Source organism: Perissodus microlepis, chromosome 1 (assembly GCF_051167445.1).
Source record: "Perissodus microlepis isolate ML-2025 ecotype Zambia chromosome 1, ASM5116744v1, whole genome shotgun sequence".
Classification (NCBI taxonomy): domain Eukaryota; kingdom Metazoa; phylum Chordata; class Actinopteri; order Cichliformes; family Cichlidae; genus Perissodus; species Perissodus microlepis.
Window position 1 is genome coordinate 16,723,046 of NC_140461.1, and position 144,179 is coordinate 16,867,224.

General features: G+C 39.4%; 1 protein-coding gene across 1 annotated transcript; it reads left to right on the plus strand.

Annotated features, from left to right (window-relative positions):
- Positions 1 to 38,770: 38,770 nt before the first annotated feature.
- Positions 38,771 to 113,631, plus strand: mafa (MAF bZIP transcription factor a). The gene is made up of 3 exons (XM_084932313.1): positions 38,771 to 40,689; positions 48,107 to 48,174; positions 106,804 to 113,631. The coding sequence occupies exons 1-2, from the start codon at positions 39,722 to 39,724 to the stop codon at positions 48,132 to 48,134; spliced, it is 996 nt and encodes a 331-aa protein (XP_084788439.1). The 5' UTR covers positions 38,771 to 39,721; the 3' UTR covers positions 48,135 to 48,174; positions 106,804 to 113,631.
- The last annotated feature ends 30,548 nt before the right edge of the window (positions 113,632 to 144,179 follow it).

Here is a 144,179-nt window from a genome sequence, read left to right on the forward strand (position 1 = left end):
CTGAGCTACAGCCACTATTGAGGCAAAAGTGGGCATGTCTTCACTTCACCACAAGGAAAAGGCATACTCCCATGAATTCTGTCTACAGCTAAGACTAAGCTTGAAAAGCAGTGACTCAAATGTTTACAACTTGTGAACTTCAAGTTGATTAAAATCTGATATTGATAAATCATATATTATGTTTGTGATGATTCAGCGCCCAGAGCTTGACCAAATATACACGTAAGACACGTAATGTCAGTGGCTTGAAGCCTCATCTTTGCTCCATGTTTGAATTTTAAAACACGCATTTATCCCAGATCATTTATACAGCTTCGCTCTAACACATTTATTGGCCATCATCAGTCTTGCTTAAAGTATCCATGCATTAGAGATGGGGTTGCTGGGGGGGAAATTGCCCTAGTTTGATAATGAGGCCTGCAAGAGGTAGGCTGATGGCGGTGGGTGGGCTTGGGGAAAGAGACTCAGTAATTAAAGTGTACAGGTGATTCATTCAAAGAGAAGGCAGAGTATGGGAATGTGACAACATTGCAGTGAAGATGAAGCTTAATTGCAAATGTTGGCTATCTCTGAAATGAATTATTCTTACTGGGGTGTCCGTCTTAGCAGAAGCCGTGCTGTGAGGATGAGTTTATCTATGAGAGTTTTACTTTACTTTGTTTGTAAGTATAAATATAAAATATGTCTAAATTGTTTTTTTTCCTAATTTTTTCATACATGTAAATGATTCACATGATGTTCATCAGACTTGTTTACTGGCCAACGGTCATGATATAAGATTGTAAATGTGATTTAAATAAATATTTCTTTATCTTATATGCAGTTACATACAATAGAGCACATCCTCACTCATGTTTATTAAAGCTGAAACGTAAAGCGTAACTTAATATCAGTAAACACTCATATTTTACTAAATATCCCAATGCTTTCTTTATAGCTTACCACCATTAAGTACAACCTTAACAAGAGTGTGCAATGTATTTAATTGAAATAGCATTTACAAGGAAGAATGTAGCCTTGAATGCCATAATAGCATGGCCTAAACCAGTGCACTGAACTGAACACTGATCTTAAATAGCTTAATATCATTAACTTGTCCACTCATTCTGTTTACAGCCTGAGAACCATCATCGTGTGCATCTTGTGACCAGTGGTTAGGAGATGCCATTGTAAATAGCTAATGGCCCAACATTTTTTAACTGTCCACATACAGACAAATCTTGTCTTGTAGTTTCTTTTTTTCACCTGGCCAGCATAAAAAGTACCCTAAAACATGTCTTTAACTGTATTAATATTAAAAAAACAAACAAACAAACAAAAAAAAACATCGGATGCATTTCATAATTATTTCTGCCTACGGTGGTTCTGAGAACAGCAGCTTAAAGAAATTTGGTAGTTATTGTAATTGAACAAGTTCTGTGCTCCTAAAATGGAAAAAGACCTGAAAAGTCAGAACGAGGAGAATTAATGCTCTAAAATGCAAAGAAAAATTCAAATATGAGGTCTTATAGAAAGTAACGGATTTGCAAAGTTTAATCCCTTTTTAAATAGACTGTACAGTGAAGCTAGTCCTTAATCTAGAGGAATTCACAGTCCATTTCAGATGTTTGGGCATAGTGGCTCCACAGGGGTGTCACTGTAATAACCCCGAGTAGGAATCCAGCTAGTCCATCCACAATAATTACTGTTATTACCGAGAAATGAATCTGGTCTATACTTAATAAGGCTCAGATGAAGACTTTTCTGACATGAACATGTTGACTTACTTTGATCTCAGTTGAAGAAAATGACACAAACTATCCAGTTCTCTTAACAGCAGTCCTGAGAATAAAATTGAATTCAAAATCTGTGTGCTATGTACATCCACACAGCTATAAACAAAACTATGTTCTTTTTCCTGCATGCTAAATATTTATAAATATTTATAAATATTTATAAAAATTATTTTTCTTAAGTATATTTCAAGTGTTAGAAAGGTGTATGGAGATATGGAACACCATTCTTCTTTTGATGATTGTAGTGGACAGTTTTGCATTACAAGCCCTGTGCTACTGGAAGAGACTACTTCCATCACAACATTAAATTGATTTGTTCCCTCTAATGGGATACATGAACCAAAACCATAAATATATATGTATAGCTTTGTACAGTACCATTAGATACACAAAGTAAATTTGTGTAACCAAAACATGAAAACTGTAGTGGAATCTTTTGTGGTCAGAGAGGTAAGATCCGCCAACATGTTTCAGAAAGAACTCTGCATTGCTTTTTAACTGTGAATAATTAATTCCAGGGGCTGAAAAAAAATTAGCTATTCATGACCTTGATAGTGCACACATTAAAGAGGGTAGCGTTTGCTAAACGTGAAATTATATGCGACTAGAAAGGCATAGCTACATCACTGAAGTCACCCCAGAGTAAACAAACGAGTTCAGCAAGCAGAGGAGGGATTACCATATCTCCACTTAACTTATTTTATCCTGTGAGAATCATCAATATTAAAGGGTAAGGAGAGGGAGAGAAAGTGCTGAGGTGGGCTTTTAGCAGCAGGGTGAACCACTGTGTTTAAGGAGAGAGATAAATGAAAGATCTCCCTGGAATCTACAAAGAGAGTAAATATAGTCGTTTCATCTTTTCTTTTAACTACACAAGGTCTCTTCATGTTAAAATAGTTTAATGCAGTTTGATGTAACAATCATCCACATTCCCGTCCTCTCGTGATATTGAATAACTTCTTATAGGTAATGTATTTGTGTTGTCAACCTTTTTGTTTTCCAGACAAACAGACAAACACAAATATTGACTGGACAGTTTTGAACATATCTGCAGTCATGGTAATATTATTATTAAATCAATCATGGCTACATTTTGCAGGTCATTGCAGTTTTGACACATAAACACAGTGATTCTAACTGAGGCGTGACCTGTGTTTTTGTGCCTTTGGGCAATAAAGCCAGTGAATATGCTGTGCTTGCCTGTCATACCAGTATTTTGTACCATACAGAGGTAGACAGTGCCCCAGGGCTATCAGAGTCAGCATGATGTCTTTGCCAGATAAATAATCCTACAGGGACAAGTACTGGATTGCAGATCTATGGACTTTATTTCTGTTACTTTACTTCTCTTAACTTATCTGTCAGTCAAAAGGGTGTGACATTAAACAGCACACGCACACGCACACACACACCCACCACCACCACCAATACAGTGTTTTCACACATGCCACACACATGCTAGTCAAGGCAGACACAGCCCAGGAGGAGGCCACTTGTTACACAGCCAACCTCCAGCTGATATAAGTTATTGATATTTTCCTGGCTGCTATTAAAACTTTAAAGAGGGTGTTTAGATGGCTCCCAAAGCCTTTATTTAACTGTATAAAGGTGTCCCTGGTGTGTAGCACTGTGGGGCCATACAGGTATAACGAATGAACATCTGTGCTGTGGTTCTCCAAATCTTGGGTTCCATGTAAAGGACTTTACCGCTACTTTCTAAAGTTGTTCGTTTACATCCTTAAATCTATTAGTAATGTTAGTAATTCCATAATGTAGTGTGATTTAATTCTGTTACACTATGCCTCCAAAATGCTTACTTTATGTTTAGTAAACTGTAATATTTGTTCTAGGTTACACAATATCCATTTCCCCCCCACAAATAGTAGAAGTTGTGTTTAAGCCAATTGTCTGTCACTGGAAACATCTTTTTTCTTTTTTTTACATGTTCATTGGACCTATAAAATAAGCTGGATCTAAAAAAAAAAGAAAGAAAGAAAGAAAGAAAGAAAGAAAGAAAGAAAGAAAGAAAGAAAGAAAGAAAGAAAGAAAGAAAGAAAGAAAGAAAGAAAGAAAGAAAAAGAAAATGTTAATTTTGCATTTCATGTTTTCCCAGTCTTGTTTATGGTAAAATTGCATTATGTCACTATGGTATTAACCTGCACTATAAGTATGTAAAGTCTTTGAACCCATTATTTTTTTGGATTTTTCTGGACAATTTGCAGGAGTAGACTCCATTTCTATTGATGCCTTTGCTATACAGCAGAAAAAGATGGCTCAATTTCATGGCCACGTTTCATCTCTTCGCATCGTCTACATAATTTCGCTGTCATGTTTGCTGCCAAACTATCAACATTTTTCAGTCAGGAGGAATTTATTTGGAATGATGATGTCAGTCATTTGTCTCATACAAGGTTTCTTTTTTTTATTCTTTGGGGTCCATTTATAGATGCTTCACACTGGACTGTGACAGACATTAGTGTGCGTCAGTACCATCTTGGACAGTGCTAAAGAATCATGACTCTGATGGTAGGGAAATATGAGGGTAATTTTACTGCAATTTAAGAGTACACTGTGCTCCTTTAAGGCATTTAAGGCAGTGAAATACAGTTGAGCCCCTCAAGAGATCACAGGGTTTTGTTTCGGGTTTTTTTGTTTGATTGATTGTTTGCTTGTTTATAATTTTGATCTTATAGTAGTCACAGTACTAACATAGTGGAATGCCTCATGTTTATGTAGCAATCCAGAATGTAGAATAGACAGGTATAATAAATTAATCTTCTAGTAGTTGATACCACACCAAAGCTTTCATGGTAACAATAAGGATGTGGTAAGAAAATGTAACTGACTATTAAGTATGAAACCAGGGCTTTTAGAGTACTGTTTGATACTCATACCGAAAACCTGATGTAGGGGAAATATCTCTGTGTAAGAGTATTACTATGTTCATTTATATTGTATACATTTACTTCTTTATTTATTTTTAATTAGCAGCTGTATTATTGTTCACATGTTTGCACAAAACCTGGGATCAGCGCTGAGGGGTAGAAAGCCTAGTTTAGGGTCATTTCCCTGTGCACTGACCACTCTTATTATAAGGCAGCTGGAATCATGGGAACTTTTAACGTTGTGGTTACAGTAACACGAACAGGCCACAAACAACACCCGTTAGTCTCAGCCCCCCCCCCCCCAATACAGCTCTCATTATTTTCTCCATTATGGTCTCTCATTCACTTAATATTCACCCTTTCTTCTGCCTCCCTTGTCTTTTGGTCTTTCCTTCCTCTGAAACACCAACGGAAGCCCTTCAGGCTCACGGTATGCTGAACACTATCCTCTAAGACTATGAAAGGTTTAGGTGAAAGATGAGCTTTACGCAAAACAACTGTCTAATAGCTCGGAAACAGATATGCTGACATAACATCTGTAATGTCAAAATATCTTAATATGACAAAAAACAATAACACAAAAACCCAAACAATAAAAAAAATGTATGCAACAATTTATCCCAGTGTGTGTTTGTGTATATATATATTTCTCTCTCTCTCTCTCTCTCTCTCTCTCTCTCTCTCTCCCTCTAAACATTTTTATAAACACTTTTGCACTACATGAAAATAGAGTAGACAGAAATTTGGGATAGAAATTTTGTATAACCTCACTGAAGATTTTGTGACAAAAATTATGTAACAACCTCAGAGAAGCTTTAGTAATAGCAGTCTATTAACAGAAGAGTCTCACTGAGGTTTCAGACTATGCAGCTTTCATTAAATTCTTAATTTTAAAAGAAACTACAGAAGCAGATAGAGGTAAGTGTGCTATACCACTGAATGGAGCAGTTTATTACTTTCAATTTACAACAGATTGTTTTTGTGTGTTTTTTCAGGGGATTTTGTGGAAAGCTTTTTTTTTATTACCACAACACAAATTATAATAAAAAAAGGAAAAGAAAGATACAAATGTAAAAATACAGTTGTAATGAAATTCTCTAGTAATTCATTAAAGGTGTTTTAACAGCTCACAGGTAATTTTGGTTAGGACTTTTATGGTATTTCCTCATTTCATGCAATTAGATGGTAGCTTCCATGAGACACTTATCTGTCTTTCCACCAGCAACTGCTTCATGTCTCTTTTTTCTGTCCCACATTCCTTGTTATTCGTTTTGTTTTTGTACCACTAGTGCTTCTGTCTTCCTTGATTTTCTTTCTGCCTTCAGTCTTTTCAAGCTTCCTTTACCTTCCTTACTTTCTTCTATTAATTGCACAGCTTTGTGGGCTGTTACAATTCCTGAGGGAGGTTCTACCTTGAAGAGCCAGTTTTGGAAGTTGGCTCTTTCCACAAGTACCACGTCCAATTTGGCCCATCTATGGTGGAAAAGCCGAGTGGCGACCACATAATGACCACTGTCTGAGGGCCTGGCTAATTTTTCATGTTCAAACAGGCGGCTGACTCCTGGACCCAGACTAGGTCTAATGTAAGGTTTGTAAGTGCCTCCAGAGGTCATAAAACACGGTAACCTGTGCGTCTGATCTCTTTTATGTAATCTAAACCATGACTTTCATGACAGCCTGCTGTGGCAGTGATAAATTCACTAAAATACATTAGAAAAGAGTCTGAACACATTTTCCTGGAAAAGTCTGTCTTTATCAGTTAATTTAACACAAGACTGCTTGGCATAATAAAAGAAACTTTTGCCAATATGTTCTTTCAAAAAACAAATACCTCATTTTTGGATTATGCATTTTTAAAAATCTACTCTCTTCTTCTGCACCGATCTCATCAGTTCTGAAACAGAGAGGGTAATTTAGGTGGTGTGCACACCAAAACCAGTTTTCCTTGCTAGAAATGCCAGGCGCTCATCTGAAAACACCCAGCTGGGACCACTTGAGAGCATTTTGGAAGCTCAGTGGTTTATCAGCTGTGAAAATTTGGTTGCTGTGATACAGAACTTGCTTGAAAGTAATGTGTTGGAAAGGAAAGTATCAGAGTCTAGCTGACTGCTGCTTACCTGGTAGACCCACAGTACAAACTCAATTTAGTAATACACCCAGTTATTCTCTGTAAATCTGTTTCATTGTTTTATTTAAAAAATTTGACTGGATTCTCTACATCTGACATCTTGCCGTGTTGGACCTCATGCTCCTCATCACTTGCTCAGTGCAGGTGTTGAAAAACATTTAAAATGTGTGCATCTGTTGGAATTCCAGACAGTGTCTTGATAGTCCTGTGAGAGTAAAAATATTGTGGTGTGTTGGGGGATTGTTGTACAGGTAATAATATAGTTTCTCCTTTGCTTTCCTTTGCCTTTGCCTCCTTTGCTAATAGAACTTGAACACTTGAAGTAGGATGTAAAGTCAGTCTAGTATTTGCCCACTTCAGTTTCACTGTAATTGGATACCTTGGTAAAAATAATGATAAAGAAAGAAAGAAAAAAGAATAAAAGAAAATAAAAGAAATAGACAGTCATGAGCTACTTCATTTAATTCTTGGAGATCTGAAAAAAAAGGGTTATAATCACTTTAACCATCACCTTGCCACAGTGTTAGTGTTTTTAGCATCTTATAAAAACCAATCTAGCATAAAAGTGGATCTAACAACAGTGACTTCACCCACTGGTTTTGGACTCTGCATTAGAGCATTGAACATCTTGCTTTTTTGAAGCCAGAAATGATCTTACATGAGACGGTAGACTGCACAGGTTTTCAGCTAATAATAGCTAGCTTGGTTAGAAAAGACCTTTAATAAACTTTATCTGTGCAGCTCAGCACACAGAGACAGTGAGTACAAAGTGACAAATAAAATCACTGAAACTGAAGAACAAACTTCTTGGACAGTCTGGACCACGCTGTCAATCAAAGCACCTGTGGCTCTAACTCAATTACGCAGATGGATGAATATAAGAAGAAGAAAAAATCACCCCACGCATGGTTTTTATGAAAACAGATGTCAAAACAGGCTGTAAATAAACTTTCTAATGCTGAAAATTTGAACATTTATCATAAGAGTTTAGGTGAGTTTAGACTCCCTTTCAGAACCAAGTGGTACAAAGAGGAACTGCAGTTGTGGGTTGGGTTTTTCAGCTCTGGATGTTGCCCCATGGTTTAATATACAATGCTCCTAACATTTTGGCTTTACAAAAACACTCTTGAGTAAATGCTCCCTTATGTTAGCAGTTTTATTTTAGAGCTTGAAAACATGTCAGCTAACCCTTGTACATATTGTCTGAAACCGAAGGCTATTACTCTTGATTCTGTCACGTTCCCATTAGTTCAGCGATAGGTGTTTATGTACATTTTCTTTTGACCACAGCTCCCCACAGAGCAGCTGCTCTTAGCTTTTGGGGCCTGTTGAGTTCTTCACTCTCTTTCCAGCCTGTCCAAGTGACGTTGGCTTTTTGGCCTGATTCTGTGTGGTTTTGTTCCAGTAAACTGCACACAAATCATGCTTCCAGCAGGCAGAAAGATAAACATCCTAAATGTATTAGCAATAGCATTCTCACTGCAGTATGGCAAAGAAATGAAAATATGGTTTTGGAAGGCAGTGCATCATAACTGTTAAATACGGAGTCAGCTACACTTTGTGGGGGTCACTTCAGATTTTAAATAGGTTAGTGGAAAGTATGCAGCAAAAACAAATGTCTTGCGTCATCTCAATCCTGTAATTATTAGTAGGGATAAAAAGAATAAGACACGCAGATGAGCCGCAGTAAGAATAATAGACCACCTCTATTGTGACCAAGATAATCCATTATGTAAATGGCAATATTCACTGCTCATATTGTGCTAGCCGTCTATATTAATTTCTACTGTGTATGTGTGGGTGCGGTGGTTTACCTCCTTGTGTTTACAGTGAGTTGTGAAAATAAAACAAGATGTAAGACAAATCCACAGTGAAGAATTGCCCCTTTAGTATAATTCTTATACAGTATAATAAGTATATCTTATTGTAGACGAATATGTCTTAATTATTTTGAGCGATCACCTTTGCACCACTTTGGGATCTTGTTGTGTGTAGCCACATAATTACTTTGCCACCCAAATACATTCTGGCAGAATAAGGTAACCTATTGTTATGATGTGTCATTGTTTAAAAAAAACAACAGCATTCCACTGACTTCTATGAACTTTCTTCAGGAACCTTAAACCAAATTTTAACCCTAAAACTTAATAGCCCCCTAAGAACCAAGGAAAAAAGAACCTTCCTATTGAACTTTTTTGTGATTTCCTGCCTCTTTGGAGCTAAAAGAGGCCACCCAAACACATGAGATATCAATTGAAAACCCAGGATGCCCTCTATTTAGCACATCAGGACTAATAGGGTAGCTCAAATAAGTCAAAAGATACAGACCAAAAACAAATGTCCATTACAGAGGACATAAATAAATAGGCTGGTTCTCAGGAGGATATAGAAATATATGATAATCTGCCACAGTCTTCCTCTTCCTATAAGTGAACACCACAATAAGTGATAATCTGTTGCAGTGTTCCCATTAGCCTTTAGGTAATTTACATCATAATTCTTACAGTGGATCACTTTGTCTTGCACATCATCTTTTAAACCATATCCAGTAAACATACAGACCCGAACTGTTCATTCTTGCACTGACAAGCTCTTTCTCGCTTACTCGAAATGCCTCTTTGTGGATTTCCTGTGTGAGGAACACAGACTAGTCAGCTTCTCAACGAATCCGGACTTTTTCTTGAGGTCTTCTAATGAAGGGTGTTGTTACTGCAATACAGGATGTAGCTCACTGGCATCTTCATGTACAACTTAAAACTTGAAACCTCAATGAAAGTACCTTGTGGCCTTGTGAAATGCGAATGAAGAACTGCTTTTTAACAATTAAAAAAAAACTTCAAGCAAAGGAAAAGACTAATGCGAGAAAGTTTTCCTCGTGTAGTCATTTCATTACTATAACAGTTGTGGTTTTAGAAGGTGATTACACGGCATGCTCTGCAAATTGTCAGTCTAAAAAAAGTTATACATGTTATTGAATATGTTAAGCACAACTGTTGTTTATGGGGCAGTGCTCAAGGAGATGAGTGGGAGATGTGTTTTCTAATGCAGAACAACTAGACTATGTACTCTCAAACACTGAGGTCTATTCAGACACATATTCAATTTAATCTCGATTTTAAAAATGTTTGATACTCAAATCTGCACTTAAGGAAGCATGGGTTTCTCATTGCCCTTGCTGACATACAATATCCCAATAATTGAGTTGTATTTATGCCAGTGACTGGAAATCTAATGCAAATGTGACGCAAAACAGGGCAACCTAAAAAGATGGTTGGAAAAAGAAAGGACAGCTACTCCACTTCTGGAATTGTGGCTATACAGTAGCTGCCAAAACTGAGACAAACCCAGTAATTCACCCAAATGTTAGTCTGTTAATTCATGGTATCTATACCAGACAACTGTAACACCAACAAGAAATCTAAAAAGACACAAATGCACAACGAAGAAACTGAAAAGCAGTGGTTAATTCTGTTCTGCATTTCTGAAGAAAATTAAATATTTTTGGGTGTGAAAAATCTATATTAGTTTAAAACAAGAATTACATTCTTCTTTCAACACTTAGTAGGTTCGAGTTAGACATCATCGACATCATCTGTCAGAAAAAAAAGACATCAAATGAATTTGAACTAATATTACCACTTTCATCTAAACTAGAATGAGGTGTGCTAAATCAATAAGTAATCAAAACAATGTATTTACATTTACTGCCAAAAAATGCACAGTAGTTTAACACTGCACAAAATAAACCTGTGAAAGTTAATGACCTGGAAGCTATTCTATTATAAAATGCTCTTAATCACAAAACCCGAGTAGACGATTGGAATAACAAAGGAAGCTTCAGAGAGAAACTTATTAACAAAGACACCTCTAACCTTAAAGGACACACATTTGTTTATGTCTGGATGTGTGTATATTTTTTTGAGTGGGGGAGGAGGAGCTGTCAGTGGCTTGTCTCATCTGTTGGCAGGCCTTCCATCCATCAGGGCTTAAGTAGTTTTCCAACAGTACATTGACCTTGAGTGCCTGGTATCGATTTCCTGTGGTGTCGCACTGAGAGGGGTCGTTACCACGTGGCCCCTGCCGTGGGGTGTGATCAGGAACAGATTCTTGAAATCCCGATGCGATGGTGATGGATCGGCAGCCTCTGCAGACCATCAATCCTCACCTACCGTAACCAGGGTGACACCTGAACTGAATTTATCATCATACAAGCCACAGACGTGGCAAAGACAAGGATGCAGTGTTACACTGTCAAATAAACTTTCACGCAGGTACAAACAAATACACACTCAGTTGTGTGTACTATATCTGACCTTAGCTGAGAGCATATCCTTTTTCTATCTACGGTGGGCCCGTGATTAAACTGAGGATAGAATTTAGATTGCTGATGTGACAAGATGATGTATGACTAGATAAGAGTGTGTCCAGATATAGTTGTTCAGCTACATATAAAAGGCATCAACACAGTAGTAAAGATATCCTCTCTGTCTATGTGACATTGTAAAGAGGAGAAACTGAGCGAGCACAAACTTCTTTAGCATTTAAAGACAAAAGCTCAAGTGACCTTACATGACTTGTCATCACTGGTTGTTATGAGCAGGTATATTCTTATGATAGAGATGTAAACAGAGGCTGTTCAGTGGTTATAAAATCAAATGAAAAAAAAAACACTCTCCTTTTTTAAAAAGAAATTAAATTTGTTGTATCTATATTTTCTGTATCCCTGATATTGTCTCTCTGAGCAACAACCATGGTGATAAATTCAGTTCAAGTACCTGTATTACTTGCTTTGTCGTAGAGGGAGTAGTCCTCCAGACCACAGCTCAGAGCCACAGCTGTAGGCCCCATGTGGAGGACATCAGCTTACAAGTGATACCCAACAGAACGCTCTCACAGTACAATGCTCCCTTTCTCTGAGTCCCCCAACAGGCACCACACGATGAGATTGAGCCAGAGATTTTAAGAGCAAGCAGATACACGCACACACACACATACACACACACACGCACACACGTCCAAGTTCTTATATACTTATTTCATTAACTCTGACAGCAAAAGAGATTAATGCAACGCACCAGTAATAGCAAAAAAGCAGAGTCTAGAGGCCCAAAACTTCTCCATATGCAGATGCCTCACTCCCAACATCCTCACAGTAAGACCTGGATTAGGTAGCATCAAAGGAAGACGACTGTAAGCAATCGATTTCTTTTTTAATGTTAATTCTTTCATCAAAAGTAAAACTTTAAATTACTCTTACTTTTTATTTTCAATTAAGATAGATAGATAGATAGATAGATAGATAGATAGATAGATAGATAGATAGATAGATAGATAGATAGATAGATAGATAGATAGATAGATAGATAGATAGATTCTCAGAATAATCTTTTCTTGAATTCACATGATGAACTATGTACAACTGTTGACTAGACATACAGAAAGATCTTGCTGTGATAATTGTACAAACGAATGCCTTTTCATGTGCTAATGCACAGTTTTTTTTCATTGTTCTTTGATCTTCTCAGTTTGACAGTGGACTGGCCTCCATCTCACCAGTTTGACTGAGAACCAAAGCAGACAGGACTAATCTATCCACACACAGAAGATGGCCTAGACCGTGCTTCAGAACAGCACGCTGCTTTGATAAGGAATGGCTTTGAATGATTCCTTAAACTATTGATTGGCTTGAAGTTGACATCCAGCAGCAGGAGAAAAAAGACAAAAAAGAAAGATAAAATCAAAAGGCTTCTTACTTATAACCCTTTAAGGCAAAAGTTTTGTATGTGAATATCTAAGTAGTTTTCCTACTTGTTTTCTCTAAAATTTCAGTCTTACTTGCACATAACAATTTATTTTTATTTCTACAAATGTTTTTAATTAAATATCAGAAGATGTTTTATGTAATTAGTATAAATTGTCCCAAGAACTAAGAGGCTTTACCAATTTAGGTGTCAAATTAAAAACATTTTTAGTGTTTAAAATATACTGATATGATTTGATTTAACAAAACACAGTACTAATGATAAATGACAGCACTTAAAAATAAACCTATGGCGGCATCAGCTTGCATAGTTTCCTTCATATTTGCGGTTTCAGTGTGGTACAGTAAATACATAAATAAAGGCATTGGGTTGGAGGAGTTGCAATGGGTCTTCCTGTTTCCACTTGTGGTGTCCTTGTCCGTGGTCTGCTTCTGGCTGCACAGGCTGTTGTAGGAACAGCTTCTCTCTGTGCACCACATAATTCAGCCTGGGAGGTAAGCTCACCCCCTACAGCAAAGTTGAGACAAGACATTGCTCAGTTCTTCCACTACTCCATGTACTTCTACATGAATTAGTGGAAGAACATGTAACCATCCACATTTCTTTCTTTTTTTGACAGAAACAAGCTTGGGAATCGTGGCTTTTCGAGTTGTTATAGTTAAAACCTCTGTATTTTCTGACGAATTTTCTTATAAAAACATAAAAAATAAATAATAGCAGCAATATGCTAACAACTACACAGGGAATTTTCAGGACTCTACAATCCTTTGTTCATATGTCTGTGTCCTTCCAACCACCGTGCGCCATTCCTCTGCCTCTCTCTCCGAACATTGACAACAGCGTAATTTGAACTGCTTTTCCCAGGGGCCTAATCGTTTACTTCCTGCTTGCAGAATATGCAAGTATTGATTAGATATCAGACCCTAATTGGGGTGCAATCTCTCTCACCCTCAAATGTTCAAATCTATGATGGAAATGGCAGAAAGTAAATAAACTAATAATACTTGTAAATAATTCTGGCCACTTGCCCTGCCACCACATAAGTATATTGTCTAATATTCATTCTTTCATTTTAAACCCAAGCCTTTAAGATCAAAACAGTGGAACTACACTTTGCTTTAGCAAACATCTGCCTATTAGATCCATGTAAGTGATAGTTTCACTCTCTGTATTGTATGTAAAAGGATTGACCTACATGACCCCCAGCTCTAGAAAGCCTGCACAGCTTTCTGCTCTGCTTGGCCTCTTTGGAATACTGTGGGCGGCTCCGGGCACACGGTGCAGAGCATGGCTGGAATGGGAATAGACAGTTAATGGGCACTTACAGGATGGTGAAAACATTTTCCTCTGGAGATGCTGTGGTTTGGAGATTTCTCAGCAGGACGTAGCATAGCCAGTGTCCCGCCACTCACTGCCTCTGTGTCTATGTCTATTTTTTAGTGTACTTACCCAGTTTCTCTTAATTTCTGGTGTAATACCATTCAGCTGTCGGCATACCTCAATGGTAAATTGCAACTGCTGGTATGCTGTTTACTTATGCCTATCTGCCCCCCTACTAACTTTATTTTTCCTTCATTCATCCCATGGCACTCCACTGGACAGGTTTGGCACACACCAAAACCAGTCTGCTTATGGTGTGTCTGAGGGTCTGGATTACAGTGGAGCTTTTCGCTCACTGCCCAGCAGTGTCTGGTGATGGGTACTGGCTGGGCCCCAAGCCTCACGTCCACTCCAGACCAGACATATGAGAATGCCTTTGAGTCTGGTGTCACCTCAGGATACGTTGGAGTCAGCTGCACATTTTCCGAACCCTTCGTTCTGCTTTTTACTACACTGCTATATCTCTGTCCATTTAATCCACACCTCATATAAGTTTGGACTTCAACCTCAATATACAGTAGATTTTATGATCTATAAAAAGCACTTTCCCACTTTCACTTTCATGTTTTTTTTTTCACTGAATATTTTTGCTAATGTTAGGTCAAGTGTTTGCACTGATTCCTACTTTTCCACAGAATTGTAAAATTTTCCGATATCTACATATGAGGCTTACTTTTGTGCCAGTCTTTTTGATTGAAAAACAGCAAAAAATCTGAGGCACAGATTAGATCACTTCAGTTGTAAATACGGAAGAACATACAAAGGCTAACGATGGCTAATGACTGCTGACATCTCAGCCTTGTAGACTGTTTTCTGCCACAGTACAGAATATGCCACAGAGGATTGTTGAAGTGTAGGTGCTTATTCTCCGAGAGTGAAGGATATGTGTGCCTGTGGGAGGGGTGAAATCTGCAATGGAAGGCAGAAGTGTCCAAATGTGACCCCCTCAGCAGAACCATCCAACTCTAAAGGCTATCTAATTGACTGGACGGTGCTCTCCTGCCTCTGTCCATCCTCCCCCAGTCCCTGTGGATAGCCATCAGATGGATTGTGTGAACTTGCCCCTAATCAAGACCCATTCACCACTAATGAGAGGACGGTTAATGACCAAATAATGTGTGTACATTAGGTCAGTGTGTCAGTAAGGCAGAGGGATGCATAAAGCTTTAGACAAGCAGGAAGCTTGAAAATTAAAATAGTCAGATTTAGCTGATATGGGAAAAAAATCAGCTTTTGAAAATGAATAACAATAAACTGAAAATAAAGAAAATACTTGTTTACTTTTTGCTTTTTAAACATTTGGAAAGCTGACTCTAAAAGTAATCTCTGTCTATGAAATTGGACTTAAGTAGAATGTCAGCGGCTTGTTTTCCACTAAATTTATTTGGTAACACATTCAACATTATATTTGTAAGCTGTTATGAAAGCTCACTCATCAGAGAAATACTCTCTAAACAGCTGAACCCATTTGAGAACTCATATCAGTTGTCTCACGAAGATGCAGATAATTTTCTTGCCCACTGGCTAGGCCATAGTTGCACATCAGTCATTGCTCACAAATTTAGATATATTTTTTCATGTTTCTAAATGTGCCATTTGTTTTAATACCATGATCACAATGTTACTGACGTCCCCACCATTAACACACTTTAAGCATGAGGAGGAAAAACTGATGTGTTAATGGTGTAAGTGGAACAATGGGATATCATTATTTTATTACAGAGCAAGTATCTCCATGCCATCAATTGGAAGTAACACAAAGCTGATGCACAAAAAAGGAACTTTATGCATGAATTTTGTAATTAATTTGAATTGTAATTAATTAATCTGCATTCTGTTCTTCTATCAGGTCATCTCTAGAAAAGTTTAAGAAACAAAGCAAAGAAAATTACCAATTAGTAAAAGAAACAATATTACAAATGTAACTGTTAAGCTTCCCTAGAGTTACCACCAAACTTGGTAGTGAGACCTACATTTGGTAGGGGGAAATGTTCATGGTTAAATGTAAAACAATAGCCTAAAAGCAGGCTCAACTATAGCTCTGTTGGTTGAGCAGGAAACATATATGCCAAAAACCTGCTGAAGCTTGGGTTCAACTCTGCTCTAGAACATTTCCTGTCTCCTGTGTTTCTACTCTGCTTGCACCATAATGCTAATAAAATATAACCAAAAATTATGTTTTTAGGCTCTAATATAACTCTCATTTTGGTCTCCCTCTTTATGAGTCCATAATATGACGTTAATAGATCTATTTAAAACTGGAAACCTGGAAGTAGTAGAAATAAGGTCAATGACAAGTTTAATGAATCTTGAAAAATCTCTCTCCAACTCTTTGGGATGCTAGGTGTCCTCATGAGAATTTAGAACCAGACTACTATTTAAAAGGCCCTGGATGACCATTTTCCAGTCTCAAATACCCCTTTCAGAGTCCAGGTTAGTGTAATAAATGTCTATTTCTAGCTGATTGTGTGTCATCCTTGGACCGGATTAGTTAGCAGGCAGTGGGACCTCTGATGGACCAACATACCCTCTTCTGCCACAGGAGAGACAAGCATGAGGATTCATCCATCATTGCTTTTATGAAGACCTTCCTCAAGGGAATGAGCAACTACTGACTGCTTTGCTAGGGTTGGAGACGAACCTCTGGGGTACATCATGGTCTTGTTTTCTTGAAACTGTGAACTGGATTTGATTTTGATTGCTTGATTAGCTAAATGCAAGGCAATTTCAAAAGCTATGCCTAAATAGATAAGAGCTGTAAGTGTTTGAGACTGTTGCTTTCACTTTCAGTAGCACACTATAGGGTTAAGCAGAGTGCTGCTCAGGCTGGATTGTATTCTCTTCCTCCACACTGTGCGGGGCCAAGGAGGGGGAAGGGAAACAGGAGATTTATGTCCTTCTGTGACACATGCTGCTCTAGGTCTCATGTTAGTGGAAAATTAGATGTTTAAGAGTCTGGCAGAGAAATACAGCTCTCTTTAAATCCTCTGCTTGTCAGCCAGTGTAACAGCATTATAACTAAAGTCCAGCATGATAATGCTTTTAATGACAGCAATATGTCACCTTTTGAGCAGATTTTCATGGTTCTTTTACTCTGTGTCCAAGTGAAGCCCTCAGCTGTTTAAAATACAGCTTATATGATGCTTTATGACTGGTCATGTTAGGCACCTACAAGAAAAAATGTTACTTGACTTGAAGACGAACTTAAAAAATAAAGGGTTTTTGTCGCTTTGACCTGATTAATATTCAGACAGCAAGTTCACTGACAATGGAAGCCCAGTTTATCAACGTGCCTGCCCACTCTGCCTGTACACAGAAAGGTCTATGAGTGAAAGTGGCTCATAATGCTTTACCTAAGGTCTGTGGGAAAATGACTTGGGACATAATTTGGCAATCTTTTCCAAACAAGAAGTCACAATTCCATACTTTCCACCCATGACAGTTAGCCTTTGTCCATCCAATCTGACATTCCCATAATGCCCACGTGTTTCAGATGCCTCCCTCTTCCTTGTTTCTTCAATTCTGTGTCTGTTTACTTTCTAAAGGGCTCTCTCTGCCCTCTGTTCTCAGCCTTGCTGCCCACTCTTCTGTAGGAGAAGAATGGAGACTGTAGTAACTGCTGGACTTCTCGATGATGCTGAGGCTTGTGCCACAAGATACACGGTCCAGAAGCTTTTGAACCATCCATCCATCCATTCTCTTCTGCCTATCCTTTTTCCCATTACACAATTTTTGTTCTTCAAACTGAGTTTCATCACATTTATTTTGAATACAAAATGTAAATGTCATATTTAAATACCAAATATCTGGTAAATTGGAATATGTTTATATCAGTACAGAAAAAAGAAAGTGAATGTGAGATTTATCCTTTTTAGCATACTGTGCCATCATTTCTAGGGGTCAAGCAAATACTAAATATATTGGGAATGCTGTACATGTGTATTCTTTAAATGTTACTTCATGTACAAAATAACTAACATATTTGAGAGATCTTGTCTGTTTTACCCCCAAACCAGTCATGGTATCTGGCTGCTCCTCCATGACCCTGGTTCTGCCTGTGGTCTCTTACTCTCAGAAGAGAGGTCTTCCTTTCAGTTCTCATTAAGTGCTTGTTCAAAGAGATGCAGAGTCTCTTCCTGCCAGTATATAGTATGAACTGAAACTTTGTAAATCAAACTAAAATTGTTATATACAGTGTAAAGATGTGACGACGCAAGTGAAGGAAATTCTAGTAAAAAAATCACATTTCACAACCGGGAGGAACAGAAGCTTACTGAGAAGTAGAAAATAATTTACCTGGTCAAAAGAGGATTTCTTTTTTAAAAAAATGATCAAAGATGCGATCCCCAGTGTTGTTTATCAGAAGGACAGCATTGGTTTGTGTTGTCTGGAAATAAACCGAGACCCTACTAAGGAAAATTGAAATTTTCAAGTTGTCGAAATGATCAAATTTATCTATAAATGTTCATGGCTGCCTCTTTTCAGTGATATCCTAGTAGCCCAGCATGAAACCCACAACAACAAAAACTGAAAAAAACTATGTTTTTTTAACGTAAGGGTAGATTTAGTCTGTCAATCACAAAGGTTCTATGAATGTCAAAATTAATAAATGTATATGTGGAAAATAGGCTAAAATATCAACGGAAGCAGTAAAGTTAATGTAGCAGTAGTTCAAGCAGAGTTTTTTTTTCTTTTGTTCATACAATTACCAAGAAAAGCAGTTTCACTTCACAGCTGAGATGTGACTGCAGCAGAGGATATCTGTGACCTTATAAGGAAATCTGGATGTTGACATCTGCTCAATACTCTGAAGTTTGAGCTTTAGGTTACTTTCACAAATGGGTTTCCCAATTTTTCAGAATTCAGTTGAATTCAGTTTGGTTTAGTTCATTGTTATTTATATAGTATCACAACAACAGTTGCCTCAAGGCATTTTTTATATTATATATCTTATTATATATCTAATTGTTATAACCCAACAATCAGTATATCCCCTTATGAACAAGCGCTTGGAAACAGTGGGAAGCAAAAACGGCCTTTTAACAGGAAGAAACATCTGGCACAAACAGGATCAGGGAGAGGCAGCCATATGTGTGGGGAGTTAAGGGTGAGGGGAAAAGAAGCGAGCAGAATGAAGAGAAGCTATTGTATTATGGGAGAAATATGGTCTCTCTTTCTAGTCCCTGTCAGATATTCTCACTACAGCATTTTGGATCAACTGAAAGCCTTTTAAGTAGTTTTTAGGACAACCCGATCATAAAGAATTGCAATAGGCCAGCTTAGAAGTACTAAATGCATGAACTAGTTTTTCAGCTTCACTCCGAGCCAGGGTATTTCTAATTGATCAAATATTATGCAAATACAAGAAAGCATATTTGTTTAATATCCACATTAAAGGAAATGTCCAGGATTCCTTACAGTGTTACTGTAGGCCAAGGTAATACCATCCATACTAAGTATCTAGTTAGACACCATGTTTCTAAGTTTTTAGGGCCAGGTACAAAAATATCAGTTTGTGTCATCTGGCTTCATGGACAAATAAAGTTGGGTATCATCTGCGTAGCAATAAAAACGCATGCTATGCCTTCTAAGAATACATGATTGAACACATAATGTTCTAATTTCTGTTGTACAAACTTGCAGTCAATGGTGCACTGAGTGCACTGAGGTTTAGCGGGACAAGCATAGAAATTAGTCCACTGTGAGAGGCCACAACAAGATCACTTTTTAACCTGCATTAGTGATGTTTCTATACTGTGATGACAGTTTTACAACTCATCTGTCAAGAATTTTTGAAAAAGAAGGAAAGTTGGAGATTGGCCTATAATTAGCTAACACAGCTGGATCAAGTGACAAGTAATCGTTTTATTACCGCTCCTTAAAGGCCCATTAATAGACTTATACTGATCATATTTAAGACTGAAGCAGTAGTTAATATAAGGATTTCCTTGAGCAGTCTTGTATGAATTGGGTCTAAAAGATACATTGATGGGTTGCAGGAAGTGTTTATTTATGTTATTCCAGAAAGACTAATAAGAGAGAAAGAGTAAATATCATTAGTACTGTTAGTAGCTGTACACAATGATACATTTGTGAGGATTATTGTGAGGGATTACAAAAGTCACTGACAAAAAGTCATTGACAGAAAAATGTTTTTCATAAAATATCAAAGACGATATTTATTTTTACTTCTTCTCTGTCAGCCCAATTTTATATTTTTATATTTTTAGAATAATGATTTATCTCTATAGAAGCATTGATCTAAAACTTTACTGTTTGCAATTGAAGCATGAAAAACACTTTATCTCATTGCCTCATCTGTAATGGCTTCAGGACTATCATCAGACTTATACTGCCAGGAGATGGTTATCACCGCCGGACATCCCTGTTCAAAACTTCAAATCCAGCTCACCCTCATCAGTGAACCAATCCCTAAAACAACAATAGGGGAGATAAAAACAGTGCTATATAAACCACAGCAGCTTGTCTTCCTCTTGAGCACAAAACCTGTGACCACTGCTTCCTGGGTCAGAGATTGCAGCCGGATTTCATCCAGGAAAGGACGAGTATTCTCTTAGCTAATCCCAGTTCTATGGATGTTGTGAGAAAAGCTTGACCAAAGAAAAACACTGGACTCCCATGAAAAGAACTGAATAGAAAAGCAGCTGAAATTTTTGTATAGTATATGTGGGTTTGTGCAATTACCAGCACTTTGGGGGTTATTTGACGCATAAAGGAGAAGACGGTGGAAAAATGTTCTTCAGATGGCATTTAATAAGTGATTTGTAACGCTATAGCCTAGAGATTATGCTGTTTGTATACCACACAAGGCCATCCTATTTAATCTCATCAAACATAACAACCCATATCATGTCTTCTCTGCCTGGCACTCCTTAGAGATATACACAGCCTCATTTATCTGGTCTGGACTGGGTCCAAAATCTTCCAGCAAAACCTAAATTTGTGTAACAAGATCTGGACCTTGAGATGCACGCCTGCCACAGCAAATTGGCCTCATGTAGAGAGAAAAAAAGAGGGGAAGTAGGGGAGGGCTGCAAAGCTAGAGAAGATGTAAGCTAGCAGGGGGAGGTAATCTTAGATCCTACATGGCCTGGAGTAGCGTGCCCCCTGATGCTAAACATTTGGCAGTGGACCAAACTGTGAGGACAAACACCATGTCTTCTACAATTAGACACAGTTCTCTCAACATAGTAACATAGTGCTACTTCAAATGGGTCTTTTTTTTTTCAGAATTTTTGTTGTTTAATTTGGGTTTGCCACTGGAAGTGGCACTGGCTTAGTACATACAGTCAGTGAGCTGTAAATCCAGTAGGTAGGTGCAGTTAGGTTTTTTTGTGCATGATAGAAAGTGTTGCATTTATCATTGTTACAGTTATTTGTTTGGAGTTTGCAATGCAAAATAAAAATTGCTTGATTTCAGACTGAGAAAGATTCTGTCATTCAATGATGTTTAAGATTGACTGTTTGAAAATCAAATATTCTCTCATGGGAACACTTTCTGTAGTCTCTCTTTGTTCTGTTTCCCTTTTTCTGTCTGACAGCAGATGTAGGTGTGAGATAAATGTGTTCTAGTAGTGTGTTGCATGGCTGGTTGCAAATTTAATGTATATCCTTTTTAATCTGAAGTTTCTCTTGGTTTAGGTCCAGTTCATATCCACAACCTCTATGTACTGTTTTCATTTCCCTGGTCAAGTTTTTCTTTCCGTAAAGGTGCAAATTAAATCACTTTTCTACCTGCCAAAATATTTACAGCTGCTTAAACAGCAATATACCACTCCAACTTTATGTCAGTGTTTCCTTATTACACATTTGTTTAATAATAATGAGTTGTTAATTACTACCAACTTCCTCTCCTTGCCCAGAAGTGATTAGTGAGGTCCTTAATCAACTCATAGACAGAGAGAGTTTAAGACACGCTAAGAGAAATCCACCAAAACATTCATCTGCTTGGATCGTATTGAGATGCAGCTTTTCTGGGGGTGAATGAAGTACTGGAAGTACTATCACTGTGTACTTGAAACAGTGCATTTCGGGTAGCTACTGAGCTTATAGAGTCCAACACTGTGACACTAGCGATAGTTCTCCCATCTATGGTGAGGTTTACATAGTACAGTAAAAGCACTTTGGTTTATGGTAGTCAAACACTGTGGTCATGGTTAGAGGCTGATAAATACAGGCAAAGTCACTGTGAACATTCATACATTAGAAATCTCACCAAGCCACACATTAACTAACCTAGGCCAACTGGGCCAGAGGCTAAACATAACCATAAAACATAATAATTTCACTCAAGAGGATATTATACAGCAAAATTGGATCTTTTAGCAGAAGGCAAATCCATTCTCAAATATAATAAGTAGCATTTTTAGGAAATTTAATCTGTGTGCATTTACCTCCCTTTAAAAAACACTGGCTCTCAGGAGTGGATCAAAAATTCAAAGAACTTTATCAACTAGTTTGTTCAACTTTCTTTCATTTGTTATTCTATATTTGTAGCTCTCCTTTTAGTATATAATATAGATTTCCTACACTATTTCCACTGTATATTTTTTATGCACAGGCCTTTTTTTGTGCTGAATACAAGGCCAGTTCGTGCCACGAGCTGGAGAGAATGAAGAAACCTCAGCTCAGTTTATGCAGCCAACACTGTAAAATTAACCCTTTCCATTCCTCAAACTGGCTTTCCTTTGACCATTTCTTGTTGAAGAGTTATTGCGTATGCATCACCCTCCGTTGTGCCTCCTGAACACAATGGGTTAACACAGACACTTCCTGTGTTGGCAGCAGTCCCAGATAAAACATGCCTCTGCACATAGACGTGCAGACGATGAAACATCTGTGTTGCAGAATTGACACATGCATACAACATTTTACAGTTCTGTGTGCGCACCCCCCAAAAATCTTCTTTATTGTTTGTCTTTTATCATATTTTTAGATGAAAAGATAACAGTGTGTGATTCATGAGTTTATTTCAATTCAGATTTGGAAAAAGAAAAAGAAAGATGCTTTATATAGCAAACTGCCAAGTCATGTGAAAGACTCAAAACGCTCATCTAATGACACTTATTAAGAAGATTTAACACTACTTTTAAAAAAACAGTGACTGCATTTGCCTTAAATGTTTGCATTTTAGTTTGTTAAAGAATCAGCTCTTTTATGAAGTACTTATTTCCACCTTCCAGTACTTTATTACCTTGTTACTTCCTAAACATTTTTGCTTTCTTTATCTGTTGCAGAATAACAGGGTCATATAGAATGCACAGATAAAGTCCTGTTAAGTAGAAGTCAGAAAAACCCAAAGGTTTACTCATGTTGCTGGCGGTGATTAGTGAATTTTAAATTATCCCTTGCTGTCTTTGTTACTGAACAATCATAATCACATTTTGAATACTGGGAAGCTATTCAAACAAATCAAATCAACCTGTGTGTCCTCTGTAGATAAAAATGAGCGTCTGATTTGATCTTAATTTAAGCTATATGCTCATTATAACATGGGAGTCCAGCTTTTTTCTTTTGTCAAGTGTATGACATTGGTGACATTAACACTGAGATTTGAATAATCCATGAACTTTAATAACACAGGGGTATTTTCCCCCGTCCTTCCCCATGTCTTCCAATTTGTAAACGTGAAGAATACATTGCACTTTCTACAACAGAGACCTTTTGTTTATTTAAAGGTTGCTATGCCAGACAGGCGGTATGCGACACTAGAGCTGCGGTGCCCTGAAGCAGTCAAATTAATGAAAATCAAAACAATTGTGAGCAGCAGGAACAGCTGTCGTGCATACACGTTGGCGAAATGAAAGTGAGAAAACTGAGAGGAGGTAGTCCCCCAGTCTCCATTGCAGCATTAATGTGAAGGAAATTTACACTACTACTTGCCACTTGTTAGACTTTTCAACCCATCTCAGCTATATGTGCATAACTGTATCTCTCACTTGTTGCTTGTGTCTAGGTGCAGGGAGCTGGGTGTTTCTGCCCCAGGTGGAATTACTACCCTAACCATACCACTCGACTCGCTCATCTCCTGCTACAGGTGTGTTGTCTGATCTGGAAATCTATGGGAATCAGTTCTCTCTTTGTTCTGTTCCCCCATTATTTTCTGTCTTCCAGGAAAGGTACGCCTTACGATGCCAGTAAGGCATCTAGTGCAGATGTCACACCCCCATCCATCGACCCAGATCACGTCACTCACTAAACTGAAGATTCACTAAGATACAAAACTTCCGTTAATGACTTTATGCTACATCAGCACAACCACACAATGCTAAACCATGCTAAACCACACAAACTCAATTAAAACAATTAGTTATCCACAGTCCAGCTAGTGGTATAGCATGAGTTAGATTTATTTGAAAACACTTCATTTTCTTTTTTTCCTCCATGCATCCTCTTGGGATTGTTTCATGATGGGAATCCTTGAACTGGATCAGTGAGGTTTAAGACCTTCACAGGAATAAAAACTGTATCTTTTTATCAGACTTTTCCCCACAGATGACAGACAGTTACAGCAACACAGGAAACATTGTAGTGTTTTAACACGTACCAAGTCCGGGGTTCCCCAACATCTCAGGATGTTATATATGAACTTGCGGCATCACATCCTGCCTTCCTCTCACTGCTCTACCACATCACATTAAAGAGAACCTATGCACACACACACACATATATATATATACAGACAAAACAGTACACAGTACACATACACTTGAAAATATTCCCACACTGTGGTGTTTCAGTTTTGTTTTCTTTGCCATTGTACTTCACCTACTTTCTAGGCTTTTTTTTTATCACTCATTGTTTGTAACTTAACCTCTTTAACCACCTTTGAAGTAGAATATTCTCTTATGTGAATAATGAAGACTATGCTTTATTCGGCATGTGAAAAAGTTAAAAGATTGCTTAGCATGTCTGCTCCTGAATGTCCTACATTGTAATAAAAGGATGACAGACCTTGTGAATATTAAAATGTCTTTCAAATGGGTACTGAAGAGCGAAAATGGAAATGTTAATGCAGAGAAAGAGAGACAGATCCGTTTTGCACTGTCCATGTCTGACTCAGTGCTCAGTGTGCAATAATGACAGAAGTAAAGCACACCACAGTGATCAGTTGGGTAAGCTCCTAGACCTCCATTACACCCCTCTTCACTCTAATTGACGACTGTAATTTGATGGCACTCGTAACAGAGTTAGAAAGCAATTAGCGTCATGGCCCATCGGCACAAACAGTGCAGAGAGGCCACCTGTGGGTCACTTTTTAATTTGGTGAGTGCTTAGTGCTTAGCGCAGGACTATGCCTTTGATATACTCCGTAGATGGTAAATCCTGTTAGTGCTAACTTCACAAACTACCCCACCAACCAATATCCATCTAATCCACTGGTTAGGAGCTCACCAAGCCACACAGCAAATTATTAGGGTGTCATCTGGCCTAGGATTAAAATCCAGACTCCTTCGCAGAAAAAAAAGAGAGAGAGATGAAAAAGTGGAGACGAAAGGGAGGGGAGGGAAGAAGGACAAGGCAATGATGGGGGAGGGTGTTTAATTAAAGCGACTGATCCGTGCTGTTTGTTGAAGGACTAATTGTCTTTCCCCTGAGGAGGCTGTTTCCTCAAGGAGCCTCTCCAAATTATACTCTAGACGGTAAATCCTTCTTGGTGGTGAGGACTACAGCTCTAACTGGAAAGGAAAGAATAATTTAAGGAAATAAGTTTATTTCAAAACAGTAACAACATACAAGGAGATTTCCTTTGTTCCTTTTGTTCTATGTAAATACTGATGGTCCCGAGTGTCTGTGTTTGTTCTAATTAGGCCAACAGTGTTGATCTTGTCAGACACTGTGCTGTCCCTTTTTTGTTTTTTACCCTGGGGAGTGTGTTTAACATGTAGCCTGCAAGCAGGGTACTTGACCCAGAATGACCTTTAACCTCTAATTAAACCAGTTTGGGTTTTCCTCCCTAGCTGTTATCCTCTGGCCCAGATTTCTGACTTTCCTGCCTTTGACTGTAAACCTGCCTTTGAGCAAAACGCCACATGGTTCACCAGGACACAGTATAAGTTGTTTATGGCAGTCAGTACTCATTGTGTTTATGTGCATTGTAATGTGTTAATGAAAAATGCATTGTACCAGCTGTATAGTGGATAGAAAAAGTGTTTTCTTGTTTCCAAGACTTGACCCTGGTCTTGAGCAGGAGTCCAAATTATATTTTGTCTAATCTGGTCAGGTGGGGTTATGTTGCATTGCTGGATTTCAATATGACTAATTCCTTGATGGATCTAAACAGACTCCCTATTAGCGCTGATCAAGTGGTGCACCACTATCATCACATGTCGGTTTTCAGGTGGGACAGAGAGTGTGAACTGATGAGAATATGACATTTATTCCTACTCATTTTGACCACAGCTGCTCATTAATGAGTAGCACGTCATGCTGCTGCCAGTTTTAGTGTTCTTTAATTGGGTCTGTTTGGGTTTACCGCATTTTCAGATCTAATTATCCTCGTGTTCGACAGTCTTTGGGTACTATTTGGTTCAGGTCTGTTTTTTGAAAGCTAATTCAAGCACATCTGGTCCAGGGAAGTTCTTCATGAGCTTATTTGAGACTGTTCTAAAATTTATTTTTCAGAACTTGAAATATTAATAAAATTGGCACCACAGCTTTTACTTTAGAATCCATAACCCTTCATTTACCAATTCTGATCAACTTCAGTTAACAGAAATCATGATTTAAACAAAAATTATGATCTATCGGAGAGGAAAAATCCTCTAACTGTGGAAAGTTACTGTTTTCTCTTTTTTTCTTTGTTTTACACAAAAATCAAACTATGTAACTGAACTCACATAATCACCAAATCAATGTATTGAAGCATGACTGACCTTTGCTTTTTTTGCTTTGCTTATTCAATTATCAGGAGGTAAGACTCTTACACTAGACGTAGGTGTTTCATTAGAAATAAAATATTGCACAGCCTTCAAAACATAATTATACATATGCTTTACATTCTCCATCAGTAGCTCAGCACTGATTGTGGGCTTTATGACTGAAGGTTAAATCATGGGTTTGTTCTGTTTTTTAGAATATACATCCAACAGGTCCATAATAAATCACATGTTCATTTCCAGTATGGCTTCTGATTGGTGAAGAACACACTGTCACTAGGCAGTTTTAACCAGTTACATTTCTCAAAACTCCACCTACATAGACAAAGCCAAAGCTCTGGCCCCCACTTGACCAAACAAAAGAGGAGAAAAAGAAAAGAACTGAGAGATCCCACAGTGCTGGACAATGACACAGTGTAGACTGGACATGTGTGAAGTGTGGATGCTGTATCAGCTCTTTGTGCTACGACTGCTGAAAGCCTGAGTCACAGCAAAGTTCTCTGGGTTGATTTGTAACTGGTCATAGTAGAAAAATACTAGTTATTCTTTTCTAATAACAGGACTTGAGAGAAATATTCCAATAGACAGCACTATAATAAGTACTGGTAAAGACGTTTGAATGGCCCTTTTAAGCTAGTGCTGGATTACTGAAAATTCTTCATAATATAATATCAGAACACACTGTCCTCTTTTACATTTAGTTTCAAACGCCTGCAGACTAAATCAAGATACTCCACTGGGCATAAAATCACAATTGCATGCATATAAAATGTAGTGGTCTCTAATGCATCCGTTCTCCTGCAGTCTGCAGCTGAGGTTTGTCTATGAGGCCTGTGTGGACGTGTGAGTCTAACTGGCACTCTTGCAATATTTCCAGCCGGCGCTAATGTCTTTAACAGCCAACTGTGGTCTGAATGGGGTGCAACAGGAAACACATAGCTGTCATCAAAACACACTTTTCTGGTCAAGGGTCCTTACGATAAATAAAAACAGGTTTGATTGCACTGACTATATTTTCGTGATCCCAGATAAGCTTGCCAATTCACTGTCATAAACAGAGTGAATTTACAGTTTCTATTTTGCATTTTCTATGGAAGGGAGAAGGTTAAGTAAAATCCAATGGCAACATATTCTGCCTTGTACGAGAGCGAGCAGTGCTGTGTCTTCACTTCAACTGTGCATGGAGTGGGAGCAGCAGTCACAGATGGTGAACAAATGTTCTATTGAGGGAGTGTTGCACAAGAGTAGGTTCATGCGCAGCCTAGCAGTGAGCTTTGCTGCTGATGGTGTGAAAAGCAGCCACCAACAAACACGACTTCTTCCATTGATCTATGGTGCAATTTCACTCGAAGAGTGGGAATACATGTTTGCTTTATAGCATGTTCCCCTTTGTTTGTGTCTGAGCCCTTGCCAAATCATTTTATTCATTGATCAGTATTGATCAGAGTAGCTTAGATATGGCCTAATCAGTCTTAAAAATTCTGTAAGAGCTGTTGTAGATTGATTTTACATGCCATGTATTATTATTTAAAATAAATCAGCATCCTGTGTTGTCTGTCTGTAAGATATAGCTTGTAAAGTAGCACCACTGAGTTTGGTTTTAAGAGAAATAATATTAAGACAAAAAACATTTCTTGAGATTTATGTAGGGCTAAAGCTATTTCCATTACATCTGGAATATTTCATCTCACACTGAATAACAAACCAGATTTTGCCCACAAAATTGCAGAGCAGGCCATTAACACATAATTACTTGGTGTGAATAACGGCTGCATATATGAAATACAAGCATTTGGACAGCATTAACTTTTTTCAGGTTTATGTACCTTAAAGAAACTGAGAAAATTAACAAAATGTGTCAGGAAAGGGAGGCTGGGTGTAAGTATGGACACAATATGGTATTTAAATGATCTGGAAATGTGTATTCTCTTTAAATTTACGTTTTACACTGTTTTATTGGAGGGGTAACCTAGCATAAAGTAAATCAAATATAATTTGTTCAGGCCTCATATCTTTTATCACTGACATTTGTATTTTCTGTCTTAAAAAAGTAAATAAATAAATATTACACCCAGTTTTGTTTTTCATGGTACACCTAGATACCAGTGTACAGATTTCTAGGGAAGATGTCCCACTTGCAGATATTTTTTATGAATTTTTTTTTTAACACATCTGCTCTTTGGTGGAAAAGACAGACACACATACATGTTGCTCTATCTTTCTCTTTAGTGTTGAAAATGTTATATTTGATTCAAGTCACGTAGCATACTTGGCCAGGTCATAGTTTTCACTTATTTCTTCTTTAGAAAGCCTCTGTGTGATTTTGGCAGTGTGCTTTAGATCGTTATCATGCTGGAATATTGCTCTTCTGTCAGAACTTTGGAGAGTCGGACTCGTCTCATCAGCCAAAATATTGGAATTATCCACAAGCATTCGCGGTGCCATCAATAAATTTCATCTCCCAAACACCTTTTGCACTCCATATGCATCACCATATTGTCATACTGTCACATCCCTGCTTCACTTGCGAAACTACACATTCACTTCAGCAGAGTTTGCCAGGCACATGCCAAACATGCTGGACACCATGTGCATTCATCTTTGTGAAGTTTCAGAATGAGATTTTTCCAGTTCTTCCGAGAATTCCTTTTTTGTGAAGCCTTGATGCAGACACAAGGATAGACACATCCCATAGATCCAAACCAACATACTTCTATTGCTCACATGTCATTATATAATCATGTTCATGAAATTAACCTAATTAATCATGGGTCACCATCAAAGTTTCAACAAACGTGTACTTTTGTGGAATTAATTTTCTTCTTTAAAAAAATTTCATTTTATTGTTTATAAAAGGAATTTTTACTTTTCAAATTATGAAATACTTGATTGGTAACATAGCCTTGAATTGTTTCACAATTGAATAGATTATGTTGCACAGGGCAGTAGTCTCTTTTTTGTGTAATGCATTTTCCAGGAGGACCCCTGATTTTGCAGTGACAAGACAGATGTGCATTGTGTTATGTATGTTGGTAAAACCAAAGGAAAACAAGGTCAAACAAATGTAGTGCTGTAGGGAAATCATAGATGAATTTGGAAACATTAATTGCTATTGAGCCTGACAGCAAACACACTACCAGGACTTGTTGTTATGGCCTTTACATTAATGTGAAAGCATGCAATGATTGAGGATTCTTCTAATGAATGAGTTAAGATTAATAACAAGATTGGACCAGGAGCAGAGGGGAAAGGCAGACAGGATAATGAGGGTTGCCCTTGTGTATGAACAGTTATGCCATTGTCTCTGTGAGTAGGTGTTTTGGTCTGGATTGGTGGGCCCTGTGCTGTAATTGTGGCTTGGAATGTCAGTCTGGTTAGAGGATGTGCTTCGACTACTGGGTGTCATTGTCTGTGTGCAGTCCAATGACAGAGCTGTGGAGTCACAAACTACAATTTAGTTCATGACTTTTTATTAGCCAATTTAGTTCCTATGTCTCCATGGGAAGAGCATCTTGCACAGAAAGGCATTTGACTAACTGCTTTGACAAGCCTGAATGTACAACAACAATGCCTAGCTTGAGTGTTAGGCATATTCTATGTAGTTTATATGCATAGTATAGACTGAATGTGTGTGTGTCTGTGAAAGGTACATGTGTGGTGGGTGGCAGAGTGCAGTAAGCATTAATACTGTATCCACACACAGGTGCCACATTGGTTGCTAGTTTACTGAAATAATGCATTAATGTGGCTGCCATATTGTTCTGAGGTAGGCCTCTTAATGCACGAATGCCTGTGGAAGGAGAGGTCAATTACAACTCATTACTTGGTGAGGGTTTTTTTTCCATTTTTATTTATTATTTTACACCAGCAACCTTATCTGACATTTCTATAACATAAGGTTTTAAACTGCTTGTCACTGACTCTACAGTTTTAATAAACTGATGGGATTAATCATTCATTTAGCTGTCTGTCCTGCCTGACTTTAAATGAAAGCTCCAAATTGGTAATTTTGTCTCCTCTTCGTAGCACTGTGGCCGATGAATATCGTCAAACTGTATCTTTTAGGAAAACTTGCACAAAATACACAAAATAAATCCACCTGAAATTATTTAAATGTGTTATTAACTACAGTTCAGAGGCCGCTAACTGTCACTAAAGGCCATGTTAATGTCGTTAGCATTCAGAGAAATAGCTTACATAATTTAAAGTCACTTTAAACATTTACACATACTGTTGCATTGAAAAGTATTACTGATAAACTCACTCGTTTCATCAGAACATGAAATCTCACAGAAATCTGGCATTTAGTCTTGTGGCAGTTGCAATACCTGATGAAGTTACATACCAAACTCAAACCTGTGACATTCTACTTTGAAGCTACCATTAAGGCACCAGCATTCAGTACAAACAGCCTACAAATAATGGTGCTAAGTGTTTTGACCTCTACTGAGCATTAAGTCCTTAGCACCTCACTATAAGGTTGTCCTTTATTTAGGCATTCTTTTACTGAGTTGTTGTTGAGTATTCATATTTAGAAAAGTTATTCAAACCACTGCTAATAATGCTACTACTGAGTATGATATACTCTAAAATTCCCTTCTTTCATCCTTTACTTTTCGTGGAGTACACTACAGTGGATCAATACATGGCCAGACTCCAAGCTGCTGGGGCAATAATCCTCACTTTCACCATGTTTTAGACAAAAACAAATGCTTGGCAATTATTCACTCTTTTGCAATAGCAATAATAATAAATGTATGACTTGTTTTTGTGTAAAATTTGGGTCAAACAGCCAAAAATGTAATGCATTTATTGGTATTCAGGATACTAAACAGCATTTGGTAATGATAAGCCTGTGACATGCATTTAGACACCTACAGATCCATAGATACTTGCATTTATGTGTGTGTGTGTGTGTGTGTGTGTGTGTGCGCGCGCGCGCGCGTGCGTGTCAGGATGCAAAGGGAATTTTGATGCTTTGACACACTAATCACCACATTGACTGAATTATCATCATGTGCTGATTGCAAGAAAGCAATGTGAACTTTTATCAGTTTAGCTGCCAAGAGATATAAATGTTCGCATTGTGCAATGGTGATCTATCTCTCTATCTCTCTGTTTTTCTCTCGCTCGCTCACTCTCTCTGCCTATCTCCCTCTGTGTCTCTGTGTCTGTCAGACAAGCCCGGAGACTCATTGTTGCGCAGGAAATGCTCTCACGATACAGACTGCTAGCTTGTATACTCTAGATTTAACCCTATAATAGCAAGAGCGACATTTACCTAACCAGCTCCTGTTTGCCTTATGTTAAACCCTCATTCCAAAAACAAACTGGACTTTGACAGACTACAACCAAATAGAGTTACCAAGAAAAACCTAGACAGAAGATGAAACTGAAAAAACAGGTGTTTTTTCAAATTATATTTGTATTTTTGTTTGACATTATGCTTTGGAAATAAAAGATATATTTCTTTTTTTTTTTTTCATTTTTTGTTCAAGAGGTCTTTACGTTTACAGACACTGACAATCTCAGTGTCTGTAAACTGCTTCTGCCACTCATAAAGACTGACAATTATTTACCTGCACGTCTTGTGTCTCTCACGTACAAATACAGTGGGGCACTAGTTGCCTTAGCTTAACAACATGTCTCCAGAGGAAGAGACTTTTACAGGCCAAACAGCCCTGTGAATATCTTATCGCCCCCCTCCTTACCTATGCCTCTTTTATATGAGTCCACACTCATCAATGTCCACACTAAAATCTCCATTAAAATGAATCATTAAAATAGAGTTTGCAAATGAACTAAAACATATCTTTTGAAGAGTAGCAGGCCTTTGGCTCAGGATTGTTTAGCGCATTTTTTAGGCTCATTTAACAGTGATAGATTTATTTATCCAGAAGGTGCTTCTCTGATCTTTTTATCAGTCCTGTAGGCTGAGAATGGGCCTGACTTTCAGCCTGCCTCCTAAGCCTCGTCAGTATCTTCCCATTTCATTAGGAATCACTCAGCACTTCAGAGAAACATTCAATTACGCTCCAATGGTAATTAAATGTTCTTCAAATGAGTTCATTTAAATCATCGCCATTTGGGCTTCAGTTGGGTTTTTAATGCCGTGCTCAACACAGAGCTCAAATGAACGTTAAGCGCCTCACCCAGTGGGAATATTTGAACGGCCATGCTCACAATCACAGTCAGATGACTTTTAACCAGCTTAGCAGCGTTAACAATTGAGAAGATATCATTACTAGGAAAAGATCAAGACTGCAGGATTTAAACATGCAACAACTCTGATAATATTGGTAACTCTCTAAAGCAGATGGTGTGTACTTGCAGGTCAGAAATGAGCCTCACAGTTTCAATGTCACAGTCAGTCTTATTGGAGAAGAGCAAGTGTGACATCGCCTGAAGTTGCTTTGCTCACCGTGTTAGATTATGTCTGATTTGACATGGGTAATAGAGGGGACAAAATTCATCCACTCACGTTTCATTATGACGAAGGTTTCCGCATTACAGGTTTGGAATGTATGACGATAAAAGGCTTAAATGTCATTGCAAATCCTGTGATTAGAAATGGCTGAAATCCAAGACCAGATTTTTAACATTATGGGACATTATGGAAAAAGTTAAATATGACGAGGCAAAGCCCATAATGACACTTTGTACTCTTTCTTTTGTAACAGTCTTTTTATTTAGTTAATCAGACAATCCATTATTAAGGGCACAGCTTTAGTTTTACAATAGCTAATGCACCACTATAAAAGCTGTAAAGTGTTTTGCTCTTTTGTTTTTTTACCGATGCTACCTTTAGAGCAGAACATAAGTACTGAGTACACTTGCAGAGAATAAACTTTTAATTGTTCATATTGTGTGTTAAAAGGACCACCTCCTACCACAATGGACCAGCCCTGTACAGTCCAGCATAATAAATGCAATAATTATGTGTTTCTGATATAACTGTAAATCATTTAATGACCCTACAAGCGAGAGTTATTTTTAAAAGGGGATTCATCAATATTCTCCAGGGGTGTATAAAGAAAGGTCAGAAAATCTCTCATTAGGCTTGAGCATGCGCATGGGTGTGTGCCTCTCTTGGCATTTGTATATGTCTGCAAGTAGTTGGGAATAAGTTTGTGGAATTGTTTCTGCTTTCATGTATTCATTTAGATAGAAGAAATGTCTTTATCACCAGTTCGCAAATATGTAGACGTATTTCATCACTTCATCACCCAAGACTGATAAAAAATGAAGATCCTGCTTTTCTAAACATTATAATATTATGTGCCATAGCCGTGAGGCCACATCATTTATTGTATATGAGAAGTATTAGATTTATGTACCAACATACAACACAGTGGATTTGAGAACCCTTCTAAAAACTCTGTGGATCTTATCAAACTGTTGTTTGTCATAAGCAGACTGTTTATCTTCACTAAGTCAATAGTCTGTATTGGCATATTTGACAAATACTGTGTTGAACATAATAAAGAGATAGTCTCATTAGGTTCACTGTAATGACCATGTAGAAGGTGACAAATGAATGGAAAAACAACATAAATAAGGACATGTCCAAATGTTAAACTAAAGCTAAAGCCCTTGTATAGAGTCACATAGAAATGGAATAACATTAGGTGGTATTATATCATATTATTATTTACCACTGCCATGATGATCAACTCAACAAAAATGACAGGAGTAAAAAAAGGTATCATAATAAAATTTAGCTTAAAAAAAAGCAAATAATTATTGTTTTCTGATATTCATTGTGCATTTATTCATTTTTGCATTTGTGAAAATACACAGCAGGAGTTAGAGGCTGGATACTTTCCAGATGCTTCTGTACAACACAACAACTCCCCTGAACATTGCATGTTTGCAGCTTAAAATCTTGTAGCCTGGAAATTGAGAAATGGCTTCTTTATGGTAACGAACGTGCTATATCAGCACTGAACTGCTGTATTGTATATTGTATGGAAAAACACCCCTTAATTGTTTGTAAAACAGCGAATGCAAACAATGAAGTAAACATATTTTATGTTCCATCCATCCATTTGCATCAGCTTATCCTTTTCAGGGTCGCGGGGGGCGCTGGAGCCTATCCCAGCTGTCATAGGGCAAGAGGCGGGGTACACCCTGGACAGGTCGCCAGTCTGTCGCAGGGCTAGCACACAGAGACAGACTGTCATTCACACCTATGGGCAATTTAGATTTTTCAATTAACCTATCCCCACAAAGTGCACATCTTTGGGAAAGCTATCCACCAGTTAATATATCATTTAATTGTGATACACATTAACCTTACACATGACAGTAAACCAATACATTATGTTCATGTGAATGTAATTATGGCTAATATGCAAACCACTCTGCCAACTCTTGTACAATATTGACTAGTCTTCTTCGATTACTTAGCATGGGGTGAAGAGAATAGCATACATTTACTGGGCACATAGTATTAATTAGCAACCATGTCACTGAACTTGACAAATATTCAGCTGGGGGGGAGGGAATGGAATATGAGAGATAAAACCTCAAAACTCATGTGTCATCCCCGGGTCGTGTGACACTAAGACAGTCTAGAAAACATGTGTGACTGTGCTGTTCACAGCACTGTAACACATTCACTGGTTTACTGCTGGTTCTTTGCCATGAAGCCAAAGAACTGATACTAACTTGTGTTCAAACACCAGAGTTCTCTGCTTACATAAAGCCCACTAGCTGTAGGCTACGAAATATTTTCCACCGGTGTCACAGCGGCTAACCAAACTCCACCTCAGACTACAACCCTGCTCTCCTCCTGACCTTATTTTGTCTTCTCTGTCCTCTATCACACCCTTCTCTGCCTCACCCTTCTTCTGACTAATGGATTAAAGTAATTGTGACATGGCTGTGCCCACATTCTGTTGGTAGGGTGAAAATTGATATTCCGGCTTTGTTGCTGTCACTAAACTGTTGATGAAACTGCATTACAGCAGTGCAATACCAGCTCATCTCGTTAGTAAAGATGTAAAGCATGGGTTGCCTTTCTGTCTTCTTCATTTTACAGTTAAAAGTAATGCTCAGAATGCTATGTTTTATTTGGTTTCTTGTTTGGTGAAGCCATACTAAACTTTTTTTTTTTAGCTAAATTGCCTGTATGGTTGCAGGCTCGATCGGCTTCCAGGTATTTGAGTGCCAGCATGGATACAGTAACAGTCTCTGGTTAGCCCTGCCTGAAACTGAGGAACCCGCTTCCCACCACACACAAAGTCTAACAGATACAAAAGACAACTTATTGACCTCTGATCTTCCCACTCAGTTGCCTCTGAGCTAACCAGAATGAGAGAAGTTCAGACAGATAACAGCAAAAGACCAACCTAAAAGACAGTATTCATGTTAATGCTAAAATTCTCTTCTAAGGTTTAACAACTACTGACTATATACTTTGTAAAAAATAAGTGTCACCATAGACAAGGAGTCACACAACAGATGTGTGTAGAAGTAATGGAGAAGTAAATTTGAGTCCTTATCTTATCAAAGCCATTTTTAATATTCTAGTGATGTTGACATAATATCCTTGCCAGAAGATCAAATTAGAACATGACCAACACCCTAGATTGATCATAAACCATTACAGACCGAAACTACAAATCATGTTGTTTTGTTTCTTGTTTGTTTCTTGTTTGGTTTTTAAACAGCACACTGTAAACAACTACACAGTGTTTAATGCATCACAATTGACGGTTTACATGATGCATTTTAGATTAGCAAATGTAACATAGTCAAAGAAAATGAATTGATAACATGTAAGTGGATCCATAATTCAGTGTTTAACACATTCACCTAACCTGTGAAAGATCCCCAGCTCAAGAGTGGGAAGGGACGCAAATCCCAGAGAGAGTTATGCCAGGAAGGGCAAAAATCCATGGCAAATCAAATATGTGGATTCATCCCTTGTGGCAACTCAAAATGAAAATGTGTGTTAATTAAATAAAATGAGTGAAATAGGTGACACACAAAGTGAGTATATACACAAATAGTCTTCTTAAGTCGTGTCTCACAATTCTTATTTTTGGAAAGCCAATGAACGCATTGAACATTAATGACTACAGCATTCTAACAAGCTGCACTCTTCAGTTTCATGTGGCTGCTGTGGTTTCAAAAATCCTCCAGGTTTTTTTTTCAAATTGCTGAAAAGCCTGAGCGAAAAAATGAGGTGACCTATTTAATGAGGCTGGATGGTTTCATATCTTTATAAGTCAACCTCGCGTTGCTGTTCCATCTCATCCCATGAACTTCTGTCTTTCCGGTTTGATAAGTTGTCTTCACAGCATATACTGATCTCTCTCCATGTAGATCTCTCACAGCTCTGCATCATCAATAACTTCAAAGGCACAAAAGCAGCTAAATTAGGTTCGCCATTTTCTTCTGTCATGACTAATGAGCTTTCCCTTCGTTTGTATATTAGTCTCAGTCCGCTGTGGCCGCACCCCGGGGAACAGGCCGCTGCTGTGCCTTCCTGTGAACAGGTAAGCCCAAACAGATGACAAGGCAACAGAATGGAAATAAAAACAATAGGGTTTTGTTTGAATTTTATTTGAGCCATATGTAGCGTTCAATTACCATACAAATGGATACATCCACTTACCCTTTAATAAAACATTCAGTAACAGTAATGATGATGTTTTTACACAAAACACACCCTTATAAAAAAAATTATTCTGCATTTATTCTAATTTATTCAACATGTAATAAAATATTTGAAAGTCTGTTGTTTTACCAAATTCATAATATATAACTAGTATTTCTCCCATTTAATGATTAGAAAATCGGAATCAGAATACTTTAATAATCCCCATAATGTTATGTCAACAAAACATAAAGACATAACCTGAACTATAGTTTTGGGCAGCCATAGCCAAGTGTTGAACTCCCTGTGGTTGTAACATATCTGGTTCATTGTCGAGATCATCTTCCACAGCTTTTGGCAGAATGGACATGACTGAGTTGAACTATCATTAAATAGGACGCATACAAAAATCTAAAAATATACATCATTGCAAAGATGAGATCATACACTTGGCGAGAGAGTGGGAAACAGGCTATGATTATAGGCTTTTGTCACAGGAAAGAAATGGTTATTTGTCAGCACCATGTCAAAATAGGCCACAAAAGAAATCAACACTCTTGTGGCCAGTAAGACAGGGCCACAGTGTGGCTTACATCACTATTTTCCCTAACAAACTGCTTTATTTTTTTTAAGTGAGCTGCTATTAGTCATTAGTTAATTGCATTTTGCCTATACATTAATAGGAGACTTCAACTATACACTGTATACAAACTGTATACAAACCTTACTATTTATTCTGACTTTAAAAATCATGCTGTGTCCACTGGGGTAAAGAAACTATAACCACCTAACTAGACAGGACAGTGGAAGCTGGATTACCAAGACTGACTCATGTTAGTGCTGTACACAAGTCAATTAAATGCAGGAGACCTCTGAACTGAGATAAAGAGCAATGTACTCAGATAAAGTGAGTTTTATGGCTTCCACAGAATATCAGTTTGCACTGAGCAGCGGGTTCATTCGCATCCACTTCCTCTGATATGACTTCTTCCATAAAACACAAAATTGACTTTGTTATGTAAGATGTTTGAAATTCAGTCGGGGCACCGTGTCTTTTTCCTACTGAAATGAAGAAAACAACGACACTCGGACCGTGTACATGTGTTTGTGTTTTGCAAACAGTATACGTTTCATTCAACTTTCAACTCTTCGAAAATTGTGTGGACTGGATGGGGAGGGGAATCCCTTTTACTAGCGTGCCCAAAAGGTGGCAGTGTTGAGTTTTATAATGGTGTGCGAAAACACGACAACGTCTTCAATCCGCCTTTCATATTTTTTTTCCCTTTTTTTGTCAAGTTACCGCGCAGCTTCTTACATGCCACTTTTGTTTTATATTTAGTTGATAAAACATAGTTTCTAGGTTTTAATTGCGCTGTACATTCAGACAAATAACAGACATTGCCATTAGGAAGTGGACGGGTTTTTTTCAGGTAATGTTCGCAAGATTAAGACTTATGTCTTAAAATGTATAACCAGTTTATGCTACAGGGTTACGCGAACTATATAAGGTCTGTTTTATGATTGCTTTCTCTCTCTTTTTTCTATATGTCAAGCATTACAACTCCGTTTTGTAATTAATTTAGAGCATGCATGCTCTGCTTCGTTCCACTTACAACTCATACTTCGAAAAAGTAAAGTAATAAATAAATAAATGAATAAATAAAATGAAATCGAAATTACGATAAAAAGAACAAAGGGATCTATGCTCCGACTGACAGTCAGCTGGTGTCCATTGACGGTAGATAAAAGTTTTGTTTCTCTGGGCTACTAATATGTTAATTAGCTGTTAGAGTGTGCGACCCTATTGGCTCGTCGTCCGAGTCAATTTCCCATTTCCAGCCTGACGTCAGAGCGGCTACAATGCTTAAACTCATCTGCTGTGTGATCCCACTAAAAAATCGCCCCACCAGACAGCGGCTTAGAACGTGCAAGTGAGCTTTTACTCCCTGACTTTCGGTGTGTTTCCCTCTCCGCGTGCGCAATGTATTCATGAAGACACCGTAAAGTGTTAAATGTTTGAAATCCAAAACCGCCGAATTTCACATGCTGAAAAAGGACTCCGCTACTCGTACGCGCGGCACTGGTGTGTCAGTGCAATAGACTCTGCAAAGAAACTCTACTCTCACACGCCTGCAAGTCCGCGGCTGCAAAAAGGACGCCGAAAACCTATTTTTTTTTCAGTTTCAAGACAAACGCGTAAAAATCAAACTGGCTCACGTTCTTCCCAACCAACCCAGTTTGACAGCTGCTCTTCACCCCGTTTGGAGGACTGTCAGCAGCAAGAGGATGGCATCAGAGCTGGCAATGAGCAACTCCGACCTGCCCACCAGTCCCCTGGCCATGGAATATGTTAATGACTTCGATCTGATGAAGTTTGAAGTGAAAAAGGAGCCGGTGGAGCCCGATCGCAACATCAGCCAGTGCAGTCGCCTTATCGCCGGGGGATCCTTGTCTTCCACCCCGATGAGCACGCCTTGCAGCTCGGTGCCCCCTTCCCCAAGCTTCTCGGCGCCCAGTCCGGGCTCGGGGAGTGAGCAGAAGACACACATTGAGGATTTCTACTGGATGTCCGGTTATCAACAGCAGCTGAATCCAGAGGCGCTGGGCTTCAGCCCCGAAGACGCGGTCGAGGCGCTGATCAACAGCAGTCACCAGCTCCAGTCTTTCGATGGCTATGCCAGGGGCCAGCAGTTTGCTGGTGCAGCCGGAGCAGGAAGCACCATGGCCGGGGAAGAGATGGGGTCCGCCGCGGCGGTGGTGTCGGCAGTAATTGCTGCGGCAGCCGCTCAGAACGGAGCGCAACACCACCACCACCACCATCACCACCACAGCAGCAGCCACCACCAGGCACCGGGCGTCCAGTCCAACGGCACTTCTGGGACAAGTCACCCACACATGCGCTTGGAGGAGCGGTTCACAGACGAGCAGCTGGTGACCATGTCAGTGCGGGAGCTCAACCGGCAGCTACGGGGGGTCAGCAAAGAAGAGGTGATCAGATTGAAACAGAAGAGGAGGACCCTAAAGAACAGAGGCTACGCTCAGTCCTGCCGGTTCAAGCGAGTTCAGCAGCGGCACGTCCTGGAGGGAGAGAAGACACAACTCCTGCAGCAGGTCGAGCACCTAAAGCAAGAGATCTCCAGGCTGGTCCGGGAGAGGGACGCGTACAAAGAAAAGTATGAGAAGCTCATCAGCAACGGCTTCAGAGAAAATGGATCCAGCAGTGACAACAACCCTTCATCTCCGGAGTTTTTCATGTGAGTTTCGACATTATCGCGAAATAAAACTATATCAGATGAATAACTCACCCCGCGTAAAAAGTTTTCATTCTGAAACTTTTTTTTATTATTATTTACTTGACGCAAATCCCACTATATGCCTAGATCAAGAACTAATTTATCAACTTTTTTTTATTACATTTATTTTTTTGAAAACAAGTTCCCTCCATTCTAACACTGCTGTAGATTTGGAGGGCTTTGTTATCCGCATTTTTTTTAATCTAGAAGAGGCGTATTGAGAAAACTTTTTACTTTTTGCTATCATACTCAGTATATTACACATAGTTTGTCTGTCAAGATTTTTTTTCATCTCTGTTCATTAGATTTGCAGTGTTTGATATTTGAAAGTTGATCCAACTTTATGCCGCAGTATACCAAGTGTGCATGCAAGCACTAAGTATACTCCTTTGAAGTTCATCAACTTGGCCCTTTTTCATCATTTTAGTTTTGATTCAGTGTACAGATTCTTATCAAAAGTGCATCCATCGACAGTATGTTTTTCCTTTTTTTTCTTTCTTTCTCCTTTTTTTATTTTTAATTTTTTTTTGTCTGCCAAACTTGGAGGATTGCAAGCCTGCCGTTTGACGCCACCTCATCTCATGCGTTTGCTTGTTATTGTGTGGAGCAACAAAAGACTGTATCCATTACAAACTCTTCATTGTTTTAAAGAGATGTGTTATTGAACTGCCCTGCATGCTGGACATGTATGGTTTTTCTTTCTATGCTTGAAGATGTCCTTTTTTGTCGGATGACTCCAGCATGGCACTCATACTTCATTTAGGCCTCCTCACTTTTTTGGGACAGAGACAAAAAAGTGACAGGACTCCCCACCCCCTGTAGTGGTGCATTTCAGCTGTGTTGAAGTGCACCACCATCGGCTGTCATAAGACTGCAGTGAATGCGCTGGCATTCCTGGTGGAAGTTTGTCGGCGGGGACCCTGGTGCGAGGGGAAAAAGAAAAGACTTCAGTATGAAGGAAATTACCAGTCAATTTCCTGGAAGTTTAGTCTGTTGCTAAGCCTATGTTGTTATTTAAATATATTCCATTGTGCATTTGTCATCATTTGAATAATTTTTAAAGCGTAATTTAAAGACAAAGTTTTATAATCTATGATGCAAAAGATATCATGTGCTACAGCTTATGTCATATAGATTTCTAGAATAATTAATAATAAGATTGCTGCCCAAAACTATTTTTAACACTGATTAAGAGAAATTGGCTCGGCTCCAATTTATACAGTGAGCAGTATTGTGCAGTGCATAAAACAGCGCTTTTGCAGCATGTGCTATAAACCGAAGTGTGAGAGATCTGGTGTCCGACACACATTTTATTATTATATTTTAAATAACTATATAAAGAAAAAGTATATTTGGAGAAGACAATTCTCACAACCGGAGTCTAAGTAAATTACTGTGCTTTTGAAAATGTGTTTCTTGATTGAACTGACTTATTCTGAACAGAAATGCACTAAAAAAATGTCATGTGGAAAATTAGCTTTCCATCTCCCAAGAAGATAGATCTGACATTCGTTTACGACTTAGTCCTACCATTTGGAGATATTAGCATCAGTTCAGGGTATACTGTTGTTTTCTCTTAAATAAACGTAAACATTTGCAAAGCAATAAGTAATTATTCTAATCTATAATGTCCGGACATTATTAGATCGTCAGGGAGTGTCACCCTGCATGTATAAAAGGGGGGAGTACCATTCGCCAATAAATTTTGAAAATATGTTAATTAATCTTTCATCTTACATATAGTATATATATACATATATATATATTTTGCTGTGCAAAATTATTTCATTCACTAACCATATGTGATGTTCATATGTGCTCGTTTCTCATTTCATACAATTAAATGATATGCAATAAATGTATGTAACTGTCTTCAATAAGTTTCTCACTTTTCTTTTGAGTTGTCCTGAGACTCTTTGTTGTTTGTGAGTGAAACACACAGAAATGAAACTAGAAAACATGTCATCTCCATATTACTGCCCCACATTTTAACACTGCTTATAGGGGTCTTGTTACCCTCTTTTTAAGGCGTTTCTGCCAGAATTAATTTAGTAAGAGCTTCTTAGACCATTTTGGAAGAATCAGAAACAGGAATGAGTTGAACATTTAAGGAAAGCAATTCAGGCTGGCAGTGTAAAAAAAAATTGTAAAATGTAGAGATGCAAGTCCATTGTTGCAATAACTTAATGAAGCCTAATAATAATAACAATAACTCACAGTGGCGTGCAGCTAATTAAACATTTCTGCTTTGACAGTCTGTTGAATGATAGAGACGCATGTTTCTTCACAATCCATGAATTAACACCAAATAAAAATATATGTATTTATTATTTCCTATGATGATGATCCTAAAAAGGAGAAACAGACCTTACCTGCTGACATTTTTCATTTAAACTCCAATGTGATTCTATCATTATAATCAAAAAAATAAGTGTTAGAAATATTGTGTTTACATCTCAGTTCATGAACTTCATCCTCATTTTTATTTGCAGAAGTCCAATTTGATTTTATGTCTGATAAATCATGTTAACATTATTATGAACAGTCTGGTCATGTGTGAGCCTTTCTATTTGTGCATATGTGTGTGCTTGTCTTAAGTGCTGCTTCATGTGGGAGTATGCAAGCGTGTATTTGGACTTAGGTGTAAATCTGAATGTGTGTGTGTGTGTGTGTGTTTCCTTGAGTGGCAGTATGTAATAATGACAACGCTGTGAGTTTCTTGTGGCTGTGCATGATGCATGCTCCATATTTGTACCCTTCACTTACCCTTTTTACACATTCTTTGCTTACTTATCTGTTGTGCCCGCTTACCGTGTTTCTCGGACACTCTGCACTTACAGTCATTAGCATGTCATCGTTTGGCTTTCTCAGTTTCATCCAGCTCTATCCTTTTTGTCAGTGGGTCTGGACGTTGGCCTGAAGCAAACATGCTGTGGGAGACGGGGCGCACGGAGGGCACAGCCATGTCAGGCATGTGAGGGGGCGCTGGAGAAGGTGCCAATTTATGTCAGCCACTGTGGTTAGCAGAAGAGTCTCTGCTCTGCTGTACCCAATCTTGCATTTCAATTGGTGTTTTTACATCATACGCTGATTTTCTTTTTAACATAACTTTTGGACTGCACTTGGACACGAACTAAACTTGCCACTTTCTAGAAAGACAAGAGGAAAAGTTCTTTGCTGAGTTCACAAGGAATAGGCTTGTGGGCATTCGGAACAATTTGTTTGTTGAAACAGGAAGACCAACGTGCCAAAATACACTTTGAGGAAACGCTACAGTTTCTGAAGACAGATTCAATCTGGATTTGTCTTCTGTTTTGCAGTTTAGCCACAGATTATCAGTGTCCAACGGATACAGACAAAAAACGCCTTTCATAAAAATGAACCGCACTGTCAGTGTGTTAAAGCAGTAAGTGCTCAACTGTTCGTAGTCTTTGCCATTATAAATTTCATACTTGTTAAATTTGCAAAAAAGTAAGCTTCTGCGCCATCTGCCAATGATGATGTGCTACACAGCTCATCAAAAAGGAGAGAGAGGGAGAGGGAGAAAGACAGTTTTAACCCAAGATCTGAGGTGTGCACTGCTGCTGTGGTGGCTGATTTGCCCAGAGTGAGGGGAGAAGCTGAGACAATAGTCAGGCTTGGGCTGAATTAAATGATTTTGCTGATGATTAATAGTGGTGTGGGCCAGTGGCTCCTGCGATGTAAAGATGATAAATCGTGAGTGTAGCTCTGTGCAGCTGTGCCAGTGTTGGGTCTTAGCATGTACACACCATGCAATTTACAGCCAAGCCGTTCTCCTTCTTCCTCAATTTATCTAATTACATCTAAAGCAGTAGTACCGTTATAGTCTGATATGTCACATTAACCACAACAATGTATGAAATGGCTTTAGAGAGGATAATCATTTGCTTTTCCCCTCATTTAAAAGACATGTTTTTGTATTTGCCATTTCAAAGAGGAAATAATTTCCTCTTTGCTTAAGAGTCTCTTCTTTTCTGCCTCTCTTTAAACCATGCTTTCAGTGCAGTGGTTTTTTTTGATGTGTTTTGAGTGGCATGTAAAAAATGAACATTTGTTTTTTGCTAGGGGCTTCTTTATAAGACTCTTAAACTTATTTAGTTTGACTGTTTCCTCATTGGAACAGATCATTTAGACCTCTAATGTCCATCCACTAAAACACAGTCACCGCACGCATACTAAACATGAAAACACACTCACCAACTTACAATACGAAAACAAAAGAATAGATTTGCTCCATTCTTTTGTTTCAGACCATAGTGTTACTTATGCTTCTCTCTGTGTGTGACTCAAACACTCGAGTCCCCGAGCTAAATGGCATTTTTTGCGAAGACAGATCTAATTTGTAAAAAGATGTTTCCTCTTATATCTGTGGTGCCCGTACGCAGCGGTTATGTAAGTGATAAAATGATCGATCTTCCAGCGAGACACTCATGTGGAACGCTGGCGCTATGCAGGTTGACAGCATAAGATGCAGCACAATGTTCAGTTAAGTACCAGTACGCCAGTCGACAGAACCAAAAATAAGAGCCGGTTGGGGGTTTGAATTCTTACAGGCTTTAGAAAGTGCCAGAGGAACAATTGGAGCAAATCTTTTTGTCTTGCTGTTTCGCACGGTATGTCATGTATGTGTTTGTAGGTGTAGATGCATGAATCCGTGTGTGTGCATGCATGTGTATTTCTCTTGTTGTGTTTTTTGTCAAAGAGGATGAGCAGAGGTCAAAAGTTACAGCGCACAAGGCTGCTCTCAAAGTCATTAGAGTAATCCCTGCCCTGGGGAACTCGTGCTCATTTCCTCTGCCCAGAACCCAATGAATGAGATGTACACACACATCCGACATAGCATAGTATCCAGTAAATTCAGCACAACTCCCTGCTATATATATTTTTTAATTATTAACATCCTATATTTCACTCCTGTCTTTACATTTTTTGAATTGCAAGAAAACAAATAATATATTTTTGACTGTGAAAAGATTATATAATAATACTATACTATAATAGCACACATACAAAAGGAGTTTAAATACAGGGTGCAGGAAAAGTGTCTATTAAATATGCTGTGAAGGGCAGTGGCACTTGGCTTAAGCTGGCCAGGTTTATTTTCACGCTGCCATTCATTCTGATTATTTTCATGTATTCATTTATTTATTTACTCTGAGTCTGGTAGTATTTGTGGCACACATGGTGAACATTTAATCTTGTTCTCACACCCACTTCATTCAACCATTTCATTGTGGGTGTTGCAAAACAAAGCAGCCAGTCGTACTTGGGGTAAATTCATTGTTCCTGTCTTAAATATCAACTGACTCAGAGTGGGTGTGTTAAGCTGTGGCTTTCTGTCACATTTTACACAACTGGGGTTAATAAAGACTCACAAAATATCAAAAGTGCCAAGTTTCAACTGTGTTTTTTTTTAAAACATATTTTTCTAATCTGTCTTAGTGTGATGATGAATCCAAAATAAATGGAATAAGATCTGTTTCTTTTTTTTTCTTTGCATTTTCACATTTGTTCGTCCTACCTTTGCATGAAATTTGCCTCTGTTTTTCATTTTTACTATTTTCACTTTCAACAGTTAGAAAATGTTTTATATGTGTTTGGTTGTGGACAAAAACCACTGTCGACAGAAGATTGGAGTGAGGATGTGCAGCAGCAGTGGCAGTCATGTGTCTCAACACAACCAGGTGGCAGCCACATCTGTGAATGGTCTGTCTAAGTACAGAAACAAAAAAAGGAACATTATTCTCACATTCACAGTGTAGAAGAGAGGAATAGTACAATCGTATAAGAGAGGAATGGTGCTATAGTGCAGTTCACTGGGAATAAATAAATGCCAGGCATCAATACTTACACTTTACGCTTTGCTGTCGATGATGTCTGTACATTTCTTTCTTTCTTTTGTGGCAGAAAGCTTGCTTCAAATAGACATTAAGCTGATACATGTGGTGTCATTAGAGAGTCGTCCTTGAAAGACTGGCTGCAGGTTATGTTGGTAATGAGGTGGTAGGGATTTGCTGGAGTAATTTTATATGTCTGTAAATGGACCCAAACCAAGAGCCTGTGACTTAAATAAATGCAGCAGCGCTAAAGCAAGAGGTAACAGAGTAAAAGAAAAAGTGAGACACACAGTCTTTCAAACGGGCATATGTTTGTGAAATTTCTCCCACTAAAAATCTAGCTACATGAGTGAAATCCCTCTGCGCTCCACAAATGTTTTTGTTTTCTAGACATTTAAGTCCATTCCTTTGGTTCCTCAGGTGTAACTTTTAAAGCAGATCAGTATGAAATAGGGAGCTGCATGCAGAGCGATACACATGGAGCATAGATGTAAGTGCAATTTTGTTGTTTAGGTAAGTCCAAGTCATATCTCAGCATATGTATTTTTACATTTTCAGTACTTTCACCTTGAATGACAGGTGAAATAAAGCAAACCTAAGACATGAAAAAGATAATATCCTGCTATATCTAGCAGGTGATATGATTTGTCAGCTGATTGGCTGCTGATCACAGTTTAGCACCATTAGGAGCCTTTTGGGTTTTTTTGTTTTTTTCTTAACATCTGTAATCACAACAGCTGCCTCACTGCTTTTGTGCCGGTTCTATGCGGCATTTATTTGAAAATCCAGTGATTTAAAATTTCCCTCACAGTAGCGTACAGGCAAATTACTTCCACCGCTGTTATTTTCCAGGAACTTTAAACCGGCCCGGCTTGGAATCTGCACAGGGAGCTAAGAGCTGAGCTAATGTTTTTACTTGTGAAGCAACATTTATAGGGGATATGAACTGTATTTGGACCCGCCTAAAGCAACATGCCCACTTTTGTATGTTTTGCCAGGGTACTTCTGAAAGTTTCAGTCACAGGGTAGCAAGGAAACAAGACTTTATCCCTCTCTTTTTTATTTGCCACAATTCCTCCCCTGTTAGAACAATTCATTATTCAACTGAATGAGATGAACAGAAATAAATGCCTCTACAAAAAAAAAGAAAAAAAAATCTATTTTGCCTTGTCTGTGTGATGGCACGCCGTACGTACGCTTAGATATTTTAGTTTTGTCTCTTGTGTTTTGATGCATGGGTTCCGCCTGTAGAATCTATTTGCATGTAAATTTTTACAATTCCCCCAGCATCAAACATTTACTATGATACATGTAGTGTATTTCACCAAAGAGACAAGGTGAGAGTGAATCTTGCTCAGAATGAGTCTGCTTGTTTCTTTGTGATTGTTTGTGTGGGCCTTCTTGTGTGTATCCGTGTCTGAGGCAGACAGAAGGGAAGAGGGTGAAAAGGTGACACCAAGCATATTTACGCTGATATTAATTTATCTGATCTGTTTGTCCAATCTTTTCTGCTTCTTCAGGTCATCAAGAAAATTTCTCCATCTGTGATTTCAAGCACCATCCGTCCGTGCCCTTGAGGATTCTTGAGGTAAATGTCTGATAACTTTGGCCTTTTCTTTTTTACATTTTCTGCTTAATTATAGTGAGCAATATCAGATTTGTTGAGTTTACAAAATATTCCTTCTTTAGAAAAATACCACAGCTTTGCACATGCTACCAAACATAGCTGTGTTATGCTATATTATACAAGTATTATTTGTGGTATGCATTTTTCATTTCTAGCACTACACAATTAAATCCATATTAACTATTCATTAATATCAGGCAGTCATATTAAACGGAGAAAATAGTCACCACATATGCTACTGAATGTTTTAAAACACAATGCATGTCTGTAAGCTTTTTATAATGGATACATAATGCATTGTATATGCTAAAGAGCACACACCTTCTTAATGTTGGCAATATCTCTCTATCACATCTATCTCCCTGATGCAATAACGTTCCTTGATATCGTATCCATTATCATACCTTATTTTATCCATGGAGAAGAAAAATCACACGACACATGAAGTTTTGAGTCTAGGGCAACATCCTTCATCCCCGATCAGGACAACCAGCAGATTAGAGCCACTCATTCAAATGCAAATTATATGTTCGTGTTTTGCACCAGTGACAAAGAGTGAAGAATAAGATTTGAGTCTTGATATCAATTTGCAGAGACAAAGGGCAACCTGGGAGATTGTATATTGCAAACCCAAATGTTCCTGTAATGGTTTCACTGATTGTTCCAAAGCAAACAGCTGCACTGTGCTTCATCATGACACATAAGAATGAAAGAACACTTGCATTCTAACTTTTTCTACCAATGCAAAGAAGAATATACTGTAAGTGTGTGCGTGTGTGCTTGTGTACATGTATTTGTATCTGCTGTTATTTACTTGATTGTCTCTAAGTGGGGAGCGGGATCAGTAGCTGGCCTTTCGCCAGATCCACTTAACTTCAGGAGGGGAAGCAGGACAAAAGCCATCAGGGAAGACAAGGACAAATCATCTTTAGATGAAGTGTTTTAAGTGCTCTGATTCTCCTCCCACGTCATCACTGTGAATTAGGTGCCCTCTGCTCGCTGCTAAGGGGTGTCGAATATAAACAATGCCATGGGAACGGATGTTAAACGAATTAAAGTGGAAAACCATGAGGGTGTCTATCTTACGCGGCCTCGTAAATCTCGGTTCTCCTGCCATGCGCTATGCTGATGTTGTGCTCTGACAACCTGCCAGCTGAACTTAGAGGTGCTGCATGCGGTGTGGTCTGGTCGATCCCGTTCTTAGCAGTTTCAACCATGGCAGACATTCCAGGCAGAGCCATGTCTTTGTTTTATGCAAATCCATGCATATGAAGAATGGGGTGGGGGGGTTGGGGTGATGAGCAGTCTGGCCACGTAGCTCCAGGAGGACAAGCTGAGTGATGGAGACGGAGAGCCAGGTCTTGGTGTCCTTGCCTGGGGAAACAGTGTCCTGACTCGAGCCTGGACTGCCACCAGGACACTATGTCACTGCGCCTCTACCTAACTAATCCTAGAAGAAAAAGATTTTCCCAGGCACAAATGTATTTACGCCACAAGATGCAGAGCTGGTATGAAGATACTGTAAATAGAGGTTAACATTGGTATAAAACTACCTGCCAGTGTGCTTTTCCTGTGTGTTGTAAAGGTAGGCACAGCTCAGGGGATTGCCATGCAAAGAGACACTGGAGTTCAGAGCCCAGTAGGGAGCTGAAGGACCCAGAATATGCTGACAAAGATAAAATGCCAGGTGTGTGTATATGCAGTGTAAGAGGCTGTGAGAAAGTGGAGTGCAAATATAGATTGGGGGAAAAAGGTCTGTGTGTGTGTGTGTGTGTGTGTGTGTGTGTGTGTGTGTGTGTGTGTGTGTGTGTGTGTGTGTGTGTGTGTGTGAGTGTTTGTGCTCACATAAAGATACAGCATACAGTCATGTGACCATTGTATGACAACGTGGTTTGGGTGAAACCTACTGAAGCAGCATCACCCACATACCACAGCTCATCGCACTGTTCAATTTCCCATCTTAACAAGTGTCTTTCGTTTCTTCACATCTGTATTTTTCCTCTGTGCAGTAAATTATGTTGTTTTTAAACTTCCCAAAACATCTTCTCTTGTCCACCCCTTCTTAGAGTTGCTTGTTAACGGTAATGGTTAGTAGGAGGCGAATCCGTCACAGTGTGCTCTATTTCTGGGTGCCAGGATGTTGGTCTCAGTCGTTGAGGGCAGATGAAATCGATCCAGATTAACCTGTCATGTGGGGGAGAAAATGAATGGGACAGAGGGGTGCAGAGGCCATGGAGAGAAGGGGGGCAGTGTGAAGTATAAAAACAACCTCCTCCATATGGGTCAAAAGTTGTGGGATGATTTATTCAAGACTGGGTGCTATCCCACCTTCCCCCCCTTCTATCTGCTCCACCTGCCTCTTGGAAAGGAGTGAGAAACTGGAGACTGTTCAGGAGGAGGTGACTATATTTAGCCTTGGTGACCAAAGACACTGTGGTCTAACTTTAAAGTTAAAAATACATATATCCATGTACAGTGAGATGGACACAGTTTGCGTCATCACAAGGCACCTATCACAAATTTGTCAGCTTGAAGTGACTCAGATGCCTCGTGAAGAACGAGTGCAAAGCAATGTGCAGCTTCCAATAGATGCGTTTTCATTAAAAGACTGTATGAGATTGAACTAAGTTTTAGTACCCCTGGTTAAATTCATGCTATTAACAGTTATCATGAAACAAAGATTTTACTTGTAATTGTGAAAATTATGTATCCTAAAAAAAAATATGTGTGTGTGTGTGTGTATGTGGGTGGGTGGGTATTAGGGGGGCAAACAAATAAGCAAAAACAGAAGAAAAAGAATTGAGATTTATAGTTTCATTTGACTGTGAAGTGCTACTAGATTTAGCCTCGTGTGTTTGGGCAGAGCTCCACTTTGCTAATTATTTTCCTGTGGCAGAGTTCTCAGCATGGCGCTCCTTTCTTACTCTGAGAAGAGAGACTCACTGGTAAGTGCTTAGTCAGCCCTACTCTGGGTGTGAGATACTGTTGAGTCTCTAGTGGACTGTAGGGAGGCAGAGCAGCGTGGGACCAAAGCCATCACAAGGTGAAGCCTTTAAAGTGAGGGCGGGCCCATCATCACCCATCAGTGAAAGGAAGAGAGATAATATATGAAAGTTGGGGACACTGAAAAAGAGTTCTGTTTAGTATACTCCTTATTCTGTACTGTTAAAAGTGTTATGGGAAATATCATTGCTGTGTTGTTTTGCTAGGTTCTTGATGCCTCTTGCAGAGGCCTGAAGAACCCAGACACTGAGCAAGAGCTGTTATAAAGCTCCATAAAGCCAGCGGCTTCACTCTTTATCAACTAGCAGTGGCATGGACTTTAAAATATATCAACGCATCATCATCAGATTCAAGTTATGACTTGGTGGTTCTTGACTTGATCTCTGGAAATCCTGCCTGCGTTCTGTTTCTCTCTTCCCTCTCTATTTATATTCCAATGTCAAACTTGCCCTTCTTTCTATCGCTACTCCTCTTTATAGAGTGGCACACAGCTCCTCCTCTTCTGTCTGCCCCGCTATCCTCCAAATGACTCTCCTCCCAAACAAACTTAGCTTCCTTCCCCTCCCCTCTGTTCCCAGCGTCACTTTCCCTCCCTCCCTCCCTTCACCTCACACTGCACCTGCTTCCCTCCCGCTTTCTGTTCCCTCTCCAAACGTCACTACTCTCCCTCCCCCCCTCTCCACTTCTATTCTCCCCCTCGTTAGCTTGATGAATGGCTTCACTGCAGGGAAAGTGCTGATTTTCATCCCTCTGTCTGATTTCTGCTGGCTGTTATTAATTTCAAACACTCAGAGAAAAGCAAGTGAGTCAATAAATAAGGAAATGAACACACTTCATCCTGCCATATAGCAGCTCTTGCAGTCATTCACCCAGGGTGCGGGTCCTCTGTGGAGGCCAAGTCTGCATTTACACTGATAGAGTTCAGCTCCCCTCTTGAATCACAACACGGCAACATATTTTTAAGGCAAGAATAAAAGTTGTCCAGTAGCACTGCATCATATCAAATGTTCCTGTAATATTTTTAGTATCTTGCTTCAACAGGGCTAGGGGGGGAGACAGAATGGTACAAAGCTAATAGCTCTGAAGAGACTTCCAGTGTCTTCTCTCATCTTTTGTCTTTCACCCTATAGTGCACCATTTAAGAAATGTACACACAGAGTGACAAAGAGGAGGAGAGAAAGAGAAGCAATGAGAAGTAACAGGCTAACAGAGTTATTGCTGCGCATTAAACAATGCTGTCGACGCTGTGTAGTTAGGGCCGTATGTCTAAGCGCACATTACTTACATTCCTGGCTTAATGCATTGTGCGTGCCTGCTAATGTCAAACACAAATAGCCTCCGAGAACAACACAATTCTCTCAGTTTCTTGCTGTCAAACAGGAAATTTCCAACCAAAAGTTACTTTTCTTTACTTTCTGTTTTCAATTAAAATGCTAGGGTATTTAATCAGTCCAGGATCCCAGTAATGCATGCAGAGGGACAGATATTAGGCCTAAGATATTATCACACTGTTTACAAAGTGTTAAGACAAGCAATCAGGTGGGAGTTTTAGTAATGCACACACATCATTAGATGTTTAGTCTGTGCTCTGGAGCCACAAGCCACAGGGCTGTTTCTCTTGGCCATTAAAGCAATATTTGGTTTTACCTTAATAAACATACAGATTTTTTTGTAATTAGCTGATAGATTCCTGACACCTTACTTACTTTCAGCTTTATAGAGCTCCCAAGCTGAATCACTGCAGTGTTAAACAGTGTTGCAAGTGCAATTTAATGTTGTTGTTTTGCAGGCGTACGTTAGTCATAACTTGACTCGCCTAAACCTTTAGGCAGCATTTTATATTTAGCACACTTAATAGAAACTCCTAAACATGGAGAAACTCACACATGGCTGCACAATGCACAGTCAGACAACTTGGACAATTTAGACAAAACTGATATTTCTCAAAACTTTCTCAAAACTGATAGTGAAAAAAAAAATACATCAGCTGATAAGATTAGGTGTATTTAAAAGATCATGAAGAAAACTGGGTGTTAAGTTAATTTTGCTAAACTGATAGAAACATATGGTGTGCGTGGACGCCAAAGCCCCTACCCCTCCTTTACAATGTAGGGACAGGAGTGCTGTAATAGAAGAAACAGTTAGAGCATTTAACACTTTGTAAATAAACATCGGGATTCTAAATGCAGTTCCATAACTAAACCAGAGGCCATTTATGGGAGGTGAGAACAGACATAACATATTTTAACTGTGTATGTTTGAGAAAGTCCAGACTTGTTGTTCGGTCAGAGAAGAACCAAATAACATAATATAGAAAAGTGTGTGTGACCTAAAAGATTGTGTGTTTAATTTAAACAACAGTAGGTTCTGCTTCTTTTTGCTTACACTGATTATAAATTATGTGGGAATGTATGGTGGAGGAAGATAAAAACAAAGCTGTAATAATTACTTAGCACTCTTCAGTTGCACCCTGTTAAAGATATGCAAACTTTGCTTTTATAAAGGGATGACATATGTACATGAGAGGAGAGGAGAGGAGAGCTGTATTAGTAGTAGCTGCAGGGGTAGTGGAGCCTGTATGTCTGCTTCATGGCTCTGTGAGCGCAGACATAACTATTGTGTTTACAAGGCTGAGTTGCTCTTACTGTTAAATTATCGAGGTGGGGGCGTGTTAAAAGAGGAGGAACAGAGGGAAGGGGTGGAGAGGGGGTAAATATTTGTCCGTCTCTCATAGTTCTGGTTAACCAGGCTGAGGAATTCTCTTTGCATCTTATAATTACAGAATTTGGGTAGTGTCACTCTTGGAGAGTGCATGGCCTCAGAGACCTGAAAGAGGAGGCCCCTCTGACACAGCGTGGAGAACGAACCTTAAAGTGTGGAGGCGGGAGAGTGGCACACTTCTGCGTCTCACTACTGTCAAAGAGGCTTGTGTCAGGAGATTACACCGTGAAGTTAAACACCGCGTTGGTCACTTTTTTCTTTTCATTTGCTCTCTTTTTATTTTGGCTTGGACCAGTGTGAGACCTTTCGGAAAGAATGTTGTGGCTGAGGCAAAAAAAAAAACCTGAAATGAAGAAAGAACCACAGTCCTAGTTTGCTCAGTCTTTCGTGGAACGGAGGAAGCTCTTTCCTCTCCCTCGTGCACAGCCCCATGTATTGAACAACATCTTCACTCCTCTTAGTTTTTATTCCTTCTTCCTCTCTGTGGCCTGATCATTAAAGGAGAGGGATGAGTTCACAGCTGATAGTGTCTGGTTGCAAGAAGCGGACAACGGTATAGGATGACATTATCGGAAGCTGCTGCATATAGATGCTAAGACCAAAAAAAAGACACAAACAGAAAGAGAATATTATGGCGTACTTCTCTCAGTATAAACGTCTGTCTGCTTGAATTACAGTAATGACCCCTGACAAACCATAATAAGACACATGGATCTCTATGGATACAAGCCATGACCAAAGGAATGGCTCTCTGTTTACTTTCCAGTTTGACATTCTGGAGTATGAGACTCTTGTTAGCAAAAACTAAAACATGATTAGTTTCCTGTTCTCTTCTAAAACTAATAATACACTACACACACACACACACACACACACACACACACACACACACACACACACACACACACACACACAGGGAAAAACACACACAGAGAGAGGCACACAAACACACACACAAACCCATATGAATAAAAGAAAGAATATTAGTAACTTACAGCCAAGTATGGCACAACTGTTATTAGTGAGAGAGATTTGTAAGGAGAGTGATGGAGAGGGACGAAGCTTACCCTCTGTCTCTGTGGCTGAAGTGGAATAGTTGTGGTGACGGGTTGTGACAGCCGAGGGAACAAGGGAGCAGGAGGGGAATATCACTCCAAAAATCCCCAGGATACAGGGAGGGAAGAGTAATTTAGAATGAATGGCCTGCCGTATGCTCTCGAGCAGTTTCTCTTGTCTTTCTCACTTATGGATATAGAATTGCATGTGGACAAGTCTTTTTCTATCTCCTTCTCTAACACACACACATGCGAACACACACACACTTGCGTAATAGATATTTACTCTATGAATTCTTGCATTAACTCTCTAGTCACCAGATTATCATAATGATTCAGCCAATAAGTATTAATACTGGCTCCTTTGCTGGATCCCTCAGGTCAAAATTAGACATACATCACACATATGCCACACCAGAATGAGATGCGCACAAGTCCTGTACACTGACTCTCATTTCCTTCCCTCGTCTCTTGATAGTATCCCTAATAGACCTCTCTCCCAGTGGCACACTGCTGTTGCAACATTCACCTACTATTGCTTTAATGAGATGTCTGCGCCTGTATGAGTGTGTGCGCATATGTCTGTGTGTGCCTGAGAAAGAAAGATGTTAGCGATCCTTGCGGCCCTGTTTATCTCCACGCTTGTGTTGGAGTAGAGGGAGGTCAGAAGCAGGGCTGCTTGTATCCATCTCCATTCCCATGGCTGCTCTGTCACAGGCACAGTGGTCACAGGAGAATGAAAAGACTATGGATTTTTTCTCCTCCTCCCTACACTCACCAGAGTAGGAAGATTAGGCAGAAGATGAGCACAGCCTGGCCCATTCAAAGCAGCTTTAAGCCCAACACTGGAAGCATCTGACCTGAGTTCTCTGGTTCATGGAGCACAAGTACACACAAGACATGCATTCGCGCACGCACACATGCACAAATCAACCAGGGAAAGATTTCTTGGTTCACTTTTCCGGTTCAGAGCTTGGTCACATGGTGCCTGGGTGTTAAATGCTGACATTGTGGCCTGTGTACATTAAGATGCTATAAGCACAGGCAAGTGCACACACCTAAAACACTGAGAAATAAGCCTTCACACTCCCTGCTCAGCAGCCCCAGATGGAGGCTGACAGTTGCATGTGCATAAAAAGATATTTTTAGGGAAAACTTAATAGACAATAAGGTGAAGCGAGTCAGGAAAAAAGAGGGGAAGGAGGGAGCATCCGGGGTGGGTTTGTGAGAAAGACACTCATAGGCAAACAGTAATAGGGAGATAAAATTCAAAGCTCTGCAGCTCTCACTAGCAATTAAAATAATTTCCGTATAATTTGAGAAAGGCCTGACCCGCCTTATCGGTTTCCGGATAAGTCTCCTCCTCCTTCTCCTCTTCTTCACCCAAATGCAGAGGGCCTGATGACTGAAAACCGACAGCGCACTGATAACCACCGCCATATGGGCTCCCTCTTCTCTGCTCAACTCATTTCACTTGCTGCTCTTCCCTCTGCACAAACACTTAAAGATGCAGGCACACAGTCACACATGCAAACACGAAGCAAGCGCCATGATCAAAAGCTTCCCTTGTTTCTTGTTTTATTGTGGTGTGTGTCCATGCGCGTGTAATTTGTATCATTTCATATTCTTTGTTTTGCACCTGGGTGGAGAAGAAAAAACGTTAAGCATTTGTTTCTTTTAACTGAATGGAAATTCTGATTGAGAAAAAAAGCGTAAGATTGAAAGAGTGAAGCATATTCTAGAGAAAGTGTGGGTGAGCGAAGCGAAACTAAACAGGGCCTGAAACCTGATGCCGTCTCTGTTTACGGGGGTTCCGTGTAAAACTATATATACTATATTAGATAAAAACTAATGGTGTGGGCAAACGTGGACTGCAAAAATTAAGCTTGCCCGAATGACATATAGATGAGGCATCATTTAAATATCTTTCACGGGACTTGATTAGAGCGCTTAGAGTGGCGACGAGTAACTGTAACTACTTCACACCTAGCAGATGTATTGCTGGGGACAGGCAGTGTCAAGTTACAATATATTTATATTAACTAAGATATATTCCAACATAGATTAAAATAAGTTGTGGTTAAAAGCTGGTTTTTGATACTGTGTTTCACCTGGGTTGAGTACTTTGTTATGCTGTGTGTGGGAAAAGATTCCTACATTGCTAAAAACTGACACAGATACACATACAGTGACACAACATGCAGAGGAGAGGAGAGAAACTAGTGTGGCTGTAAAAGATGCAAATAAAACAAACTGTGCACGTACTTTAAATAAGCCAAAGAACAGAAGTCAGAAATTTGTTTACGTGTGTTATTTTTTTAATTTACTTTTTGTTGTTGTTTTTTAATTCCTTCAATAATTTGGATGATTAGTTCTTAAGAAAGTTACAACTTGAACAGGCCCATTTTAACAGGAACGTCTGATGACAATTTAACGTGAAAGTGCATTAAACCTGACTTGAGTAAACGGGTGCCACCGCAATATGGCACCCGTTTGGGAAGCCAGTAAGTAAGGGTTCCAGTATTCTAGTGATGGTTCTGCAAATATGAACTAAGTTCCTCACGTACAAGCTACATGGGAATCACTGTGGTCAAACTGTTGACACTCTTCTTGGTAGATGATAGGATGTGACAACTGACTACAGACTTTTTGCTACTTTACATAAACAGTTGTGGTGGGAAATGGTCAGTGGCAGTTATGGCTTGTGTGTCACAATGTGTCAGGTAGGCTGGTCTCAGATGGCCCATTTGGGTCATGTGTGAAACAGTGATGTGACACTGTTATTCACAAATGGTGTTTAAACCACAACCATCTGTAAGTGTGTGATCTGCAAAAGAGAGATCTCGGTTTTTCCAAGAAACAACAGTTTAGATTAGGTGTCATTTGGTGTGCTTTATTTAAAATCAATGTGGGATTTTTTTTTTTTTAAAGGCGATTACAGATTTAAAGAATGTGCTCTTGTGCTTTGGGATGTTTGTGTATCTTTTTTACCTGTGTGTGCAGCGCAAGCCTCGAAGTTGGTAACATGTCTGAATCATTTGGGAGGTTGTGCTGTCACGGACGCACAGAGGGCAACGTTCCAGTGAACAGGAGGTGGGTGCAGTGACATAAGCGGGACGCAGTGCATCTACTATACGCGATACTCTCACAACACCTACATATGGAGGGGTCAAGGACATGCACACGCTAAGTAATGCATATACACTATCGTGAGATGTAATTTATTTTACATAACACTGACTATTTTAAAGACCAATTTCAAGACAAATTCTGTGCAACATTTCTTTGCACCATTATACTGCATTTAAAGTGAATACAATTTTTTTTCTAGTCTCTGAACAGATACAGTACAATACAGAGCGAGTCTGGTTTCATATACTTGGCAGCATCCTGCGCACACACTGTGTGTGTGCTGTAAATAGCCAGAGTGTGTCGTGCATCTCTGCTGTGTTTGGACCTATTTTAGAGCTGACACAGGAAACAGGGCCATTCTGACAGCCACCCTGCCAGCCGGTACTGCACACAGCAGCCCCGGAACCTTCTGTCACACACACACAAACACGCACACACATAGACACACACACACACACACACACACACACACACACACGCATACACACAGAAAAACTAGAAGTTTTTCATGTTAACAACCTACCAGTCCTTAATCCACCTCATAGGCTTCCACAAATCATTTAATGTCCTCTTTAAGGACACACTTTTGTGTTCACCTGTGTTTTGTTTTTGGGGTTTTTTTGCAGTTCAACAATAAAGACCTTCAACAAAAGCCCTGGACCCCTGTTCTCAAACATCTCCCATCACATCTTAATTACTATCAATTTCAAACCTTGCAGTACAGAAGTGATTTCACATCTGAATCAACTAGAAAAAAAATAGCTTCTGTGTTACAGATCCTTGCATAATATCAACAAAAACGATAACTCTGGCAGAGAGAAGCTCAGTTACTCAAGACACAGGTTTCTGCTTTCAGCTACATGAGACAGCTGGAGATCCAGTCCACAGTTAATTTAAAGTTCATTCATGTTGTTCAGTGTGTTTGCTATTCTGCTTCCTTGTTCCTGCACCGTTCTATTTTTTCATATATCCACCAGGGCGATGTAATTTAATTCAGCATCTTTGTAATTCATTCATTTGGTAAATATTTTGAGGGACTTAGTAATATAGAGGCACAGACTGCGGGAGTTTAAAACCTAAATTAAGCTGCATCTCAGTGATATGACAGTGCTAGCTCATTTAGAGACAGTTAGTATACAGACATAAATGCCTCTTCAAAGGCTGCTGCAGAGTCCCACTCACCAGCCTCTCATGTTTGGGGTGGAAGATAAATTCTGCAGGCTGCTTCTGCCTTCCTGTGTAATTATGTGCACGGTGATGTGCCTTTACAGCCTGCCTAACAGTCGGAAATTATCTCCCGGAAATGAAGTCCAATTAATTGTGGCACTTTGCAGGCGTACATGTGTGCAGAAACACTGTAATGACACTTAACGGGAAATTGGCTCCTGTTGAAATATTTAATAAATAACGTGCGAGGTGAAACAACCTCATATGATACTGACAAACGTGGCTTGTTCTTTTGGTTTTTTCTACACACACAGACACACATACACTTCAATTTAACAAATTTCTCAGTTGCTTGGTGTAAGGCATCACACTAACCGGTAGTTAAAAAGACGCATACTATGTAAATGTATCACAGTTTTTCCTGTGGACCTTTGTCACATGTCACCCATTTCTTTTTCGCCTCATGTTTCCAGTCACTGCCTGCTGCCAGCTACTGAAGAGAAGAAAAATGCCTGAATTTATCATTTTTTTTAAAGGAAAATTTGAAAAAAATAGGTAGATTTTTTTTTTTTGACCTACACGTGGCTTTACAGTATCGATCCAACCTAAAATGAAAAGGTCTATAAATGGAAACAGCAGTCTTTTAGGGTCAGTGACACACCGTGTCACGCCACAGCAGCTCTCTATTGTAGGGCACAGTGTGTTGAGTCAGCACTTTTCAGAGAATAGCACCTTTTGTTTTTGTCTCTGGGAGTCTGGGTGTTCTGCCCAGAATCACCGTCCAGACACAAGCCATTCGGGAATTCGATTTTTCTTTCTAATAAAAAAAGAGATTTGCTTCTTATTATGCTTATTTCCTTATTTCCTTAGTTGCTCTCTGAATATATTTGAAGTTTTAATTCACTTTTGACATAGAATATTCCCCCTGTGATTTCTTATTTCTGAAATTATGTGATTACTAAATGTACAGCAAACAGTTCCTTTCTGTACTCTCATACAAAAGCTGTTGGAGTGGATTTGGTTGATTGCTCAAGCACTCCTCAGCAGCAACGTTTTACAGGAAGTGAGTGGATTTGAACGCGCATGCATCTGATCATCATCATAATTGGCTTCAGATTAGCTGAGACATTCCTTTAAAAGTTGATGTGTTCACGTAATTTAAAAATTCCCATCCTACAAGACAAGTTTTCTCAAATGTGTATGAAAGGATGTGTGAGTTTACATTCACCTCTACATGTTTATAACGCTAAATGACATTAGGGCCATTGTGATCTGCTTGGTTACACATAATAGAGTGTATCTGGCCAACGTGTGAGTCTGTCAATATGTGTGTGTGTGTCTCTCTCAGTGTGTAAAGACCCGTTCAGCTCGGCAGTATGGCACATAAATGGCCACAGAGGGGTGCGAGTGTCAGCCAGAACGCGTGCTTGGCAAGCACAGAGCTATGCTATTAGCAAGCGCTAACAGTTTTATTATTAGAAAATAAACGGTGCGCTGCAAAACTCTGAATGTTATTAGCACCTCACCATCTGGGTCTGACAGCTGTGTTCAGCCACCATCATGGCTGTTCTGCTAAAGGCTATATCTGAAATCGCCACTCTTTATCTACAGCACTTTCACAGTCGTCCTGTGTCTGTCAGTTTCCTCTCTTTCTCACATTATCTCTTTTTCTTCCTCTTGTTGTTTTTCTTGCAGACATGAAGATGGGTAGATAATTTGCCAGCACAAACTCTTGATTTCTCACACTGAAAGAATTCAAACATTTTTTATTATATCAATAGAGGTTTTGTTAGTCCTATGTTTCAAAGTGTTTCACTAAGATTTAATTTAAATAAGAAAAAAAAAACCTAAACCAAAACCACAGGAAGAATTCTGCTCTCACAGAAACTCAGTCCTTGACTATTGTTCTATTTTATATAAAACATGTTTTACACACAACAGACAAAAAGAGCGTGGAAACAATAAGTCTCATAATGCTTTGTTAAAAGAGACATACTGTCTGTGCTTGCTTGTGCGCGACCTCTTGCACACTAAAATGTGTTGCCTTTTTGCAAGTGCTTGAAAGTGTGTCTGCAAGGATACCTTTAGATTTCTTTCCCCCGCATGTGTGTTTTTCCCTCCTTGATCACACAGCTTCTGCAAGGCTTTATTTAAACAGATAACCTGCTACTAGAAGCCCCCAGCACCCCCCAAAACCTCCTAAGTCCTCTCCTGGCCTTCCAGTCTTTAACAACAACCCCCATCGAAAGGAGACACCTCCAGAAATTAGCACTCTTATTGCAGACACTGCAGAAAAGCCCACCCTCCAGTGTTTCCCTTTCTCGAGCAGAAAATACTTTTCTCCACTAAAACAGGCCAACTGCTTCTAGGCGTGCATCTCCTGTGCCCGACCTAATCTACATGCATACTTACCTTCCTTTATACTTACGGGCGTCACTACCGAGAAGCGTGAAGGACTCTGGATGGCATAAGAATCTATTTCACATATAGATGCACAGGGCTTGCGCACAGGAATAGGAAAGAGAGCAAGGAAATAGGAAATATGTTTTCAATTTCACTGACCCTCCATTGTATTGTGCCATGGTTATCCGCTGTCTAATTCTATTTGTTTAAGTGTTCCTTCACTGTCTGGTGGGTTTAGAGAACAGCGTCAAATAAGCTTTACAAAGAAAAAAAGTGGATGATAATAATTCATTATTTTATTTTAAATGCGATTCTTTCATTTACACAAGCAGCACATATTGAAAAATCCACAGCATGGGTTTTAGATAAGCTAAGAGGTGTCCAGTACACTTCTTAAAATTGATTGAGATGGACTCAACTTTTCTTCTCTGTCCAGGTAAAAGTGGTTTATTTTTAAATCTTCAAAAGCAAGTCTTCAGGATTCAGTTTTGGTACAAAAACTTGGCTTTAATTTGTAATAATTGTGGGAAATGACATATGGATGCAAGATAGAGAGCAATTTATACAGACTTTAAATGAGTAGTGAGCAAGTGAGTCATTCTGGCAGAAGAAAAAGACAATATTTGGCTCTGGACTTGTTCAAATAAGTTACACAGCACTGACAGTATGCTTGTATTTTCTTCAGCAGTATGGTCTAAACAAACAGCTTTTGAAACGCTATCAGACACAGGGAAAGCAAGCACACTCATTTCACACTGCCTGAGGTTTGCAAAAGGACCATTTTGTTTTGATGGTGTGTGCGTTTGTATTTTTATGCAGCTAAATGTACACATCTGTGTGCAACGTGGTAACGCACTTGACTTGAGCCTGACCACAAATCAAAGTGATGGTTGGTGAGCACCACATAAGAGAACAGAAATGAAGCAGATAAGATTTGAGATCAAACAGACCTTCCCCAGTCGAAACTCCCCTCAAGGGGCAGCACGGCTACAAAGTACTACTTAGTGTATGTCTCATTTAGTGGAGCCACTACTGCAACCACTAACGAGGTGATAACACAGACAGATGATAAGTTATTAGGAAAATGAAATAAGACCTGTTAAGTCACTTTTCTTTGCTTTCTCTGTCTCTCTCTTTCTCCCCATTATTGTGTCATTGTGCAGTATTTAATGGCATCTTTCAGAATAAATTCTGTGTATAAATACAGACTGTGATTTCAGTACTTTAGTGACTACATAGAATGCTGGTCTGAACTGAGATCTAAGCTCAATTGGTCCAAACACAGCAGACAATTGGCCTCCGAGGACAGATGAGGAATGGCATTGATGAGAGGTTTTTGTCACTGGCTGGGAGCCAGAACTTAATGTGGATAGTGGAGTATTTGAGTTTGACAGGACTGAACGCTGTTTGTCTGACAGCTTACTGCCGCATATCTAACTCTAGATAATATCCAAAACCACTTCTGTCCCTTGTGCTCCCCAGTAGCTTCTTCTTGGTTTTTTTTTTTTAAATGCATGCTGAGATTTTCCCTCTCCTCTATATTCCACATATCAGTGTAATTGGTGTAATTCTCATCTTTAGTTTCCAACACACTCCAGCAAATGAAAAGGTCTCAGTTTCACTACAACCTAAGTGTAGCATATTCCAAGCCTAAACATGCACATATACAGGAGCACGTACTGCTGCACAGATTCATGCGTTGTAAAATTATGAATGAATTTGTGGAATAAGTCTGCTAAAGCGAGCCCTTGTGAGAAAACTATAAGAATGTGCTGTTAATATCGTTGTCTATGTGTGAACTGCTATCCCTCCAGTTTTTGTTAACTCTCCCCTCTGTTGCTGTTTAATGTATCAGAGGTAGCCACCATCCTTCTAAGAACTGGGTTTTGGCTGACTCTATTAATGGCAGAGTGACAGAATCAAAGGTGGCTTTATAACCGTTATCCCCCTGTTGACAGCCAAATTGTTCTGTCAGAGAAATCCTGACTTATCTTATCCATTGTTCCTGTGGTACAAATTCAACCACAAAGCAATGGATACAATAGCACACTCTTACACTTTAAATAACTTGAATTCAGCGTCCTCTCCTTTTGTGTTTCTTTTTTGCAGTGTAATACTCTAAAGACATTTAGGATTTCAAAGAGGACAGATTTGATAACTTACATCTCTGCTGGAGGAAATGTGCAGAGTGTGCGTGCGGGTATGAAGGGCGATGTATGTTGTGAGTAGTGGATTGAGAAAATGTTATTACATAAATGGACTATGCAAGACAAAGACACTGATATTATCATAATTAAAAGTGAGCAGCACCATATGGTGAGGGAAAGAAAGCGGCTCATAAACAATCAAATTGAAAGCCTCTTGGTAAAAGAGAGGTAGAAGAACAGACAAAGTCTGAATGTACACTTTTCTATAACCTTCTCCTCTCCTCATCTCTTCTCATCCTCTATGTGAGTGCATGCTTGGTCAGTGCCCTGGTCTGCTAGGGGTCTACAGTATGCTCCAGGAATAGTCCAGTCACGTGGACACACTGTGGGATCTGTTCCCCTGGCAGGAAGCTGTTATATGGTTACAGTTATTTTTGTTGTCTGTCTGGGGATAGTTTTTACTGCGCTCCAGAGGATCAATAATTGTCATAAAAGGACTGCGTCACCTGGTGCCTTCTTTGAGCAGGGCATTGAGGCAGTGTGTGTCTGCGTGTTTGCATGTTTGCAAGTATACACTGTGCGCAGGTATGAATGGGTGAAATGCTTGGGTGTTTGTATATTAACTTAAGAAGGGAGAGTGGTCTGTCGATCTAAGCGTGTGAAAAATTGTGAAATGTGTTTGTTACGTGAGAGGAAATGAGCTGCAGACAGTGTGGTATCTGTGGTTATGAGATGTTTTTTAGATGTGTTACATTTGATATATAAGGATGAGGTGACATGGGTCAGTCAGTGTGTTGGTGAATTTGACCACAGCGTGCACTTTTGTGATGGTTTCATACTTGCGATAACAGTACATATTGCCCTTTACCTCTTTGACCTCTTGTGTCTGTCTGCACTTTTTTTTGTCTAAAAGGCCACACCACATCCCCGTCTGTAGCATGTCTGCCAAGTATCTGTGTCTCTCTTATAACTTGTCTACTGTATACAGTATATGTACCACCACAGCCCTGAAGCTGAAGTCAGCCCTGGGGACTCAGAGAGGAGGTCCTATAACGGCACAGGCAACGGAAGCTGGCTTCTAGCTAATTGGTTCCTGTGTTAGCGGCACACAGAGACAGTGTCAGACTCAGCACTTTCCTCCCTCGTTCCCTCGTTCCCTCTCCTTTTCCCTTTCTCCATCCATCCATCCCTCGCTGCCTGCCAGCCACAGATGCCGCACATTTAACATCCCTTCAGGACACATTCATGAGCTAATATGTGCATTGCTTGATGCCTGTGTGCTGTGTGTTGCCAGAGAAGTTAGGTGTGGCTCAGGAGCTAATAGTTTGGCAAAAAATAAAAACAAAAATTGCAAAAACAACATAAGAAATTTGGGTGAAAAATAAATAAATACTTAAAAACATGGTTTAAAATTAAGAATTTATTTTTTAAATCTATTTCCTCTTTGAGGAAATCTACACCTCGGTCAGTGATATTCACGGTGATTGCTGCTAATCTATCCATCTATGCCTGCAATCTTGCCCATCATTGTCTTCTTTGTCCTTTGTATCTGTCTCAATCCACAGCCACAGCCCTCTCTATGGGTACAGCTGACGAAGGTCATTGTCTAACTCTGTTTATGTCCACCCTCCCCCCCTTCCACAAACACATACGAACACTCCTTCAACCGATGGTCCCAATGACAGGGAAGGCAGACTTCTAGTCCAAGTAATCACAGCTTGTAGGTGTCTGTGTTCCAAAATGCACACAGATGCCTCCACTGTGAGTGCGTGTGTGTTTTCATACTGTGGGAGGAGATGACTATGAAGGGTATCCCACTGAGTGTGAGTGAATTTGAGGAAAGCGGGCCTTTTCGCAACCCAATCACAGAGTAGGTGTCTGGTTGGTCACTGCCTAGTGCTGTGTGTTTATCATCGCAGGATGTCCTCTCACAAATGGGCTCAAACTTTGTGAGCCACTCGCTAACTCACATTCATAAGGTATTATCCTCTACATTCTTGTGTTCTTGCCAGAGGGTAAAATACTGTAGCACTGTCTGTGCTGTATTTTCTTGCAGTTAATGTTGATGGGAAAAAAAATAATCATACATATTCTAGATACACAGAGAAGCTTAGCAATGCTTTGTCCAACAACTCAACAACAATCAAAATTTGTTAAAAAAACAACAACATATGCACATTCATATATACATTTATTTTCAGTATTTAATCCTTCAAGTTTTCTAAACATCACCATAAATGTTTGCAGTCGGCAGGAAGAAATATTGTGGGCTTGGAAATGTTGTCAATGAACATTTTTCATTAACTGAATTTAAATATATCCCTATGGTATTGCATTTCCTGCTAAATGCATTTGCTAATTAAAAAAAATGTTATGCATGGAAATATGTTTTAGGCTGATCTGCTGAAACAAAGCTTTACAAAAATCTATGAGATGGAATTTCTTCCACGAGACACTTTGTGCGACAGACCCTTGTCTCCTGTCACACCCTTTAAATCGCTATGGTCTCCCTCCACCCTGTCGACTCCAGAGATGACCTCCTGTATGAGGGTGGCAGCACAGGCTTGGCCCCCTCTCTGCTCCACTGCATTAAACATTGATGGAGCTGTAAGGGAAAGCTGGAGCCTGTCTCACACTGTGGTCTGGCCCTCACCTATAGCAAGTCTCTTCTCTGGCTGCAACCTGTCTCCTTTCAATTTCTCCCCCTCCTTTCGTAATCTTTACGTTTATTACTGCTGTGGTTATTTGAATGTGGTTGAATGAAGCTGTCTGCAGCAAGTGCTACTCAGTATAAGGAGACACATCAAATCTCAAGAAATGAGAATGATAAGTATGTGCCTGTGGCCAGTTGCACTGCACAACGTGACTTCCTGGAAATGACTGCGTGCGTGTGTGTGTGTGTGTGTGTGTGTGTGTGTGTGTGTGTGTGTGTGTGTGTATGTGTGTGTATTTGATTTCTGTATTTGCATCAGTGTCTGTGTGTGGTACATTTATGTTATGCATTATGACTCTTAACCACAGAGCACAGCTATATGAAAGGAAGTGGTAGGAGACAAGACGGCAAATACTTTCCTTTCCTTATCAGTGTGTGTGTGCTTGTATGTAGCAGAAGCGGTGCATAACATCAGACCATCAGCACCCTGCTATTTTCACAAAATGTAAAAAGATGCGCAATTGCTTCTAAAGCACTTTCAGATGCATATGAATAAAAGCTTGATTAAATCATATGCACAATGCAATTATACCTTGAAAAAATAAAATAAAAGTGTATGAAATGTGGGGGCATGCAGTGAGGACGGCATCAAAGTAACAAGCATCGCTAACAAGTGAAATTTACTCATCCATTAGGCCAGTTGAACAACATGTAGTGACAAGTTCAAACACGAATATATCCAAGAGAGATTTAGTTACTGCCACCCTACCTCACCCATCTGTACCCAGTGCAGACTTACCATGGGAGATCTGCCACACAACCAACAAGTGGTAAAATTCAGCTGCATACCAGACCTGTTAAGACTGTAAATGTATTTATAGAGTGTAATATGAGCTGGGTTCGGGTGTTGGACAGTAAGAGAATGAGACTTTGTAATCTACTATGTATGAGAATCAATGTCTGGTGTTACTTTGTGTTAATGTGCGAGGTCTGGCAGGAAGCATGTGCCGTATATGTTTGTGTGCATGTGTGTATGTGTGTTCCTGTGGTGGGGATGAATGTGTGGGAGAAGGCTTGCGTTAATTAGGATCATGCCTGATTATGTGGCTTTAAGGCATGGAGAGTTTGTAGATAATCACAAGTGGTTTGTGCTAGTGTGTTGGATCCTGAGAAGGTCTACTGATAGATCTCTCTGCCAGTTACCTGCTTTAATAGTTTACAGGCGAACGTCCATTCAACACATGTAGGAGTACAGTAGGACTGTTTTCAGCTCTGAATTACACAAAGCAGGGATATGATACATCCTGCAAGTGCTGAGTAATATAAGAGCAGTGCACTTTTGAAAATAAGATCATCATGATGCAGTGCAAAAACATAGAGGAGATAAAAAGTGTAAGACTCTAATAAAACACTCAACCGATGCGGTACATTCCTTACTTTTTTTTCCTAGGTATTTTAAAATGATCTGAATTGGCAAAACTAAGCATTCTCATTAATCTGAGCATCTCAGAAGAGTTATCTGCTTTAAGATGAGAGAATCACATGAGAATAAACCTAAGTGAAATAATCACAGCTCTGAGCAACAGAAAACGCGGATGAATAAATAAGGCTGACTAAATAAATGATCAGTGATTGTTTGGCTCTAAGTGCTGTTGCTGTAGCTCAGCATCCTGATTTAGTCGAAGCCTTCAGCCATCCCTCAGCGGCGCTATGGTCTTAGCGGAAGAGAAACGGCTAAAAAGCCCCATTCTTCTTCATACCTTCAATATTCAATGAGAGTGCTAATTGCAACGTGCTGAAAGAAAGAAAAAAGGGAGGCAGGTGCAGTGGGGAGGAGGGAGGAACATACTGGCTAATGGTCCGTAGGGGGGAAATAAAGAAGAGGAAAAAAGGGGGATTTAAAAAGTTAGACATATCCTCAGGAGGTTCCTTCTTCTGGGTTTTTACCTGTGCGTCTCTTAGCTCTAATACTAATGCTCATTAACCAGTCTGTGTGATATCCGCCGTACCATTGCTACTGTTAGCCACCATCACCGGGAGCACTCTGGTGAAGCGAGTGCATCGAATGGTTACACATATGCTCCTCTGTTGTCAGCCGGAATACGACACTCCCCCCACACACACACCTTTTTGGGTTTTTTTTTGTTTTACCTCAAAAGTTAGTTGGATAGATAGCTTGGAATATATTCGCTCAAGGTGCACCCATTTGTGAAGAAGAATTGGGGGATGCATATGCATTAAAAAGTCTTTGTGTGTATAAAATGCCAGCGCAGCACTTTAGCTTTCCCTCATCTTTCTACCCCTGTTTCTCCCTTTAATCTTTGGCTGAGTTATAATACAATAAGTCTCTATAATCACTGAATCTGCTTCTCTCGACTTTGCTGGGATAAATGAATGGGCTTAAAAAGAGGTGAAGGAAACAGGAAAAACAAAATAATGCAAATTTAAACTTGATATTAATCATTATAGAATAAAAAGTGATAAAATATCATTAGGTTTAATACTTTTTGCATTGGAATATTCCACTTATGACCACCAGAGGCAGCATTTCCAACATGTCTCTCTTAGATATTTTAGCTGTGGTGTTTCCTTGTCCTATGTCTTGCAGTCAGCCCTTTCACTGTCCCCTGGTATACAGCAACTGAAATACTGCTGATAGGAAGTTTTCCTCATAAATCATGCCATTCACCAAACAAAGCAATAAAGATGTTTGTTTGCATTATTGAAGGAAAACTATTGCCTGAGGTCAGCTTTAAGCAGTGGTGTGTGTGTGTGCATGTATGCATTCTTATAATACGTGTTTACTTCTTTGTTTTCCTGCCAAGTATTTTTTTTTCCAGGTCTAAGGAAAGCACATTTTGTTCATTTTCTATTTTTTCCACACTTGATCAGGTAATAGTATTTCAGACTGCTCAGCCAATCAAAAAACAGCAGTGTGTGTGTTTGCGAGCGCTTTTGAGTGCTGAAGTGGTACTGGGAGGGGGGTTCTGTATAATGCACAAACTTAAAATATACGTTTGGCTACATGTCTGTACTTGTGCATAAGAGCTGGTCCGCTTTTATGTTCCAATGGGATCTTTGGGGATTATTTACAACTCTTGACAATTTTATAACAACCCATTTGGTGCTATTTATATTGATCACACATGCTGCCAAGTACAGACTCAGAATAAAGGCTCTTCCTGAAATGTACTCTTTCTGGGCTTTCTGTTTTTTACTCTTTCCTCCTCTTTTCACTGCCTTACTGCAGTTTTGACTTCCTTCAAGTTTTTTTTTTTTGTTTGTTTGTTTTCGGTGACACAAGCTCTCTCCTAAAACTTGTCGCTGGAGTTACAGTGTGGCCCTCTTATTAGACACACATCATAGTATATGTCATATAGACCACTTTCAGTTTGCAAAAATATATTTGAGGTAAAACTGTGTGTTTTTCGCCACGCTCATGCTAGACTCAAAAAATGAATATTAGTAGTATATCAGTACTGATCAGTGATGTCTGCCTAACCCTTTGCCTTGTTTGTGTTGTGTGGCTTCTGTCTTTCTATTGGTGAGTCACACAGATACCCAGATAAATACACAAAAAACACTCTGTGGTTTTGTGTTTTAATTACTGAAGTGAGTCAGGAAACTGAAAATCACAAAAAAATGTTTCTAAAAGCATGTCTGACTCCATATTGTCTGTTTGACAATATGTCAAAGGTCAAAATGTCGTCAGTACCTGTGCAACATAGCTTACACCTACTTGATAATTAGAGAGCAACCCAACCCAGGTCTCTATCAATAGGACCCTCTGCACAGTTGGTCAGTAAACAGCATTCCAGATTAAGCCTGAACCTGGTACACTCGTTAAAATCAAACCCAAGTATTTGGTTTCCCGTCATGACACTTCCATGTGATTCATCACTGCATGTGTTTGTTCAAGTGTGATGAAAGTTTATAGGCAACGTCTCCAGCTGTGCTGTAACTTAACCTAGTCCATGGGAGTCTGTTCTGGGCTCTCATGGCCTTCAAGCAGTCAGCACTTCATCAGAGGGAGAGTCTGTGAGTGCTTTGCATGGCAAAAATACTACTTTTATACCGAAACCAAGAGGGAAACTTAAAACACAACTTGAGAATGTTAAAAGACAAATAAGAACATGGGAGACAGGTAAAAGGTGTGCACTGGAGGGCTTACATATAGGAAACTAAACAGCTTATAAGAAAGACATTACTTGCTTGCTGTCCACTTACTTTAAAAACTTTTTACGATCTTGTTTATGCTGCCTCCTCATCCTTGCCACTCCTCCCTCCCATTCTGTCACAGAATGAGTGATGGTAAGTGGCTTCCAAGCGGGTACTGCAGAGTGAGGGGACGAGAAAGTACCTGCTTTTGTTATCTTAACACGCAGCACCATGCAAGAGACAACCATCAAACATCCTGCACCACACTTGACAAGACCAACCTCTACTGATGTGAAGGGAGATGGGATTGACATGCTTGGTAGAGTGCGCTGCATCCCTGGGCCCGATAGCTTTATGAGTCCAAGTCGACGATAAAGACACAGGCTTCCATGGCCTCAAATGCTCCCCGGGTTAGGGTTAGAAAAGCATATAAAGCAGGGACAGGATGCCTGTTTAGTCAGAGTTCAGTGTTATCTGAGTAAGCTCGTCCCATTCACAGAAGCAAGAGTAACCACAGCTCACTAAGACTTGAACTTTAAACAATATCCGTATCCACATATTACCACTAATTTTCCATTCAAGGTCACACAGATGCATCAAAATGAACAATGCAGCTTTATCTTTCCACAGGCACAAAAATAGGCAACTACACTACACGATAGTGTATGCAGGCACAGTTATAACCATACACAGTATAAAAAATGTAAAAAGCTACTGTGACATCACCTATTGATTTTGGACTCTTCAGTGTTAATGTTTTTTTTCCTGCTACCACATTTGGATGAAAATGGCAGTGTCAGTGCACAAACACGTATCACCACCAGTTAGTGCAAAGTAAAAGACTAATGAAACACTAAAATTTCACACACTAAAACTGAAAAACAAAACTCTTGGATAGTTTGTACCACACAGGAAGCATATTTTTAGCTAGATAATCTATTAAGGATGCCCCGAAAAGCACCAAGATCACAAACACTGTGTAGTGAAGAGGTCCAGCTTTGTTGATTCAGCCACATGTCAGACCTACAGAAACTGCAGTTTTCTGAACTTACATTAGCTTAATTTCTCAGTTTTGCCCATTAGTTAGCTTTTTTTGCAGAAAGGTGAAGATAATGGTCAAGTGAGGTCATGGTGAAAACACAGTAGTAAGGTTGACCATGCAGCACTTGGTAATTGCTGCTGGGAAGTGCAGCCAAGGGCTGAAGAAAGATGAACATGTAAGGAGCAACAAGAGAACTATCAATAATGGGGTGAGGCCCACGAAGGTAGGACTGCAATCAGGTAGACAGGATTTGTATGGACCTGATGCACACAGTTACTAGTAAGAAGACTACATAAAAACAAAGAGCTAGGACCTGAGTGTAACCACTGAGCAACACAGGAAATAGAGGGATAAAGTACAGGGAAAAGGGGAGAAAACAGAGAGCGCATGCTGAACAATGGCAGCCACAAATGCGGACATGAATACACTGGAAGAAAAGATTATTTCCTGCTTTTCACATACCTGTGGCATGTCACTGACAGATGCTTGTGTCAGTGTTTGTTTTAGCAGCTAGGTTTTTGGATGACAGGAGGAAGCTCTGGAAGAGCTCTATCAGTGTTTAGACAGATACCACTGGGCCTGAAAGACACGCAGGCTATCCCCAGGCCATCAGGTCACTACTCCTGAAGTAAAAGTATCTGACCACAATAAATGGACCTTGACCAATTTATAATACCAGATAATTGGATGTATTAGATGGGTAGTTTTACTGGCTCAGGGCAGTTTTCACTTTGCGCAATTGAAAAAAATAACAAATTTAAGAAGAAAGTTGTAATATATGTTTAATCAAAACTAACTGTACGGGCCGTGCTAAACCCTGTCCATTTATAGCTAATACCATTAGGTATGAGTAATTTAAATGAGTAATTTAACATAACCAGTGACTGACGCGACAGTCTGTTTGACCTCGTTTTCAAAGCTTTCTTTATAACTGGAAGTGCCCCTCTTTGCAGGAAGTTGAACAGTGTTTCATGGAAGAGAAATCTTCATTTTCCTACCCTCATGTTAGGGAGTTAACAGGACCATGATGAGGAGCAGGCAGAAAGAAGATGAGGAGCACAGGCAAGATTAGACACAATGAGAACACACAAGTAGGCCTACACAGACATCTGTTCCTACTGAGAAACTGATGAAGAACAGACCTTTACTTTCTGTAGGTACAGAGACACACAAACACATGCTCCCAGCTGCACTTAATGCACAGTGTACATGCTCATGTAGCACAGATGACGGACAAGTTTTCAAAACATTTTATGGATGTAGTTCAGCATTGTTAAACTGGAAATAACAAGGCTGCAGGTACATCTAAATGCAACTGGCAGAGAGACGATGGAGATGTGAGTCAGTGCCACAGTCCAAACGCACCCTGTTTTTCTAGGCGTGTGAGTGAGCGTTCCCTTGACAACCTCTGACAGTAAAGTGTGAATCATCAGTTGTTTCATCATCATCACACTCCTCCCCCGGAGCACAGTATGGGGGCTGTGACCGCTCCAATCTTGTTTTCTAGTAATGTGTTAGCCAACAAAGCTTCATACACCTTTCTTCCTACTTTTCTAACCCGCCCTCTATTTCTATGACTTTGTCATGCTCTCAATAAAGTGGACCAGCTTCATCTTTATATGTATTTAAAGGAAATCCATCTATGCACAGCAAATTACATACAAATTTATTTAAGTCTTTGACATTTACGCTAGGCTCTTCTCCAGAGTAGAATTTATACAGATTGTGATCGGGTCACTTTCCTTTTTTCTTTTTTTTTTTCTTTTTAAGATGATTTAATTTCAGGAACATTTCTCTCAGAGAGGAATTGGACTGGGAATTGGAATTAATTAAATAACTTTGCAGGTCAGTGATGAATGGTTTCAAATGGTTCATGCAACAAGAGAAACCACAGCCCCGCTACTTGTCTCTAACAGCTCCTCAAACTGGAGCTGGGGGGTGAGGGGTACGGGCTGAGGGGTGTGGGGTGAGGGCTTCCAAAGGCAACCTGTGGTAAAGGTGGTCACACTGAGGTTCACAGCTACGTGTGAGTGCTGTATTGCTTTTGTTCAGATGAACTTGCGCACAACTGCAGGCACAAACCTACATCCGTGTGGGGCCGAGAAAAGGGAGAGAGGCAGGTAGTGAAGTTTCTGTTGCCACAGATAGTGTATCAATTCTCACCGCCTCAAAAGTCACCGGAATGCGAGACTTGCAGCTTCTGCCACTGCTGTGCAAACAAAAACACTAACAGACTCTGAACATCTAAAATTCCCGCTGACATGTTCCACTGAGCGAGCTAACATAATGAATGTTGGTTTTCAGCAAACTGTCTTGACAATAAATTAACTGGATTTATTGCAACGGTACATAGTGACCTGGGCTTTCTGCTGTTAGAGACAAAACACTAATGCATCCAGTTATGTAGCTGTATTGCCTTTGTAGCTGTGTGCATTTGCGCCTGTTGTGGAAAGGTGTTTTATTTATAGTTATATTGTTTGACATTTCTAAAAATGCATTATACGTGAAAGGGGTGCATTAAATTGCCTTGGAGAAAAGTTGATGCATGAGATTTAGGATGGAGTGCAGTGTTTGTGAGCGAAACATCAGCGGGCTGTTTTGGCGCCTGCACACCAATGCTGCCATGATTCACTCTTGTCCTGTGCACAAATGAAAATAAAATACCCAGCTCATGTCAGTTACAGCGGCAGTTGTGTAGCCCTTTGTAGGTTTTATGTATAGCTGTGCATGAGATCAGTGGATGCAGAGGTGTGGGCAAAAAAAAAAAAACCCTGAATAGGTGAAGAGAGGCCAAATAATTGCAAAATGAAGCAAAAATGTGAAAAAAAAATTATTGTGTCCAAAAAAAAACTGGTCACAGTATTTTAGCGTTGATAAATTCTACTTACTAGTATAATGAACTGTTAAATGTTGAATTTTTTGTCTTGCAGTAGTGTTTGTTTTCTTCTGTAATATGATTGTCCGATATGAGCTGCACCTTCCCAGCACTGCGGAAAGGATGGTATCTATTTCTTCTCCTTCCTGCCATGGCTTATAGAGCAGACATCCATATCTTACCCTAACCCCATCATAGTTCTCTCAAGCCTGATATCTTTGTCAACCGCACTGAATAAAACGCTGCTTCCTGTTTGGGTTGTCCAAGCAGTGCCAGCTCTCTTTTACTGGCTGCTCTAATGTTCCTATGTCAACTTTGACCCTACTTAACTGAAACCACTGTTATCAGCCTGGTTCGCCCCAGTCACAGGAAATCATGCTCTGAACTCAAGGCCTAAGACAGGGTTATGAAAGCACGTTAAAAAAAAAAAAAAGTGAGGGGTGAAAATCTACTCAGCAGAAACATTTTGTCCTTTCAGCCTGCAGTATGCACACGTGTAGTTTTAGTGAAAAACTGAAAAACAACAACAACAAAAGTTCTATCCTGGTTAGTGATGATGCTATTGTGAACAGAAAATAGGTGGAAAAAAGAACATAACCTGAAATGATGCTGCTTTGACTGGGTTGGATTATTTATGATGTTCAGTATGGGTGTATGTTTATTGTGTTGCAGTCCTTTTCTCATTTAGATTAAACAAACAGCTCAAGGTTTCGACTGCTTCCGGAGTCTGTCTGGTATAACCATCATCTTTTCATTCACGCTTTCAGAGATGATGTTTATTTGACTTCCTCTTCTATCCTCCTCCATTTCTGGTGTACTCTAAACCGCTACACTCCCACACGGAGTGCTGCAGCCCAGCAGCTGGTAAGACAACGAGTAAAAAAATTTAAAAAGACAGACCTCTTTTGGCTTGGCTACAGGGGTAGTCACACGCAGCTAGTAGGTGCTAAGTCTCATGCTGAGTCTGAGTACAGAAGACTTATGCTCCAGCAAAGCTCTGTCTCCTTGGTTACAACACTGCGTTGTGTGCTTGTTATGCTGTTAAACATCCAAAGGTGGACTAAGTGACAAATTATCTGATGGGAATCTTTGATGACGAGTAAGAAATTTTAAAGAGTAAAAGTAGGAGTGTCTGTCTCAGCGAGGGTGCATACATAAGGGACAGCGTAAAAGATGACTGAAGTTTGAAAGGAGGGACAGACAGCATGACAGACCACTGAGTGTCTATGAAAGTGAGCATAGCACCGTCTCCATCTTTCTTAATAGAAACACGCACTAGTCCATTATGGGTAGGTGTTTGAGAATAAATCATCTAACAGGGCCCTTTTCAAAGCATTACCCTGTCAAACCTAATCTAACCTACCTCTGTCTGCCTCTCTCCTCCCCTCCCGTACCATCCCATGCCGCACTCCCTCTCCTCCCTCCCTTAGTGAGCAAAGCCGTTTGCCGCCTCAGGCAAGGGCTGGGAACATAAGCAAAGTCAGAGCAGAGTCGTAGATTCGAGTCACCACCACAGTGTCTCCTCTCAGACTGCATGCTTTGCCTCGCAGAAACAGGCCGGCATTATGAAGAGAACACTGGGTGAACACCATCAATTTGTGTTTGCTCACCCATCGCAATATTTAGGCCTCAAAAATGATGCACTTTGTGTTCCAAGGACATTGTGAGTGCGGGATTTGTAAATGAATTTGTTTGTGAATTTAATTTTTAGAGGAAGAATGCCGGAGCCTTTGGTGAACCAAAAGAAAACAAATTAATAGCGTTTGATGTGACCACTGCTGCATTGAACAGAGATGAGAACTACTTTCCTCATGTCTCCTCTGTGTCTGTCACACAGTGTGGTTTTCACCACAAGACACATCCCCTATCCTTCTGGGAACCATAAGGCCAACCTCTATAACAGCATGGCAAAGCAACAAATAGACTAGTGCAGAGACTCTGAAAGCCAGAAAAGTTTTTGGAAAAACATGCAGAGCAATGCTATCTCTTATGCGGCTTAAAGAGGGGACTATTTGACTTTAAATGCTCAGAAGCTTGTCTCTTTCTCATCTTAGCTGATTTTTTTTTATCAATTAAGTTTGAGAGGTGTACAAAAATTTTTGTTTTCTAATTTGTATATTCAGAATTAACAATGTAAGGTTTGGCAAGGATTCTGATACATGAGAACTGTTTTGCACAGCTTTGCACTTCCGTTCTCACTTAAGGACAAGCCCCATTGATCGGTTGGGATATCGGGCAATAAGCCCTGTGTGTTTTTCCATGGTTCCCCCCAGAGCTAAAGCACGCTGATGCACAGGGCTGCTATGACTGAGATGGCTCGGCCCACTGACTGACAGCACTGGATAAGGGATAGTGTGACTGTCCTCAGTGCCAGCACAGCTAGAAGTGATAAACACCAGAAACCTGATCCAGAGACAAGAGACGCCTTTGCCTTCGACAGAGCTCAAACTTAATGCACTTCTGTTCTTCTTAGCCAAGCCCAGATTTGCTTGGCTCACTCTAACTGAGCCCAATATATTCTGGCCAGGTGGAGGTCAGTGGAGGCTATTCTGGTAGTTTTTTGCCCACTTCTGATTGGCTCTTCCAATTGCCAGTCTATCACAGCACTAGATAGACAAACCATCAAACTTTCAATCTGCGTGCTGCCTCTGCATTATACTGGGCCTTTCAGTCTCCATTATTCCAAAAGCTTGTCCTATCCAACATTCCTAAAGGACATACAGGACCTGAGCATTCTCTCCAGTCTGGAATATTTATGGAAAGTTTATTTTATCTGTTTTTTTTTATTGCTACTCTTGTGCAAATAGCCCCCCATAGAGTCCCTGGTCCCTGCCCTTGCAGTAATGGCAATGTAAACATGGGAAAGTAATTTGAATTCTAACAAAGTGGAGATTAGCTGGTGACAGTTTGTGGCATGGGCGATTATTTCTAAAATAATCCTGTTTTGATATGCATCTGCGTCCTGGCAGGGATTTTCAATTTGTTTTCCCATTGCCGCATGTAAACAAGCTCTAGTGTCTCCTTATCATGGCGTCGCACGGACAAGGAAAGCGCGTATTCCCCCCACCACCCCACCCTTTCCATCTCACCACACAACCTGTCTCTTCAAGCCTGCATCTGGTTAGAGTCGCTGAGCAGCCGCGCTTGTCTGGGTTTCAACAAGTCTCTTTATCGAGAGCAGGTAGGGGGTTTTATGTGTGTACCTGCAAGTCATTTGCAAACATGAAGTCCTCAAAACGCACCTCCTGAATATGTTCTGCTTGAGGGGTTCTGCCCATTCCCCGTCTGAATAGGCAAATATGCAGCATGGCAAAATGGCCTCCTGTCTGCCAAAGGAGGCATCCTACCCACAGGTCTGGGGCATGTGATAAATGTTTACACTTTTGATTGTCAACCAGCAGTTCGGAAAGAATTGACTATTAAAATGAATTACTTGCATTAAAAAACCACTTTAAAGTTACAGACTTAATCCAAAATATTACTGGAAAATGCTGCATTAGAAAGATTTATTGTTGCAAGTCTTATCTGTCACTTCTATAGATGGTAACTAGTGACGGGCATTCCACATGGTATCATTTCATATGGTGCTTATAGAGGTGGTAAAACCATGGTAAGTTCTGAGCAGCAATATATTAGCTGTTTACTTGTCCTTCTTTCATGTGGATAGAAAGCCAGGGAGCTATTTATCTCTCTCTGATTGATTGCTCCTGCCTGAAGCTAATCAGCATGTAGCTTGTTGTGTCTTAATGTTTATGGGGATTAAAGGAGGATAAACATGGTAATCCCTAGTGTTGTGCAGGACTTCCAATTATCACGCTGCTTCACCAAAAATAAGGTCACCATAGATTTAACCTATTAATACGATATAAGCCAGCCAATATCCCCCTGTTGTTCATTTCACCATAGCTAAACGTGACATTGGACCCAGATCCAAACCCACAAGAACAGGCTAAAACTTACAGGTGACTCATCTCCACCACAGTAGGTTGTGACTGGAGCTGACCAGCTGGGTTAGGCTGTGGTCACTGACGTGCCAGAGGCAGGCTTCCTTACAGATAGAGATAACAGGCAGAGGTGAATGTCTAGTCCATGCTGACAGTCTGGATCGATTAGGGATGGATCACTTACACGTACCGATCGTTACAACCCCACCCCAGCACTCAGGTGGAGCCATGGAGTGCACAGCAACATAGAAAGGTGATGGTCCTGACTGAAGTGCGTCCTTGCCCAGATAGCTGTTCTTTGGTGGAGGTGGCATTTGCGTGAAGTTACTTTTAAGAGTCATTTCCAAAACTGTTGACAAAAGTATGCTGCGATCTTTGACTGACATAGATTGCAGGATTGATATACCTTCACATTTCATACCATTAAGGGTGTGTGAAAAGCAGAGTGGACTGGCTTTCAGTGCAAACCACCTCCATATCCTCCCCTCATTAATCTACTCTAATATATTCAGTGCAAAGAGCTGCTTTCCTGGGGAAGAGCAAGCAGGCCTTAAATTACAATACAGAGGAGTGGAATCATTACTACCTTTAATGTTCCCAATCTAATTGAGGTATTAATTTAAGTAGAGTCTCCAGTGAGGATTATTCATAACTGCTTTTTAATTTAGAAGGGTGATCAGCAGAAATATTCCCAGATCAGAGGCAAAGTTCCTCCCCTGGTTTCCCATTTCACTGCTTTTGAAACCCCCTGACATTTACATGGTGAAGCAGGAAGAAAATACAGCAGAAGAGAACAGTCTGGGTTTTTTTTTTTTTTAGCAATAAACGCAAACAATAAATTAAATCTACTTTGGTGTGTTTCTTTTGTAATGCTAAAGATTATGTGTTGCTCAAGGCACAACTAGACACAAGTGTGGCACTGACTATGTAAAGTATGCTAATCTAAGTATTACTGAATGTCTCTAGTCGAATGATAGCAGAGAGGCTGATGTGTTAATTAGCTGCTTCTGATGAAGCATAAACAGTGGATTGAAACACAATATCAGTGTTCTGTCTGAATGAGCCCAGTCAAGTGTAACAGAAGCTTTAGCCGAAGAGAATATATGTATGTATGCATTATTCCTCCTACAATGAAATGTTTTTGGAAATCCATGACAAGTTTTCACAGACTGTGTTCTTCCGTTTGAAATCACTTACTTAAACAGTGAGGCTCAGCGGGGAGGATTATTTGTGATGGAACTCCATATTGAACCACAGCAGCCAAATTTGGCCAACGGGGAGAAATCAGCAGCCCAAGAGAGAAAGGCATTTGACTTTAAAACACACACCCCCCCCAAAAAAAATGCACTTAAGGGACACGCATACACGCTTACATTCACATATCAAAACAAGCACACTCACACACACATGCACATGGACCATGCCCCAAGGCACTCGAGTCACGCCGATACTGTCGCAGTCCCCCTGTGGCACAAGAACCAGGCATGGCATGCCATCTGGAGTTGGGAGGAGGGTTTGTTAGAAGGGTGTTGAAACCGAGTGGTACATGCTTCGACCGTGCGGCTGACCATCTGGCTTGGCATACTGTGTATCAGTAACTTTGAGCATTCCTGCAAGAGGGAGGAGGAGGGGAGATGGATGGATGGAGACAGAGAGGTAGATAGCTGTAGGGTTAAAAGCAGCCAGAGCACAGTGGCACCAAGTTGATGGATGTATTCTGTGCTCGCTCTCTCTCTCTCTCTCTCTCTCTCTATTTTCTCTTTTGCATTTGTGTTGAGAAAGCAAAGTTGTCAGTTTTGCAGGGACACAATGAGCACACTCTGTGCTCATAGAGATTAAATAAAATTCTGCATGCAGTACACAACATTAGGAACAGAAATACTGATCACTATTCTTTAATAAATCTATTTAAACAAGAAATTCGAGAGTTTAAAATAGTTGAGTGTGTGTGTGTGTGGTTCACGCTGGTTTAAATAATCTGAGGTATGATAATGGTGGTTTAGACAGTAAAGGATATGTTTTTTCAAAGATAAAGATAGCCGTTGAGTTAGTAATTATGAGGTTTGATTAAATAAACTGTTTTAGATTATCTTTACTGTCACTTTTAGATCACTCCACACAAGTCTTATTGCAGTATCATGTACTTGTACTGAGAAAGTGGATGAAATATGAAAGTTTGGCAATATATCCAGGCAGTAAGCAAAGACTGTTGGTATGGCTAAAAAGTAAACGTAGCTTCAATATATTATGTGTCAGCACTCAATTTCACAGTTCACAACCCAGCAAATGTCAGTAAAAAAGGATAAGCATGCTCTTGGTCATGCTCCTCAATTGACCTGCTGCCTTCAGGTTTGGAAACTTTGGACCCTTTTTCTAAAAACCTGTTTGGTTGTAGCTAAAGACCCAGCTCTTGTTCCCTCTGCTTATCCTTCACATGAAATCGGGGGTTAGTTTGAAAGAGATGTACACTCTGTGGAAGTCTGTGGTCCCTAGTGATCACAGAGCAAATGCTCAGAACAGGACTTCCATGGAGTAATCTAAAACTAGCTGCTGCAATTAAAGTTGTCTGGAAACATATTGGAATCTAATTTTAAATGTTAGATAAGCTACACTAAAATCAGATAAGGTTTTTGATTTTTTTTCATGGCCCAGACCTCCCAAGGACCTTTTGATCACACCTCTCAGTCTCCAGTAAAAACATGCTTTTACCAACTAAACCATCATTATCAATACAGGTGTCACTGATGTCAAAGATGTGAAATTACATATAGAATTGTGGCGAGAGACAAAAAGTCTATTTTTAGCTGATTTCTCCATTGATGGGTTAAATTATTATCATCAATATGAGATTAATAATAAATTAAATCAACTCACTATAGTTTCAGATAACCGGCACTTGCAACACAGGCATTCCTGGACTTCTGCATGCTTTGAAATCAATGTGGGTGTGTGTGCAGAGTGGCTATACTGATCCTTCATTGTCATCTTTATAACATTCAAGAAGAGAAGTATATTCTGACAGAGTACATGTCTGACAGTTCAACGGATATTTCAATTATAGCTGAATGCGAGTGTGCAATCAGGGACACGCTCCTTTATTTCATATACTGAAAAGCCTTTTTATAACAATTATGGTAAATCTAATTCGTTCATTTTCATATTCCAACATGTGAAAGTCTCTTTATGCTGGAAATGAGAAGTAAACCCCTGGTGTGTAGTCCTCTGTCACTTGTGTGCTAAGTTTTTCTTTTGTTGTTTCATTTACTTATTTATTTTTGGATTTTATGTCACACATTGCGGATTATGAAGGGTGCATGGGACTACCCTAATGGGCGTACATTAACCTCCTCTACCACACTATCCCAGCAGTGATGCTATCGGTCATCGATGGCACAGGGACGACGAACGATTGGACTATGGAACAGATCGCCCAGTCCTAATGACACATGAAAAGCTTGGCAATGACATGAGATGCCAAATGGCTTTAAAAACGCATGCTATGATGGAAATCACAGTCGCTGAGTTATAAACCTTTTTGTTGGCTGCTTTGGCTGAATTTTGTGCAGCTTTTTTTGTTGTTTTCTTAAATAAATTGTGTAGTTTACACACATATTTTAAGTCAGAAGTGGGACATTACTGATCTTATTTCCAAAAAATAACGTTCCTTTAATTTATTGAAATACAAGGGGAAGTTTGGAAAATGTAATCATTCATTTATTTTTAGTGACTTCTGATCAAAACAATGCTCTTTCTTCTAATCCAGTTCTTACTTATTACATAGTGTGCATAAGCAAAGCAAATGACTGGCACGATCGTGGCTCAAGAGTTGGCAGTTCGCCTTGTAATCGGAAGGTTGCCGGATTGAGCCCCGGCTCGGACAGTCTTGGTCGTTGTGTCCTTGGGCAAGACACTTCACCTACCGCCTGCTGGTGATGGCCAGAGGGGCCGATGGCGCGATATGGCAGCCTCGCCTCTGTCAGTCTGCCCCAGGGCAGCTGTGGCTACAACTGTAGCTTGCCTCCACCAGTGTGTGAATGTGAGAGTGAATGAATAGTGGAATTGTACAGCGCTTTGAGGTTCTCGAAAAGCGCTATATAAATGCAATCCATTATCTGTGATGGAAGTGAAGACAAAATAAGTGCAGGAAAAACCAGTGCTGAGGAACTCCTGCTTGTGGCAGACCTGAAAAGAGCCGACAAGAACGCTTAAAATCTGTGTAGCTTGAAACTCCGTGACATTTTTTTTTACCACAAAGACTGACAGAGATAGTAAGGGAAGGAAAGCGCGAGAAAGAGATAAAGAGAGAAAAAGAAGATTTCGCTTGTGAGCCTATGTGTGGCCTGACTCGTGTCCGCATGAAGCCAAGTGAGGTATCCACTTCCCCTAAATATTTTATGGTTTCCTTCAAAGAGGTCCTGCTGCACGTACTAAAGTCTCTGTAAGGGTTCAGTGCAAGAATTCAGACTTCCTACCTGGTATCCTGGCCCTGTATAGAGTTACCCTCCCTCTTTTGCTGATCTCCTTCCACACACACTTAACTGTATTTCCCCAAAACAGTGACTGCGCAGTTAACCTGAACCCATGAGGAGAAATCCACCGAACCATACTGACTGGATATATGATCAGACAGCTTCTTAGCTGAGGTAGATAAAAAAACATGAGAAAAAGCATTCACTTCAAAAACATGAAAAAGCTTTGATCTAATTGGCATGAGTACGTGTTACGGTGTCATGGCATGCTATATATTGTAAAGCTGTCAATAATGAAATGTGTCAATGAAAACAGATTCCAGACACTGTTAATTCGATATTGTTGAAAAACTCGGGAAAATACATTTTTAAAAAAAGAAGATGCACTATATGTATTTATCTTGGTGCCCAATTACTGACCAGTGAAAGGGACCAAAGATTTTCAAGGAATACATCAAATCTGGCCTTGCTTTAACTTCAAAGCCAGGAAAGGGTATAGGGTTCCTAAACACATCATGAATATTGCAAGATTGTAAAGTCACTCTTTCTGATCTGAAACAGAAACTTTTGAAGAGCTCCACCCCGCCCTCCTCTAGCCCTCCAACTTACAGTAGCAAAGCGGATGGGCAGTCCATTAACTATTTAAATGCACACAGAGATGTGAGAAGTACTGGCCAGCATTTTAATGAAAAACAGAAAGTGAATTGGCTCCTGGCGGGACCACTCTGTTTCTGATTACCATTACTACAGCTCAGAGTTACATTTTATAGGTCTGGATGTGATTAAAGTTACATTGCTATTTTCTTTTCGTCTTTTTCAGTCTGCATATGCATGCTCTTTTCTACAAAACCAGATGTGGGTACATAACCTCCGTGGCAGATCCATTTCAATGTCTGCAAGTGTAGACGGTGACAAACTGCTACCAAATACAAATAGGTTTGAGTCAAAGCCAAAGTGTCATCTGTCATTCCTATTTTCTAACCCTTGGAGCGGTTCTCACCCCTCCAGCTTTCATGGTCCTATCTTTTGCTTGATACAAAAAGCAACATCTTGTATTTATGTTGTGCTCTGGTTCAAGACTTGGTTTCTGTCAGGATGAGACATAGAGGTTGAAAGATATATCACACCTTCACTCATTCTTTCAGAGTTTTCCTGTAGACGCGGGTAGCTTTTTACACTCATTTTTAGGTTGGTCCTTTTTACCTGAGCATTTTTTTTTACCTTACACAAACATATAAATCACATAAGCATGAAAAATGCACTTAACATAAGGGATGAATCAGTGTTGTATCTACACATAACAGACAACTTAGCAAGGACCCAAATTTAAATTGTATCTTTAAACACTTTTGTTACTATCACCCTTTTACAACAATATATAATTTGTTCCAGCTTCTTTAGTTGAATCCAAAAAAATAGTGTTTTTGTTCCAGTAATGTGATTATTGTTCAGTGAAACCTCATCAGCGATGGTCTGAGTGGAAACCTGGCAATCAAGAAGGTGTTTGAAAATTTGGGTTCCAGTTGTTTTGAAGTCAAGCAGAGAAGCAGAGCAGTGAGTGTCTAAAGCCACCTGTAAAACATGATGGAGGCACTATCGTAGTCTCGGGCTACATTTTAGTCACTGGTGGTGGGATCTTGTCATAACCGATGGAATTATGAACATAGAAAAGTACCACCATACAAAACCATCTGGAAAGCATGGGATTGGCAGTGGCTTTATTTTTCAGCATGACAATGATCCAAACACACTGTTCATTATATATTCAACTAATGAGTCCCAAACCGAACAAAAGCTGAATACAAACATTTTAGATTGTAACAGCGATGCATCTCTAAAATCACCCTCTGTTCTAAATGCACCATGAAAGAAGGTGCTGCACATGTAGGGTACAGTGCACCACTAGATTATATGCTTCAGTTGCAACCAAAGTATGAATCTCATAATACATCCACTCTCTTGCTAACATGGTCACTACTTTCTCTGGTGTGTTCCAGTCCCAGCACAGACTGGAGATTTTGAGAAATGTTAACTTTGTTCAGGTGGAGTTCACACTAAATAGAAGCCTACAAGTAGAAAAAAGATAATAACTTATGTATTCAGGGAAGGAAACAGGATCTGTATTTCCTATAAGGGATTTTTTGCCCAAATTAATTGTTTGCAGATCTCTACAAATTAGTCTTGCAATTTTGTTTTTCACCATCAGAACAAGATTACAATATAATTCTGACTTTGCTGTGAGCTCTGTTATTGTTCCAGACATGATGGTCTCTTCTTTATTCTTCTTATATATTTCATGATTGTCAAGTTCGTTTACATTTCACGTTGTTTGATGCAAATTCATGTTTACATGTCAGCAAAATTTAAAATCTTTTTTTTTAAATATCTGGAAACACAATACGACTGAATTGTGTGATAATAATTACAAAATTCAGGCAACATTCACTTTCCTACAAGCATATTATTTCTGCTATTGTAAATGATTTAATACTATAATATTTTGGAGCTAGAGAAGAACATCTGGACATAAAGCACAGCAATATGTAATCTGATGCCCACTATCTTAAGTATGTGTGTAACAGATCCATAAAGTGATGCAAAAGTTTTTACATATATTCTGACCGTTTTTTTACTCAACAAGTCTATTAATGCATCTAAGAACAGAGAGTGAACTTTAATGAAGCATTATTTCAAAAAGTATGTACTGTCTTTTTAAGAAAACGATCCATCTAAAGCACAGTTCTGTTCTTTATTTTCAAAGCATCTGACTCTTTAGTATTTTTACCCAAGATGTTACAGCAACAGCCACTTGAGCTCCCTCAGGCAGGGTGCTAAGTGGCTGAGAGGACTGGGAGCACTTGTGCAGAAGACTAAAGACGTGCCTCTGTAGACACGCATGCATCTTTGCACCGCTCCTACTTCACACACAAGCTCTCCCCAGCAGAGTCAATAAACGGTTTGTTTTAAGTGTCTCTCTCACTTTCATTCACTCTGTGTATCCTTTGCTTAGCTCTGTGCTCATCTTATGAAATGCCTTTCTCTCTCTCTTCTCTCTCTTTCTGCGCTTCTGAAGCAGTGCTCAATCTTGCGCTGCAGCGCAACAGGAAGCCATTTAGAGTGAAGTCCCCACCATTGTTCCAGTCTGTTTCTCTCAAAAAGCTTTTATCGCTTCTACTAAGCGCTCTGCCAGGGGGAGAAACAAAGATTTGTTGATGGTTTGCTGCTACTAAAATTGCACCCTGGAGGTCCACACGCTTAACATGTGGAACATGTAATAAATTAGGAAAAATGATATGCAAACGTGGATGATGGAGGATGTTCCTGTGAGTGATGACAGTGGGGCATGTACCATGGCAGGGACACTGCCATTTCCTCTTTGCTATCTAAAATCCCTCACTCTAGCTTTCCTGTTGATCTTAAACCTTTTCCTTCTTTTTTCCTTCGCTTTCCTGGAAACAATCGTGCCTGTATAAGCCCAAGTCTGTAGTTGTGAATGTCACAACAACAGTTAATAATGTTTATTTAATGTTTAACTTGACACAGCACAGCTTACAATTCATGCATAAATATTGCATTTGACTTGTAGAAAGACAGTAAGAAAATGCAAGACAAAAGGACCCATCTTATCAAGAACCAAGCACTACAGATGTCTGAAAGACACACAGTGGAACTAATGATATTGGGATTTGGTTCTCAAATTATTATTTTTAATCACCTCATTTAAGGAGTATATTATGATCATTGGTTTCTTAAACACTGAATATCAAATTAAGCTATGAACAAAAGAAAACCTTTTTGGGGCGGGGGGTATGTGAAGAAAACAAAACAAAACGAAAAAATCTGAATCACAATGGGCAACACTTTAAATATAAAAAGTGCCTACAAACTTTTTTAAATGTAAAGATTTACATTTTATTGACATTCATTTTCTTTGTCACATTATCACAAACATCTTTATATAAAATATTTGAATACAAATCAGGCAAATAGATTCTGGAGTCATCAGCATATTACGTATAATATAGTCTCATGCTTAGACGGGTGTGTCTTTCTCTTGACTTGTCCAATTCTGTCTTGTTTAATGCTAAGAATCCAAGTCTGTTCCTTGACCCTTGCTACGGTAAGCTACTTTTGGATAATCAGTGAACATAAGTTAAAGTTAATTGCCATGTCACAATGTCACAGACACCACAGACACCACAGACTCGCCATTGAGGACTATGTGTGGGAGGCAGTTGTAAGAGGATTACAGGGACCAGATGTCTGTCTGTTTAGTTTGGCTTTAGTCCAGGCAGGTTCAGGTCGGACTGACCGCCAAGGTGAGTTCCCAGGAAAAAGAAGAAAAAAGAAAAAAAAAGAATTTATGTTCCTGAAAATGCATCTTGTTTTATCAGAAGCCACGGTGTTGCCAGGTACTGACAGTTACACTGATGAAAATCATAAGACCAGTGAGAGCATGTAGTACAGCATATGTTACCATGCAGGGGTAGCAATATCACCCCATAACTTCAGGACAGTGCTACACTAACAGGCAAGCAATTTCTTTTTCTTTTTTCTTTTGCATAATATTACACTATAACCTTTATGTAAATAATTTAAAATGCTTCCTGAATTATTCATCAAAAGTGGCTATGAAGCCAAGGAAGCACTCAATCTGGCGGTATTCCATTTTTTTTAATGTTCTTTACTATAGTAACTATATGTATTTATTGAGAATACATCACTGCATTTCTTTGTTGATGCCCAGCTAAATGCATAATATGAACATATACAGTCTTCTGAGCACAGATGAGGGCTCATTGGTGTTGCCACTATGTCTACAAGTCATGGTTGCACAGTAGTGCACAGCTGCTTATGATATACAAATATGCTTTTAAAGCTGTACTCATCTATAGTGAAGCATGTTTATGTGACGATGAAGAACCTTCTTGGGTTTCAACATATTTGTTGTGTGGTGAAAACCAGCTACGACTGATCTATAGCTGCTCTTACAGCAGCATGCAGACTTTATCCTACAGATAGAGTCTAAACATATACTGTTGCAGTTGAGAGACCACACAAGCTATTGCAGATGTGCTCCCTACTTAATTCCCCCAACCTCCAGCTGACAACTTTGTAATATCCATGCTAAAGTCATCCTTTCCTGCCTCCTTGATAAGGCATGTGGCTGAGTAGAGACTTGGGTTGGATACCGTGAAGGTTTTTGGACTGGAGCAACTCTGGTGTTCATACCAAGGACTGAAGGCACCCATCAAAGCCTTTTGTCAGCCTGTCACCATCACTTTTCTGTGTGACTTATGTCCCCTCAGGCATCTTTGGGCCTCCATTACCTTTGTGTGTATTGTGGGAATGCCAGGACCTTCCCGCGTGTAGAGCGTGTGGCTCAGACTGATGGGCAAAGGTCTAACTGTGACCTGGCTCACTTTCGCTTTGAGCACATACAGATTTATATGGTGCAGGGATGGGAGAGGATACAGAGACACTCAAGGGAAACATTTAGATGACTGATTTACAAGCATACAGTTCCTGAAAAATCCTTTAAACGAGGACAATGGATTTTTTTGTACACATACACAAAAAAGTGTCATTTAAAACCTGTTAAAATGACAATCAGAAGACTCCAAGCGGTAAACAGACTTTAAAAAAAAAAAACTTTTATGTCACAGCGGCAGTGTTGAAAGGATGACTTATGATCTAAAGGTTAAAGTTAGTTTCACTTACGTATTGGGCAGCTGTGCAGTGTTTCACTGCTGGTAGGAGAAATGTGCCACATTTGTGATCTGTTGATCCATGTTTTTTTTTTATAGAAATTATAATAAACACTCAACAAGACACTTATTATTTGCACAAAAAGTGAATTTTGCTATACTGTCTGGGAAAACTATGCAAGCCTACTTTCTATAGTCGTGGCTTTCTCTCCATTTCCACATTGCAGCACTTGAACGCATTCAGTTGTCAGTTCATTGGGTTGAGGAGCGTAGTGTTTTTTCCCCTCCAGAGAAACTGTACAGCGCCTTGAGCAGAGAGCTAAAGCTTTGTAATCACTGTCCTGTCTCAGCCTCTGCATTTCTCTGTCTGTGTTTTTTGTTAGTATTGGAGCTGACAGCCTCTCAGCGCAGGATGGGCTTTGAACCTGGGGGCTCCTCTCTCTACCAGAGGCTAATCGCTACTTCAGAACAGGGGACTGCCCCTAAACAAACATTTACTGTTGTAAAAAGAGGGTCAGCCCCTAACGATGTGGGTCAGCGGGGCCTTTTTACTGCACAGCCTTTATGGAGACGGATGCCAGAGATGGACAAATATCATGACATTAGCTGTCAGCAGCACCAGAAGGGGCCAGATCCAGTCATATTTTAATAGCTGTTTGTTGGTGGAGAGGAAGAGCCTCATAAAAGAGGAGACTCTTATCTTCTGCGGACCCTGTGTGCTTGTGTCACAGCCAAGATTGACCACAATGAATCACCACCAGACTGATTCAGGCCAGAGATGGACTGCACTCCATCTAATTGCAGTGCATACTTCCATCTACAATGGCCTACAGAAGGAATTATAAAGTTACATTAGCATTAGAGTCTAGCTGTCTTTATAGCATATTCCACATTATTTGTCAACACTGCATATACATTAGTTTAGGTGTCATGTAATACAATGATATTTTGGACAGCATAATCAGTTCATCCAACAAGGTTTTATTTGGTGACAGCGCTGAGGGTCTTTCTCAGCCTGAGGATGTACACCCCCCACCTCCACATGCTCACACCTTTAACGACTTCTTAAATGTCACTGAATGTCAGGCGGGGGGATAAAAGCAGAGGACCTCCTCCTGCTTGCCAGTGATCCTCTGTAGTTTTTACTATGCTACAGTGCTGCCGGGCAGGACATATGCACTCAGGTGTGGCCCAGATTTCACCGGACCAGCTGGTGACATGATTTAATGCACTCACTACTAAGGAGCCAAGTGAGAAGAACTCCTTGTCAGTGGAAGAACACTGATTGAGCACAGCATGCACCAACAAATGTATCCTTTGTGCATGACACTTAGGAGAAAATCATCCATCACATGTGGTTTCATACAGTATAACACATCAAAATAAAAAGCAGGCACAGAACCAGGACCTTCACAAAAACCACACTATTTATTTTCCTTTGTTTCAGAAAGATTTAAAATCATTGTAAGTTGACTGTGTATTCCCTGCGGAATGGGCTACTGCTGTGATGAAATAAGCATCAACTCTGCTCAATTTTCCATTGAGCTAACCAGGCAGCTCATCTCCATTAGTGTTAGTCTAACCAGCTCCGCTCTGGATCTCTTTAGCTGTGATCTCGCCAGAAGCCAGCTGGGTGTTATATGTGTGTGTGCGCGTGTGGGTTTGTGGGTGAGCTTGTGTGATTTTGTGAGAGCTCAGTACTCTGAGCCCTACAGCTGTGAGAGATCTGAGTGTAAGGCCATGACGGGGCTCAGTTAAGCTCAACAGCGTGAGCCTGTATCAATTACGCTGCAACAGCGATACGGACACAGTGTGCGGTCTTCAAAGACAAAGACTTATGACCGCCCAGCGTCTCAGTTCCTCTGGCCACAGAGTCAGCTGGATAACCTTCAGACAACACACACTCAGTAGGGGGTGGAGAAAGACACAGAGAGACGATTTTAATACTATGTGCTAAAAGCGTTACAGCTTACGCACAGTTCTTTTCATAGAGATGTAAATCTACTCAAATACGAGTTCAGAGTTTGAACATTAATATAGCGTTAAGTATTGCATTTTACATTGATTGTGCTGAACTAGAAAACCACAGGCAATTATCTAACTTTGCAAATGTTTACAGTCTAGACTGTAAAGTCTGTTACAGTACTCTGCAACAATCCTACACATCTTTGAGTACATAATAGAGTAACTTTTGCAATTAAGGAGTTTGAAGTGAAATAACATAGGACAATGAAGGACAATGGTACCTGTCTCACCTCTCTGCAAAAAAATCTGTGGTCGAGCACTCCTTTGAACATCCTATGGATCTAGGTCCAGGGCCGGAGACTAGTGGTATAGATGTATAGATGAGCTATAATCCATGCAGGTGTTTCTCTACCTAAAATCTTCTTTCCAATATCTTTGTACCTCCACATCCAATATTGCTCAAAAGGCAAGCCAATTCCTTTGAGGATATCACCAACTTTGAGAAATTCCAAAGGCAAAACTGTCACGCATATTATGTCTGGTATTTTCCTCTACTCCAGTTAAAGAAATGACTGCTGTATCAACCAGTCAGCTGTGGACTGTAGGGAATGTAAAGGTGTATGTGTGTGTGTGTGTGAAGAGTGGTAATGAATGAAGGTAAATGGCAGGGTATGAAGCACTTCCTATCGTAATTTCACACTTGTCAGCTCTTGTGAGGAAACTTCACCTTTACACAAGGATAGCAGAACAGGCCAGACTATAGAAAACAGAGAGAATATGTCTTCATGTTGTGAGATAAATTCTCTATGCAAAGAATTTCCCTTGCAAATATGTCCTGTTTTTAAATCCAGTAAAATAGTGGTGTTTTGACAACATTTCAGTTGTCAATCAAAGGGTATTTAATGAATACACAATATGCATTTAAAAAGTCAAGCCAAAAGACTGTAGCATTGTATACGTTGCTTTATAGAAGCAGGTGGCACAGAGTTAAGTTGTCGTGTATGTGCACAGACACACACGCCCATGTACACATTAAGTTGGGTGGTATCTCATTAAACTCTGAGGTGGGTGCGTTAAGTGCAAGCACATGATATCCATTAACGTCGCTTCTTATACCACATTAATAAAATTCATCACTGCTTGATGGGAACTGCTTTTCATTATTAATCCTTGTGCATGTATGAGTCCAATCCTCACAGTGACTGTGGGATGAAAGGACCCTATCATGCTCACGTTCCAGGACCATACAGCCGATAATCTCCAGCTAAATTGAACCGTTCCTTTATTATTTTAAATAATTTATTATTATTATTTTTATTTTTTGGCAGTCAAGCTCCAGTTAACAACAAGAACAGGGACAACAGTCACCCCGAGCCTAATTCCTTCAGTTAAAAAAAACTATGAATTGTTTTATGCATTGTTTAACGTACACAACAATAAACATTTATCCTCAGTGTAAATTTTAGCTTCGGTCTGTTCAAACATTTATTTTCAGTCACCGCATTTACTCATAATGTATTAAATGAGAGACAGACGTTATACAACTCTCTGCTGATGCAGCACTATCCATATTCATGTTCCATGCTTTTCACTGAGCCCTTCAAACTTTTGTAAGTGCATTACTAGGAAAATCATTATTGCTTCTATAACATTTACTCCAAACAAAGCTTAAAAGCTAAATTAAAAGGACAAAAAGAGATATTCCAATATTAATGGTATTGATTAAATATGGACAGAGCTGAAAAAATAATCAATTGATTCATTTGCACATGTCAGCTTCTATCTATCTGTTTAATATGTGATGCGAGTTCGGGAGCATGAAAAGTAAGTGTTTTCGTTTGTGTGAGCACGAGAGAAACAGAGCAGGGATGAGGAAGGGGTGAGTAGAGGGAGGATATGGGAGCCTTCTCGGGGGACCTTAAACAAACTGACTAAAGTGGTCCTGTTTTCTGATCAGGCACAGAGAGGAGAACACTTAGCACTGCTAGAGACACTCTAAACAGCCACTGAGGAATTAGCCTGTTACTGGGGAACTTCACAGCTCCAGTACTGGGCTGTGTCCCTGACTAAGTAATACAGAAAATAGAACAGACAATAAACAGCAATAAACAAGTGCAAGCATGCACACGGCTATTCATATTCCACCCACACTCGTTCACACATACACAGGTGCAGCAGGATGTACTCTGTGTATCCAGCACTCTGGATAGTTGTCTCAAACCAGCACAGATAAACATACAAGTACAAAAAACCCAGGATACCATATGCAGAACAGTTTCTCTGAGGAAAAGTTGCAGATAATGAATGGGCCCCTCACACATTTCATAAAAGTGTTGCATGTGACTTAAAGAAAAATATGTTTCCACTGAGGAAAAGCGATGACCTTATTCCTTCTCCGTGTCCTCCGTGTACAGTTTCCCCGCATCGCCAGGTTTGTGCAAACAAAGATGAGTTTAAACTTAGGCCCCATGATGTCAACACAAACACAGGATAGAAAGTTCATCTTTAATTAGGTGTCCCCCCTTTTCTAAAGTTCATTTCAATTAGTCCCACCTCGGCCCCACTTTCAGGTCTCAGTGATTTGTCAATGCCTCAACTTTTATGTAGCGCAGTGTGGTCACAATGCAGCATGCAAACAGGCGCGTGTATGTTTTCTGCATGCGTGTTGCTGTTTATTCTGTTTGTGTGACCTCGACCAAAAAAAGAAAAGAAAAAAGGAACTCCTGTGCCCTTGACATTTCTTTCTTGTTCTGATGATGAATTGCAGGGGTTATTTACTAGTTCATAGGAGAGAATCCCAGATCCCTGCTTTGTTACCAAACGCTCAAAAAGAATGCAGAGACATACATAAAAATAACTGCTCTGGAACTTTAACTGTTTTAACAGAAACGCTAGTGAGAAATGCACAAGGTGTACTGCTATTAACCTCAAATATTTTTGCAATTCTCTAAATTAGGAGATTAATATTTCTAGAACACTTAATGATTTTGTTAATATCAAGAACATGATTTGTTAGTTAAAAGACTTGGACAATAAGAAAAGATCTTCTTAGTCACATCAGAGAAGCAGTTCAGTTGCTGATTTGAAGTTTAATAGAAGTGTTGTTTATACAATAAGCACTTTTAATCAAACGCTGTCAAGTGCCAGTGGGCTGTGTACAAATCAAGCATCAAGAACTGTTAAAAAAATATGTCTCATGATTTACTGTATATCAGCGTCTCATGTAGGAGCCTTGATAAATAGCCTATAAGTACTGTATAGGATCCTGAAGGTATATTATGTCTACTCTGTCCATTTTGTGACACCCTAACATAAGCCGATCAATCAGCTGTAATGAAACCCATCAGGTCACCTTTGAAATTTATCATTTTTTTTGTGAGCGTAAAATGAAACGCCCCTTGATGGTATGGATGCTAAATTTAGATTACCTATGCTATATGCAAACATATGTCTCCGCCTCCCCCCTCACAAAAAAGAGGGGGGGGGGGGGGGGCTGTGAATTATGCTGAGATACCGAGGCCATATGCTCATGAACTTGTGGAAGGCGAGTCTCAGATGAGACGTTTGACTTTGTTTTTGCTTTTTTTTCCTTTGCAGCAACTGTTCTATTTAAACATAAAATTATGCTCTTTTGTTAAGAGCAAAGTTGAAAATGTAAACGTAACATGTAACGGTGCTTTGTTGCTCATCAGCGAAAGAAAAATTGAGCAATCACCTGAGTGTTTGACTCGCTTTCACCCTGTGGTGTGCTTTCCTCTCTTGCTAAGGTTTGAGGTGCTTAGCATCTCTTGTTTGCACACAATCCGTCTGTGATTATTGCCCGCTTCAGGCTTCATGCACAGTGATGCGTCTTTTCACAAAGCAGCTTAATTTGCATAGATTTTGCCAAGAACCTCTCAAGTCTTTAGGAGTGTGCTTAAATGAGCAATCATAATGACAGATCTTCCGGTTTGTAAAGGCATGCGATATCAGTATCAGCTGAGTTGCACGCAGTAAATTGGCTCTTTAAGTCAGAGAAGGCTCACAAGAACTTATAAATAAATTTGTTCTGATGTGGTGGGAGGATTTCCAACACTTTAGTGAATTTTCCACAAGTTTTCTTGAATAGTGAGCGCAAACCTGTCTAAGTGCACTCCAGGTCCAACTCTACGGTTCACTTTCTGCAGATGGCACACAAAAAAGTCCTTATTCGAGCATTTGCAAAGAAATAAGCTTCTCTTATGTGTTTGTTGATTTGTTTATTTATTTCTTTATTTTGTTGTTGTCATTTTTTTTCTGCTGAACACAGCTGCTTGGGCTCCGCCATGCATAAAGGCCCAATATGGCTATGTCTGTAAATCGGAGTCCGGGGGCCACAAGACAGAAAAGAGGGGAGAAACACCCGGCGAAATTTAGCACACGATGGCTCCCAGCGGGCATCATTTGGGGACCAGAGAGATTTTTTTTCCTCATTCTCTTTTTTCCCTTTTTCCTGCATGGTGAGCAGGTTGGAAAGCTCAACCCTAACGTTGCTGCTGACACAACCACTCAGGGACGGCTGTAACAGCTCTCTTAGCATGGCACCTGTTATTGAGCCATCAGAGGGAGAAAGAGAGAGCGAGAGAATGAGAAAGAAAGTATTGCGGGGGGGAGGTAAGTGTGGAAGCAGGAAGGAGTGAAACTCAATTGTAATTTCAGGGTTGTCACAGTTCTCAGAGCCTGTAATTCTGCTGTCGTATTGGCGAGTGGACATACTAGACTGACTCTTCGTGCTGAGACTGATCTCATCTTCACAGTGCAGCCTACCTAAATTTTCATTCATCTCAAATCAAGTAAACAAACTGATTATAATTAGATTCACATCAGGTTACTTTGTAAACAGAGAGCGGTGTGTGTGTCTACGTAGCGGTCACACTCCAGCTCTTACTCTTTCTCCACTGTTGTGTTTGTCTGGCTTAACACGTTTTCTTCCCACTGTCTCTTTTCCATTTTATTGCATCTAAAATTACTTGGACAATCCAGTCTGCCTTTTATGCAACTCCTTTTCATTTGTCTTCATCCCCTGAATACAATTGGCTTTTGGAGTGAAGTGATTCATAATGCTTTCATCAATGATTCTAAGACTCCCTATGTCTCAAGCCTTACGAAGATAAATGAGCTAGTGTACAGTCAAAGAGGAAGTAATAATAGCAGTGTTTTTCATTCATGATCTATTTTCTCTTGAAATGATAACACGATAGAGAACAGAGACGTTTCAAGGATTTCCATAACAGGTCAACATAACTGATAGTTGAGAGAAATCGTACAAATATCAGTGAAGAAAACAAAGACAAACACTAGTCTTGTTTTTTTCTGTTTGAGACAATCATAAGAGGTGCACAGCAAGTTGTTGTCCACTCAAGCAAAGCAGCTGCATTCCTCTGCAGAGCAATCAAAATGGATTAAACCAACCACGCTCCAGCTGCCTCCACGCAAATCAGATATGCCTGTGATGATGATAATCAATCCATAATAAAATAACACAACATAAATCTGATAGTGTTGTTCCAACAATTTTAATAACATAGATTTAAATATTGCCATGTGCACTGGAGTGATTTATTGACGAAAAAGTGCTATCAAGCTTATATACACCCCGTTCCTGGTTGCCCGCCAATAATGCCATTAACTGCATTGTTCAAACTCATTATGTGATGAGAAACACAATAATAATCGCAGGACTACAAACGCACAATTTCTCCCATTGAGCTAATCACTTTCGCTAGCATTATTAGTCTCTCTTCCTCTCTCTCTTTCTCCCTCCCCAGTTCTCTTTCGCCATAAATCCTGGGAGAGGCGGGTGTATAAATCCCTAGCGCTGAATTAGTATTGTAATTTCTGGTATCCATGCATGCTTTGCCAGCACAGACTTTGGAGTTATTAATCTGGGGAGACAGGTGCCACAGAAACAATATGCTGAGCGGTTGGCCTGGATACTGGGCCGACCCCACCCAAGTTTAAGTCCTCAGTGCATTCAATTAAAATTACAAGGCATGGACTGAAGCCTGCTTTTAGAGAAAATAAACAATCAGAGAACTGCAGGGATTTTTATATGTTTTATTGTTGTAAAAAATGCAAACTTATAAAAAGTAATAATCACATGGAACTTAAAAGTGGTGAAAAAATGGCTGTTTTTTTCTCTTTTGGCATATGCATTGAGACTTCTTTTAAGTCCTATAATGTGCGAGTCACTGTGGTTTGCCACATTTCTGATAGAAAAGCTGTTACCGCACACACATGGGCGACCGACGAACACAACAGATGAAACACTTTGTTTGCTTTTGTTTAGGCATGAACTCTTCTCCTAATACAAGCCTTTTAAGTGATCAAAAAGGCCTGGCAATATTTGATGTTGTCTGCGTAAAGAGGGGGAGGCAAAAGAAGTGTCATCGAGTGATATACAGCTCTAGTCCTCTGTCACACAGCGCAGTGTCTGCTGGGAAATAATCTGACATCTTGCGCTCGACACATTCAAGCGATGAGTACAGCCGGGTGGAGAAAAAAAAAGGAGGCAGGGGGTGGGGGGAAAAGGAGAGATGGAAAGCAGAGTGATGGGACAAAGAGGCAAGGGAGGAGAGAGACTCCAGAAGAAGTAGGAGTGCGAGCAGAAAAGTGAAAGGAGAGAGAGGACACAATCAATTCACCAGCCCCGTCTCCATCATGTCATCGCCTGTCAGCATAGATTTAAGAATAAACCTTTTGAGAGACCTTCCAGAGCTTTAGTCTGATCGATGTCCTGGCAGTGTTGGCCCAGATGTCACTGACATGAATCACATGGCCTTCCATCAACTCATCACTGGGAACTATCTGACCCTACTCTTCACTATTCTAAGTTTGTAGTGGCACCCATTCTGTAATCCTGTCTTATATATATATACACAAGTATCCACATATAATCCTACACAACCCAGACAAACTAGTTCAGATGCTAACCTTGCACCCATAACTAATAATATCCCAATGGGACAGAAAAGTGAAAGCACATATGGGCAAAATCATTAGAAAAAAAACAGAAAGACGGAGAGAAAGCAATAGTGACGGGGTGAATAAATGAAGTCATTAAGCATGTGTTTGTGGGAGCCTGACTCCCATATGACAGTGCAGGGTGGCAGGATGCTTCCCCCGCCTTTTGCCATAAACAGACAAACAGATTGACTTGATCGTCTCTCTCCTATGGGTGGCTTTTCGCCTCCTACTTTCTGGGGACCACTTAGGACTTTGGCTCCCCTGACTCTCCAGAGAGACTGCTGCTTGTGCCACTGCAGTGCATGGCATGGCTTCTCTTAACTAATCATTAGCTCTATCAGATATCAGACTGATATAAAAGCTGATATTAAACCATTTAGTCTGTATCCACAAATAAAATGACATTTATTGTGTTAATAATTTACTGAAAGCTGTCAAAGAAATAGAAAATGTTTATTTAAAGTGTAAATAGTTGCTCTCTTTTTCTTTTTCTTCGCTAGTTTACCAGCTACAGTATAGTATGGAGGATTTTTTTTATTATCACCACATTTTCCTGAAACCATTTGATGTAAGTAAAATGTAAGTAGAATTCCAGGCCCAAATGTGCATACTTATGGCTTTCTGCTGACCCAGCTGTCCAGGATGTGGACTGGCAGCTTCAACAAGAAACACTATCCTGTCTGTTGTGAACTTCCGGACTGAAAACACTGCCTTTAAAAATAAAAACTGATGAACTCATGAATCATCACATGTTTTATATATATATATTTAAAACAATCTGTATGTGAAACGTGAAAAGTGTTCATGTTTGATCATACTTTTGGCATAAATAACATTTTTGTTCTTCGAGTCTTCAGTAGCAAAATTAGTGCTCACCAAGGTGATTTGTAACATAGGCAATACTGCTCTAAATGCCTCAGACAGTTTAGGTTCATTGCTAAAAAATGTTAATGACTGGGCCCTATAATAATAATCCAGGATAAAATGAAGTGTTAAAAATCATATCTGTCAGCAGAGTGGAACAAATTCTCCTCTCTGGCCAATGGAAAGAGAAAACCACTGTGATTCCATCTCCGCAACGCATAGTGGAAAATCTACCTCTGAGTTCAAAACCTTATGAAATCATGAAAAAAAATGTTCAGTTTCATAGATGAAACTGAGATAAAATTGACTCTTTCCTCTCTCACCGTGTTTGTGTAAGATACGTGAGCTGTTATTTTTACTTCCGTTAGTTCAGTCCTTCCCCACCCTCTCACTCTGTCTCGTTATGTGAGTGATGTTACCCATCAGTGTAGTGCATGTGTTGTAAAACTGTCAGCCACTGAAAGATTGACTGACATGGTCAGCCCTAAGATTACCACCATAGAACAAGCAGGGGTAGAGAGAAAGAGATACAGACTGAAAGACGTGCAAAGGGGGGAAAATGAGGGGAAACAGGTGCATTTAGACAGCCACGTTTTATTTTACTTTCTTCTGTGAGCACTGATCAAATCCAGCACTAAAACCATAAAACAAACACTGTTAGCATTAAAAAGAGTGAAAAGAATGAAAAATAAAAGACTGATCTACAGACAAGGAGTGTTCCCGTGCAATTTCCAACAGCTGTTGATTCAAAGGGAAAAACTTTATTTGGTCCAGATGGTCTCAGTCAGTGGCAGAATGAGAGAGCTGACTTCATTGGCTCCAGCCATGTGTTTTTCCTCCTGATAGAAATTAAAATGGTCGTTCGTTTGTCACCGCTCACTACACAGCTTAAAATGTAGCAATGAAACGTTCCTTGGCGATAATGCACCATAATTACTCAAACGCCTGTTCTTTATCTGCAGCAGAGGGAGGACAGAAGGAGCATTTCCTCAGATGAGATTTTAAAACCCAGAGAGCTGTCTCAACCCGCAGCAAAAGATGGAGAACACAGTCAAAAGCGTTGTTCTTTTTGAGCTGGAAAGAGACATAAGCCTGTCATCTTCTTGTTCAAACCGAGGAAAATGAAAATCCAAGTGTTGTACGACTTGTAATTCTTTTTCTTTTTTTTAAACAGGACACGTAGACAGTTTGATCAGAGCTTCTCTAGCTACAGAATGAGCCTGAGTATCTCTGCCTCCGATCAGATGTAACGGGCTGTAGTAGCGTGGTGTAGCAAGTATCCCGCTGTGATAAATGTATTTATTTTAGCAGTCTGATGGGTATTGATCTCTTCAGCGGCTCCTCCACAGGTTAACATTATGGGACCTTGGAAAGGAAGATAGTAGGCGATTCTCAAAGAGCACACATCTCACACCTTACAAATGAGGTGAAAAAAAAGTCTGTTGTGGAGGTGTGGAAAGGTTAACAGTGGCCCTTTGACTGCCAGCTAAACGTAAAATCAGTCATTTATCGGAAATAAAAGTAAGAGTATCTTAGCAGATGTCGATGCCGAGATGAAAGACCTAACATGACAGAAGTTGAGTCACAGCAGCGTGAAACTGACACACAGTGGCGAGAAAAAGAAAAGAAAAACTATCCACATGACATTTTTTAAAGCTGTAATGTGCACATCCAAAGGCACTCATGAGTAGGCAGCAGAGGTATGAGATGAAGTAGAAGAGGTAGATGTGACCTGTGGTTGTTTGACTCAAGCATCCACTACAGCGAGGATGCTGCTTGTAGAGGACACGAGTGGAGTTCACTGAATCATACAAAAAGATATTTTGAATGGCTGATTGTGACTGGCCTAAAACTCATTTGTGGGCGAAGTCCAGTCATAATGCTTTGTGAGAAATTTCACAAGCACTTGCTTTTCAGTTCAGTTTCACTCATGTATTTTTCTTTTGATCTCCCTGTCTAAGCCTTTTCATGTTAAAACTTTGACAAATGATTCACTGAGCTTTTTCTATGCCTATTGAAAATGTCAGCTGCATAGCCAAAAGAATTGGAATAATTTGAATAAAATTAAAACTATGGCATTAAAACATATGTCATAGTTTTAAATATATATATATATATATATATATATATATATATATATATATATATATATATATATATATATATATATAAAAACATATGTCATAGTTTTATATATATATATATATATATATATATATATGAAATGCATTTGCATGTATAACTATTAGTTATACAATTAAATTTACAATTCCCCAATTTAAAAAGGGTTTCAGTTTTATTGAATGAGCATATAGCATATAGTAATATTTTACATATTTATATTTTAAACAGAAAATGAAAATAATGTCATCAGACTGAAGTGCAATGAAGCAAAATTTTATTTTTCTGTTCTGTAGATGTTTATGTTTCTTAAATTCAAATGAACTCTACCACTCATGTGTAAACTGAGCTGAAAGGAAAGGGTGTTTTCTGGCATAATGTATTTTACCATGACTTAAAAAAAATCAGTGTGTGTGCGTGCACTGGAATCAAAAATTTAAATATAACAAGATAAATGTGCAAAGGCAAAAGAAGAAAAATGTATGAATGCTAAAAGTTATTTACCTCAATGTTTGGCTGTGCGGATGACGCTAAATAGCCGCAGATTATGAAACACTAAAGGAATGTGGTGTTGCCCTCATTGTGGCTGATTCTTTGAACACAGGATCTGATTGGGTAATCTGTGTCTCCGTTTAAGTCTTTTTAACAGGGGGGCTGTAAAAGGTTAACCAGAATAATACAATGTTCACAGACATAAATGCTGAGCAGATATTATTAATAATAATAATAGGGAATTTCCACACTTAAGTCTATTGTGATATCAAATCAAGGTCTATTCTGATTAGTGATGATTTGGGGTCGGTTATGAACACATTCATGGTGATTTTATTGCGCATGCAATAAAGTTGTACATTCCTGGGTCACCTATGTTTGCTAGAGACCATTTAAATGAAGTCACAGAAAATCTGAGTACAATCAAATCCTGTTTATTTTTCTTCTTTTTTAATCTTGTTTCGCTGTTGTCTTTCTCACTCTCTACTCTTTCATCTGCTAGAGCTACTTTTAGTCACAATGTCTAACTCATATTTCGAAAATTCATTTAATGTTACATTAAGCATTTTTTTTTCATTACATATTCTCTTATCGTTTCATGGCAAATAGATGTTTAAGTGGGGAGTGTTTTAGTCGGTGAGAATTTTTTTTTTTCTTTTTTTAAAAAAAGGCTATCAGCGAATGTACCACAAGCATTTGCATCTCAGGAAATGTGTCACCCTTATGGGACAGTCCCAGTACCAAGCACTGAATGTGGTCGATTGTTTCAATTCTTTTACTGGAAAAAACTATACGATTTTTAGAGATTACACTGTGCAAGCTATGGCTCTAAACTACATTACCTTTTTATTATTTTTAGTTTTCATTATGTTACTCGACGTTATGCTATATGTTTCCCTCTTCCAGTAATATTGCATTAGATTTCCAATATTCATGGTGTGTTTTTCCATCTTTCACAGATCAAGACTTCATGGGCTTTTTAGATGAAAAATTATCAATACAACATGAAGCATCAGCAAAAAACCAGTGACACATTGCCAACATGCTCTTGTTCCCGGTGCCAGCATCAATAATTCAAACACTAGCTCATAACTTTATTTTCAATGCATAATTGAGGCCAACCCGTGATGGTTGGTCTTTCTTTATTCAGCCATTTATATGTTGAGCAATTTTTAAACAATAAGAGCAGCAGTCCATTAACCTTTTAACATCTCCCTTTCATATTCCAGTACACGCTGGAAAGTATGGACAGTGGCCTGTGCTGCTGCTTTACTCTGTGCTTTGTCGTCAGTGCTGTAAGTGGTGGATTGCTTTCAGGTGCTTTTTTTTGTCTGTCGTTGTATCTAGTGAACGCATGAAAATCTTAAAGTGATAACTGTGGGGAAAAGCTGTGGTGTGGAAGTGAAAAAAGTATAGACTCCACATTTAAAAAGTGTGGTTTGGAAAGGAAGGGGTCTCAGGCTGAGGTGAGAATTTGCACCTGCAGAAGCACTTCCATTTGTGCAGGGCATGGGTGTCTGTGTCTTTCTAGTAATTTACAGCATGCCTAATTCATTTCAAAGCTATTTTCTAGCTTTCTAAGTTGTTTTCACAGCTAAATATTTGCAGTGGAGAATGCAACTTGGAAGGGCACAACCACTACCCTGTGACTCATTATATGACCTGGCTACATTTATTATGTGTTTTGTACTACTGCTTAATAAATATTGATTTACTATTTTAATTACATGTTAATCTCAAAACACATAGGTACCAGGGTTATTACTCTCTCAAGTCATACTGCAAATTTCCTGTTTGCAAATATTTGTTGAGGATGACATCCTGAGAGGGCCATAAAAGTGAATAGCAATCATTAAACAGAGACTAGCTGTCTACAATATCTGCAAAAGTGTCAATATCAGCAGCACAGACTGACCCAGTCTTTAATCAATTGCTTTTACACTTCTTTGTCAAAAGCAATAATTTTCAGGGCATACACGCAAAAGATATAGGTAGAAATCTCAAAAGTCCCTTTCCGTATTTAAATATGGATTTAAGAAAAGAATCTTTGATGTTTATTTCATTTTCTCCTTAACTTAAGAAAACCAAATAATCAGGTTTAAATTTCCTGACAAGCTTTTGAACTTTCCAAACAGACAGAATGACCCCAACCAATTTAATGAAAATGAATAATGACTCCAGTATTGTTTTGAGATAAGTGTAGTAAAATGTTAGTACAGTCCCAGAGCAACTCGTGATTGAACTGATATTAAATGAAAGCATGAAGAAAAGACAGATTAAAAGGTCCCTTTTTATTTATTTATTGTATGAATGAAATTATCCTAACCATTTAAAGACTCTTTTTTTTGACAGATTTGAAGACCTGTTAAAGCGGCTCTTTGAAACTAAGTCCAGGTAATAATTCTCCTAAAGGTTGCAATCTCTTCCGGTTGCTGTTCACAATGATGCAAATCGAATCAAAGGAATTTAAATAACAAGCATTAACTAAGCTGTGTGTGAACTTCTTGCTGTTGTTATACTAAATTATTTTCCAAACAAGAGGGACTTTTTCAGGCCTTCCAAGTTATTGAGTTTTAAAATGGGAGAAAACAATGGGGCAGGTAAAAGCTATTTTTTTCTCTTTGTACTAGAAGTTTTTTTTCCTTCTCTGTTACACATAAAAAGTGCTTTGCGTGAAACCAGTAAAGAGTAGTTCTTTCATAAGCACATGCTTGACATTTGTAGTTCAAAGACAAAATACTTGAAACTCAAACATCAATCAAACAAACTAAGATTATACTCTGGTAAAACAGTTCCCAGGAAGGAAAAGGAATAAATAAAATACAAACATGGAAATAAAAACTCGTAGTTCCAACAGTATTCCATGTTCTCATTACTATAATTTATCATTGTATACTATCTGTAAACATATACTGTATATATACTGTCATAGTTTTTTTTTTTTTTGCTTGGCATGAAAACCTGCAGACCCCTTGGGCCCTTTCTGTATGTGACTCCTAAAAGGTTATCATACAGCACTGGTTCTTAAACATTTCTAACATGTCCTCTTTCAAATGCCAGAAAAAGCTCAGATCTTAGAGTTTGTATCAATGTTTAACTAAATTAAAATATTAAAAGTGAATTCCAGTAAAATAAAGGTGAGCATGACACAATTGGCTGGCTGTAGTTAGTTCATCATATTTGCCTGAACAAAAGTAAAAAAAAAACATTTACTTTTGATGAGGGTGAACAACACTGAGTGTGTGTTTGGGAATAATCTATGCAGTATGTAGTATTCACATGGTTTGTTCCTGAGATCAAGGTGGCTGGTTTAATTGAGCCTGTACTGGACCCAGGGCTGAGAGTGCAGGCAGAGGAACATCGATAAACTATAAAATGGTTCCAATATGGCTAATCGATGAGGCTTTGTGAGCAGCTCCCTTGGGACTTTGATTTTCCTCTCAAACAACAATCCAGGATCTCTGGTCTTCAAAGCCAAACTCCATCTTTGCTGTTATTGTAGTTGTTGCTTTCCCCGTGTTTGAGTGATGTCACTGAGGTCGATTTCATCCCTGTCCATAAAGACTCTCCCACACTTGAATCACCCAGGAGACAGCTTCGCTTGGTCTGTGCAATGGTAACAACAACCAATAAAGGTCAATCTCCCATGGTAATGGCCAATTGGGTTTGTTCCCGTTATTGGCCCTCTGAGCAGTGGTCAACAGATGGAGAGCTGGCATCACTGACGCAAGTTACACTCCAACCTTCTGTATCCAGGCACTGCTGTGTGATTCTACTCATCTTCTCCCTCAGCTTGTGTTGGCCTGTACATTACTCTATCATGCACAGCTTTTGTATGAGGAGGACCGTCACAGTAGAGTCACAGGAGTGCTGCCAGTGAGGGCTAACCGTCTAACCATTTCAGCTAATTGCCTCATTAATGATTCACTGGTGTTAGGCTGCTCTAGCACTTCGCTGTGGGGAGCAAATTGTTCTGATTGGTTTGCCTCTGTCAATTATTGATGAGGCAGTGAGCTGAAGTGCTAACACCTGGCTTTAGAAGTCCAAGTGGCCCTGCATTCCCATCACATCCTCTGTTATCACACACCTTGGGACTACATTCTGTTTGGAGAGGATGTAGACTTGACGGTAGCAGTTCTCTGAGAATGGATGTAGCATGCCCTGGGGTAATAGCTGTGATCCCACTTGCGAGCATGTTAGCTCAAAGAACACGGCTAGCTGCTGTGCAAAAGCTGGACAAAAAAAGACACTTGTAGTGATTTGTGCCGTAACTAACCGAAGGCAAACGCAGGAAGAGGCACCACTGATGAAGCCAGACTGTGTACATGTATTTATATGCAACTACAAATAACAGCAAAATCTAAAATACTTGATTATAATAATGTAAAACTACTAGAAATCCTAATCATAAATCATATTCTTAAGTGTATATTTTACCATCACTCATCATGTCCTTAGGAATCATGTTAGGCAAAATTAAACAAAATAAAAATAGATAAAAGTAAAAACATTTTCCACAAATGGATACAATGTAAATACAATGACATAAAAATGTACAGATTCTACCAGCATCAGTGGAGCTGTGATGGTATGCAAAGCAATGCCAATACTTTGTTTATGGTGATTTATAATGGGTGCAGGCAGCACCTTTACAGTAGGGTCATGTAATTGGATCTCCAGAAGATAGCAGCTGAATTCCACTATAGTCTCTGTGTCTAATGGCCCACCCACAAAGACCTCCCTCTGGCCACATGAATCATTCTTTCACAGTGCACAAGATGCTGGAAGGTCTCCCGAAACTTTTTAGAAACACACAACACAATAAAGAAAATGTGTAAAAAAAAATGTTTATGGTTCAAAATGGTAAATCACAACCAGACTAAATAATATTTTAATAGAATTAAATTAGACTCACCCATGCTGTTAGTGAATTGCCTCATCTCTCCTTGGCCTTAATTGAAGCTGATTATAGAGTCACCCCCCCCCCCCATGCTGACGCCACTGTCACTCTGAATCTCAGCCAAGTGGGCTTTCCATGTACACTCACAGGGTGGTCATTCTGCCTTTGTTTTTACACTGGGACCAGTGACAGCAGAGCCCATCCCACACTTCAAGTGCAGTGACTGTTGCTTACTGTGTGTCACAATAAACCCTGGACAAGCACGCACAGTTCAGACAAGGGTCCTGTATTGCTCACAATGTGGACTTCACTCACAGTCTTGAGGTGTACTTTGTGTGTGTGTGTGTGTGTGTGTGTGTGTGTGTTTACATATCTTTGTGGGGACCAAAAAGTTTACTATACTTGTGGGGACCAACAGCCCTTATGGGAACAAAATGCCTGTCCACACGAGTTTGAAGGCATTTTTGAGACTCAAAATGTGGTTTTAGTGTCAGAGTTATAATTAGGTTATGGGTAGGTTTAGGGTAAGGGTTACGGTTAGGCATTCATTTTTGATGGTTAGGGTAATGGTAAGCAACTAGGGAAAGCATTATGTCAATTAGATGTCACCACAAAGATATGAAAACACAACTGTGTGTGTGTGTTTGTATGTGCGCGTGTGTGTTCACGGCGTACATGGAAAAACAACACTAGTCAATTGCAGTATGACTCCCACTTTAATTCTTGTCTTCTTTTCTTGTCCAACCCCTCCTCCCCCCTTTCTCTTTCTGTCTCTCTCCATTAACAGATAACCTAATGACTGAGCAGTGATGACATCAAAGCGACTGACCAATTGCACCGAGACACCTACAAAGCACAACATTCAAAATTATTTCCCGAGGAACAACAAACAAGGCCCGCTGGAATTCTTCAAAATCTCTACAGCGATTCTTGAAAAGCCTCTTACTACTCCTGTTTCCTTTCCCAATATTTTACCTCCAGCTTTTTTCTACAAAACCACAAAAATAAAAAACAAATAAAATAAAATAAAACAAATATAAAAATCACAGAGACTCATAATCAGGAGATGGTTGATTCTCTTCGATGGGAAGATCACTGATGCATGCTTCTGTAAATAGATCACAATAAAACCCTATTCTTATTCCTAATATAGGAAACGTACCGAGTTGCTCTCACCAAATTCATAAACCTTCATTACTGTGAATAGAATACCCATGGTTCAATATTTTCCATATAAAATCAGTATTCTTACCTATTCAGAGCCCATGTAGCTATCATTTCAGATATTGCTTCTCTAGTCTTTGAAGTTAATTTGATTGTAAAAACTGTACTTACAATTGTTCTTATTCTCAGCCTAGTCTTCCTCTCCAGTATCCACACTAGTACGTGTAAATAGAGACAAATGAAGACAACCGCATGGATCAGACTTTAGTGTATATTTACCACGCTCTTAGATCACAAATCTCAGTATGTGGATATTTCAGACAACATTTTTGAAAGTTTAAAATAGCTGAAGATATTTTCTGATGGCCAGTGATTTAGTCTCAGATACCTGGATACTGTCTGAATAGATCAAATTTATCCGGCCACATTACAATGATTATACAACAGAAACTCCTTTGCTATCATCAGTGAATTCCATTGGGAAACAGGCAAATTGAACAGAAGAAGCAGGCAATTTGCCAAAGCCATGATTCTAACATAGCACCTCTAAGTATTAGGTTTAATATTTGATGTACTGTTTTTTTTCTTTTTCTTTTTTTTTTAATATATAATTTACAGATTTCTCCCATTGTCTTCTTATTTATTATTTTCTACTACAACAACTGCCCTGCCCTCTCATGCCCACTTCGTAACTGTTGTAGCAAAGCTGCTGTTAGCCTGAGAGGGACACGTTTTTTTCTTTGCATGGTTTGAAACTGTGCTCCAGTCCTGAGCCTACACAGGGGCAAAAGAAGACCTCAGTAACTGCAATGTAGAAATGAGGATTCTGGCCTCTGCCTTCAGTGGACTATGAAGCTAACCAAAAGGACTGACTGACATCGTACCAAGCCAATGAAGAGATGACCTCAAGGATTAGGCCCTCACTGGTGAAGACAGAAATCCTTTTGCATGGACAACAGGGATAATTTCTAGCTTGTTGAAGACCTCATCTCCACCGTTGTGCATCCTCTACCTCTCAGTGTTCTGCTGTGCATCAAGAAATCCATGTCTTCACACTGACCCCCCTCTACTACCCCATGTTTCTGCTGCATGTCCCTCTAGAGCCTCACGAGGAGAGTTCAGCATTAAATGCTTTGGATGGATCTATATGGCAATGGGAGAAACCAAACCAATGCCCAACAAGTACACACATATGACGCATGCATAGAGATGCTCAATCATACACAATGCCTCTCAAATATGTTGCTGTATATATGTACACTATGTCAAGTATGTATAGTCTCAGATGCTGTACTTTGCATGTTGATTTGTAGATGGAATGTGACCTTTATTCAAACAAGAGGATGAGCAGGTAGTGAGTGGGTTGACTCTCTAAACCAATGCAAGCCCTTTGACAGCTTTGCATCTCCATATTTGATGGCAGGAGATTTACAGTAAGGTGACAGAAACAGTTTGATGTCTACTGTGACATGTTGTCTTCCAGCAAACAGCAGTTCTGATAAAGTTTAAACTCTCTGAAGGCACACATACTGTCCCTGCTGATGTCACACAGAATCTGGCCACAGCGAATGTGGGTAGAAGAAGAGAAGGAAAACTGGGGCGCTCCAATTAAGTGGCAGCGCACAAAGTGGCATAGGGCATCCTGCCAGCAACTGTCTATTCATCCAGTGTCAAAGGGATTTGCACGTCTCAATGAGTGTATGCACTGACAGAGAAGTCCAAGAGCAAAGCAGAGGAGGGGAAGGAAAGGAAACAAGGCTGGGCTGAAAGGAGATTTTTTTTTCTTTTTTTGTGTAATTTCACAGCTTCATTTCTGATCAAAATTTAAGGTTGTACTAAGCTTATCTTGACATACTTTACTGGTCGGTCCACTTATTTGTCAATTTTTAAAAAATTTTCAATAACCCCTTGACCCCATCTATTACTATCATACAGCTCTCTGGGCTGTCATGACCTAATGTCCTGTCTAAGGTTAACTTTGTGTTAATGAGTATGGCCCTCTGCTCCACCAGATGTTCACCCTTGTGGCCAAATACCCAATAACCTCTGTGCTTCTGTAATGCCTGCCCACTACATCTGTACTCTTTCTGGATGCAGCTGCAGAAATTTCTCAACCATCAAAAATGCAGTTGAAGTAGGAAACGACATCAACTCTGCAAAACAGGTGCTTTCTTTTGGAGTAAAATTAATAAAAGACATAAATCAAAATGCTGCACCATAAAAATAGAATTTTAGCAGAATACATGTGGTTGCCTAATTTGTGTGTCTTACACAAAATAGGTCTTACAATTTATGTGAGCAAATCTTCTTAAATCAAATATTGTCAGAGCACACCAAAGCTATTTACAGTCAACATGTAAACTGACTTGAAATTTGGACTTCTGACTTAGTGGTGATTAGTTAAGGAAGATTTAAAACACAGAAAAGGATGAAGATGTCATTCATATATGAGACTGTGTGTGGTCTGAGTGTCAAGGCTTTCCACTTTGTTAGAAGTGAAACAAAGATGAAGCCGTATGTGACAGGTAGATGTGCTTTCCATGTTTTTGATTGCAGTGTTTAAACACTACCCAGCAATAAAACTGGACAGGACCAGAACAATATAGACAGCTATACACCTGAACACACAAAACGTGTGTAAATGCATACAAGCACAGAAGCACATCCTTGATCTTTTTGTGACAGACGCACACACACGCGCACAGCAAGCTAATCTAAACAGCAAGGCTGTATGTAAACAGATCGTCGACATAATGGGATTGTTCAGTGTGCAAACAATAAGCTGTTAGTGTAATCACAGGTCAAAGATATATTACCCAGAGGGCCACGCTGTATGTATATTAACATGATGGATACGCTGGAGAGGAGGGGGCAGGGATATCAGGGATATAGAGCTCTACTGATTCGGATTTACCCCCTACTGGGTCTTGCCCGCTGCCTTTCTCTCCTCTGGCTCCTTCATATGGGCCCCACTTAATCAGTCTTCTTCTCATCTTGCTCCTCCCCCCATTCACCCACCTCTTTCTTATACACCAAATTCTTCTATTTCTTCACAACGCTCCCTCTTAAATGCTTCAGTCATGTCTTTAACACAGTATCTTCATTTACTTATTTCCTCTCCCTGTCGCCCCTGGGCAGATTATGATCAGCTTCGGTAAAGTGGTCAGTCCATCTCTGTGGCCAGTGGGGTATCAGGATAAAGTAGCTCCACAATCTTATTTTTGGATTAGGCCAAGAGAGGTCTGGCTTATACTGGACTACTGAGGTGCTTCACCCATGTCTAATAAAAACAGTGAAAGAACAAGGCTAGAAGACAAAAGACAGCACCATGTTGGGGAAGAACAATGCATGTGATAAAGAGAGATTGCTACATGTTCCCCTTAACTATGTACTGTGCTTGTGTGTCACAGTGAGTAGCAGCATACTAGAGCCATTTCGGGCAGGATAAATGCCGCAGAGCTTACTTTATAAGATCTCACCTTATTAACTTATCTCTACTTTATTTGATTATGATCTAGCCCATTCTCTAAACTGGTTAATAAGTCCATGTCCTCCTGACTAAACACTTGATTAGTGTCATCACCGGCTAGCTTGTGTGTGTGTGCTGCATATGCCTGTGGATCATTGAAGCAGATGCACACTGGGGCCAAGTGACAGAGTAAACACATAGACAGAACACTGCAGAGGAAAAACAACCTGAATAAAATGGGCCTGTTTGATTATTTCAAGTCTGTCTGCCTTCTGGATGTGTGGCTGAAGATATGGTGTAAAGCTTTTGTGTGGACAACCAATGCTCAATACAGAATAGTGAAAAGGCAATGTTACATCAACTACTTCATTACAGCTGCTGGCAGGTCAAATCCCGTTATAAAACTATCCCATGAGTGTGAGACAGTTGCTTGTCACAGGCAGCTAGTTAATCCTATGCCAGCTGCTAAGCAAAGTTCTGTTACCTTGCCTTGTGAGTGATTGGTTGTTGCTATGACAATCGTGCCAGCAAAGATACTTCCCAAGCCTCAGGCATCTTAACCATCAAGTATTGACACTACGCATACATGTGAATCCTGCCAAGGACACAATGATGTAGCAAGTGATAGCTGCTCCCCACCCCTGGCACACAAGAGAGAGAGATCACTGTTCTGAACAGGGAATAGCAAAAATGTATCATAGAAAAAATGTATGACTAAAAGGCGATTTATTGAAAAACATGAGTATAAATTTGACAAGCTACGATTTTATAGTAAGACCCCAAAATTATCTTTAGTCAAAAAAGCTACAAAAGACTCACTTAACACTGTATAACATGGCATGGTATTTGGAGCTCTTTAAGTAACCACCAACTTTGATCATGAAGGATGGCGGTACAATTTCCAGTGTGAATTTTAAATTCTTATTTTGTGTTTGTGTAGCATTAAGCTACACAACTATAAACTTATCCAGATGACCTCTATCCTCTATTTCTATGTTAAGTAATACTGCAAATATTATTAGAAGAAAGATTTGAAATGGGAAATATGTATATATATATATATATGTATATATATATATATATATATATATATATATATATATATTTACATACATACAGTAAATATATATGTATATATATATATATATATATATATTTACATACATACAGTAACTTTGGTGACAGACACATGCTTGACAGCAGCTCTTCTCACCATGCAACTCTGTACTGCAGAAATATGCAGCAGTATACATATCCATGCCCTGCTCTTCTTTCTGTCACACACAGCCCCTTTTCATACACACAAAAACACACACTTTGGCTGTCTGTGTCTATGTCTGATGGAGTGTCATGATTAGCAGTGACCTCAAGCTAGACAGGGATGGGGTAGTGGGAGTGGGGTCAAAGGTGGAAGGATTACAGTGAAGCAACCCGTGTCAAGTCCTCTACTTCAATCCTGACCTCCAGGCTGACCTGAGCCTCTTGAAAAATTATTCACATGTATGAGGTCAACATACTGTGGGTACATCAACACATTACTCACAGAATATCTAACTCATGTGTGTATTTGAACTAAGAGAGGACTCTTAAAATGCTTGAAATGTAACACATGAAGTGGTGTGGACTTTGACGTAGGGATACAGTGGATGAAGGTTGGTCTCACAACCAGACAGCAAGAAAGACAGAACAGCCCTCCTTATGCCACATAGCTAATGGCAGGGATGAATAATAGAGCCTTTAAAGCCCTTACTGCCACCTCATTCTGGCCTGCACATAAGCTTGAGCTCTAGGTGGGCAGTTAGCCATCAAGCCCCCCGCTGAGATGAGATGGGCTCCCAAGAAGATTGGGGATGGGGGTGAAGAAAATCGGATTAACCAAAATGCCTCAATTGGAAGAAATGCTCTGGGCTGACCTCATTGTAATACCACTGATAAATGCTGTAAACCAAATCTTTAGCATCTGATTAGATAATGGAGGAAATCACAACCTTTGTCTGTGGGATACAATGGTTCAAAACACACAGAATGTGAGTTTTTAAAAACAAAAACAAAAAAGCGAGAGACAATAGGGACTTCTACAAATAGCCAAGGTTGCTACTATAGAAACAAATAAATGGGGAAATAATAAATTGCCAGGAGCTGTGGACAGGTGGCATTTCAGTCTGCACCGTTTAGCTGTGCAGTCTGGTTTCTGACAGCTTGATTTAGTCTCCCACACCTGAGCCAGAAAACAGAGAGAAAATTAACGGCAGGGAAAACAGCTTAACTAGATTCCAATTTGCCTGCTTTGAAACACAATTGATGAAGCTAATGCACATGGAAAACACAGAATGCAGTTTTTGGTAGAGTACCAAGCTTACTTTGATTGTGCGAAGTCTGTGCACACTAATTCAGGGTCAGACAGGAAGGTAATAGTACTAATTTAATTTACCCCTGTTTTGTTCTATTCTGCTTCGGGGGGTGGGGGGTAAGGGTTTACCTTTAGGGTGTAAAACTGAGATTATAGTGGCTCAAGAGGAGATAACATGCTGTTCTCCCTGCTGTGATTCGGGTGTAATCCTTCAGTTTCAGAGAAGTGAAAAGTTTGTAAAGTCCAGAAAGTTATGAATACATCCCTTCTGGGCCCCCTACAGAGCAGAGAGTCTGAGACAGCAGGGGATAACCATATGCTATCAAAGTGTTCTTCAAAGCTCCCATCTTTAGTCGACTAAATTATACAGTATCATCACATATACCTGACAAAAATAGAAGAAACATAATTATGCAGCCTAATATACTAATGGGGGAAAAAACATTACTAGAAAAAATATGTTTTAGGAAGTCTGGCCAATGTGAGGTAAATAATTTTCTTTTTCACTCGAATGCGTTTGTTTAAACTGTGTTTGTGCTCCAATAGTGTGGGTCAGCTCATCATTTTGTTTTTACATGCTTTTAAAATACTGCTGCTGGTGAACAATTAAAAATTTATGATTCCTATCACAATGAGCTCCTTCACTGTTACCAGAGGTTAATTTGTGCTCGCCCCTCATTTCAATTGTACCGTAGTAAATGTCCACATTATTTCCCACATGGGCCTGGATGAGGGGTTTGATTATCCAAAGGTAGATCTTGGTTGGCTCTGTTATTATCAGAGGGGCCGTAAGCTGCAGTAACAGCTTCTAGGGTCTTATTGCTATGGCGATCAGCCCCTTGCCACTTGGCCTCCATGACCCTAGTCAGAGATAAGCTTTATGGGAAAGCACATTAACATGCTCTGGCAGTCACCTCCCTCCTTTATCAAAGGCAGTTCTGTGAAATCAAGTGTTTATGGACCCCCAGTGAGGGTATAGTGCTGCTGATTGCCCATATTAGAGGTTGACTGTAAATGAGCTCGAGGTGGACAAAGGACTTGTAGCGGTTGGGAGAATTGAGGATACGTAATAGTGATGTTATCCTCACTAAATGAGCAATATCTTTAATGACTGCAACACCCCATGAGCAGGTTACTAGCCCCTGGATTACAAATGCTGTCTGCAGCCTAAATATATCCATGTCTTCCATTCTTTCTACAAAAACTGACAAAACTATAACAATAAAAATGCAAAATCTGCTTTTAGATATGGTGTAACATATTTTGTAGTCATTTGTTCTATTCGCACTATACTGTAAGTGGCAGCTTCTTCTTCAACTGTCTTCTCGTTTTTGTTGCACTACATCCATTAAATAAAACATTTTAAAGGCCTTTTTTCTACATTTCCAAGCACACTGATGATTTTTCTGTGGCTACGAAAGGCACAATTCGAAAAAGAATGTGTCAGTGTCGAGTGCCTGCTTAGAGCCTGATCGCTGATATAAGATCATCTCAGTATGTCCGCAGTGATGGATGGTGATAGCCCAGTGTCTTTCTACAAATCAGGAGGCCCTCCTGTTGTCACTGACTGGACAGATACAGGAAGCATGAAAGAGAGAGACGCAGCCACAGCTTAATGTCCTTCTCTGGTGCTGTGCATGCTCTTTCCTATTTGCTTTTCCCTTCACGGCACGGTTAACATCGTAAATTAACCTTTCCAAGCCCCCTGTGCTCAGAGACTAGTGCGCAATACAGACAAAGGGAAAACTAGATCTCTGTTATGCAATGCGGTAGCACTGGTCAGAGACAAAGCCTGTTACAGAACTGAGCTATTCCTTTTGCAGTGAAGGGGAATAAAACAACACACCTTGTTTAGTCGAGCAAACATTCTCTTTTATGTGCATGTCCCATGTACTCAAATCGGTATGAGGCTGCTTTTTGTTCTCCATCCTAGAAATGTAAATGAAACACATGAAAGAAAATGTATTGTAGTCTTTTCTTCCTAGTTCAAGTCTGTAAATAGGATGTAAATACCAAACAGCTATGCATGCTAATATACAAGCAATTTGTTCAGGTACTTTTGTAATCCCGACTTCTCATATGGCATGTAGTGACGACAAGAAGCAAACACTGAAAATCATAAGAAATTGTAAACACGGATATGGTTTGTAAACAACTTCAAAACTGAAAAGTATATGTCTTTGCTGTTAATGTTTTCTTACTGATAACTAATGCATTGGCCTGCCATTTACTACACTGCTCTGCTCATGTTACTTTTTATCTTTTTTATGTTTCGTAAGGTAGGGCTGAGGCAAAAAAAAAAATCACTGGTTTGTGGTCTAGTTGGGATGGGGACTAAGAAGCTGAGGGGAAAGCAGTCAGATCATGTTTGTAGGTCTTTTGCTTTTTTGTTGATTTGTTTTTCTTTTCTTTTTTTGAGTTTCTTTTTTCCATTGCCACTGCATGTTTACATGCATACGCTTAATAATTAATTACATATCCTGAATGTCTTCCACAATAAATCAAGTGTTGTGGCAAAACTACTTAAAAGTAGTGAAACTGCGGTGCAATTTTAGTTATTTCACCAAAAAAGTCTTATCACCAGCTTTAGAGTGTGCTCTTTTAAAAAAGGCATTAATCTGTTTTCTATAAAAGAAATAACAATTCTGTAAATGTCTGTAAATTCCAATTAACAACAAACTACAAAGCTGGTACAACAGGCAATTTTGACTCCAAATTGTCCAACTCATGACATGCAAGGGAAAGAGTTTTTGATATTTTTTTTTCTAATATTAAAAGAATAATAATGTCCAATGAAAAATGATGATCTATATTTCAAATTTGCCTCTGCCCTAGCAACTCTAATGTGACATTTTATGAAAACAGAAATAGGGAGGAGTGAAAATAAAAAATTGTTTTTGTTTCTAGAGGATTTATTTTCAACCATGTTAGAACCATGTTAAATCCCAAGGCGCTCATAGTAGATGGAAGTGTCTAATTTTTAACCTGTGCTAAAGATATTTTGAATTTAATAAATAATTATTGTAAAGAGAAAACATGTCTGTCTTCTGAAGTCTCCTTCTGCGTATGAGTGATAAAGTAAAACTAAACAGTGAAGGGAAACTAAACACAATTACAGAGTTTAGTTATAAAATGCATTAATCCGGTGTTGTGTCCTGATAAACGCTAGCCCTGCTCTGTAAGGGAACCTAACTGCTTGATTTTTCCTTTTTTTATATCTTTGGTGGAGTACAAGGAAAGCAACTGACACAATGACCTTTGACCCCTGGCGCCCAGTTGTATAAGATGGAGTGGAGACCTCTCACTTCACCTTGGCTTTGATGAACCAGACTGTCTATTATATGCCACTTTAATATCGCAGAGATTCCCGTAATATTTGTGAGTTCTGTGGCATCTGTTTAATTATCATCCTCGCATTTATCGCTAAGATTACTCCTCGCCTGAAACTAAAGGAATGGCTAATAGTTTTGTGAAGGTTATCAGACTCAGTCTTCAATTAATTAAAAGTCTCTTGCACAGAGCAAGGGAAGTTTGTGCTTTGTATGTTTCAACAAATTGTTTACAAGAGGACACATTCAATTAGTTATTTCATTATCGCCCTAGGTGTAATCAATTGACAATGCCAATAACAAAGCCAAATCAATTTGTGAGCTGACTTCAGCAAATTTCTGTAAATGACTGAAGAGCACTTCTAGGTTCGTGTTTTTCTGCACCGTTTACGCAGAAACCCCAATAACGGGCCATGCTACCGTACAGGCCATGAGAATATTTGCAGATTTGAGTGTTTCAAAGATGTTTGATTCGGTGGCTTCGGTCAGGAATTCCACATGTACACACTGTCTTCTGCAGGGAGCAAGGTTCTGTATTTTTCTTTGCTCTTTTCCCCTCGAGTGATATATGGCAAAGAAAGAAAGAAGCACTCGCTTTCCCTCTGTCATTCCTTTCTCTCCCCTCCTGTAGCATAGATAAACAATGCGAGTGACAGTCTCTCATCACTCAAGAGGCTGAATCTCTGGCCCTGACCCGATAACATCAAGTGTGTGTGTCACCTGTCAAGTGGCTTCTGTCACACTTCAGTGGGAACTCAAAAACAAGACTCTGTGCGTGTGTGTATGTGTGTGTGTGTGTGTGTGTGAAGTCGATTGGGGGATGGTGTTGTGGGTTTAAGAGTGCCTGTTGGCATGCAAGCGCAGGCCTCTTTAGGCATGAGTGGAGTTGAGAGTGGCGAAGGGGGGGGTTGGTGCTTCTGAAGGTATGCCAGGAAACTGAGAAAGAAGGAGGGGGAGGCGTAACGACCCAAATGAGAAGGACTTGTGCAGACACTGTGAAACTATCTCATTTTGTAGGCTCCGCTAGTCTCATTCTCATGTTCAGAATGGACAGGGTGATCTGGGAACGCAATTATTTTCACCTATAAAAGGCAACATATGCCAAGATCATAAAAGATCTTATTGGACAGTAATTTATTAAAGCAAGTCATAGAAATGGAGAGAGGTAGGGCACTAGCTATAATACGAAGGTGTCGTTCTGCTTCTCATTAGGGGCCAGTGTCAGTGAAATTCAATACTCCAGGTGGCTGACAACAGAGGGATAGAAGAGCTAAACAGAAAGATGCCCTCTCTTTATAAGATCCTGGGGAAAAGGGAAGATTTACTGCAGCTATATTGTATTGAAATTCCATTCTTGATTCGTTTTCTGTGTTTCACTGGAAACTTCCATAGCTGAATATGTGTACTTAAGTGCATCTTATTTCATGGGCACCTCTACTGCAGGACAGGCATCCTTACTATGATTTATTTTTCCATTTTATTGGATAAACATGCGTTTTCTTTTTCCAAAGGTACAAATGAACTGTAGAGCTTTGAGGCTAACAATGATCATCATCCTCATTGCAACAAACAGCTGCTACTAAGCAGAACTGGCATCCTCTTAAATGGATGAGTGATCTGAGACAGCGTGTTTGTTCCTATATTTCGAACGTTTAAATCACTGTTGAGCCCTGAATGAGCAATAATAAACTATCATTGTGATCCTCACAATACTGAATGATGTGGATTAGCCAGTGGGGAGCAGATTGTATTGAGGAACTTATCAGCATCTTCTCATTATCTAATACACGAAGTGAAGGGGGAGATGATTATGCTATGGCACATTTTAACCAGAACAATAGAAGCGTGTGTACCTCTGTTCATTTGTTGCACAAAATGAACAAGGCAGATATATGCTATTGTCTGAGGTTATTGTAATGTTAAAATACTGTTTTTTTGTTAATGTAAATGATTGTAAATGACTCTTCTTTCAGACAAGAGCAGGTTTTTGTATTCTTCACTGAGATAAATACCATCACAAATGAGGCGGGACAAAACAAAAGCAGAATACAGAGAGAAACGGGCAACTGTGATCGAGGGAGGGAGGGTTTTTGTGCAAACCTATTGTGTAATGTTTGGCAACACGCTTGCATGTTTGTTGTCGTCTTTCACACTGACAACCACGTTCTGACACACTCAAAATGGAGGAACATCCTGCACTGCCTGCATTTTTTGCTCATTTTAACCAAAAATGTGGCATATGTCAGCATGGTGTGCAGTGTGTTTTTAAAAAAAATATAATGGAACACTTTCAGTGATGGATTGGCCTCCACAGAGCTCTGATCTCAACCTTATTGAATCAGTGTAAAATCATCTTGATAGAGCATTGAATGTCCTTCAAAAAGCCTGGAGAACAATTGCAGAAGACTGCTTACAGAAATTAGAAGGAAATTTGCCTAAGAGAGGATGTGTTGAAGAATAAAGGTGGTCATACCAAATACTGACTTTCAAGCTTAGTAGAATTGTCAAAAGTTTCTGCCTTATACACTGCATTTCCATTTATGCTTGCACATGCTTCAAAAATTACATAATAATGGATTTAATTGCAATTAGTTCCCATTTTCCTAGAAAAAAAAAAGCATGAAGGTCGGTTCTAGACTTTTGCACAGCATTTAAGGATTTAAAGTTGAACTGCCAACAACTAGACAGAGATAAAAGTCATATCATTCCATAACTCCTGTTGACATTTCAAATAATCATGTTATTAATTTATCAGCATCCGTGATTTTTGCCCTCATTTTTCATGTTACTTTAAAACTTTAAGAAACTACATTTAAAAAAATAATCAGTTTATATCAAGTATTCAGTAGAACAAAGACAATCTAAGAGCCTTACATCTCTACAAAGTGTTAATAAGTTATCTACATTACAACACACAGAAGTGAAATTGTGTTACCAGCTAATTAGTCAAATTTACACATTTATGCAAATTCTCAGTGTGTATTGACATGATGTTTAAAGACATTTGCTTTTGGCAACTTCTAAATCTACATTTTCCCATAACCTCTGTGTTCAGTTTAATCACGTATTGATGTAAACTTGGTCAAGGTTGCACAGGCCATTTGGTCGGCCTGTCGAACACGTCCAGATCATGTCTGCCCGAATTGTCCAGAGAACACAGAAAGCTCTAATCCCTTGTTTGCACTGTAATCAATGTCAATATAGATCTCAGACTAATTACATAATCATACTTGTATCAATAACAGATGGAACTAATTTCTAGACAGTCCTTTATTTATAAAAGTGGTGTAGCCTCATTATAAGGTAAACACAGAATGTATCCTTGACTTTCAGATACAAATAGTACATGCAAATTCTGAAAACAAGTGAAGGAGCTTATTTGAAGTCCCTCAATGAACTTCATTAGTCACAGCCATGCATTCTTGAACATACAGATGCACATCTTAAGTCAGAGTCATATATGGACACACACATGCATCCAGTATATTCACACAAGCACACAGCCCCTTGGACATGTCTCATTAAATTCAGGTGAGCAGATTAATTAAAATGATATTTAAATCCCTCGGGGCTGTAAATCTGCACTACTGGGGGTATATGTCACACACGCATACAGACACATAGACATACAGATAAAGCATATTGCATGCTGCATAGAAATGAAAGGTAAAAGTAAGATGAGTCATTTGTGGGTAAGCATAAACAATTATGCAAGCAATGAGTAAATCAAAGAAAATGAGAAAATATCAGAATGCAAACTTTCTCTACTTTGTCTGGATTTTACATGAATAAATAATTTGATCAATGCTGAAAATGTTATTCTCAATTTTAAAAATCTTTTCTAGCATAAGTATCAACTTTTGTTATTACTTAGAACTGTCACACTCTGAATCCTTCTGCTATGAAGAAAAAAGAAAAACAAATAGGGGCGAAAGGAGAAAAAACTCCACCACACAGCATAATTATCAAAATAATTTTTTTTTTAAATGCTTGTCATACTGGATCGTTTTTGCACATGAATGCTAAAATGTTTCATTGTTATGTCTAAACCACTTAAGGCTACTTCACCACATGGTGACACTGGGGGTTCTTGAAAGGTGAATCAGCCATCTGTATTCATATTCACATGGGGTGTTTATACACGATATCAACAAAATGTCATTGCATACTAACACAGAAAGCTCAAGTGTTACGTAGGAGGTGTGTTTCGTATATGCTCACCTACTTTCCCACCAATCACATCGAGATAACGGATATGAAATGAAACTTCAGAGCACTTAGATACGTGCCTATCATCAAAAAGGAAATGATGACAGGAAGTGTCAGGTGTACATAAGTCTAATGTCTTTCTTCTTCAAGTTAGCCTCTGCATTTTGAAACTGCGTATTTTTTAAAGTTAATAGCAGTTTTAACCGCTCGTATTTTTCACGCTTGCTTCGTGTTGTATTTATTCAGATTCAGGTTCAGTGAATTGTTTGAAGTTGACCCGAAGAAAGAAAGTGATTAAACATGAAAAGTAAACGAACAAAATAATAAAACCCTCAACTGGTATGCTCCGAGCCCTCTCATGACCTTCACCTGCTGGAAAGGTGGGGAGGCAAATTGCATTAGAGAATGGCACGTCATTCATCTGGGCTGTACTTGGAGGATCATTTAGCTAATTTAATGATTAATAAGTTTAACACCTCTTAATAATTTCATTTGGCCCTCTGATTGAAATCCTGGGCTGAGCGCAGCGGGAGGCAGATGAGGATGTCTGCGACTGAGACTGCCTGTTCGAGGCTGAGCAGAAACAGCGAGGTGTAGAGGAAAGAGAGAAGAAAGAAAGAAAAAAGAGAGAGAGGGAGAATCTCCCTGAGGACGACAGATCAGTCTATTACCACCATGACCTTTTCCCTTCACTGGATATGCCATTAGAGAGGAAATCTGAAAGTAAAGCCTTGATTAACACAGTTATCCAACATGTTAAAAGAAAAAAAATGGAAAAGAAAAAATATGTTCCCTCATTAGGAAAATGTTCTGCATTATTAATGTTAGAGAAGCCTGGCTAAGTGGACCTCAGAGCATTTAGAATTCTTGCTTTAACCAGAGGTGATCACTGTAGAGACTCACAAAGACTATATGATACAACATGATTGTGCAACAGAGTGACAAAAGAATTTACTGGAAATCTTGAGACTAATGAATCTTCAGTGATCCAACCTTAATTCTTGGTGACATTTAGTCCAATTTGATGATGTGTATGACCTTTTTAACCGCTTCCTGATCTTGACAAACCGGAATTAAAATACACCGAAGAAGAAAAAAAAAAGACGAGCGTCTTCATTTTCACCTGTTACGAAATAAATTATGTGGTCAGAACTTTCCACGTTTTTGGCAAACGTGCATGTTCATTTTTCTAGTACATTTGTTTCCATCTTCGACACACGGAGGAAGTAAAACATCAGCGTGTCAGTTCTCACGATCTAGCAGCAGAACATCAGCAGTTAGGCAAGAATGCTCTCGACCGAAACTCATGACAATCATCCGGGGGTGAATCTAAGCACAGTGAGCTGAAGTTGTGGTAAGATTACAGTCAGACCTGATCACAGAACTCTGATGGGTGTCTCGTAGGTGGGATGACTTAGCTCTGAGCCAAAGCTTCACAAACTCGCACACATTCATTTTATAAATACACTTCACCTCAAGCGCTATATATGCCTCTTACTCCAGTAGCAGTTTCACCTCAACAGTCACATCTACACAGTTTGTGTAGCTTAAGCTGAAAACAGAAGAGTAGCCACAAACTGCTCCAGTATCATTGGAAAATGTGTCCCTGAGAGTTTTAGCCACTCAGTGTACTTGTGAGATCTTAGAAGTCCGGAAAAAACTCAGCAAAGTCGTTGATGTACAACACGGTAAAGAATCATGTTCGCCAAAGCATTAAAGTCAGATTGGATTAAAATGGGACCTTGCCCCTTCTCACCTTGGTGTCCACATCTATTGATAAGCCCATTTGCTGTGGCCCATATCAACTAACTAAGCAACCTCGTAAAGCCCATTGAAAAACACAATGACCTTGTCTTTTTCTGTTCTGGACCAAATGCTTTACATCATCCCCACCTTTCTCTCCTCATGACCCAGGCCACACAAGGTCATGACAGATCCCCCCCCCCCACCCCCCACCCCAATGTTCCTTTACTACTCCTTAGAGAAGCAAGCTCTGTGAATGAGCAGCCAAACAGTAAAAGACCTCCAGACAACCTTGGAGAGTCTGTTCCAATCTATACAGCCAGCAGGTGATGTTTATCTCTAGTATAGCAGGAAGGAGTCCTCTCTAATTGTTCAAAGCCACATATTGTCACGGTGGACAAAGAGAGTCTATTAAGTTCATGCTATAAGATTCAGGGGAAGCAAACCATAGCATGTGATATGTCAAAACCATGCCAGCTGGCACCACCTCTACATGTGTACACACAAATTTGCAAATGTTATTTTCAAATTTCTTCATTAATAAAGCCATTTATTATGTCTTGGACAGCTCAAGAGGCGAGGGAACTCTCTCCCTTAGCATTCACAACTGGACTAAACCCAACAAAGGACCAAAAATGTGAAACATTTTGCAAAATAAAGCCTGTTTAACTTTATTTTTTTAACTTTTTTTTAACATTGTAAAAACTCCTTTCTGGGCTCCACAAAATTCCTGGCCTGCAACGCTTGCCTTGACTTAAAAACAAACTTTTGCACCTAAGGCGTGCAAAGGTCTGTGGACGGACACAGTGAGCGGAAATGGCTACGGTCTCTGTTAGGTTACATGCTGACACGCATCGTGTGTGTGCTTAAATGCCTTGGTGAAACTCTAACCTGTTCAAAAACTACTTAGGAAAACAAACACAGCTCTCATTCCAAATAAATGTCTGTTTGAAATGAAATGTTGAACAAATATTTTGGATTTGCTTATACAGAGAGAAAGAATGGAATACATTTTGTAAATGGACTTTGAGCTGAAGAGGGAACTCACTTTGAGGGTGGCGCAGATCAAAGGTTGTGCACTGCCTGTTTGTAAGGGCAGAATACCAACAGCCACATTACTCTGGCAACAGGACCCTTCCTCAGCAGGGTGCACCTGGAGAACACTAAGGCCAGTGTTTTGGCCAGAAAAGTCAGAGGCTTCACTTTTAACTGCTTCTCTCCCAATTTTCTTTCTGAAACCCAAGCTACTGTAAGACTGAAGAACATAAGAGAAAAGTACCCAACACATCTGAGTATACATTTTCATAATTTATATGTGTATACATGCACAAACAAAAGACACAAAAGCACTCATAATCTTGCTGACTTGTGTTAATTGCCATTTAGTTGCTGCAATTTGCTCATTTTCAAGTGAGTCCTACTGAAGTGAGTCCACGGAGGGTTATTAAGTAATTTATTTAGCAATTATTATTCTATCAGCAGCTTTTCTTCGTCTGATTTGTGTTTATTGGCGATGCAGTCAAGTTTGTGTTGGTGCCCTGGATGTTTGCTTTTTTTTTTTTAATTCTTCGTTTCTGTTTTAATTGCCTGTTTCCACCTGTAGCGAGAGGAATGGAGAGGTTTTCCCCTCTCACTGACAAACACAGTAGGCTTTGAGATGTCAGCTGCTCTCTTTAACAGGCCAATGATAGTTTCCTCCTGTCACAACTCCGACTTCCTGTATGAACATAACCTCATTAAAACTGCCACCCTGGTCTGTGGGCGGGCCTCTTGGCCCTCCCCTCCAATTAAGAGCAGCAAGGGCTGTCGCACTGACAACTCCCACTTTGAGTTAAAATCCTAGCGCTCTGGGGGCTAACGCCATGTGTCAAAACATAATTATGATCTCACCCGTACCTCAGTCCAAAAGAGAAGAGGGAGTAGGAGAGAAAAAAGGAACTAAAGCAGAGTGAATGAGAGAGGAGAGTAGATGGGGGTTGCAGGTTTGGGGTCAGCGAACGGAGGCAGTGGAGGGAATAATGAAGTGAGAGAGATAATGAGCACATCTGACCATAGTACATTATCAACCATAACACATATGCTTGTGTCTTCAAAATAAAGTGTAATATTTATTCTGAAATCATCGCTGTTGGGCAAGGGCATGTTCATCAATTGTGCGCTGATTGTTTCCTCCCAGCGGTGAAGGTTAAGTTCAGTGGTTAAAAAGTCACAGCCTGCCTCTGTTAAGGATGTCTGGAAGTGACAGAGGCGGATACTTACCACGTTTGAAACCATAAACCTCATATACACGTGCAACAATCGACATATATCCATGAGAATCCACTCCCTCTAATCTCTCGTCCCAGCAGGTGAGACATGTTTTCCATGCCAGCTGATCTGCGTTATCCCTATTTTATCTCAGTGGATAGCACATAAAGATGAAGAGGCTGAAGAGAGCGGAGGATGCAAGCGGGAGGTCACAGAAGACTGACACTAAAGGCCACCCCCTGTCTGCAGCACACAGTGCCTCAGTGACCCAGTAACAGAACACTGCAGGGGCCAACACACTCCAAGCTGTGCCAACTGTCACAGCTGCCAGTCAGCTAGCCTTGATTACAAACAAATTATAATACCTATGTACCCCACCATGTGAATCACACACTGATAAAAAAAAAATCTTTAATTAAACCCGTGCTTTAGAAAATTAATAGGGCAGTAATTGAGTCATAATTTACTACGTGCAGGGATCCTTCCTCCTTTCAATACACAAGATGAATTATCCTCTTTTATTTCTCCACAACCACTCCCATGGTTTTGTCCTTTCCCTTGCTCATCTTGTGTGACCGGGGTGAGGTGGGGCTGGAGACATGAACAGACAGGTGCTCAGGTGTGTGATGTTTGACATTCTCACACAGCATGCGTTCATCACATGCAGGAGATGTGTTTGACAGCAGCGACTCCCTGACCATGATTACATTATCTCTTGGTGTGCTGCTGAAGGTCAGGGCACAGGCGTCGCTGCAGTGAGGAAAACCAGATTTTTAAGGAAGGCAGAATTAAAACAAACACTAAATAAAATATTAAATAAAAGCATTTCAATGTGTTGCATAAGTCTGTTTACTGTTAATTCAGATTGAGAAGCTGGTGGTTATTTTCTTTGTCTTGAAACAAAACCTATTCATGCTTAAATATGCAGTTAAGCAAAGCGTTTAATTGTTAAAGCAAGGAATACACCAAAACAAGAAGAATATATCAAAACTTTGATTGGCAAATGCAACCAAAAAACATTCGCATTATTGTTTTGAGTAATCATTACATAAAACAAGTAGAAAGTAAGTGCTTACACAGTGAGATGAATATCAAGGTGATGTATGATGCAAAAGGAAACCTGCATCTTTTTTCAGGATGATGACGGGCATACCCATTTATAAATCACTTAGTCAAGTCAATCTGTGTCTGTGGTTGCTATTAAACACTAAAAACAATGCATATTTTATAAGGGAATGTTTACATTCTGTTAATATGGCCTAAAATGCCCTTAACTCTTAAAGCTTCCTTACTTTCGTCATAGTTTGTCAGCTTTTTTGGACAAACACGCATCTCGAGGAATGAAGACACAGCTACGTAACCTTTTTTTTTAAAAAATAAGAAAAAAAAACCTGAACAAAACTGCAGAAAGTCACCTTGGAGAAAGGCCTGACAGAAACAGGTGAGAGAGAGCAGACAAGTTCTTAAGTATCAAATTCCTACATTAATGGAATGCAAAGAACAGACGATATGAATGTGCAGTTAAGATTTGGTAGAGGACAAAAAGTGTCCAAGACAGACAATGAGATGTAAAGTGGAACGAACAGATCATTTAAGGCTCCTTCATCTCCCAGTAATTAACACAGTCTAACTTGGCTTCAAACAAGAGGCTACTCAAATTAAATATGAAATATTTGTCTGGAACTCATGAATTATACAAAGCTTGGGATAATAATACCCTCATTATTTGCTCACTTTGGTTTCTCCTTCTGTGCTGTTCATTTTTGTTGAATATCAACAAATCAAGCAGAGCAAAACAATAAACATTAGCTGAATAGAGATGTCAGTTACAGTGGGTCCAGATCCATTATATGGGATCGCCCCTGGGGTGGCAGTGTGACTGGAGAGGGGAGGGGGGGACACCGGGATAAATGGGTCCAGTGTTTGTAATAGAGAGGAGCGTGGCCGCTAGCCAGGGATTTGAGTTAGCAGGCCTTGTCCTGGAGAGGAACACTTCACAATCTGCCAACTGGGGCTGTCCGTGCAGGGAATGGCATGGGGACCTCTCTTTTCTCTATCTCCTTATCCTTGTGTGTTTGTGTGCGTACATGGTCATCATAGTGCAAGAGTGTGTGCATGTGCGAGTGTGATTAAGGAGAGTCCTCTGGAGCACGCTACTCAGTCCTGCTCTCTTGTGTGGCTGACAAAGCAAGCACGGCTCAGCTTGTTCGCTGCATTTCCCGGTTGAGCTCTGGGGTAGCCATGGTGAACTTGGGCTGAAATACAGCATAGTGGGAGCCCCTGCATCTCCTTTGAGAAAGTCTTTCTTGGGCTCTAAACAAGCAGTTTTAACCACTTCTTTTCGCAAACTGGCAGGACAGTTGGATTTTACCTTTACACATACACGCGCTCATAAGAGCAACAGAGAAACACACACATACACAAACACTAATTGCTGTAAGTGAGTGAGTGTTTGGAGTGGGTGGACAGGTCTGGCTGAGTGGACGGTTTCACGCGTTCATGCACTGCTGCTTGAGCAGCATAATGAGGTGTGACGCATCAGACTAAGTGGCTAATGGGGTGTGAAGTCATTAGAACACTGCCTGTATCCCTCTAGCTCTCCCTGTCTCTAACTTGATCTCTCTATGCAACTCCATCTCATTTGTTTTCAGTTTCTCCACCCTTCCTTCCTATTCACGTTTGGTTTTTTTTTTTTTGCAACTTCTCTCATTTCTTTTCTTGCAGTGGCCATGCCAATCTATTTTTAAAGTGATCAACAAGTCTGCATCAAGAGATTGACTTAAGATAAGACAATTACATTTTATTTTATTTTTTTCATTCTTCTAATAAACTAAAAAAAAAGAAACTTGGAGAAAAGCTTCCTGAGGTTTGGTTTCAAAGCTGCTGACTATAAAACTGTTTAGAGTTTACAATACATATAAAGTTTATTGAACAACAAATTTAAAAAAGTAAACCTAAAAAAGATAAACTAACATACAGCGAATAAGAAATTGATTACAGTTACAACTCACAAATGCTTCCCTGTAACAAATGGTTATAAAACTGAAGAAAAAAAGCAGACAGGGAGACACTACCATCTGTACTTTGGGATCAGACATAGTTGTTAACAGCTGTAAGAACAGAGAACAGATTGAAGTCAGTGAAACTTAATATCTTTGTCCAGCTGTCATTTTTATACTTTGGCTTCTTTTAATACTCAGCTCACTCTTGGCCACAAGGGTAGATCGATTTATCACTGGGATGTTTGACCTGTTACAGTAAGCAACATTAGAGAAAAAAAAACCCATGAATCATGGATCCTCCAATCGATAGTATTTTGGCTTGTATTTTTTGGAAGCTAACTGACGTAATTGAAGTACAACTTATCTTGTGGCACCAATGCTGCACACACTCTCCACACAGCTGGTCCATGTGTAGTTGCTAATAGTACACAGGACTAAAAAAAATCTAATCTAATGCTGCCTTAGAGGTGATGACGTCTACTGCTCTGTAGAAAGGCATATGGGATACACACTCTGAACATAGTGGAAGAATTTGTCATTTTATGTCAAATATATGTCAAATTTACGTCAAATTTATGTTTATTTCTATAACCTTAAGAGATGTCAGTGTTTTCTTTTGTTTTGCTCCATGTGTTGTTGACATGGTTTTGGTATCTGGTACAATAAAGCAGTTATACTTGTTATACTTGACACAAGTTAAAAATTGTACTTTTAGTATTTTTATTTTTCTGTCAAACTTCTAAAGAGGTTTGTGTCTCATTGTCTATGATATGAGCAGGTTACAGATGAGCCAAGTGATCAGAACAGGCAAAGAAGAGGTAAACAGAAAGCGGAAAGTAAAGCACATATAGAGCAGTTACCATAAATGCAAGGAATAGTGGTCAACGTTTTCATATATATACGTAACTGTTCGCAGTTTCGTGTATTACCACATGTCAGTCTGGTCCATTGTGCTGTATGTTTAGATATGCAGCTTCTTCTATCGGAAATGCACGTGTATGGAATCATTTCACAACTGGTCTTGTTATTTTTTCCAGCGTTCGGTTAAGTGTGCCCGTCTGTGAGAGAGCAAACCTGCAGCTGTGGCACAACCCCCTGCATAATTTAATTAACCTTTAAGCAAAACAGAGCATGTACAGATCCTCCCAGTAGATCGCAAGCAGTGAGTCCTCCCACACATTCACTGAAAGTTACAGCTGTATCATGTCGAAGGTGTTAATCCATAAAATTCTTGTTTTCTTTATTTTGTGTTCATCATCACTGCTTTACTGTTTTGCACTCAGTTTACTCAACACGTATACTGGGGCTCAGTAGAAGTGACAGCTAGTAAACAAAAGCCAAACCCCCAGACTATTAGGTAAAATGAGCTGCATTACCCTTCCCTGTAAGTTTCAGTGGAGAAGTTTTATTTTCCCTCTGACAAGGTAAGAGCTGAGGTATCTCTATGTTTGTCTCTCAGTCTGTGAGCACAAATATGCAAAAGCTTCCAAGCTGAATTTAACTTGGTGGGGGATGGAGCATGGGCAAAGTCAGGACCCATTAAATGCTGTTGCAGACCCAGAGCACTTTTAAATTACAAAATAAGGCAGAAGCCTTGGTGCAGAATGCATTCACCGAGCACCCAGGCCAGATAAACACGCAAAAATCAACAGAAAGTGAATGCGACCTGCAACAATTCAGAAACTTGCTTTCCAGGATGGTGTAGTAGTGGAAAATCGTCATTTTGCGTGTGTGTAACTGTGCACCCACACACATTCACGCCCGATAGTGTGAGAAGAGAGAAGTCTTGAAAAACAATGAAACACCATATTCCCTCGACAAAGGCAGACACTGTCCCCAGGCACTGATCCAGGTTAACTTTCACATTCTATCATATAACAGTGAGGTCAGGAGCTGTGATAGGAGAATCTGATTCCACACCAGCCCGTGGTGATTGCCCTTCCCATGGAGCATGTCTCCTCCCACCAGGGAGAAGGAGATAACACTGGCAGGCCAGGGAAGCTCACAGACTGGAGGAATCAACAGTTTAATGCTGCAGACTTCTCAGAAATCCCATCAGACCTCATCAGTATTAGAGGGTCTTTGATGACCCATAGCAGCAGTTTGCATATCTTTGTACATTTTTTAGTACATTAAGTACACTTTAGAAAACAGAGAAGCGATTTTTTTAAAACTATTCTAAGCATCCTTTACTTGTCAGTTAGTAGACATCAGTGAGAAGTTCTCCATTTGTTTAATTTCTGTTGACACACTGTATTTATCCACCTCATCGAGTGCAACAGTAATAATGACAGTATACACATCTCAAGTAAGTCAGCCTCCTTGCTAATTGAAAATAATTATCAATAAGCTAATTATTTTTTAAAAAAATGTTTCATCCAGGTATGCGCAAGACTTTAAATGTTGCCCCTCTTCCTACATTATTTTATTACTACACTACCTGCTGCTTGCCCAGGTCTACAGCTACGACAGCAGCAGTGCCTGTAGTGACAGGAGAGAGAAGCGCCAACTTCAGTACTTAAGAACTCATGCTCCTCTCTGTTATAAACCTGGACCCAAATTATTCAAGAAGAATAAATGGTTGTATGCCAGCTGTGTTAGAGTAAACTAATATGAAACCATATAACCAAAGCAATGTGCGACTACATTTTGCACAGATGTGTGCATGTTCTTGACTGCTAGCACTGCTAACGTTGGCTACACTGGGCAAAATAATCAGACATCACCTTTGTACAGCATTATACACAACGCACGGTGACATACATTTCAGCGGAATTAAACCACTATTTGTTTCAGGTTAATGTTTTATGTCAGGATGAGTCAACTAACAGCTAGTAAATAAGTCACTAGGAGCATCCCTAGTTTCATCAATAGAACATATACATACCCATTAAACTCTCATGCAGAGGGCTGCCATTAAATGTCTCGCTGCTGTCAAACAGACAGTTCAAAACTTCCAAACTGAACAGGAAAACTCTAGTTCACTATGACGACATGTCCCAGTAACAAAGTACTGTGGCTCTGATTCTTGGTAATTCTCCCCCTCAGCTGACAGGTTTCTGGAAAACAAGAAATGGCACAAAACAGCACAGCTACTGGAAGCTTTCTGAAGCATTGAAACAATGTTGTTTTTACAATAAACTATTTAAACAGTTGTATTTGAGTCTGATTTATAGTGAAGACAGAAATAATCTATCTAAAAGTGCCATTTTGCTCCTCTACCGATCTCCATCTGGGGATACTTACCAGCTGACTAGATGTCTTAATTGCCATGTCTTATAACTTGTGATGTAACAGTAATTTTATGTGCAAATAATGAAAAAAGGTACATTCAAGATGCATGTTGTAATCAGATTTGTGCATAGCATTTTAAGTCAATTAATACACAAGGGATGAAGCACAGCAACCTCGAGCCATAACAGTATGCCTAATTTTGTCAATATGAATTGATAAAAATGCACTTGTACATGAATATATCACTTTTTAAAAAAATATACCCAATCAAAGAAGAAGTTTTATAACGTCACTGTATGTTATGCATAAACCTACATGTGTTGGGGTTAAAGAATCTAAGACAAATTCACTGTTTGAACCTCGGGGGTATTATTATTATTTTTTTGTTTCTGTGTAAAGCTGGTTAACACTGACCTATTAATCATTCAGGCATAAAAATTGCTCAAAACTCAAGAGATGATCCAGTGTTGTGTTTACATATAACAGACAAGTTGTCGGGGAACCTAATTTGATTATATCTTCAGGAACTTTGTCACTAACACCCTGTTGCTAAAACATATAATTTGGTCCTTTTTCTAGAGTTGAATCTAGAAAATATGACAAAGATAACACAGTTTGACACTGCACTTGGACTAACAAGGCGATTCCCAAGGAGCTATAAGTCAAACACTGGATATTTCTCAACATGGTATGCAGTGAGTCTTTTAAAAAATTTGAGGAAACATGACAAGCAGAGGATAAAGTGGCAGCTAGAAAGTAAGTGAAAGTAACTGCTTCACTTTTCAGCAGGTTTTTTTTTTTTTTTACTTTTTTAGCTGGACTGAAAAACACACAATGGGCCACTATCAGTCATGGATCGGACCTCAATGTGGTTTGAAGTGTAGGATCATCTTGACAGAAAACAGAACAAAGACAGCCAGTATCCAAAGAAAAAGTTTGAATGTCCTTCAAGAAACACAGAGAACTGAAGACTATTTAAAGAAATTAAAAGGAAGGTTGCCCAGGATTGTACGGGCCATGCTGAAGAACAAAGGTGGTCATACCCAGAATTAACTTTTAAACTATATCTTGCCTTATATACTGTACTGCCATGTATGTTTGTATGTATGTATTTACACAATTCCCATAATATAAAGAAATCAGAGGTGTATCAAGACTTTTACACAGATATTCTTTTTCTGTTTCATTTTGATAACAAATACGGTTGTTATCCTTTTAACCTTCTGTTGTTATCCTTTTAACCTTTATCATAATCTCTTACGGTTTATATTTTACAGTGTCGGTATATAAGAAGTGTTTTTACTTACTTTCACAAGGGTCATCATCAGATACAGCAATATCACTTTGCTATATATTAATTCTACATAGAATAATGCCATTTACTCAGTTAAAAACAAAAGTTAGTATTTTCATATTACATTTGTGGACAGCTTTCTCATCTGCCTCTTTCTTGTTGCCTTCTGCTTTTCCTTCACTATACAAGTCTTGTAGCATGCATGTTAACCACCGAGGAACCTGCAGGTGAAATGTATTTATACATTAAGTTATATAATATAAACACCTATCAGATTCAGTGAAACACAACTTTCTTTCAAAATACTAATATCATTTACAGGACCTATACATGTGTGGAGTCTTTGTTCTCAGTGCAAATGTGGCTATTTAAAAGATTCACAGCTTTGCATTTAAGCATTTTCTTTCTTCCTCAGCAATCATATCAACCGTATATTTTTCAACACACAGCTGTGGTATTCCTATGAGCCAGCCATGTTGGGTTACATGTTTGTCTAAACATTATTCACTTGCATAAGCACAAAACTGCATTTCCTCAGAAAATAAACAAAACCAATTACATTTCCAGTCCAGTGCACCGCCTACTACGAAGGGCGCAAAACATGTGTTCTTTAGCAATACGCTAAATATTTCACAGGAAAAGAACAACTCCCCAATTAAATGTATGTCCTTAAACTCAAGGAACCCACGGTTACAAAATAATGTGGGAATAAAGAATTAAGACATTTACATTAATAGAAGTGATGTTAAATTTTAAGTGAAGAATCACAAAAGTTATCTCATTAGTCCAAAAACATTGTAACACTTTAAAACAATAGAATCGGTTATTGAGCTTCTTATACATCACAGCAGTTAAAGGTAAAACATGGAGAAGATTAAATGTTAATCTTGTCTGTTTTCTAAAATCAATATAATGCATCTAGTATCAAAACATTTTGTTAGTGAACAAAGACAATAAAATGTGTTTTATTAGCTTTAGAATGTTGTGCTAAAGCTGATTTTTGGAGGTGGAGGAAAGTGACATCGTGAGAGCAGGCGGTAAATGGTTTAGAAGAAATGTCGCAACCACAGTACTTGATCAATATACTTTTCATTTTCATATCAATAGTGAAAATGATTAAAAAAACAATTACCTAGGAAAACAATTAAAGTGTGTGGGCAAAAAGAAATTATATGATTTAGGAATTATTATTCCAACCTATTATCCATTCACTCTCTAATACAGTTAAATGCTGAAACTGATATATAAATATATCTATATATCTATATAGAGAGAGATACATATAAATATGTATTAAAAACAATACAGAATCATAGCAACATCAACTAGAAGGAACACAAGAAGCTCAAGATGTGAAAAAATGGAGGGTGAAGTCAACATGTACACTTTTAAGAAGTGGGCTTCATTTGCAGTTTCCTTTGTTAGTGAGGTTGTGATTTTCCACAAATCCAGTAAGTGGTTGCACACAAAATTAAAATGCACAGTATTTGTTTTTATTATTATTAAAATGTTGCAATTCACACAGTACATGAAAAAGGATTTTATAAATTAGCACATTATATTATATTTGGAAACCAATTTCACCAAAGTCTAAATTAATATCAAAAATGCTATTATAACTACATCGTTTCCGAGAGCCTGACATATATTACGGGTTGCACTCTGCATATAGAACACATTTCATTTCCAAAGCTCTCCAGAGAAATTCATGTGTAATTAGATCAATACTTACATTTGATTATTTAGCTTTTAATATGAAAAGATTAGAGGTGCCCCCAAAAGGATTAAATGTTCATTTGAGGACCACTGGTGTGTGGCCATTACTCTTGTAAGGATTAAGTAAACTAATTAGGCAGAATTTGCATCTGGAGTTAAATGTGTGCTCCCATTTAGTGAATTGGAGAAACTATGACGTTAACGTTTTCAGCTATCCTTCTTTCTGTCCATTCATGTAGGGCAAATTTTCCATAAATTTTTAAACCACGTGAAATTAAGGGATCACGGCTAGAAGACACTAATATGAGAAGATATCATTAGGGAGACGTGAGAAAGACTGATTAGTTAGTATAAAACAATAATGCAGGGTTGATACTGGTTCTGTCAGCCTAAACTTCTGCTGTCTGAAGAGTTAGGTCATCTGTGAACAGCCACTGCTGTGGAGCAGGTGTGTAGCCATATGCATAAGGCTGCTGCAGTAGTGTGGCCTGGGAAGGAGACAGAAAACTGGGGCCTCATTAAACTGGTGCTAACCTAAGTAAGCAGCAGTTCTCAATAGGCAGAGAGCCACTTAAAGGGCAGGTGGTACTCAAGCCAAAATATTACAGAATAACACAGAGATATAGTACAGACAATAATTGTGTTCCCACAATTTTGAACTTGGCATTTATCAAACTACACAGTCCCTCCTGGTCCACCCTCTCATTCTGTGTCTTTAACCACACATTCCTTCAACTGTAACTACCAACTGATAGCAATAATAGCAAATGATTCACACTTGCAGTTTCATTACACCAATGGTCCCCTTTCTATTACATGTCTTCGTGTGATGTTCACAGCCATAACAGGCAAAGTGAAATTCACTAGCCATGACAGTCTTACTGTAGTCCATATGTCAGAGGATGGCTCTATGGCCTAGCCACAGCAGAGGGGTCAATCTCTCAACCCTAATGGCTCACTTTGGCTCACGTGACTGCCAAGTACTCTGGAACACTCGTTACAGCAGATAGGAGCAGGAAATGATTATCAAGAGGTCAATTTATGCAAGGGAGAAGGAGAATGACAGAGTAAGAGGTCAGAACTCGTCCATATCTCTAGGCATTAAAGATTGACATGCAGAATCTGAGATGGCCCCCACGCTCCCTCGCTCCTCACCACACACACACTTCTCCATTTAAATATCTGACAGACGATGAAAGTGCAGCCATTAAAATGTCCGCGGAGCGCTTCAGGAATGAAATGGGGGAGATAAAAGAATTCCCCTGGGTAATCAACGGAGCTATGAATTAGCTGTGAGTTTTAGACGGGGAGGGGGTTAAAGGATTGGGTGCATGTTTTACTCATTTGTCATTCATTTCCTCTAAAAACATCAGCCCAGAGAGGACGCTAAAAAGCTATCTGCTCTCATATCTATATGGTTAAAGAAGACAATTGGCACTTGATGACATTTTAAATCAGGGAGACAGTAGATGTTAAATGCAGATAAATGACTTAACTTTCTTCTAAAATTGTTGACATAATTTCTGTTTACACAGTTTACACAGCTGATCACCCTGCCAGCAGATCATGTCTGATCTCTAACCACTTAGATAGGAGTAAATCCATTCAAATGTATCATTCGGCAGTTAAATTGCCTGGAATACATGCAAAATATTTGTAATACTTGTATGTGTGAATGCCTTTTTGTTGTTAAGCCACTTGGCATCCTTTAGAAAATGAAAAAATTAGAGAAAAGGTTGAATTAAAACAGATCGCTTCTAGGCTCGGTGAAAGATAACAGTGGGTATACATTTGAATCCCAGGTATATCTTGGCTTTATAAGTAAAAGCTGCGTTTGGCTGCCGTCTTCATAAGGGGTCAACACAGTAGAAAGGTTCCACATTTTGCTTTAACAGATCTTTACACCAGATGCCCTTCCTGATAAAATCCCAAAGCGATTTTTATGCCCCCGGATAAAACCAGGGATGTTTGGCTTGTAAGGTAAATGCATAGATGACTGCATAATGGGCTAGGGCTGTGCTATATGACCAAAATCTCATATCACGATATAAGACATTTATCATCCCGACAACGATATATATCACAAAAATTTTAAATTTTCTCTAAATTCTGTGAATCTTGGGCAACTTGACTTGCGTGAAGTGTTTTCGACTGGGCGTCGTGTACCTGGAGTGGAGTGTTATATAAGTTGAAATGCCCGCAATTTTCTTTGTGAGTATTTATGACACGGCGTGTTCTAAAGTTTATTTTTTAGCACCTGACGGCTCTTTTTAGCTTCTCGTCCGTAAACACTCTGCATACTCTTTTGGCTGATTCAGTTTATTTTTTGAAAAATCTCAACAGGATCTTCAGCTTTATTGTGAAAGGTTTATGTGGAATATTAACAACGGCGGAGCCACGCGATGGTTTTACCATCGTTGTTGCTAACGGCAACGCATAAAAACAGTCTCTTGTCCGTCCTTAGTGTGGTTATATTAAATACAAGAGAAAGAGAGAACTTTAAGAAATTCTACAGTGACCATCAAAACGATGAAACAATATTGCCGTAAACAGTTTATTTCTTGACACACATCGTTATATCGAACAGCCCTATAATGGGCCTTTCTTAAGTATCAATACTTAATATGTTCCCTTTTTCCTCATAATCCACAATTGATTACAGCTTTCTTTTCTTGATTGGTGGCAGGTGCTAACTGGACAGGCATTAACAAATCTTTTTATTTAGCTTGTCTAAGCAGAGGACAAGTATTACCACAGTGTGGCAGAAAGAAAGACTATTGTCAAACAGAACCTCAGAGTATTTAGTTTCCCTCGAGTCTCCATGTTTATTTCTGAAGGAGGATCTTGAACATCTGTTCAAATACATGGTTGGGGTTTCTGCCAGATAGACTTGGTATAACTAAATGGATAGTGATGATAGAATGGAAATATCCAACTCTGAAATAATTTGAGCACTTTCTTCTAAACTCTTAAACCTGATTGACCCACCTCTAAAATAGTATGAAATCTCGCAATACTTTGAGATAAACTTGATCTATTTATTAGAAAATACGGCCCTGAAGGCAGAGAAATGATTTGAAAGCTGTGTTCTAATGAGACATAGCAGAAGGAAATTTTATTTTAAGCATCAGTTAGCTAGGACCACACAAAGATTAATGAGTCCAACGGTTAGGGGTATACGACTGTGGAACTCTCTTCATTATAATTTAAAGAATTGTATAAGTTTACATTGTTTTAAAAAGTGTTACATGCTTAAAACGATAACTCAATATGAAGAATGCGAATGAAATTGGAGTTCATTGAAAAAGGATCCATTATAATTTTTTGTTTTATTTATTTTAAATTTATTTTTCTCCTTGCAGTGTGGAGTGGTATATTCTGATTGTAAATTTGTTGTTTGGTTTGGGTTAGGACCGGAGAGAAATGTTAATATTAGTTTGTTTCCTGATTTTTGGTGCCCACTTGTAATATAAGTTGGATTGTAGATAGGAGGCAGGGTTTAATAAGAATATTTTCTTCTTCCTGCTCCTTTTCACACATGGTTGTAGTGCTTTATTGATAGAAAGTGTGGTTGGTTTGTTTGATCTGTTGTACCAAGTGTGAAATAAATAAATAAATGAGAAATGAGAAATGAGAAACGAGACATGAGACATGGAACTAGACACTGTTCCTGCTGTATGAACTCATTATTTTCCCACTTTTCACTGTATTTGTGGATTTGGTGGGAGTCTCTGTTCTTTGGTGTATGCCACTGGAGCCCATTGAGAGATGACTTAGGGATGCAGTTGGGTCCTTGACAATGATTCAAACAATGTGTTTGGTTATAGGAAACATTATTTTCTGCTAATCACTTCTTTTCTGCAGGTGACCTGTCTGTTATTTACTTATGGGACAGTATATTACATAGGGACAGTTTGCAGCAAAGTGTTAAGCTGCTGGGATCAGTGCCAACTATCTCACCTCAGGCAATAGTACACTGATGTGGGGGAAAATGTGGATTTCCATCTGTTCTTTGAAGGTGAGTTGCTGCTTGAAATGACAAGATGGAAAGATCCACGATTCTTGCTCATGAGTCTAGGCCAGGAACTGCATATAGTTCTTCTGGCCATGCCCAGTGGCTCTCTATGACACAAAACCAAAATGGAAAGATTCATAGTCATCTAGACTAGTTTACTTTTATCACCAGTGCTCACCAGGATAGTTGATCTGCAGCTGCACAACATTGAAAGTAGCCTTTATTGTTGTTGTTGCTTTTTCAAGCTATTATGCAGCTAAATGTTTTGTTTGTTTATATGTTTATTTGTTTTAATCAAAGCAGGGTAATTTTAATCTAATTAACTTGCACAATCACAGCCATGACTCAAAGTGGCCTGCATAGCTTTACAGCCACTCTATTTCAAAGTAGGCTTAAACATGCTAATGCAGGTACTTTTTTTCCTGCAACTCACAATTGTGCCATCATTTTCATTATTGTAGTTCTGCTTTGCAGAGTAATCACATGTGGTAAAATATTTAAATTACATTAAAATTAAATGTAATTCAATTTACACATAATAGTAATGTTAATAGGCTAATTTTGTCTTAATATGTCACCTTCATTGTAGGGGTCAAATATGTTTTGTGGCTCCATACAGATTTGTTTCTTTCTAGCAATTCCTCAAAAATATGTCTCTTGATAGCAAAAGTTGCCAACCTTTGGCCTAGGCTTTTCAAAGTGTCCATGCACATCTGACTACTGACACTGACTGGCCAATGTTGTCACGTGGAGGTACTCAAGGGTGTTCAAGGAACTGCTGGGATGATTAAAGCCTTTGATTAGGATGATTTTAAGATATCTCCCCTTACAGGTACTGTGGGACCATCCTACTGGGAGTCAACCCAAGGACAGCCCCAACAGAGAAAGGGATTACTTCAGCTCATTCTGGGATTTCTCAGGAGATGGAGATGTGGTAGACTGGTACTTTCAATAGATTTATATTATTTTAACAGACCACCATAAGAAAAGGAAAATATAAGGGAATTTTTGTCACATGCATCTGTCTGTATCTGATGTAGTCTACTTTAGTCTAATTTACACACACACACACACACACACACACACACACACACACACACACACATGTACGTCACTGTTCACTAGCTCTATAGCATCTTCATAGTAGTTCCATTATGTAATAAAGAAAAATCTAAATTAAAAAAACTGAGATTTTCCTGCTTAATTTACTGTGAGATTTTAGGTTTTTCAATTTTATTCATCCAATTATTTATTTAGTGGTGGGGGAATACTCCAACCATTTTCAGCTATCAAAAATACACATGGGTTACAACACATTACTTTATTTTGAGGGTTTGAGATATAAATGAGCACACAATTGGTCATACTGGAATTTTTTTTTTTTCCCGCAAAGGCTTATCATGTTTTAACACCATCATTTCTCATAGTGCACATAGAATGCAAAACTAAATATCAGATAAAACTGGCTGCAAGGCAATTTAAACCAGATGTGATATCATTCAACCGCCCAAGACTGTACACATTGTATGCAGTGAGCAGTAGTCCCCTTCATGAACAATTTATATATGAAATTGGCCACAAGAGTTAAAAGTAAAAATAACCTCCTATAAAGAAATCTATCCGTTTTAATGTAATGTGTCAGTTTAGTTAGATGCATTGTCTACTCAAATGTATTTAACACTTTCCTATCAATCTTTTTAAAGGCAAGACATATATATATACATATATAACAAATGTAGAGCAAAAAACATTACATTTCATTACTTTAGGATCGATTCTCACAGTGAGATCATTAGGTTTTACTGACAATTGTGCAGTGAGGTGCGCTGATCGTGTCTCTTCATTCAAAGTCCTAACACTAAAATGTATAAATCTGATACACAATACATATATAAGTTCACAACCAGCAGCTAAGGTGTTAAAGCTGCAGATTGTCTCTGGGGTGGGCTGGACTGATGCTGGTGGAGGATGACTGAGGTGAAGGGGTTAGGAGAGGAGCGAGCACAGCTACAAGGGCCTCTGTCCCAGGCCAGGCTGTGAGCTGCAGCCCTGTGCTGATAAGACTGTAATAGTCCTCCTTAGAGGACCCAGGGCTCCGCTCCCCTTATTAGTCATTTATCACACCTGGCAGCCTCACTGAACCATAATTACTCTTCCCTTATCCCCCCGCACTGTCATGTCCATGAGAGCGAGTGAGGCAGAGGGGGAGGGAGAGAAATAGCTGTGAGAAACAGTGTTCGAAGAGAGTGGACTGAGAGAAGGACAGAGGAGTTAGAAGGAGAGTAAGGAGAAAGAGAAAGTGCTAGTGAAGAACAGTCATGAAAGGACAAACTGTAAACTAGACATATGAATAGTGTGTACCACACTACCAGTTTAACAAAAAAAAAACACATTTTTTTAAACACAACAAAGGGAGCAAAAAACTACTGTGGTGCAAACCTTTTAAAACCTGTTTCATTATAACATACGGATGCAACAATGAATCTAAATGCAATCATTACAGATATGCTCTTTTCAGACACATCAGCCTTCCTACTACAAATCATACACTGTTATTCTTACCACAGTTCTTCTACTGTTTGATAAAACAGGAGCTGAGAAAATTCTACTGGGCCATTAAATTCAGAGCTCACTGAAATAACATGATTTACAACTGGAAAAGTATGTGCCAACAAGGGAACATGTGTTTCATATTCAAAAGATTTATCATTGTGGATTTACAAAAAAGTAATTGCACAAAATTATTCACATACATTGTATCACATAGCGTTACAGTATACAATATACCCTATGCTGTTAATGCAACATGGAGACAAGAAAAAAGAAACACTTTAGTTAGCGTATTGGATAGAAACACGATGGACACAGCCTGTTAGCTGAAATCAAAACGACACCTCATATCTCAGTACTTGCAGTGGAAAGCTCTCCTGCTCATGCCAAAAGTTGTTAAACTTTGCACAACCCTTCCTGCCCTTTCTGTTATAAATACAATGCTAAGCTTGACAAAAGTGCTTGCCACACTAACATTTCTTTCACGAGTGAGTTACTGGGACATTTTCTCTGCAATGGTTTTACTTTGTTGCCACGTGCCTGGCTGTCACGAAGGCACCCTCCTTGCCACTGTAAGCAGATCCAGATGTGAGACACATGCTTCCAATCCCAAGCTACTACACCCCAAATCACCTGACCCTTAGCAATTGAAATCACGTCTCAAACACACAGTTAGTTACATTAGCAAAAGGGTTTTGACTTTCAGAAAAGAAAGAAGAAAAAACAAATAAACAGCATGCCAGTGTATAATCTTTCTTCTCTTGTTCTGGGTTGTCTAGCTGTATAAATCTGTCTTCAACTTTTCTTTTTTTTTTTGATGATTTAAGTCATTTGTGTAGCCTGCAAAGATCCTGTGCTTGCACAACAGCAATGCATGTGGCTCTGTGGTTACAGGAATGTGCACACACAATGCAGAAAACTGACACTACAATGTGTTTCTTTAAAGAACGCACACTTAATAAAAAAAAAGCTCTAAAAGCTGTCTGAAAAATAAACATAAAAAAATTAAAAAATTTGCTCTTTCTTTAACGGCAACGCTGAGCACATAAATGCAAACAAATTTGTGTGGACACACATCAAAATTGCCAAGGAGGAACAGTTTGAGCGCACAGACTCCCTGGATGCCCTGTCCAGTCTTGGGTCCAACCTGAAAAAATTGTGCCAACAGTTGTGTCATCCTTCACAGATGGGGACCACATCAGGGTGCATACAGCTAAGTCCAGATGTGTGAAAGAAGGGAGAACAGAGGGACTGCAGCAGGGAGGGAGGGTAGGGAAAGTGAGAAGAGAAATGGGATTGCATGAATTTTGCTGTCATAAAAAAAAAAAAACCAACAGATGTGCAGGTCCCAGAGGAAAGACATCTGGCTCCTCTCTCGCTTTCTCTTTCTCTCTCTAACTTTTCATCGAGCATGTAAGGTAAGAAAATTTAGAATGCTCTTGGCTTCTTAAGATCCGTATTGCTGGCTTCCTCCATTTTAACAGGGGTTTTATGGAGCAGCTTCCTTAATAGCCACTCACTTATAAAACAAAGCTGTAATGACATGCAAATGACTCAGGGAAACACTGTAAAGAGGATGTGATGTATGGCCCGTCTGTGCATTACAAGCACACACACCAAAACAGTAACACACAAACAACAAAGAAGCAGTGCTTCACAGAACAATGCAGAAATTGCTTTCTTTTTTTTCCCATCTTCACTATAAATACCAGTACAAAAGGGATGCAGTGCTGTGCAAAAGTCTTGAGCCACCATTCATTTCTTTATATGTTGCTAGGAAAATGAAAAATACCTGCAGCAATTTATTGAAACATGCAAACATGGAAATACAGTATATACAAGTCTAACGAGCTATATTTGGAATCATCTTGTTGGCGTAAAATTAATATTTTAGGCCTGTGAAACTATGAAACCTTCACAATCTTTAACAGATTCAGCTAAATAAATGGGAACAAATGATGTGTTTTTGTGGCAGGATGCTGGTAACAAAGTCTCTAAAGATACAATATAAAATTGGTTTCTTTGCTAAACTGACACATGCTGATTGAGTTAAGTGCCTTTTTATACTTGTATGATTTATAGGTCAGTTGTAAGTGTCCTTAATAAACAAATAGTCCAATGCAAGGTCTGGATTCAAATGAGTGAAAATTGCTTTGATCACTGCCCTGGAAGCATGAGTTTACCAATAATTAAAGACTAAGAAAGTGGCAAGTGCATTGCTTGTAAGTGTGTTAGCAGCAGACATTCCATCAAACATCATCCTGGATTATGTGGATTATTAGTTCCTGGGACTGGTGATGTGCCATTACTATGATAAAGAGGTTTATTGTAATTATTACACTCCTTACATATTTCTTTTATAATAAGCAATATTTAGCAGCATTTCCCAGAAAGTCAAATGCATAAAGAAAAAAAGAAAGTTGCATTTACTTGCAGTGTATTCTCAGAAAATTACCTCCTAATTTAAACAAACCAACAGAATCATATCTTATTTTTTTCTTTCAGGTGATCTTCCTCCTTTCCATCATTTCAGTCTAATAAAGAAGGTGTGTATGCATGTCGCTCGCAACCTGCCAGAGCATCTGCATCCTGACTCCAATTAGGAGAATAAACCAGAGGGAGGCATACACACCGTCGGGAGTTCAAAGGTCAGCTGACAGGATGGAAAGAAATAAGGCTGACAGACAGACAGCAAGTACAGTAGATAGAGTAGCAGCGAAATTATTCACTCTACAGTAAAACTGACTGAAGTAATAAGCCAAAGTCTCTCTCACGCTCTCGCTTTCACTCCGCATGTCCCCGTCACCTCTTCAGTCTGTTTCCTCTTCCCTCCTCTCTTCCTTAGTTTTGTTCTATTTATGACTTCCTCTGAAATCTCAGCGTCTCTTGCACACTTATGTGGGCCATAAATCAGCCATTGAAAAGGACAGCGGACAGGAGGAGAGAGAAATGGAAAATCGGAGGGAGGCCTTCAGTGTTGTCTGAGCAACCGTTTAAAGGCCCACCTGAGAGCTTTAAAACTGAAACCTGCTGGAAATATTAGCCGACACAGGCAGACAGGAGAACCAGCAGCATGTAGCATTAGCAAACGCCGTTGTGACAAGCCATCAGTGTCAACTCTGCTTTGTGACACTGCACAAGTGTGTTATTAATTCTTCTCGTGGGTGATTTAAATGTAATTTATTTCATACTGCATAACAAGAGCCATAGCGGGAATTTTTTTCTTATTATTTAATGAAATGCTCTCCAGCGTTGCAGCAGTTTGTTCACTGGTGGCTGCTTTCAGTGTGAGGGAGCTTGGCCAGAGCAGTTCAGCAGATGCAAAGAAGAGACTTGTATGGGACTCTGGGGTGATTAATTTTTGAAGTGCGTTGTAAAGAGCTATGAGATCCATAAACAGGAGAACACACAACAGGCAATCCCAAGATAGTGAGGGCCACAACACAGCTCACAAAGCACTATGGTCACATATAACCACAGCCAAGAATGATATCCAAAGCTTATTGTTAAAATCAATAGGACCTTTAACATACAAGAACACTTGTGACATTTATGGGACTGCATTCTGTTTTATCTAATTTTAAAAGGATCCCATTCTTTCTTTATTCCCCTTGTCAGAGTCAGAGTCTTTAATACATCTTTAAGGGACAAGATTCTCTGATCTCAAATTTTCTAATGAAAGCTACAGGTTCAGCCTTGTCTTTCATGTGCAGTTCCTTAAGACTTTACACTGATATGTCTCACCAGGGTGTCTTTTAAAACAGAAGGGGTCTCCTTCAAACAATACCCTGCTAATCTCAGGAAGAAAAAGAAACCCTTGAAAGAAAGAAATGGGGGTGAG

Excerpts from the sequence above, each read along its gene's own strand:
- mafa (XM_084932313.1), top strand. The coding sequence starts at position 39,722 with ATGGCATCAGAGCTGGCAATGAGCAACTCCGACCTGCCCACCAGTCCC. Across the intron at positions 40,690-48,106 it reads TCATCTCCGGAGTTTTTCAT|GTCATCAAGAAAATTTCTCC; the intron begins GTGAGTTTCGAC and ends CTGCTTCTTCAG.